Source organism: Podarcis tiliguerta (genome assembly GCF_965153285.1).
Source record: "Podarcis tiliguerta genome assembly, chromosome: 8".
NCBI classification, from domain to species: domain Eukaryota; kingdom Metazoa; phylum Chordata; class Lepidosauria; order Squamata; family Lacertidae; genus Podarcis; species Podarcis tiliguerta.
In genome coordinates, this window is record NC_139541.1 from 74,323,924 (window position 1) to 74,468,102 (window position 144,179).

A 144,179-nucleotide genomic window follows, 5' to 3' on the forward strand; every position below is an offset into this window, starting at 1 on the left:
TTAAACCAGTTTTCTGCTTCTTTTTCTATTACACATTGTTTTGGTACATTGGGGTAGTGTGTATGAAACGCTCTTTGCAAATCTGGTGCATGGACGTGTTCTGTGTACTCCCATGATCTTTCTTCTGGTCAATACCCCTTCCATGCAATCAAATATTGCAACTTCTTTCTTCACATCCTAGAGTCTAGAATTTGTTCTAATTCATACTCTTCCTCTCCTTCTACCATGACAGGAGGTGGAGGTGCTTGTCTAGGTGCCTGGTAAGGCTGTGCAGGTACAACCAGTGACAAGACAGATCTGTGGAAGAGGGGGTGAATCTTCCTGGATTGCTGACAGTTTTTCTACGAAGTCTCTGCTGCTGGAACCGACAGAGTGTTGGTTGGGGTTGAGAAGGTTGTGAGGATGTTATCCATAACTGACAAAACCACAGAGGCTGAATCCCACAGTGTTCCTTAAAAAGATTGCATCCAACATGAAAAAAGAGCTTTGTGTTACAATATAAAAAATATAGCATTTCTGGGGAAGCATGCACTCTCTATTTCCATAATTTCCTGCTCCTCACGGGACCAGTTCTTCCCAGTTGGAATCCTTGAGCACCTTTCCTTGTTCCATAAATTCTTCCAAGTCAGCTTCTTCTTCCAAAGGTCACCTGCTGGTTCGTTTCTCCTTGGCTTTTGATCACTCTGTCATTATGAGGGCCTTCTAGATTATATGCTTCTTCTTTCTACAGTTGCTTTCGACTACTGCCCAGGCTAAGCAATATAGAGGTATGGGAGCAGGGCAATGGTTGGGCAAGCCCCTTCTTTCTGGTCTGAAAGAAGCAGCAAAAGGAGGTCTCCTGGCTGGAGGTGTGAGGACAGGTTCCTAGTGTGAAACGGCCTTCTTCCAAAGCCTTCTTTCAAAGCCTAGTAAGCACAAACTAGGCTTTGGGAAGGAGCCCTCACGTCTCTTTCCCAATGCCACTGCCACCCCAGGAGCTGCTTCCGTGCCCTTCTCTGGTGGCAGGGAGAAATCATGACACCTGGAACCAAGGCACAACCCATGACAGCTTAATGAATTCTGTGGCCATTCTGGCCAAATTGGGACTGTTAAAATAACTTTGCCTCCAAGGTGAATAATAATAAATAAACATTAATAATAATAATAATAATAATAATAAACTTTATTGTCACTACACCACCTATGTGCAGTGAAATTAAATGAGCCGGGGGGGGCCCCATACACTCAGTCTTGTTCACACTCTGTGTGCTTGTCAGAAGCCAATTGCACCACTATTTTTTTCCCCATTCAGCAGCCCAACAGCCTATGGATAAAAACTTTTCTTTAACCTGTTGGTGCGACTGACTATACTTCTGTATCTCCTGCCCAAAGGTAGGAGATTAAAGAGGTGCTGGCCGGGTTGTGAGTCATCCCTAAGAATTTTTCTCGCTCTCCTGAGGCAGCAGTCTCCCGTGATGTCATTTAGTGAACTCAGGGAACAGCCCATGATATCATGTGCTGTATTCACCACCCTCTGTAGGGACTTCCTGTCTGTGGCTGTCAAACCAGCTTACCACACTGTAATACAGTATGAAAGGACACTTTCTATTGTGGACCGGTAGAAGGAGATCTTCAGAGTTTTTTTGACATTGTTCTTTCGCAGGACCCTGAGGAGACAGAGTCTCTGTTGGGCCTTCCTAACCTCCTGGGTTGTATTGATTTTCCAAGTGAGGTCTTCACTAAGGTAGACTCCCAGGAATTTAAAGGAAGAGACTCTCTCCAAACAGCGCCCTCTGATCTACAACGAGGCTAGTTCCCCTCTTTTCCTCCGAAAGTCCAACACCATCTCCTTTGTCTTACTGATATCTAGGTACAAGTTGTTCTCTAGGCACCATGTCAAGACTTTTTGAACCTTCTCCCTATACGCTGATTCATCTCCACCTGTAATTAGACCCATTATGGTGGTATCCCCTGCAAACTTAATAATCACAGTAGATGGATCGGATGAGATACAGTCATATGTATACAACGAGTACAGGTAGGGATTCAGCACTCATCCCTGTGGGGTGCCAATGCCGAGCTTCAGAGAGGTAGATGTAACAGGCCCAATCCTCACTATTTGTGTGTGATCCTCAGAAAGTCTTTAATCCAATCACAGATGGTAGAAGAAAGGTCCAGGTCCCTCAGCTTTTTAAAAACAATGTCCGCAAGGATGGTATTAAAAGCTGAGCTATAATCAATAAAGAGCATTCTGACATAATTCCATGGTTTCTCCAGATAACTCACTGCAAGGTGAAAAGCTGTGGCTATGGCATCGTCTGTTGACCTATTTCTCCTGTAAGCAAACTGGTGTTCATCAAAATCTGGTGGAAAACATGTCCTAAGTTGTTGAAGGACCAATCTCTCAAAGCATTTCATCATTACAGATGTTAATGCAATGGGTCTGTAGTCATTTAGGCAGTTAATTGCTGTTTTCTTTGGGACTGGGATAATGGTGGCCGCTTTCAAACATGATGGAACACAATCAGTCTGCAGGGAGATGTTTAAAATCCTTGTCAGAACCCCTGCTAGATGATCAGCACAGTTTTTATTTACCACTATCCTCATCACCCCATCAGGACCAGCAACTTTATTGGGATTCACTGCCTGCAATGCAGCGTTCATTTGATGGTCATATAGAATAAGTGGCTGAGAGTTTGTAGGCTGGCAGGCAGGAGCCGTGATATTTGATCTTTCTACTTCATAGCGGACAAAAATGTTCAGCTCCTCTGCTAACACATCATCAGCCTGAACCGTGTTCCTTTTATTGCCCTTGTAGTTGGTTAGGTGCTGCAGTCCCTGCCACACTTGTCTCGTTTTCTTATTGGCTAAGCAATTCTCCACTTTAAGCTTCTATTGTTGTTTTGCCACTTTATTCCTTTCCTGAGCTTTTTTCTTGCCTCTCTGTATATGTCAATGCTCCCTGCCTTGAATGCATTATCCCAAACTTTCAAGACTAAACTTCCTTTAGCAGTCATCCAGGGATTACTGTTCCCATAAACTCTAATGCACCCCTCCGTAGTTACATTATCTGTGCACACTTTGATATAGGAAAGTACAGCGTCTGTGTATCTGTGCAGATCTTGTTGTTCAATTACACTCCAAACAGTGCTTTCAAAACAGTTCTGGAGCTGACTGTTTTTATAGCTGACTGAGTTCTTCTCCTTAGGGTAATGTACTTCGGACATAGAAAAATTGAGGAATGGTCTGATGAACCTAAGTGGAAAAGGGAGATTGCCCTGAATGCCTCTAGTGTGGAATTTCACATACTGTTCAAACTTAGGAAAGACTGCCTTCAGGCAGGCCTGATTAAAGTCCCCTGCCACAACAATAGCACCCTCTGGATGGATTTGCTGCTGCCTAGAAATGACGTCATATAACTTAGAAAGTGCCGCCCTGATATTAGCATCAGGTGGAATGTAAATGGCTATGATAATTGTCGCAGTTACTTCTCTAGGCAGATAAAATGGCCTATATGTAACTGCCACCAATTCCACATCTGAGGAGCATTATGTATAAACTCCTCTGCTATTGACACACCACCCACCGTGAATATAAATACAGATTCCTCCACCTCTGGCCTTACCAGAATTACTGTCTCTGTCAGTTTTGGATGCTGCAATCTAAAGAGATATTTAGGAACTGGAACATGTGCAAAGAAGGACTACAAAATTGATTTAGGATCTGGAAACCAAGCCTTATGTGAAATGGATGAGGAAGTTGGGTATACTGAGCCTGGAAAGGCGACAACTGAGAGGTCTCCTTTTCAATGCGTTAGCCATTGGACTGTGACAATTAACCTCAGGATTCTGTCCTGCCCTCAGTGCTATTCAACATTTACATGAAACTGTTGGGAGAGGAAATGCCACACCAACTCAGTGAAGGTTGGTTTCTTGGATTGAGTTTAAAATCCAAGTGAGGACAAAATAGATTGCAAATATAATTTTATTCCACAGGAAACTTTGTGTGTGATTGTGTAAGTGAGAGAAGATTCTTAAACAGTGGCTGTATTTGTAGGATTAAAGAGTGTGAGGCAGGGGAGATAGAGGGAAGCGCCAGAGAAACCAAAACTCCTAACAACACCTTGAAGAAGTCACAAGACAGAACTATACAGTGGTACATCTAGATACAAATGGGATCCGTTCCGGAGCCCCGTTCACATCTAGAGGTAAACGTATCTAGCGACGGCACGACTGCGCACACATCACTTTTTGCCGCTTCTGCGCATGTGCATGACATCATTTTGAGCGCCTGCGCATGCGCAAGCGGCTAAACCCGGAAGTAACGCGCTCCGTTACTTCTGGGTTGCCGAGGAATACAACTCGAAAGTGCTCAACTCGTAGCATATTTAATCCAAGGTATGACTGTACACAGTTATCTGGGTGTAGAACCCATTGAAAACAGTGAAACTTACATCTAGGAAGACAGGTATAGAATTGCATTGTAATTCCGTTGAAATAAATGGTTACTACTTCCACCAACAGTGCATAGGAGTGTCCTGAAATACCTACACTGCCTCCAATCTTTCCAGCCAAATTTATTCATTGGTGAGCGATGGGGTGGAAACATGAGAAGCATATTTCGCTTTCAAGGAAATAACCAAACTTCCTTTGAAAGTGGAGGTAGAACATAGACATTGTGGGTTATTTTGCCCTGCCTGAATTTGTCAAATCCTCTTTTCAAGTAGTCTAAGCTGCTGGCCATCACTGCCTCTTGTGGAAGTGAGTTCCATGATTGAACTATGAACTGCATAGCTTCTGAACTGCACTAAGCATGGTTTTTCCCCTCCTTTCATCTATCTCAGGTAAAATATTTATGAAATTATGGAGTAATTAAAAAGTAGAATACTTTTCTGTCCTCTTTAACTTTATTAAACACAAGCAAAATGAATGTCCCGGTCCAGTTTACAGGCGGTTGATGTCCCGGCTGAGGATGTCAGGACCAGGGGCAAGACGGCTGGGTAGGTGCAGGAATGAGAGTCCAGAAGCTAGGAGTCTGGAAGCCAAGAGTCCAAGGGTCAGAGAACCGGGGGTCATGAAGCCAAGGGTCCAGGGGTCCAGAAGCCAGTAGTCAAGAAGCCAAATGCAGCAAGGCAGGAAGTGTGTTGCTGTGGCAAAGGGGCAAAGGGAAATGCTGAACTAATATGCCTTCCTGGCTCTTGCCACCAGCTGCTGTGAGTTACCAATTGCCTTGCCTCTTCAGAAAAAAACTTAGGAAAGCCCCAGTCCTGAGAAGCCCTACCGGTCACAGGCCCTGGCTCCTGAACACACTCCTGCCAATAAATAAGATCAATTAGATTATCTTCTCCAGGACAATCCTTCCAGCCAAATATATTTATTGGGATGGTTGGGAGGGGACACTTGAGAAGCACTTTTGGCTATCAAGGAAGGAGTTGCATTGCTAAGTAGGTCTAACATGAAGCAAAGAAAAGCACCGTAAGATAGACAGCTTAGTGCAGAATGTCCTCTGTGACTTTTGTACTGTGTGGCTAAAAAATGTCTTGAGTGGTGGTATGAACAAGAAATTGCTCTGCATCCAAAGCAATGGAAAAAGAAGAAGAAGACAGGCAAAAAGAGAGCACAGCCAGAGCAGTTTCTAATGTGTCAACTGGGGAGAGAGGCATGAGGCTACAATGGGAGTGAGGTACTGCCCTCCTGTCATGATAGTCCTGTACCCTTGCACAGGAGGGGAGAGACTCCATCAGGCAAGGCCTCCTTCCACCTGCCTTGCCCCACCCTCTGGCCCTGGGTCTCCTCATAAGGAAGCTGTGCCTGGAGGAAGAACTGTGAGGGGAGAGACTTCATCAGGCAGGGCCTCCTTCCACCTGCCTTGCCCCACCCTCCAGTCTCTGCTTCTCATTTTGTATTGTATTATGTTGTGCACTGTGGTTTGCTGTTGTTTTATTGATTGGATTTTAGAAATTACTTATTGTAACTGATTGAGTGGATTTCTGTTTAATTTTGAAATGCTGATATATAATATTATTCTATATTATTTTAATGAATGTTGAATGTTATTTTATTTGCATATTGTATATTGTATTATGCATATTGTCTTATTTATATGATATTAGCCGCTCGGAGCCTGGCTTTGGGTGGGGACAGCGGGATACAAATTATTATTATTATTATTATTATTATTATTATTATTATTATTATCTGATCAGCTGCTCCAAGAAGGATGCTGTAGTATTTCACAGTTCTTCTTATCTTTTGAAAATGGAAGATGGGATTTGAAGCAGGTATAAACAACTAGCTGGGTTCAATTCACGACAATGTGACTAAGGACAGTCATCACTAAACAGATCAGTTGAGTCAAAGTATCACTCCCTGTCCCAACAATCTGACACAATTAGAATAAGGAGGGACAAAGTTCCATAAATTGATTTAATTAGCTCTCAGTGATGATCTTGGAGCCATTGTATTCTATTCAGTGCCTACCAGTGTGTCCCTGGCACCTTTCAAGAATCTTGAGTTATGTCTAGCTTTGCCAGCTGAGAAGTCACCTGAGCAGTACTTTGAGACTCTCATTGCACTTTGATTAGTGGCCTGAAAGATCAGCAAAAGTATTTTGCTCCTTCCAACTCAGTAAGACCTCACATCAAGCAAGAGGAAAGACAGAGGCTCTGGCTCGGAAAAGACCTTTATCCATGAAGGACCCAGCAACTTCCCATAGACCTTGGATGTGATACTATTAACAGTTTGTGCACATGTCTGTATCAAATGAGGGCTAGAGGTAGGCACTGAAGAATATGGTTGGCTGTCTTAGCCATTGCTGTTAGTTGTTCTGCTTTAATGATGGGCATAGTCAGATGACCTCAACTGACTTCTTTGAACAAGTTGCTCATTTGGCGCTGTCCGTAGTCTTGCAGTATCCCTACCAGGGGGAGTTGACACCTTCCCTGCTGCCCTGCACCAATTCATGAGACAGCTGCCTCATCCGCTGACAGATAATCTTCTGTACTCTCACTATCCAAAACCTTTCAGGATTCTTTAAGAAGTTTCTGCTTTAGAATTGTACAATTGTACAACAATAGATACAACCTCATAAAACTGAATTGTATGCTTTTAAAATAATAAAAGCTTTAAAATTTTGATTACTAAAGAAAAATTGAAGAGTTGTAGTAGCCTGGCTGCATAAAACAACAAAGTCTCAGAGAAGCGCTGTATTAGATTCAATGTACTGCATCAGATTCAACTTTAGCCACTTTACTAATAATTACTGAAAAACTCTGACCACATGCACACAGTATTCAAATAATCAGTTAGGTTTCCATGCTTTCTGGGAAGTCTACCCTGCAGGGAGGAAGGCTAAGTTAATCCTCTGGAGGAACTGAAACCCAAATTTAGGCAAATTCAGAAAATGCGGGCAGGACAGGATTTTGTCTAACTCTTGTATGGAAGCAGCCCTCCCCAAGACTGCCAGCTGTATACTATAGCCTCCAACTGTGACTTCCTGAGAAAAGACAGTGAGAAAAGGACTCACTATTTGCTAGGTGAACTTTGGGTATAAGGTGAAAGTGGTGGTAAAGGAAAATGACCCCTGAACGGTTAACTCCAGTTGAATTTGACTTTGGGGTGCGGCACTCATCTCCACTTTCAGGCCGAGGGAGTTGGTGTTTGCTTGCAGACAGCTTTATGGCCCATGTCGCCAGCATGACTAAATCGCTTCTGGTGCATAGAGGACTGTGACGAGTGCCTAAGCGCACATAAACACCGTTTACCTTACCTCAGCTGGGATATCTATTTATCTACTTGCACTGGTATGCTTTTGAACTGCTCATTTGGAGGATTTGGGACAGAGCAAGAGGAGCTCACCCGTAGTACTGATTCGAACCGCAGACCTTCTGATCAGTAAGCCATTGAGGTTCATTGGTTTAGGCCTCAGCACCACCTGCATCCCTTTGGGTATTAACCCAACATGTACACCTAGGTCCCACTGCTCCATGTTTTCCCAACATTTTCGTGGCAGGTCAGAATCCCCCGCAAGGAATTAAGGATTGGCAGATGTCTGAAGTGTGCCTTTAACCCCATAAAAGCCATAGAATGACGAATGTTTTCCACCCCAACCTCATCACCTGCCAAAATGCAGAAGAAGCCAATTAGACCAATTTCTGTCTACTTTCTTTTTTCAGTAGCTCTCCATCTCATCAGCTTTGTTCTTATGTATTTCCTCTGGGGAAAAGATAAAAAAGCCTCCCGCAAACAGAATTTCCTTTACTTCCAGATACATATCCTTACAGTCTACGTCTGTCTTACTTGTCTTCACATGAAGAGATTGATTCACCACCCCCACTCTTCTTCTGTGTGGATGCACTAACAGCTTTTGGGGGTAATTTGGAGCTGAACCAACAATGTCTCTTCCTCAAGTGGCCTTTGCCTATGGCCTGGTACCTCCCACTCGACTGGTTCAGAGAATGGCCATGTTTGTGTAGCTCCCTAATGCAGGAAGCTCCATGGCCACTGATGGCTCCAAGCAAGACCTTCCTCATCATTGTGTGGGTGACTAATTCATACCTGGCACTCTCTCAGTCATTGGCACATTCAACTCCTGAAGTCTCACTTCATCCCTTTTATCTTTTGGAAACCACGGCCAAGACAGCCGGATCAGTTTTACTGCTTAAAGCCTCTATTGCATCCATGTGCACCCATAGCCCTTTCCATATGGATCTATTATCCAGGCTTTTCCTGACGGAGCATCTCCACCCCTGTCATTAAGTCCAGACACTGAGATCCAGCTCTCAGGGCCTTCTTGTGGTTCTCTCACTTTGAGAAGTGAGCTCTGAGGGAAGTAGGCAGAGGGCCTTCTTGGTAGTGGTGCCGACATTTTGCAAAGATCTTCCATCAAAAGTCAAGTGGATAAGTAACTATAAAACCTTCAGGTGACATCTGAAGGCAGCCCTGCATAGGGAGGTTTTTAAAATTATTATTATTATTATTAAGAGGAAGAAATCTGAGAAGCTTCTATCAACAACTAATGAGATGTTAGAGAAATAATTCAGACAATTCCAAGAGTGAGCTTTTATTTTTCGTATGTCCCTCTTCATCTTTGTAATGAACAAACAACTCCAATTCACAGACCTCCCTGAACTATTTGTTCCCAAGTGTTACTTGCAACATGAATCCATGGCCATTACATCTCTCCAGGCAAGCCTCTACCTGCATCAATTCATTTGATGATCCTTCTCTGCTCTGAGTCTCCTATTCTTTCTAGAATGCTGAAGGCACTCCTAAGCGCATGCCTCCTCTTGGCCCCACTTTCTGCAGGTAAGATGGGGAACATCGGATGATCTTTAGAGGACACTGAAGAGAACTTGCTTCTTGAGAGGGAAGGGGAGTTAGGAGTGTAGATCAACACCATAGAGAGCAATCACGGCTGGGTTACCAAGAGAAAGTCGGGGAGAGTCAAGTCAAGAGATTATTTCTTGTGATGTTATACAGATAAACAATGTCATGTAGAAAAATAATGAAATATCCCACTCTAACATGAAAGCTGCATTTCAGCAATACACACAAAATGTGGATCACTCTCTGTGTGTCTGTGTGGTGGGGGGGGGGTAGGGACACAGGGGGGGGGGGATTTGCATAGGCAAGAGATTGCCAGATGAAAATGTTGGGCATGATTTCATAGTGGAGGGAAAGTGCTAAGAAGGTGAATAAGCTTTTCTTTACTGGGAGAGGTAGAGAAAATATGCCTTAAAAATAGGATAGAATAATAATTCCATTGGAATGGAGAGAAAAAGTTGCTTAGGAAAGGGAAGGGAAGAAGACAATGTATGGCCATAGCAGGAAGAAATTAAATACATTTTACAAAGAAAGACACCTTCAAGTCTACTCCTTGGAACAGAGCACATCAACCCACTGGTAAGGATCCAGATCCACAACTACTACAGTGGTACCACGGGATGCGAACAGGATCTGTCCCGGAGCCCCGTTCGCATCCTGAAGTGAATGCAAGACGCGTCCACGCCTCTGTGCATACGTGTATTTTTCCACTTTCGTGTATGCGCGTATCGTCATTTTGACCCCCTGCGCCTGTGCGCGTGGCGAAACCCGGAAGTAACGCACACCATTACTTCCAGGTCGCCACAGAGTGCAACCCGAAATACTTAACATGAAGCACATTTATCCCAAGGTATGACTGTACTCATTGATTGTGGAAATGTGGGGCGCTGAATGTGATTTGAGTGCCAGACAAGGATCCAGAAGGCTAGGGTTTGAATCTTCACTCAGCCACAAAGCTCACTGGGGGATCCTAGACCAGGCACTTTCCCTCAGCTTAACCTACTTTTGATATTGGAGGTAATACATAGCCGTCATGCTTAGTAGCCTTAGTAGTCTTATTCTCCATCAATTTATCTAATCCTCTTTAAAAGTCATTGAAATTGGGGGCATTCAGTTCCTCTGGTAGAAAATGCCATAGTTTAATTGGGCTCAGATATACGCTTGTGACCCAACAGTGGGAAGAAAATGTATTTAAGTGAGAGTCTGGATGGGAGGAAAAGTTGGCTGTGAGAAAAGGAGGGTACACCTCCCCACTTCTTGGAAATAATTAAATCAGTGTTCTGAACAATGGCTACAAGAGTTTTAATTAATGAGTGTTTTACTCATTTCATTTCATCCTCTTCTATTAAAATACTTATTAAATTGAACACTTTTTAATTTAAAAGTTTAATTCATGATCACCTCTTCCTCTGTACCTCATTAAGCAAACAGCAAAACAAAACAATGATGATGATGATAATTCATGAATCTTTTCCTCCTGTCCTCAGCGGTACGTCTGGAGTGCAAAGATAAGTTTAACGGGACTGGAATGACAGATAACAGCAATGCAGATAAACCTTGTAATAATAATGTTATGTATACCTGTTCTGCCAGTGTTCTGCGTACAAATATAGGTAAGATTTGCCTGTTTTTTTGTCTTTTGCTGGTGGATTTGACCCAGGTTAAGATATAGGTGAACTTTAAGGGTTCTACTAGCATATAGAAGTCTATGCTGGAACAACTCACCTATGAAAAAAGTGAGGTGAGGAAGCTGTGACACTTCAGCTGTAGATGAATTAGAACTCCCATCAACCTCAGCTAGCCAGGCCACCAGTCAGGGATGATGGGAGATGCAGTCCAGCAACATCGGAAGTAAGGAATGAATGGCTTGCATATGAAAATGGGGAATCTAACATCACCTGATCACAAGCAGTGGCTGAATTTGGTGCTGATCGCCAAGCTTGGAGAACTTGATTTGCATCAACCAGAAATCCCTATTGAGCCAAACCAATGAACTCCAGTTTGCTTTTGGTTATCAAACTAGGACAATAAGCCTGGAATATAAGCTGAATATCCCGTAAATGACATTAAAGTTGACAATCATTTCACAGATGTATAAAAACTATTCAAAAGCTGAGCAACCAGAATGGGAGATGATGGTGCTTCACACTTTTATGACTCCTTGAGGGGGGCCTCAAGTAATTTTGAAAGAATTCTCAGTGATGAAATGATGAGGAAGCAACCAACATGAAGGAAGTATTTCTGTAGTTCACCTCTTAAAAAGGGTTTCAGTTACCCAGCTTGATTCAGAGTGGGTCCCTCCACCTTGATGGTCTTTGGTTCCTACTTCAACCATTGGTTAAGGTTGATTTGATCCCTTTGCTTGTTCCTGGTTAACCCACTCCTTTTACCCAGGAGGGAGTGGGTACCATTTGGCACCTCAGTGCCAAAATGCCTTGGGGCGATCCTGGGTGGGATGGTGCTTGCTTGACCATCTGTTCCAACATCACTGCTACATTCTTGGAGGCAGAGGGGTAAGGGGGTAGTAAGGTTGGTGTAATGCAAGTGTCTTGCTAAGTGACTTGTGTTCAACAACAGGAGTTCAGGGAAGCATGCCCTGAACCTGCAAGCTGTTAGGATCGACTAGAGGAGAGAGTGCAGTGTATGGCAGATGTATTGTCAGAAGAATACAAAAAGGCATGATTCTTCATGCAACAAATTTGACCTAAAATGAAGTTCTGCAGAAATTCCAAATTTAATATATTTGCAAATTAATTGTGAACATAAAAAGAATGTCTGGTTCTATGGACTAAGGAGGAAAGACACTACTGCTTGTGATTGAGAGATGAACTCTTAAATGCCTGCAGAAAACCTTTCTTTTCCACCAGGCCTGTGCAGACCATTAATAATACACTGGTTTATTGAAATCTATTTACTTTTAATATGGTTCTTATTGTATCTTTTATGTATTATAACTGAAAAACATTTTGATATTTCCTTCCTTTTACGATATAGCAGTGTGCACACATTTAAATAAATAAACAGCACCTCACTTTAGATTGCAAAATTGAATAATACCTTCCATATTGTATTTTTCAAAAATTGGAACCATTATAATGAATGTGCTTTAGGAGCAATAGACGGCATTTCCCCTCCAGATCCTGAAAGTTCTTTCAAATTCTTTTTCATAGATAAACCTGAAGTGCAAATTGAGAATACTTGTTTGCCATCCAGACAATGTTTCTCAGGCGATTACAGCTTCACTGCAGCAGATGGTAAATTCTTTGAGATGAAGACACAATGCTGCAACACTGACTATTGTAACAATGAAACTCTCAGCCGTAAGTTTCTGCATCATTGTGGAATCATTAACATGTTAGGGCTGTGCACTGGATTTGGCCAAGGCTTGGATCCTTAGTCAATCAGCAGTACTTAGAGAATCTGTGCCTCGTTCAGATGGGGTGAGACAGCCCCAGATGGCTGTAGGTTGGGTTGAGCAGCTCAGGACTATTAGGGGCTCTCAACAGGTGGGAATTCAGATTGGAGAGAAAGTCAGGCATGACAAGATACTGTGAAAAAGAGGGACCTAATAGGCAGCAGGGAGGGACCTTCTAGGGATGGATTGCCTTTCCAGCCAGGCCTCTCCTTCTTCCTGTCCCTTGAAGTAGCACAATGAAGGATCAGATATACCGTATTTTTCGCCCTATAGGACGCACTTTCCCCTCTCCAAAAATGAAGGGGAAATCTGTGTCAGTCCTGTGGGGCAAATACAGGCTTTCGCTGAAGCTTGGAGAGCGAGAGGGGTCAGTGCGCACCGACTCCTCTCGCTCTCCAGGCTTCAGGAAGCTATCAGCAAACCTGGGGCGCCCGCGGATAGCAGCCTGCCGCCTGGCACGCGGGGCGCCCTGAAGCAGAGCGCCCCTCGCGCCGGGAAGACAGCTGCAGCGTTGGGAGCCTTGCGGGAACTCCCGCAGGGCTCCCAGCGCTGCAGATAGCGCAGACATCGGCCAGCCCCACAAGCTCGGGGGACAGCGGGGAGGCGCAGCACCGCCATCCCGCTGTTCCTCGACCTGGTTTTGGGGGGGAAGTAAAGAAAAAATTTTCCTCCTTTATTTCCCCCCGAAAAAACTAGGTGCGTCCTATGGGACGGAGCGTCCAATGGGACGAAAAATACGGTATAATTGGATACCTAAGCAGCTGAACTGCTCATAAATAGCTTATGGTCCCTTCAAGTTCACTTTCAATTGGATGTTTCAAATATGGGCGTTACAACCCACCTATCTTATTCAAGTGTCCTCCTGAATCACCCTTAAGCTGGTTCTTCTCTGTCTTTTAATTGGCAAGCACTACCTAAGCCAGCAGTTATAATGGTGCAAATATAAGACCCTACCTAACAGCATTCTCTGAAATTTATTTATTGAATTTATTGAATTTTTGTACCACCCTGTACCTGGGTGTCTCGGGGCGGTTCACAAAAATTATTGGATAGCTCATTGCTGAAGAGCAGAAGAGAGACAGAATCTCTGTACAAAAATGGAGGACTAAGAACCTATATTTTCAGAGAGGCTACACCATAATCGATGGCATGAATACATTCAGAGAGATTAAAAGTTCACACTCTCCCATCCCACTTTGGGTAAAGGTCATTCATCTCAGAGACCAATGGTGACTTTGTCCCATGCTCAGCCCTGAACCCAGATTGTTTCTAGATTGCGTTTTCATCCAAGAACACTTGCAGCTGCCCCAGCAGAACATTAAGTTACTAGGGTGGGTTCCATTTATATAACACAAAGATACAAAAACAGACAAAGACATTAACATGCTCACTTTACATTTGATCTTGGAAGTTCCTGATCGCAACATGCTGGCTGAAAATGGTCTGCGATGCCCAGCCTGCTTCTCCGAAGGAAAGAAGAAAAAGTGTAAAAGTGAGAAGACTGTCAACTGCCTTGAGAATGAGACCCAATGTATTGATTTTAGAGGAGCTTTTGCTAGAGGTAACATTGCTATTCAGTCAGGGGGAATGGCCTAGACATGGGCTGGGTCACGCAGACTCTGTCCTGATCTCCTTCTCTCCCTTCCTTCCTCTCTTTTTCCATTGCACATTGTTGGAAAAGTGATAGGGATCATATCTCTTACTGGCTGCAGTCTGCACTCTTAGTCTTTTGCCTGCCTGGACTTTGTCCTTTAACTTTCATAATGCCACTTGCTTGTCTAGAAGCAGGATTCAGATCGGGATCAACGGGAGCACACCCCGCCGCAGGGATTCGAACCACCGACCTTTCGATCGGCAAGCCCTAGGCGCTGAGGCTTTTACCCACAGCGCCACCCGCGTCCCTAACTCAGACCATTAGTGCAAGGATTTATAGTTGTGCAACAGAATTTCCACTCTCTTCTGCCTGTAGCTGCTCTGTATCCTCCTAAAAGCTGCTCCAAAGATTTAGCTGTCATAATTTAACTAAATGTGTAAAAAGATACCGTATTTTTCGCCCTATAGGACACACTTTTCCCCCTCTAAAAATGAAGGGGAAATGTGTGTGCATCCTATGGGGCGAATGCAGGCTTTCACTGAAGCCTGGAGAGCGAGAGGGGTCGCTGTGCACCACCGGGCTCCCACGGCTTGCCGAGAGCTGCCTGCACCCCGAAGCCCGGGCGCGCTGAGCAGTCACGCCTGGGCTTCGGGTAGCTCTCCGCAAGCCGTGGGAGGGCTCCCACGGCTTGCGGAGAGCAGCCTGTTCTGGGGCTGGGGTTGGGGGAAGCTCGGGCTTCCTCCGCCCCCACCCCACACCTGGGGGGGAAATAAAAATTGTTTTCTTTATCTCCCCCAAAAAACAAAAATAACTAGATGTGCCCTATGGGCTGGTGCGCCCTATGGGGCGAAAAATACGGTAAATTGCTTTATATGCATTATAATACTGTGGTACCAGACGGCGATGTGGAGTCCCATCTTTCTGCTTTGGGATTTCACAACACATTGAACCGAATCATTTAACTGTATCACTGTATTCATGTGCCTGGATCCAGGCTTACATGCACCCCCCACCCCTTTCAACAGCGTTATTGAGGAATAATACTCTTTGGAGAGGGACCAATTTTACCACACCCTTCCTTCCTGAAAAGAAGAGGGGTTTGGAAATGAATAGGGGAGGGGTATATGGGCTGATTTGCCCCAGGAAGGAAAAGGCAGAGTCCAGGCCATTTGAGCTGCCTCTGCCCTACACGCCCCCCATCCTTTGCCTGCCTTTTGCAGCCTGGGCTTTGCTAGTTTCAATTTTGAGAGCTGATTAAGAATTCGGATAGGAGTTCCTGATTGGCTTTTGGGACCCCCTTTTCTCCCACTTCATGTTAGATGTGTTTAACATGAAAATAGATATGGCAAAATAAAAGGAGGGTTCTCTGGATGGCTAGGTCACAGTTTTTGACAGTGCAGGAGCCTCAGTTGGCATCCAACCATCCTGAGAGACAATGGAGTGCAACTCCAGCTTCTTATGCGGCTGGATCACCTTGTTGACTCATGGCAGGTTGTTTTCAAATATCGTTGTGTGGCCACAGCATGTGCCTTTTTAACAGGCCCAGGAGATACAGGGATAGAATTCCTGTCATTTTTAATGCAAATCACCAGACCACCAGAATTTGATTTTGTTATCATGATTAATTAGGGCAGTTTTCAGAACCTCTAATTTCATTATATTTTATAAATATAACCTGTTTATTAATAAACTTCATGTCTTGAGACTCCTTTTGATTATATCTGAGTAATTTTTTTACCTGAATTCCTAATGCTGAAAATTTTGTACATTCATGTTATGATGAAATTATATTTTTCAGATTTCTTAAATATACCCTTTTTAAAACTAACATGTTAAAATTCTCATTCACCATCACAGGCATCATCTCCTATTCCCTGGGAAAAGGACTAAAGTTAACACTTCTTTTTGTTTTCCAGATTTCTTCTCTGTCATCTATTTCACTTTCAAAGGTTGTGCAACAACAAAATTTTGTACCATCCGGAAAAATGGAAGAATTAATATTGGAGCTGGGAAATTTGTTATTTCAGTTTACAGAGAAAGCTGTTATAATGCTTCACGAATCTCACACCAGCCTGAACAGGAAGAGTAAATCGGACAGTGTACACCTCCTCCTTGTGTATTCCAAAATCCATGGAAATGAGGGGGAATTGGAGGCCTAGTGGTGAAATCCAGGACTCGCGATCTCTGTTTTTTTCTTTCTTGCTTTTGGTGGAGGTAAAGGGAAACAAGAGCAGAGAAAAGGGTCAGAATGTAGGGATTGTGGATTCTAAATACAAAAAACTCTGTAGTGTATCATTAAAAAATAGTTAAGCCTTCATTATGATCATTATAATGCAAAATAAATGCTTATGGAAAATAAAATGTCAGATGCTAGTGGTGGTTGCTCGTGTATCCCAACAGCTCCCCTGCCTCCCTTCCCTGTTCTGATAGCAGTCCCCTGACATCCACTCCCCCTCACCCCCCCATTGGTGGGGTCCAGAGCTGCTTCCCACTCACTGGCATTGGCAGGAGGGGGGAAAACAATGAAGGAATCACCATCATCCTCTGTGGAATCAAAAAATGCTTTCCCCCCCCCCCGACAATCCTTGCCCTGGTGGGAGGTCCCAGGAAATTTCCTCCTCATCAGAGACCTCGGCAACTTCGTCCCCTATTCCCTCCCCCTCCCCTGAGCGCGGAATCCTTCAAAGTCACCCTCGTCCACTGTGGGTCCAAACACTTCCCCAAAAAACAACTTCGGAGGTTTGGTCTTGTGCCAGAAGAGAGCGTGGAACTCCTCTATGAGATACTCCTCAGTCACGCGCCCCACCAGAATCCATGTGTTTTCCGAACTGGGAACCCCCTCCCAGGCAAATAGGTACTCGATGTCCGTTCCACCTGGAGTCAAGTATCTCCGTCACTTCATTATAAAGTTCCCTTTCTTCTACGCTAGGTGCGGTGGGGCCCCCTGTTCCCTCCCCCAGAAACTGTGCCCCTCCCTGTAAGGCAATGGCAGAGACCTGTGAAACACCGCATGTATCCTCATGTTATCCGGCAACTTCAGCCTGAAAGCTAGTGGGTTAACCTGCTGCGTCACCTCAAAGGGGCCCACCCTCCTAGGATGCAGTTTCTTGCAACCTCCCCCCCCAGAGGCAGCCCCTGAGATGACAACCACACCTTGTCTCCCATTTGGATAACCTCCCCCGGTCTCCTATGTTTGTCCACCGCCTTCTTGTACGCCTCCTTGGCTCTTTCCAGAGTCTTCTTGAGCTGTTGGTGTATGGCCTCCACCTCGTCTGTGAATTGTTCTGCGGCTGGTACTCTGAATTCCTCCTCCTCACACTCTGGAAAGGCCCTGGGATAACATCCGTAATTGGCAGGAAAGGGACTCATCGTTGTGGTCACGTGTTCAGCATTATTGTATGCAAACTCTGCCTGCGCTAGCTTATCCACCCTATTGTTCTGCCGCTGATTTACGTAGCAGCACAAGTACTGCTGCAAAATGGCATTTGCTCACCTCTACCTGCAACAAACTCATGATCTTTCACCAGAAATGCAAGGTGAGCTGTCTTCCACGGCAGGAATCACCCTAGAAGGGACCCCATGCAGCCAAAAGATGTGATTCAGGAAAAATTTGGCAGCTTCCTCAGCTGACACAGCATGAGAGCATGCCACAAAGTGGCACATCTTGGTCAGTAGGTCCACCACCACCAGGACTGCCGTCTTACCTCGGGCAGGTCCATCATGAAATCTATGGACACCATCTCCCATGGTCTCCCCGGTGTTATTAAGGGTTCAAGCAGCCCAGCCAGGGCCGCCCTTTCCCTTTTTGCTCCTTGACACATGTCACACCCTCGGACATATTCCCGCACAGCCTCCCTTACCTTGGGCCACCAGAAATCCCACTTAACTAACAACATGGGCTTGTGTTGCCCAAAGTGCCCAGCTGTAGGGTTGTCATGGAACTGCTCAAGGACTCTGACCCTCAAGGGCTCTCCCGGTACATACAGTGTCCCTTTGTAGAACAGTCCCCCTTTCTTCTCAAAGCCCCCACACCCTCCTTGAGCTCCCTAAATTTCCTTTGAGCAAAATCATCATCTCTGGTGAGTCTAACCAGTCCTGCCTCCCCTGCCAGTGTTCACCCACAGGCCCATTTGTCCTCCTGGAACATTTGTCTGGCCACTGGGGGCCCTTCATCTTCCATGTACTCAGGCTTCCTGGAAAATGCGTCTGCCCTCACATTCTGCTCTCCAGGAACGTATTGGATCTTAAAGTCAAAATGGGCAAAAAACACCGCCCATCGGATCTGCCTCTGACACAGCACACGTGCAGTGTGCCAATATTCCAAGTTCTTGTGGTCTGTCCACATCTGGATCTGCTGCTGCACCCCAAACAGAAAGTGTCTCCTGCTGCGTGACATTCCCCTGAATTTTGCTGATAAACATTGCATCCATCGCCTCATAAAATTTCCACATGTCCTGGAGGGCATTGTTTCCCACCGCTATCAGGGGTCTCACCCATTCCCAGGCTGCACTTTCTAAGTGGGAAACTACGAATGCCACCCTCTCCTCATCATTGGAAAATTCCTTCTTTTGTAAGTCCAGGGCGTATTTAATCTCAGTCCTAAAGGCAAGGTACTCTTGAGGGTTCCTGCCAAATTTGCTCACCAGTGCGGCATCTTTCGCCCCACTGGAGTTGCCATGATTTGCTGCTCCTGCAATCTGCGCTCCTCCAGCCTCGCTGCGAGGTCAGCAATGTGCACTTCCAGCTCCACGTTCTTCTGCACCAGAGCCGGTATGTTCCGCACCGCATCTTCCTCAGCACCTCTGCCTGCAGCTCTTTGCTCCTCCGGCCTCCCTTTATCCTCTTGACTCATCATGCCGCTCTTCACTGCTACACGCGAGCAACCGCAATGACTCCAGGATTGCTGTCAGATGCTAATGGTAGTTGCTTGTGAGTAACCAGGCAGGACTCCGACCTGTCTTTTACAGGTTTTATTGTGCAAACTATTTACAGTGCAGAGCTACAAAGTTCATGTCTGTCTTAGTCACTTGCAGAATCCGGGAATGCCCCCTTCCGGCTTCTCCCCCAACATAAGAACTTCGGCACCCGAAGCCTCCTCCTTGCGTTTCACCCCTCTGCACAAGTTGGGCGATGGAAGTGACGTGTGTCCCTCCTAGCCAGCCTGGCAAGGTGAGGTGCTGGGGCTCTCAGCAGCATCCTCAAGCCCTTTCCTCTCTTGGCTGGCCCCTTCCCTCTCTTCTCCACTGGAGGTGTGGCTTTCCCCACCGCTGGAAGAGGAACTGCTCTTCAGAAGTTTTGGAGGCTCTCTGTATCCCTACGGCCCCCCTGCCTCCCTCCCCTGTTCTGATGGCAGTCCTCTGACATCAAATGCTGGTTCTCAGATCTGTTTCTTTTGGATAAAAATGCCCTTGGGGCAATCATGGTGAAGCTTCAGTATCAGGAGTTAGGTTCAGTTTTTCAGTCAGTGGAGTATCATTCCTCGACACAACAAGCTCATCTCTCCTGACATTGAAGTGCAGGCCAGTGGCATGGCAACTCGTCTATTGGTCTCTCCTTGTTGCCTTCAGACAGGGTGGAATAGACAGAGCCCCCCCCCCCACATTCTACTGACTGAGCAGTCTGGCAGGATACATTGGTCATGCATGCAACAGGCATCAGTAGTAGAGGGATACTAAAAGGACCCCTGACCGTTAAGTGCAGTCATGGACAACTCTGGGATTGTGGTGCTCATCTCGCTTTACTGGCCAAGGGAGCCGGCGTTTGTCCACAGACAGCTTCCGGGTCATGTGGCCAGCCAGACTAGGCCGCTTCTGGCGAACCAGAGCAGTGCATGGAAATGCCATTTACCTTCCCACCAGAGTGGTACCTATTTATCTACCTGCACTTTTATGTGCTTTTGAACTTCTAGGTTGGCAGGAGCAGGGACCTAACAATGGGAGCTCACCCCATCACAGGGATTCAAACTGCCAACTTTCTGATCGTTTACTCTCTCTGTGGTTTACTACAGTTACTACAGATAGAGAAGGATACTATTTCCTTTCAATTGCTTATGTCCTGCTCCTTCTGACTTTGGTTGATGATGTCATATGACACACCACCCCAAAACGTCAATCCCAGAAGTGCCAGCTTCAAGGGCCACCATGAAATGACTTGGGGGGAAGGGACCACATAACCCATCTGCAAGGAGGAACTAATTACCTTTCTGACCCAGTCAGCTTTCCCCTCCCTGCTGGTTTTCCTCAGCCAAGAGGGGCAAGGGGCAATGTCCTTCAATCTTACCAACTAAAACGCTTCCAACATGAGAGGGCTAGACAGTGCTCTGGACACCCCGTGATATTCATCTGCTGTAACAGCAGAGTCAAATTCCCAGTGGATGCAAGCAATTTCATCCTCAAAATGCTTTGCAAACAGGTCACAGCATTGACAAGTCACAAGCACATTCCCCAACTCCCAATGAGAGGCCCTCCCCATTTTCACCTTGGAGCTTTCTTTTCTCACCCAGCCTCTCACCCTAGGAGGTGTCCACTTCACCTCTCAACCTGGTTACTGGCACCAGTTTGAAATTTCCCACCACCACCACTTGCAGCACGTTAAGCATTTTACTTTTAAAGCTCTGACCAATGTTTCATATCATCATGTGATTGAGATATCTTAAATTCTGAGATTTAGAGATACTGATATTCTGTTAGTATAAGCAAATACAAGAGACACGCCAGGAGCTAAATGATCACTCTCTGTTGCCCGATGTCTCCAGCAAAATATATCACCCAGGATGCCCAAAGAGTTCTGAGGTACTGGTTTGGATCAAGAGTGTATCCAAATATCCACAAAAAGTAAAGAATACATATTTATTTAAGAAAAATAAAATAATGGTGTAGCTAGAACCCTGTTATCATATAGGAATAAGAGATAATAGAAGAAGGTCACTTAGGGCCATCTGTCTTTGAGCTCTTTGCTCTCCTACTTTGCAGGTTCGCTGGGTTCTGGGAGATGGTGGGACTCGAATGCTTTCTAGTGATAACGTATCAGCCGGCTCTGCCTCTTCCTCTTCTCCCATTATTTCCCAGCTCCTCCCCTCATCTTCCTCTGAGCTGTGGCCTCCTCTCAAATCTCTGTTGTATTTCTCTTTGTTTTGTTTTGTTTTCTTCCTTTTCCCATCACCATCCCTCACCCCTCACCCCACCCTTGTGTTAGACTTCCAGTCTACTCAACTGCAATTTCTTTCCACTTCTATTACTTTCTTTCACACACTTTTAAACCAGTTTTCTGCTTCTTTTTCTATTACACATTGTTATCCATCTTATTTAGTATTTCAGTATTTAAAACGGAACTTGCTTATTCTAATAGGAGTTCTGATTTTTCAATATGGTTTTGCAAGTATCCTTTAAACACCTTCCAGTCCTTGTCTATCTTCTCTTTTGAGATCCTTCCAATTTCTCCCATTGTTTTGGATATATTGTAGCACTCCAATAATTTGGCAAGTCAATCTGTTTTTGTCGGTATAATACCACTTTTCCAATTTTTAAATCTCTGTTGTAATTCTGAACCGTTGTCTTCTTCTCTGGAAGGATCATGTTGGGGAGATGGTCTCCACCATTCCTCCTCTGCTCAGTCCCTGACATCACCCCCCTTTCCACAGTCCTCCTCCACCCACTCTAGTGGTTTTGGTACATTGGGGTAGTGTGTATGAAACACCCTTTGCAAATCTAGTGCATGGACATGTTCTGTGCACTCCCATGATCTTTCTTCTGGTCAATACCCCTTCCAGGCAATCTTCACATCCTAGAGTCTAGAATTTGTTCTAATTCATACTCTTCCTCTCCTTCTACCATGACAGGAGGTGGAGGTGCTTGTCTAGGTGCCTGGTAAGGCTGTGCAGGTACAACCAGTGACAAGACAGATCTGTGGAAGACAGGGTGAATCTTCCTGGATTGCTGACAGTTTTTCTACAAAGTCTTCTGCTGCTGGAACCGACAGAGTGTTGGTTGGGGTTGAGAAGGTTGTGAGGATGTTATCCATAACTGACAACACCACAGAGGCTGAATCCCACAGTGTTCCTTAAAAAGATTGCATCCAACATGAAAAAAGAGCTTTGTGTTACAATATAAAAAATATAGCATTTCTGGGGAAGCATGCATTCTCTATTTCCATAATTTCCTGCTCCTCACGGGACCAGTTCTTCCCAGTTGGAATCCTTGAGCACCTTTCTTTGTTCCATAAATTCCTCCAAGTCAGCTTCTTCTTCCAAAGGTCACCTGCTGGTTCGTTTCTCCTTGGCTTTTGATCACTCTGTCATTATGAGGGCCTTCTTGAGTATATGCTTCTTCTTTATACATTTGCTTTCGACTACTGCCCAGGCTAGGCAATATAGAGGTATGGGAGCAGTGCAATGGTTGGGCAAGCCCCTTCTTTCTGGTCTGAAAGAAGCAGCAAAAGGAGGTCTCCTGGCTGGAGGTGTGAGGACAGGTTCCTACTGTGAAACAGCCTTCTTCCAAAGCCTTCTTCCAAAGCCTAGTAAGCACAAAATATGCTTTGGGAAGGAGCTCTCATGTCTCTTTCCCAATGCCACTGCCACCCCAGGAGCTGCTTCCGTGGCCCTTCTCTGGTGGCAGGGAGAAATCATGACACCTGGAACCAAGGGACAACCCATGACAGCTTAATGAATTTTGTGGCCATTCTAGCCAAATTGGGACTGTTAAAATAACTTTGCCTCCAAGGTGAATAATAATAAATAAACATTAATAATAATAATAATAATAATAATAAACTTTATTGTCACTACACCACCTATTTGCAGTGAAATTAAATGAGCCGGTGGGGCCCATACACTCAGTTTGTTCACACTCTGTGTGCTTGTCAGAAGTCAATTGCACCACTATTTTATTTCCATTCAGCAGCCCAACAGCCTATGGATAAAAACTTTTCTTTAACCTGTTGGTGCGGCTGACTATACTTCTGTATCTCCTGCCCAAAGGTAGGAGATTAAAGAGGTGCTGGCCGGGTTGTGAGTCATTTGGAAGCAGCAGAGCACACCGTCTCCACCAAGGAGGAGACAGGAGACTCCCCTGGGAAGGAGGCTAGTTCACCAACACAGGAGCCCGATATGTGGAGAAACATGACTCAAAGAAGTAGGAGGCCCAGGGTTCGCTCTGATTGTTTAGAAATACACAATCGCTTTCAGGTCCTCTCCCCTAGCATGGAAGACGAAGAGCAGACTCCATTTGAGGATCTCTCCCTCATTACAGTCGATCAGGTATATGAAGATGAACAGCAAAGTCAGTCCTCAGAGAATGTGCAGGCGACCTTGGAACGGACTGCTCACGGAAGAACCCCGACCAAACCTAAGAGGAGGCGTGTAGTGGTAATAGGGGATTCCCTACTGAGGGGAACAGAAGCAGTGATCTGTGGGCCTGACAAGATGTCTCGGGAAGTGTGCTGTCTCCCCGGGGCTAAGATCCAAGATGTAACTGAACGACTGCCAGGAATCATAAAACCCACTGACAAATACCCCTTCCTCTTGGTTCATGTGGGAACCAATGACACTGCAAGCAATAGCCTCCAAAAGATCAAAAGAGACTACGAGGCTCTGGGCAGGAAATTGAAGCAATTAAATGCACAAATCGTCATCTCATCTGTCCTCCCAGTTGAATGACGTGGCCCAGGAAGAGAGGGGAAAATAGTGGAAGTAAACAGCTGGCTTCGCAAATGGTGTAAACAGGAACGGTTTGGATTCTTAGATCACGGACTGCAGTTTCTTGAAGATGGACTTCTGGCAAGCGATGGGCTGCACCTCACAACGGTTGGGAGGAATGTTTTTGCCAAAAATCTCAGAAACCTCATCAGGAGGGCTTTAAACTGACTAATGTGGGGGAGGGAGACAGTGCTCCTGAAGGTAGGAGTCTATCAATTGATGAAGATGATCATCCAAATGTCATAGACCAAATGGAGCAAACAGCAAGCAGACCTAGTGGTGGGAGGAAAAAATCCTTAAATAAGAGACACGGGGGAATGACTAATCGACTTCAATGTCTGTACACTAATGCACAAAGCATGGGAAATAAACAAGATGAGCTTGAGCTCTTGGTACAGCAAACTAAATATGACATAATAGGCATCACTGAAACCTGGTGGGATAAGTCCCACGATTGGAATGTAAAAATGGGGGGATACAATCTATTTCAGAGAAACAGACCAGACAAGAAAGGAGGAGGAGTGGCGTTATATGTCAGGGATGTGTATACCTGTGAAGAGATCCAAGATTTAGAACCTCAAAGCCAAAGTGAGAGCATTTGGGTCAAAATTAAGGGAGAGAAGAATAACAGTGACCTCATTGTGGGAGTTTACTATAGATCCCCAAGCCAAACGGAGGACATAGATGATGCCTTCCTGGAACAGATGGCCAAGCATGCAAAAGGAAGGGAGATAGTGGTAATGGGGGACTTCAATTACCCAGATATTTGTTGGATGTCAAACTCAGCCAAGAGCATAAGGTCAAACAGATTCCTCACTGGCCTTGCAGACAACTTCATTGTCCAGAAAGTGGGAGAAGCAACAAGAGGAACAGCCATTTTAGATCTGGTCCTAACCAATGTCGATGACCTGGTTAATGGGGTAGAAGTGGAAGGATCATTAGGTGCAAGTGATCATGCTCTTCTGAAGTTTACTATACAACGGAAAGGAGCAGCCAAGCATACTAGGACTCAATTTCTTGACTTTAAGAAAGCCGACTTCATAAAACTTAGGGAAGTGCTGGGTGAGATCCCATGGACAGTAATACTAAAAGGAAAGGGAGTTCATGATGGCTGGGAGTTTGTTAAGAGGGAGATAGTAAAAGCACAACTTCAGGCAATACCAATGAGACGGAAACATGGAAGGTGCCTAAGGAAGCCAGGGTGGCTATCTAAAGAACTTTTAACTGAGTTAAGATTAAAAAAGGATGTGTACAAAAAATGGAAAAGGGGGGAAACCACCAAAGAGGAATTCAAACAAATAGCCAGCACGTGTAGACACAAAGTCAGAAAAGCTAAAGCACAGAATGAACTCAGGCTTGCTAGAGAGGATAAAAGCAACAAAAAAGGCTTTTGTGGGTATGTTTGTAGCAAAAGGAAGAACAAAGAAACAGTGGGGTCACTCAGAGGAGAAGATGGTGAAATGCAAACAGGGGACACAGAAAGGGCTGAACTCCTCAATGCCTTCTTTGCCTCAGTCTTCTCAGATAAAGAAAACAATGCCCCACCTGAAGAATTTGGAGCAAATGATTCAGCAGAGAAAACACAGCCCAGAATAACTAAGGAGATAGTACAAGAATACTTGGCTAGTTTAGATGTATTCAAGTCTCCAGGGCCAGATGAACTGCATCCAAGAGTATTAAAAGAACTGGCAGATGTGATCTCAGAACCACTGGCAATCATCTTTGAGAATTCCTGGAGAACAGGCGAAGTCCCAGCAGACTGGAGGAGGGCAAATGTTGTCCCTATTTTCAAAAAGGGGAAAAGAGAGGACCCAAATAATTACCGCCCAGTCAGTCTGACATCAATACCAGGGAAGATTCTGGAGCAGATCATTAAGCAAACAATCTGTGAGCACCTAGAAAGGAATGCTGTGATCACCAATAGTCAGCATGGATTTCTGAAAAATAAGTCATGTCAGACGAACCTGATCTCATTTTTTGACAGAATTACAAGCCTGGTAGATGAAGGGAACGCAGTGGATGTAGCCTACCTTGATTTCAGCAAGGCATTTGACAAGGTGCCCCATGATATTCCTGTAAAGAAGCTGGTAAAATGCGGTCTTGACTCTGCTACCACTCAATGGATTTGTAACTGGCTGACTGACCGGACCCAAAGTGTGCTCATCAATGGTTCCTCTTCATCCTGGAGAAGAGTGACTAGTGGGGTGCCACAGGGTTCTGTCTTGGGCCCGGTCTTATTCAACATCTTTATCAACGACTTGGATGATGGACTCAAGGGCATCCTGATCAAATTTGCAGATGAAACCAAACTGGGAGGGGTGGCTAACACCCCAGAGGACAGGATCACAATTCAAAACGACCTTGACAGATTAGAGAACTGAGCCAAAACAAACAAGATGAATTTTAACAGGGAGAAATGTAAAGTATTGCACTTGGGCAAAAAAAATGAGAGGCACAAATACAAGATGGGTGACACCTGGCTTGAGAGCAGTACATGTGAAAAGGATCTAGGAGTCTTGGTTGACCACAAACTTGACATGAGCCAACAGTGTGACGCGGCATCTAAAAAAGCCAATGCAATTCTGGGCTGCATCAATAGGAGTATAGCATCTAGATCAAGGGAAGTTATAGTGCCACTGTATTCTGCTCTGGTCAGACCTCACCTGGAGTACTGTGTCCAGTTCTGGGCACCACAGTTCAAGAAGGACACTGACAAACTGGAACGTGTCCAGAGGAGGGCAACCAAAATGGTCAAAGGCCTGGAAACGATGCCTTATGAGGAACGGCTAAGGGAGCTGGGCATGTTTAGCCTGGAGAAGAGGAGGTTAAGGGGTGATATGATAGCCATGTTCAAATATATAAAAGGATGTCACATAGAGGAGGGAGAAAGGTTGTTTTCTGCTGCTCCAGAGAAGCGGACACGGAGCAATGGATCCAAACTACAAGAAAGAAGATTCCACCTAAACATTAGGAAGAACTTCCTGACAGTAAGAGCTGTTCGACAGTGGAATTTGCTGCCAAGGAGTGTGGTGGAGTCTCCTTCTTTGGAGGTCTTTAAGCAGAGGCTTGACAACCATATGTCAGGAGTGCTCTGATGGTGTTTCCTGCTCGGCAGGGGGTTGGACTTGATGGCCCTTGTGGTCTCTTCCAACTCTATGATTCTATGATTCTATCCCTAAGAATTTTCCTCGCTCTCCTGAGGCAGCAGTCTCCCGTGATGTCATTTAGTGAACTCAGGGGACAGCCCATGATATCATGTGCTGTATTCACCACCCTCTGTAGGGACTTCCTTCTGTGGCTGTCAAACCAGCTTACCACACTGTAATACAGTATGAAAGGACACTTTCTATTGTGGACCGGTAGAAGGAGATCTTCAGGGTTTTTTTTGACATTGTTCTTTCGCAGGACCGTGAGGAGACATGGTCTCTGTTGGGCCTTCCTAACCTCCTGGGTTGTATTGATTTTCCAAGTGAGGTCTTCGCTAAGGTAGACTCCCAGGAATTTAAAGGAAGAGACTCTCTCCAAACAGCCCCCCTGATCTACAACGAGGCTAGTTCCCCTGTTTTCCTCCGAAAGTCCAACACCATCTCCTTTGTCTTACTGATATCTACGTACAAGTTGTTCTCTAGGCACCATGTCAAGACTTTTTGAACCTCCTCCCTATACTCTGATTCATCTCCACCTGTAATTAGACCCATTATGGTGGTATCCCCTGCAAACTTAATAATCACAGTAGATGGATCGGATGAGATACAGTCATATGTATACAACGAGTACAGGTAGGGATTCAGCACTCATCCCTGTGGGGTGCCAATGCCGAGCTTCAGAGAGGTAGATGTAACAGGCCCAATCCTCACTATTTGTGTGTGATCCTCAGAAAGTCTTTAATCCAATCACAGATGGTAGAAGAAAGGTCCAGGTCCCTCAGCTTTTTAAAAACAATGCCCGCAAGGATGGTATTAAAAGCTGAGCTATAATCAATAAAGAGCATACTGACATAATTCCATGGTTTCTCCAGATAACTCACTGCAAGGTGAAAAGCTGTGGCTATGGCATGGTCTGTTGATCTATTTCTCCTGTAAGCAAACTGGTGTTCATCAAAATCTGGTGGAAAACATGTCCTAAGATGTTGAAGGACCAATCTCTCAAAGCATTTCATCATTACAGATGTTAATGCAATGGGTCTGTAGTCATTTAGGCAGTTAATTGCTGTTTTCTTTGGGACTGGGATAATGGTGGCCGCTTTCAAACATGATGGAACACAATCAGTCTGCAGGGAGATGTTTAAAATCCTTGTCAGAACCCCTGCTAGATGATCAGCACAGTTTTTATTTACCACTATCCTCATCACCCCATCAGGACCAGCAACTTTATTGGGATTCACTGCCTGCAATGCAGCGTTCATTTGATGGTCATATAGAATAAGTGGCTCAGAGTTTGTAGGCTGGCAGGCAGGAGCCGTGATATTTGATCTTTCTACTTCATAGCGGGCAAAAATGTTCCGCTCCTCCGCTAACACATCATCAGCCTTAACCGTGTTCCTTTTATTGCCCTTGTAGTTGGTTAGGTGCTGCAGTCCCTGCCACACTTGTCTCGTTTTCTTATCGGCTAAGCAATTCTCCACTTTAAGCTTATATTGTTGTTTTGCCACTTTATTCCTTTCCTGAGCTTTTATCTTGCCTCTCTGTATATGTCAATGCTCCCTTCCTTGAATGCATTATCCCAAACTTTCAAGAGTAAACTTCCTTTAGCAGTCATCCAGGGATTACTGTTCCCATAAACTCTAATGCACCCCTCCGTAGTTACATTATCTGTGCACACTTTGATATAGGAAAGTACAGCGTCTGTGTATCTGTGCAGATCTTCTTGTTCAATTACACTCCAAACAGTGCTTTCAAAACAGTCCTGGAGCTGACTGTTTTTATAGCTGACTGAGTTCTTCTCCTTAGGGTAATGTACTTCGGACATAGAAAAATTGAGGAATGGTCTGATGAACCTAAGTGGAGAAGGGAGATTGCCCTGTATGCCTGTTTCAGATTGGAATACACACGATCGAAAATATTCTTCCCTCTAGTGTGGAATTTCACATACAGTTCAAACTTAGGAAAGACAGTCTTCAGGCAGGCCTGATTAAAGTCCCCTGCCACAACAATAGCACCCTCTGGATGGATTTGCTGCTGCCTAGAAATGACGTCATATAACTTAGAAAGTGCCGCCCTGATATTAGCATCAGGTGGAATGTAAATGGCTATGATAATTGTCGCAGTTACTTCTCTAGGCAGATAAAATGGCCTACATGTAACTGCCACCAATTCCACATCTGAGGAGCATTATGTATAAACTCCTCTGCTATTGACACACCACCCACCGTGAATATAAATACAGATTCCTCCACCTCTGGCCTTACCAGAATTACTGTCTCTGTCAGTTTTGGATGCTGCAATCTAAAGAGATATTTAGGAACTGGAACATGTGCAAAGAAGGACTACAAAATTGATTTAGGATCTGGAAACCAAGCCTTATGTGAAATGGATGAGGAAGTTGGGTATACTGAGCCTGGAAAGGCGACAACTGAGAGGTCTCCTTTTCAATGCATTAGCCATTGGACTGTGACAATTAACCTCAGGATTCTGTCCTGCCCTCAGTGCAATTCAACATTTACATGAAACTGTTGGGAGAGGAAATGCCACACCAACTCAGTGAAGGTTGGTTTCTTGGATTGAGTTTAAAATCCAAGTGAGGACAAAATAGATTGCAAATATAATTTTATTCCACAGGAAACTTTGTGTGTGATTGTGTAAGTGAGAGAAGATTCTTAAACAGTGGCTGTATTTGTAGGATTAAAGAGTGTGAGGCAGGGGAGATAGAGGGAAGCGCCAGAGAAACCAAAACTCCTAACAATACCTTGAAGAAGTCACAAGACAGAACTATACAGTGGTACCTCTAGATACAAACGGGATCCATTCCGGAGCCCCGTTCACATCTAGAGGTAAATGTATCTAGCGACGGCACGACTGCGCACGCATCGCTTTTTGCCGCTTCTGCACATGTGCATGACGTCATTTTGAGCGCCTGTGCCTGCGAAAGCGGCTAAACCCGGAAGTGACGCACTCCGTTACTTCCGGGTTGCCGAGGAACACAACTCGAAAGCGCTCAACTCATAGCATATTTAACCCAAGGTATGACTGTATACAGTTATCTGGGTGTAGAACCCATTGAAAACAGTGACACTTACATCTAGGAAGACAGGTATAGAATTGCATTGTAATCCCTTTGAAATAAATGGTTACTACTTCCACCAAAAGTGCATAGGAATGTGCTGAAATACCTACACTGCCTCCAATCTTTCCAGCCAAATTTATTCATTGGTGAGCGATGGGGTGGAAACATGAGAAGCATATTTCGCTTTCAAGGAAATAACCAAACTTCCTTTGAAAGTGGAGGTAGAACATAGACATTGTGGGTTATTTTGCCCTGCCTGAATTTGTCAAATCCTCTTTTCAAGTAGTCTAAGCTGCTGGCCATCACTGCCTCTTGTGGAAGTGAGTTCCATGATTGAACTATGAACTGCATAAAATATTATACAGCACATAGCTTCTGAACTGCACTGAGCATGGTTTTTTCCCCTCCTTTCATCTATCTCAGGTAAAATATTTATGAAATTATGGAGTAATTAAAAAGTAGAATACTTTTCTGTCTTCTTTAACTTTATTAAACACAAGCAAAATGAATGTCACGGTCCAGTTTACAGGCGGTTGATGTCCCAGCTGAGGATGTTGGGACCAGGAGCAAGACAGCTGGGTGGGTGCAGGAATGAGAGTCCAGGAGCTAGGAGTCTGGAAGCCAAGAGTCCAAGGGTCAGAGAACCGGGGGTCATGAAGCCAAGGGTCCAGGGGTCCGGAAGCCAGTAGTCAAGAAGCCAAATGTAGCAAGGCAGGAAGTGTGTTGCTGTGGCAAAGGGGCAAAGGGAAATGCTGACCTAATATGCCTTCCTGGCTCTTGCCACCAGCTGCTGTGAGTTACCAATTGGCCTCACCTGTGCGGCCGCACCTTGCCTCTTCAGAAAAAACTTAGGAAAGCCCCCGTCCTGAGAAGCCCTACCGGTCACAGGCCCTGGCTCCTGAACACACTCATGCCAATAAAAAAAGATCAATTAGATTATCTTCTCCAGGACAATCCTTCCAGCCAAATATATTTATTGGGATGGTTGGGAGGGGACACTTGAGAAGCACTTTTGGCTATCAAGGAAGGAGTTGCATTGCTAAGTAGGTCTAACATGAAGCAAAGAAAAACACCCTAAGATAGACAGCTTAGTGCAGAATGTCCTCTGTGACTTTTGTACTGTGTGGCTAAAAAAATGCCTTGAGTGGTGGTATGAACAAGAAATTGCTCTGCATCCAAAGCAATGGAAAAAGAAGAAGAAGACAGGCAAAAAGAGAGCACAGCCAGAGCAGTTTCTAGCGTGTCAACGGGGGAGAGAGGCATGAGGCTACAATGGGAGTGATAATAGTCCTGTACCCTTGCACAGGAGGGGAGAGACTCCATCATGCAAGGCCTCCTTCCACCTGCCTTGCCCAACCCTCCGGCCCTGGGTCTCCTCATAAGGAAGCTGTGCCTGGAGGAAGAACTGTGAGGGGAGAGACTTCATCAGGCAGGGCCTCCTTCCACCTGCCTTGCCCCACCCTCCAGTCTCTGCTTCTCATTTTGTATTGTATTATGTTGTGCACTGTGGTTTGCTGTTGTTTTATTGATTGGAGTTTAAAAATTACTTATTGTAACTGATTGAGTGGATTTCTGTTTAATTTTGAAATGCTGATATTTAATATTATTCTATATTATTTTAATGAATGTTGAATGTTATTTTATTTGCATATTGTATATCGTATTATGCATATTGTCTTATTTATATGATATTAGCTGCTCTGAGCCTGGCTTTGGCTGGGGACAGCGGGATACAAATAAAATATTATTATTATTATTATTATTATTATTATTATTATTATTATTATCTGATCAGCTGTTCCAAGAAGGATGCTGTAGTATTTCACAGTTCTTCTCATCTTTTGAAAATGGAAGATGGGATTTGAAGCAGGTATAAACAACTAGCTGGGTTCAATTCAAGACAATGTGGCTAAGGACAGTCATCACTAAACAGATCAGTTGAGTCAAAGTATCACTCCCTGTCCCAAACAATCTGACACAATTAGAATAAGGAGGGACAAAGTTCCATAAATTGATTTAATTAGCTCTCAGTGATGATCTTGGAGCCATTGTATTCTATTCAGTGCCTACCAGTGTGTCCCTGGCACCTTTCAAGAATCTTGAGTTATGTCTAGCTTTGCCAGCTGAGAAGTCACCTGAGCAGTACCTTGAGGCTCTCATTGCACTTTGATTAGTGGCCTGAAAGAACAAAAAAAGTATATCATTCCTTCCAATTTAGTAAGACCCCACATCAAGTAATAGGAAAGACAGAGGAACGGGCTCAGAATATGCCTTTATCCATCAAGGACCCAGCAACTTCCCATAGACTTTGGATGTGATCCTATTAACAGTTTGTGCACATGTCTGTAGCAAATGAGGGCTAGAGGTAGGCACTGAAGAATATGGTTGGGCTGTCTTAGCCATTGCTGTTAGTTGTTCTGCTTTAATGATGGGCATAGTCAGATGACCTCAACTGACTTGGTAGCCTTCTTTGAACAAGTTGCTCATTTGGAGCTGTCCGTAGTCCTGCAGTATCCCTACCAGGGGGAGTTGACACCTTCCCTGCTGCCCTGCACCAATTCATGGGACAGCTGCCTCATCCGCTGACAGATAATCTTCTGTACTCTCACTATCCAAAACCTTTCAGGATTCTTTAAGAAGTTTCTGCTTTAGAATTGTACAATTGTACAACAATAGATACAACCTCATAAAACTGAATTGTATGCTTTTAAAATAATAAAAACTTAAAAATTAAGATTACTAAAGAAAAATTGAAGAGTTGTAGTAGCCTGGCTGCATAAAACAACAAAGTCTCAGAGAAGCGCTGTATTAGATTCAATGTACTGCATCAGATTCAACTTTAGCCACTTTACTAATAATTACTGAAAAACTCTGACCACATGCACACAGTATTCAAATAATCAGTTAGGTTTCCATGCTTTCTGGGAAGTCTACCCTGCAGGGAGGAAGGCTAAGTTAATCCTCTGGAGGAACTGAAAACCAAATTTAGGCAAATTCAGAAAATGTGGGCAGGACAGGATTTTGTCTAACTCTTGTATGGAAGCAGCCCTCCCCAAGACTGCCAGCTGTATACTATAGCCTCCAACTGTGACTTCCTGAGAAAAGACAGTGAGAAAAGGACTCACTACTTGTTAGGTAGTGCCTGATCACCTGATCACCTCATCTGATCACCTGATCACCTCATCTGTCTCCTGATAAATCTCTATGTGGGCCAAGAAGCTACAGTTAGAACTGGATATGGAACAACTGATTGGTTCAAAATTGGGAAAGGAGTACAACAAGGCTGTATTTTGTCTCCCTGCTTATTTAACTTATATGCAGAATTCATCATGCGAAAGGCTGGGCTGGATGAATCCCTAGCCGGAATTAAGATTGCTGGAAGAAATATCAACAACCTCAGATATGCAGATGACACAACCTTGATGGCAGAAAGTGAGGAGGAATTAAAAAACCTTTTATTGAGGGTGAAAGAGGAGAGCGCAAAATATGGTCTGAAGCTCAACATCAAAAAAACGAAGATCATGGCCACTGGTCCCATCACCTCCTGGCAAATAGAAGGGGAGGAAATGGAGGCAGTGAGAGATTTTACTTTCTTGGGCTCCATGATCACTGCAGATGGTGACAGCAGCCACGAAATTAAGAGACGCCTGCTTCTTGGGAGGAAAGCAATGGCAAACCTAGATAGCATTTTAAAAAGTAGAGACATCACCTTGCCAACAAAGGTCCGTATAGTAAAAGCTATGGTTTTCCCAGTAGTGATGTATGGAAGTGAGAGCTGGACCATAAAGAAGGCTGATCGCCGAAGAATTGACGTTTTTGAATTATGGTGCTGGAGGAGACTCTTGAGAGTCCCATGGACTGCAAGAAGATCAAACGCATCCATTCTTAAGGAAATCAGCCCTGAGTGCTCACTGGAAGGACAGATCGTGAAGCTGAGGCTCCAATACTTTGGCCATCTCATGAGAAGAGAAGACTCACTGGAAAAGACCCTGGTGTTGGGAAAGATGGAGGGCACAAGGAGAAGGGGACGACAGAGGATGAGATGGTTAGACAGTGTTCTCGAAGCTACAAACATGAACCTGACCAAACTGCGGGTGGCAGGGGAAGACAGGAGTGCCTGGCGTGCTCTGGTCCATGGGGTCACGAAGAGTCGGACACGACTGAACGACTAAACAACAACTTGTTAGGTGAATTTTGGGTATCAGGTGAAGGTGATGGTAAAGGAAAATGACCCCTGGACGGTTAACTCCAGTTGAATTTGACTTTGGGGTGCGGCACTCATCTCCACTTTCAGGCTGAGGGAGTTGGTGTTTGCTTGCAGACAGCTTTATGGCCCATGTCGCCAGCATGACTAAATCGCTTCTGGTGCATAGAGGACTGTGATGAGTGCCTGAGTGCACATAAACACCGTTTACCTTACTTCAGCTGGGGTATCTATTTATCTATTTGCACTGGTATGCTTTTGAACTGCTCATTTGGAGGATTTGGGACAGAGCAAGAGGAGCTCACCCATAGTACTGATTCGAACCGCAGACCTTCTGATCAGTAAGCCATTGGTTTAGGCCTCAGCACCACCTGCATCCCTTTGGGTATTAACCCAACATGTACACCTAGGTCCCACTGCTCCATGTTTTCCCAACATTTTCGTGGCAAGTCAGAATCCCCTGCAAGGAATTAAGGATTTGCAAATGTCTGAAGTGTGCCTTTAACCCCATAAAAGCCATAGAATGACTGATGTTTTTCACCCCAACCTCATCACCTGCCAAGATGCAGAAGAAGCCAATGAGACCAATTTCTGTCTACTTTCTTTTTTCAGTAGCTCTCCATCTCATCAGCTTTGTTCTTATGTATTTCCTCTGGGGAAAAGATAAAAAAGCCTCCCGCAAACAGAATTTCCTTTACTTCCAGATATATATCCTTACATTCTACGTCTGTCTTACTTGTCTTCACATGAAGAGATTGATTCACCACCCCTACTCTTCTTCTGTGTGGATGCACTAACAGCTTTTGGGGGTAATTTGGAGCTGAACCAACAATGTCTCTTCCTCAAGTGGCCTTTGCCTATGGCCTGGTACCTCCCACTCGACTGGTTCAGAGAATGGTCATGTTTGTGTAGCTCCCTAATGCAGGAAGCTCCATGGCCACTGATGGCTCCAAGCAAGACCTTCCTCATCATTGTGTGGGTGACTAATTCATACCTGGCACTCTCTCAGTCATTGGCACATTCAACTCCTGAAGTCTCACTTCATCCCTTTTATCTTTTGGAAACCACGGCCAAGACAGCAGGATCAGTTTTACTGCTTAAAGCCTCTATTGCATCCATGTGCACCCATAGCCCTTTCCATATGGATCTATTATCCAGGCTTTTCCTGACGGAGCATCTCCACCCCAGTCATTAAGTCCAGACACTGAGATCCAGCTCTCAGGGCCTTCTGGTGGTTCTCTCACTTTGAGAAGTGAGCTCTGACGGAAGCAGGCAGAGGGCCTTCTTGGTAGTGGTGCCGACACTTTGCAATGACCTTCCATCAAAAGTCAAGTGGATAAGTAACTATAAAACCTTCAGGTGACATCTGAAGGCAGCCCTGCATAGGGAGGTTTTTAATGTTTGATATTTGATTATGTTTCTGTATATGTTTGAACCTACCCAGAGTAGCCAGGGTGACCTAGTCAGATGGGTGGGGTAAAAAAAATTAAAAATTATTATTATTATTATTAAGAGGAAGAAATCTGAGAAGCTTCTATCAACAACTAATGAGATGTTAGAGAAATAATTCAGATTTTGTATGTCCCTCTTCATCTTTGTAATGAACAAACAACTCCAATTCACAGACCTCCCTGAACTATTTGTTCCCAAGTGTTACTTGCAACATGAATCCATGGCCATTAAATCTCTCCAGGCAAGCCTCTACCTGCATCAGTTCATTTGATGATCCTTCTCTGCTCTGAGTCTCCTATTCTTTCTAGAATGCTGAAGGCACTCCTAAGCGCATGCCTCCTCTTGGCCCCACTTTCTGCAGGTAAGATGGGGAACATCGGATGATCTTTAGAGGACACTGAAGAGAACTTGCTTCTTGAGAGGGAAGGGGAGTTAGGAGTGTAGATCAACACCATAAAGAGAAAGGACTGCTGGGTTACCAAGAGAAAGCAGGGGAGAGTCAATTCAAGAGATTATTTCTTGTGATGTTATACAGATAAACTATGTCATGTAGCAGAATAATGAAATATCCCACTCTAACATGAAAGCTGCATTTCAGCAATACACACAAAATGTGGATCACTCTCTGTGTGTCTGTGTGGTGTGGGGGGGGGGGTAGGGACACAGAGGAGGGATTTGCATAGGCAAGAGATTGCCAGATGAAAATGTTGGGCATGATTTCATAGTGGAGGGAAAGTGCTAATAAGGTGAATAAGCTTTTCTTTGCTGGGAGAGGTAGAGAAAATATGCCTTAAAAATAGGATAGAATAATAATTCCATTGGAATGGAGAGAAAAAGTTGCTTAGGAAAGGGAAGGGAAGAAGACAATGAATGGCCATAGCAGGAAGAAATTAAATACATTTTACAAAGAAAGACACCTTCAAATCTACTCCTTGGAACAGAGCACATCAACCCACTAGTAAGGATCCAGATCCACAACTACTACAGTGGTACCTTGGGATGTGAACAGGATCTGTTCCGGAGCCCCGTTTGCATCCTGAAGTGAATGCAATACGCGTCCATGCGTCTGTGCATACGTGTATTTTTCCATTTTCGTGTATGCGCGTATCGTCATTTTGACCCCCTGCGCCTGTGTGCGTGGCGAAACCCAGAAGTAACGCACACCGTTACTTCCAGGTCGCCACAGAGTGCAACCCGAAATACTTAACTTGAAGCACATTTATCCCAAGGTATGACTGTACTCATTGATTGTGGAAATGTGGGGCGCTGAATGTGATTTGAGTGCCAGACAAGGATCCAGAAGGCTAGGGTTTGAATCTTCACTCAGCCACAAAGCTCACTGGGGGATCATAGACCAGGCACTTTCCCTCAGCTTAACCTCACAGGAATCTTCTGGGGATAAAATGGGGAGGGGAAAACCATGTACACTACCTTGAGCTTCTTAGAGGAAGTGGCTGCAGATAAATAAATGAATTCAAAAAATAAGAACTTGACAGCAAGTGAAATTGATAAATTGGTTCATCCCTAGTCTAGGATCCTGTCCTAACACTTGCCAACTCAATGACTATGGGAAGTACACAATCAGGACCACACCACAGCAACACTCTGGCTTACTGTGGGTTCCAGCAACTGTTATTTGAAATATGCTACTTTTGATATTGGAGGTAATACATAGTCATCATGCTTAGTAGCCTTAGTAGTCTTATTCTCCATCAATTTATCGAATCCACTTTAAAAGTCATTGAAATTGGTGACATTCAATGCCTCTTGTAGAAAATTCCATAGTTCAATTATGGTCAGATCTAATCTTGTGACCAAACAGTGGGAATAAAATGTATTTAAGTGAGAGTCTGGCTGGGAGGAAAAGTTGGGTGTGAGAAAAGGAGGGTACACCTCTCCACTTCTTGGAAATAATTCACCCAGCGTTCTGAACAACGGCTACAAGAGTTTTAATTAATGAGTGTTTTATTCATTTCATTTCATTCTCTTCTATTAAAATGCATATTAAATTGAACACTTTTTAATTTAAAAGATTTAATTCATGATCACCTCTTCCTCTGTGTCTCATTAAGCAAACAGCAAAACGAAATAATGATGATGATGATGATGATGATGATTCATGAATCTTTTCCTCCTGTCCTCAGCAGTATTTCTGGAGTGCAGATATAGGTTTAACGGGACTGGAATAACATCTAAAGGCAGTGCAGAAATATCTTGTAATAATAATCTTATATATACCTGTTCTGCCAGTGTTCTGCGTACAAATATAGGTAAGATTTGCCTGTCTTTTTGTCTTTTCTGTTGGATTTGACCCAGGTTATGATATAGGTGAACTTTAAGGGTTCTACTAGCATATAGAAGTCTATGCTGGAACAACTCACCTATGAAAAAAGTGAGGTGAGGAAGCTGTGACACTTCAGCAGTAGATGAATTAGAACTCCCATCAGCCTTAGCTAGCCTGGCCACCAGTCAAGGATGATGGGAGATGCAGTCCAGCAACATTGGAAGTAAGGAATGAATGGCTTGCATATGAAAATGGGGAATCTAACATCACCTGATCACAAGCAGTGGCTGAATTCGGGTGTTGATCGCCAAGCTTGGAGAACTTGATTTGCATCAACCAGAAATCCCTATTGAGCCAAACCAATGAATTCCAGTTTAGGTTCATTTAGTTTTGGTTATCAAACTAGGACAAGAAGCCTGCAAAATAAGCTGAATATCCCCTTTGCCTTAAATGACATTACAATTGACAATCCTTTCACAGATGTATAAAAACTAGTCAAAAGCTGAGCAACCAGAATGGGAGATGAAGATGCTTCACAAATTCATGGCTCCTTATCCCCCCTCAAGTAATTTTGAAAGAATTCTCAGTGATGAAATGATGAGGAAGCAACCAACATGAAGGAAGTATTCCTGTAGTTCACCTCTTAAAAAGGGTTTTAGTTACCCAGCTTGATTCAAAGTGGGTCCCTCCACCTTGATGGTCTTTGGTTCCTACTTCAACCATTGGTTCAGGTTGATTTGATCCTTTTGCTTGTTCCTGATTCACCCACCCCTTCTACCCAGGAGGGAGTGGGTGCCATTTTGTCGTTCATCTCAGTGCCAAAATGCCTTGGGGCAATCCTGGGTGGGATGCTGCTTACTTGACCATCTGTTCCAACATCACTGCTACATTCTTGGAGGGAGAGGGGCAAGGGGGTAGTAAGGTTGGTGTAATGCAAGTGTCTTGCCAAGTGTCTTGTGTTGGGCAACAGGAGCTCAGGGAAGCATGCCCCGAACAAATTTGACCTAAAATGAAATTCTGAATAAATCTCAAATTTAATGCATTTTGCAAATTAATTGTTAACATAAAAAGAGAGGCTGGTTCTATGGATTATGGAGGCAAGAGACTACTACTTGTGGTTGAGAGCTGAACTCTTAAGTGCCTGCAGAAAACCTTTCTTTCCACCAGACCATTAAGAATACACTAGTTTATCTATCTATTTACTTTTAATATTGTATCTTTTATGTATTACAACTGAAAAACATTTGATATCTCTTTCCTTTTACGATATAGCAGTGTGCATAAATTTAAATAAATAAACAGAACCTTACTTTAGATTGCCAAATTGAATAATACTTTCCATATTGTTACTTTGAAAAGGTCCTGATTCCGACAACACAGAAAATTAGAAGCATTATAATGAATGTGCTTTAGGAGCAATAGACCGCATTTCCCCCCAGATCCTGATAGTTCTTTCAAATTCTTTTCCACAGATAAAGCTGAAGTGCAAATTGAGAATACTTGTTTGCCATCCAGATATTGTTTCTCAGGCGATTACAGCTTCACTGCAGCGGATGGTAAATTCTTTGAGATGAAGATGCAATGCTGCAACACTGACCTGTGTAACAATGAAACTCTCAGCCGTAAGTTTCTGCATCATTGTAGAATCATTAACATGTTAGGGCTTGGATCCTTAGTCAATCAACAGTACTCAGAGGGACCTTCTAGGCAGCTTTGACTCTGCCTGAAAAGGGATGGGTTACCTTTCCAGCCAGGCCTCTCCTTCTTCCTGTCCCTTGAAGCAGCACCATGAAGGATCAGGTATAAAATTGGATACCTAAGCTCCTGAACAGCTCATAAATAGCTTATGGTCCCTTCAAGTTCACTTTCAATTGGATGTTTCAAATATCGACCTTACAAGCAACCTATCTTATCCAAGTGTCCTCCTGAATCACCCTTGAGCTAGTTCTTCTCTGTCCTTTAACTGACAAGTACTACCTAACCCAGAAGGGAAGGGGGTGGCGCTGTGGGTTAAACCACAGAGCCTAGGACTTGCCGATCAGGAGGTCGGTGGTTTGAATCCCTGCAATGGGGTGAGCTCCCATTGCTTGGTCCCTGCTCCTGCCAACCTAGCAGTTCGAAAGCACGTCAAAGTGCAAGTAGATAAATAGGTACTGCTCCGGCGGGAAGGTAAACGGCGTTTCCGTCCGCTGCTCTGGTTCTCCAGAAATGGCTTAGTCATGCTGGCCACATGACCCGGAAGCTGTACGCTGGCTCCCTCGACAAAAAAAGCGAGATGAGTCAGCCACGACTGGACCTAATGGTCAGGGGTTCCGTTACCTTTTTATCTAACCCATCAGTTATAATTGTGCAAATATAAGACCCTACCTTACAGCATGCTCTGACATTTATTTATTGAATTTATTGAATTTAGGAACCACCCTATACCTGGGTTTCTTTGGGCGGTTCACAGAAACTCTAGGATAGCTCATTGTTAAGAGCAGAAGAAAGACAGGATCTCTGTACAAAAATGGGGGACTAAGAGCCTATATTTTCAGAGAGGCTACAGCATAATCGATGGCATGAATACATTCCAAGAGATTAAAAGGAAAATAAAGTTCACACTCTCCCACCCCACTTTGGGTAAAGGTCATTCATCACAGAGACCAATGGTGACTTTGTCCCATGCTTAGCCCTGAACCCAGATTGTTTCTAGATCATGTTTTCATCCAAGAACACTTGCAGCTGCCCCAGCAAAACTGTAAGTTCCTAGGCTAGATTCCATTTACATAACACAGAGATATAAAAACAGACAAAGACATGAACATGTTCACTTTACATTTGTTATTGAAAGTTCCTGATCGCAACGTGCTGGCTGAAAATGGTCTGCAGTGCCCATCCTGCTTCTCCAAAGGAGAGAAGAAAAAGTGTAAAAGTGAGAAGACCGTCAACTGCCTTGAGAATGAGACCCAATGTGTTGATTTTAGAGGAGCTCTTCATAAAGGTAACATTGCTATTTCATCAGGGGAAAAGGCCTAGTCATCGCCTGGGTCACGCAGACTCTGTCCTGATCTCCTTCTCTCCCTTCCTTCCTCTCTTTTTCCATTGCATGTTGCTGGAAAGTGAGAGGCATCATATCACTTACTAGCTCCGCTCTGCACTGTTCCTTAGTGTTTTGCGTGCCTGGACTTTGCCCTTCAACTTTCATAATGCCACTTGCTTGTCTAGAAGCAGGATTCAGATCGGGATTTTTATATTAAATAACCTTCTGGAGAAAAGGGGAAAGTGCATTCATTGCTCCACCCCAGTTGCTCTTGATCTTTCTACCACTGGCATGCAGTTCAGGACAAGATGTGTGCCTCTTTCTCAAAAAGCATATTTATTATGTAAAGAAATGTAACTAAATTTCCTTAAATACTGTGACAATGACAGTATCTAGCTAGGTGCTCTGTATCCTCCTAAAAGCTACTCCCGATCAACAGTGTTTTTGAGGAATAATGCTGTTTGGAAAGGGACCAAATTTACCACACACTTCCTTCCTGAAAAAAATAGGGGATCAGGAATGAACAGGGGATTTGAGCTGCCTCTGCCCTACATTTCCCCTCCTCATCCTTATCCTGACCTTTACAGCCTGGGCTTTGCTAGTTTCACTTTTGAGGGCGATGTAAGAATTTGGACAGGAGTTCCTGATCGGCTTTTGGAAACCCCCTTTTCCGCCAGTTCATGTTAGATGTGTTTAACATGAAAATATATATGGTAAAATAAAATGAGGATTCTCTGGTTGCTTAGGTCACAGTTTGGGACAATGAGGCAGTCTCAGTTGGCATCCAACCATCCTGAGAGACAATGGAGTGCAACTCCAGCTTTTTATGTGGCTGCATCACACTGTTGACTCATGCCAGGATCACACACTCAAGGCTCACAAACAAGGGAGGGAGTGTTCTTTTCAAATATTGTTGTGTGGCCAAAGCATGTGCCTTTTAACAGGGCCAGGAGATGGCAGGGATAGAATTCCTTGCATTTTAATGCAAATCACCTGACCACAAGAATTTGATTTTGTTAACATATTAATTAGGGCAGTTTATAAAACCTCTAATTTCATAATATTTTATAAATAGAACCTGTTTATTAATAAACTTCATGTCTTGAGATTCCTTTGAGTATGATGCCAATTTTGATTTACACTTGAGTAATTTTTTTACCTGAATTCCTAATGTTGAAAATTTTGTACATTCATGTTATGATGAAATTATGTTATTTCTCAGATTTCTTAAATATACACTTTTTAAAACTAACATATTAAAATTCTCATTCACCATCACAGGCACCATCTCCTATTCCCTGGGAAATGGTCTAAAGTCAATATTTGTTTTCTTTTTTCCAGATACCTTCTTTATCACCTTTTTCACTTTCAAAGGTTGTTCAACAACAAATCTTTGTACCATCCGCAAAAATGGAAGATTTCTTATTGCCACTGGGAGATTTGTTCTTACAGTTATCGAAGAAAGCTGTTATAGTGCTTCACGAATCTCACACCAGCCTGAACAGGAACGGTAAATGGGACAGTGTAGACCTCCTCCTTGTGTATTCCAAAATCTATGGCAATGAAGGGAAATTGGAGGCCTGGTGGTGAAATCCAGGATTCGCGATCTCTGTTTCTTTCTTGCTTGCTTTGGTAAAGGAAAACAATAGCAGAGAAAAGGGGGTCAGAATGTGGGGATTGTGGATTCTAAATACAGTGGTGCCTCGCAAGATGAAAAGAATCCGTTCCGCGAGTCTCTTCGTCTAGCGGTATTTCGTCTTGCGAAACAACCCTATTAGCGGATTAGCGAATTAGTGCTATTAGCGGTTTAGCGGCTATTAGCGGCTATTAAAGGCTTAAGGGATTAGCTGATTAGCTGCTAAAAGGCTATTAGCAGCTTAGTGCCTTAGAAAAAGGGGGTTGGGAGCGAAAAAAAATCGCAAGAATCGCAAGACATTTTCGTCTTGCGAAGCAAGCCCATAGAGAAATTCGTCCTGCGAAGCACATTGAAAAACGGAAAACCCTTTCGTCTAGTGGGTTTTCCGTCTTGCGAGGCATTCGTCTTGTGGGGCACCACTGTACAAAGAACTCTGTAGTGTATGATAAAAAAAAAATCATTATGATCATTATAATGCAAAATAAATGGTTAAGAAAAATAAAATGCTGTTTCTTGGAACTGTTTCTTTCAGATACAAATGCCATTATTATTTATTGATTTGGCCAAGGACATTACTAAATATAAAATACATAAAACGGGATGAAAACAAAATAATATACATTGCACAGGGGAAAAAATCATTATTAAATTCAGAGGTTTTCTTAGATAAGAGTTTTCTCCTGAAGAATTTAACTTTCGGGTAGGTGCTATTCATGGTGAGCTCTGGCATTTGTCAATCTAGAAAAACAGCACTGATCCCTACAACCCCCCCCCCCCCCCACACACACAATCATCCTGTCTTTTTATAATTACGGTAAGTTTTAGTTTTTCTTGCATTACCAAGTCTTTTTTCAGATGAATATTTCAGAATGGGGAAGCATATATAGCAGACAGAAAGATTAAAAGTTACTGAACCCTTGTGGCAGTCATGGTGGAGCGTCACTATCAGGATTCAAGTTCAGTTTTGCAGTTCATGGTTTATCTTTCCTGGACTCAGCCATCTCATCTCTCTCCTGACACTGAGCTACAGGCCATGGGTATGACAACTGGTCTGTATATCTCTCCTCGTTGCCTTCAGACAGGGTGCCATAAAATGTGCCCTCCACACCCGCAAAAAAATTCCACTGACTGAGTGTCATGCAAGCAATAGGTATCAGTAGTATAAAGCTATTAGGGGTCTTTACTCCCCCACCCCCAATAAAATGTCTGAGGGAGCTGGTCCCTTCCAAACTTGATGGGCATGGCAACTGGTCTATCTGTCTCTCCTAGTTGCCTTCAGGCAGGGTGCCATAGACACTCTTTCCCCCTCAAATCCACTGTCTGAGCAGCCTTGCAAGATACATTGGTCTTGCATACAACAGGCATCAGTAGTATTAGAATACTACCTCCTGTCAATTGGTTATGCCCCACCCCTCTAGAGTTTGATTGAAGATGTCATATGACACTCTACCTAAAAGGTCCCATTCCAGAAGTCCCACCTCCAAGGGCCACCATGAAATAACTTGGGGGGGGGTCCACATAACCCTTCTATCTGTGTTGATGGCTCACCACTGCTGCCTTCAGGTAGGCAGGGACCACCCCCTTTTCTAAGGAGGCATTAATCACCTTCCTGACCCAGTCAGCTTTCCCCTTCCTGCTAATTTTCCTCAGACCAGAGGGGCAAGGGGCAATGTCCTTGATTCTTACCTACTGAAACTCATCCAACACAACAGGGTAGACCGTGCCCTGGACATCCCTTGAGATTCATCTGCTGTAACAGAGGAGTCAAGTTTCCAGTGGGTGCAAGCAATTTCATCCTCAAAATGCAAACAAGTCACAGCATTGACAAGTCACAAGCACCCTCCCCGACCCCCAAAGACAGCCCCTCTCCATTTTCACCTTTCCTTTTCTCACCCAGCCTCTCACCCTGGGAGATGTCCACTTCCCCACTCTCCACCTGGTAACTGGCAGCCGGTTGAGTCCCCCCCCCCCCACTTGACAGCACATTAAGCCTTTTATTTTATTTTTTAAACTCAGACGAATCCTTTCATATCATGTGTTTGAGATATGCATCGTAGTAATGCCAAATTCCCAGAATAACAGAATGTCACCACTCTTGCTTATGGTCCAGGAAACCACTGGGTGATTCAAGTAAGCAAAAGCTTTTGCCTGATGTCTCCAGCAGAACATAAAACCCAGGATTCCCAAAAGGCTCTGAGGTACTGCTTTGGATCAAGGCTGTATCCAAATATCTACAAAAATACAGAATACATATTTATTTAAGATAAATAAGACAACAGTGCAGTAAGAATCCAGTTACCAAATAGGAAGAAAAAAATATTAGAAGAAGGTCACTTAAGAATTTGGGAACATTTGGGGAAATATCTACACAGAAAACAACAAATCTGATGTAGTCTAACCTAGTATATTTTAACACCACTTTCTGAACCTCAAAGAGATGTGGCAGCCATCAGTGCGTGCACATCCCTTGTGGGTCACATCTTCTACTCTGATGTGCAACAACTGGTATTAAGAGGCTTAATGGCTCTCATGCTGGAGGGAAGTTAGCTATCATGACTACATTTAAAAAGAAAAATACTGAAAAGCTACAAAACTGACAGTGCAAACCTGAATGGCCCCATGGTTGCAAGCAGGTTCCAGGTTCACCTGATTTCTGATTCTGGGAAGAGCATGTGTGTGACATGCTAATTGTTGATTACTTTGTGTCTCATTAGGCTTAGGTTGTTTCCAGCTCAGTTTTATCATAAAGCCCAAGGGAGGAACACATTTATTTAAAGTACTTGTTTACTGACAGTGCAGGTGTGGTTAGACTGGAAGAGCATCTGGCTGATTCCGACAGAGTTCATTAAAAAGATTGCATCCAATTTTTAAAAAGTGCTTCGTGTTACAATATAAAAATATAGGGTTTCTGGGAAAGCATGCACTGTCCATTTCCATAATTTCCTGCTCCTCACTGGACCAGTCCTTCCCAGCTGGAATCCTTGGGCACCTATCCCAGGCCCATAAATCCCTCCAAGTCAGCGTCTTCTTCCATAGATTACCTGCTTGGCTTTTGATCCCTCTGGCATTATGAGGGCCTCCCTGGAGATATGCCTCTTTTCACAGTTGGTTCCGACTAGTACCCAGGCTGAACAATACAGAGCTGTGGGAGCAGTGCAATGGTTGGGAAAGCCCCTTCTTTCTGGAATGAATGAAGCAGCTTGTACAGCTTCCGGCAGGAGGACTCTGACATTGTCCTACAGTCCAACAGTATTCTTCCCAAAGCCTGGGAAACAGTAACTAGGCTTTGAGAAGGAGCCCTCATTCCCCGGGAGCTGCTTTCATGACCCTTCTCTGCTGGCAGGGAGAAAACAGGACACCCTGGAATCAAGGCACTGCCAATGACATCTTACTGAATTCTGTGGCCATCCTGACCAAATCGGGACTGTTGAGGGGTATGCATTTAAATCAGCTTGAAAATCACTTTGCCTCCAAGGTGAATGTACTCTTCAGCTGTAGGGAGAATATTAGAACATTTACAACTCAAAATGGTCATAGTTGGAGGCCATAGGATTGGCAAAAAAGTCCATTGCCTTTTAAATATGACTTTTTGTATGTTGTTGTTTTAAAATGGCTAAGATACATGAACATACAAAAATTGTTAGGCCCAGGCTGTCTCTTCTACCGCCTGTTCTAACTCTTGTATCATTTAACTTGGTTGAGAGATGTGTCCTCTTATATTGGGGTGAGATGATATAACCATGCATTCAAAAACTGTCAAACCTCTGTTTGCCTTCTGTTTTACATTAAAAACAAAACTCTGATGCTTTCTATCAGGATATACCATACTTCCCCATTCCAAACTATTGATTTGAAAGATACACATTTTAGAACCAACTTTTTATTTCACACAACCCTTTATATGTATCATAATAAGCATAATGACACACTATAATACAGCACTCTTTTCTCTGTGTCCTGCATCCCATTTCCCTCCATCAACAGCAAAAAAGGAAGAGACACGGATCCTGAGGCCTGACTCTCACCATTAGGCTTCCAACTCCCTGTGCACCCCAATGCTGTGAATTCTTGAATTCACAAGAAGGAGATTTATGCTGAATCATAATTACCCATCAATGTGAGGTTGGTGTGAGATATGTGAAGCATTATAATACTTATTTCAATTGGGAAAGAGTTTGAGGCAGGGGAGATAAAGGGAAGTGCCAGGTAAACCAAAACTCCAAAATATACTTTGAAGAAGTTGCAATACAAAACTACACAGACTTATCTGGGAGTAAGACCCATTGAAATCAGTGACACTTACATCAAGGAAGACAGATATAGAATTGCATTGTAATCCCTTTGAAATAAATGGTTACAACTTCCACCAATAGGGCATAGGAGTTTGCTGAAATCCATACACCGCCTCCAATCCTTCCAGCCAAATATATGTATTGGTGAGGGATGGAGTGGAAACTTGAGAAGCACCTTTGGCTATCAAGGAAGGAGTTGCATTGCTCAGAAGGCCTAACATAAATAATGAAGCGAAGAGGAGGACACCCCAAGATAGACAGCTTAGTGATGAATGTCCTCTGTGCCTTCTGTGGTGTGTATGGTTTAAAATACCTTGGTTTGTGGTATAGCGGGAAATGAGGATATTGCTCTGTGTCCACGGGCAGCGGAAAGAGAAGAAGGAAATAGGCAAAAAGCTGTCCCTCACCCATTTAAACACAAGGTGAACATGCTGGATCAGGACAATCACCCATCTAGTCCAGCATCCCAACCGATCCCTGTGGAAAGCCTGCAAGCTGGACAAGACTGCGACAATATTCTGTCCATCAAAAATCCCCAGCACCAATTATTCAGAAGCAGAACTTCTTTTGACAGTGGAAGTAGAACGTAGCCATTGTGGGAAAACATGCCCTCTCTGAATTCATCTAATCCTCTTTTTAAGTCATCTGAGTTGCTGGCCACACTGCAGTCTATTTGAGTTGCCATATCTTGGCATATCTCTCTTGCCATATCTCTCAGTTACTGTCACATTCAACTCTTGAGGTCTCACTTTGTCCCTTTTATGCTTTGGAAACCATAGCTGAGACAGCAGGATCGTTATACTGCTTAAAACCTCCATTGCATCCACATGTACCCATAGCCCATTTCATTCTTTCGAGCATGCTTGAATGGATCTAGTATCCCGTGTTTTACTGAAGTAGCATCTCCACCCCCATCATTCAGTCTGGACACTGAGATCTAGCTCTAAGGGAATCCTCACTTCTCTGAGAAGTGAGGTTAGAGGGCGCTAGGCAGAGGGCCTTCTTGGTACTGGTGCCCACATTGTGGAATGACCTCCCCTCAGATGTCATGAAGATAAGTAACTATCAGACCTTTAGAAAACGTCTGAAGGCAGCCCTGTATAGGGAGGTTTCTAATGTCTGATGTTTTATTATGTTTCTGTATATGCTTGAAGGTGCTCAGGGTGGCTAGGGTGACCCAGTCAGATGGGTGGGGTAAAAATAATAAAAATATTATTAGTATATTGATCTCATTTTGTAGCTGGCTTCTGGGCTTTGCCCTTGCCTATTTGGCTCTCAGTTGCTTTCTTGAGTGTCTTCACTATTTAAATTGTAAATGATCTATATTGAAAAACAAATCTAAGAAATGTCTATCAACTGATGAAATCATAGACAATTCCAACCGTGAGCTTTGAATTTCAGTATGTCCTTCCTTATCTTTGTGGTGAACAAATAACACCCATTCCCGGACCTCACTGAACCATTTGTTCCCACGTGTTGCCTGCGACATGAGTTGATGGCCTATAAATTCCTCCAGGTAAGCCTCTACCTGCATCAATTCCCTTGTTGATCCACCTCTGCTCTGAGTCTCCTAATCTTTCTAGCATGATGAAGGCACCCCTGAGTGCATGCCTCCTCTTGGCCCTGCTTTATCCAGGTAAGGTGCGGAACATTTAATAATTTTTAGAGGACACTGAAGAGAACTTGCTGCTTGGGAGGGGAGGGAAGTTAGGGGTACAGATCAACACCATAGAAAGCAAGGACTGATGGGTTACCAAGAGAAAGTAGCGGAGAATTAAGTCAAGAGTATTTCTTGTGATGTCATACATATAAATGATGCCATACAGATATAGAATGAAATATCCCATTCTAACATGGAAGCTGCATTTCAACAATACACACAAAATAGTGGATCTCTCTCTCTCTCTCTCCCTGTGTGTGTGTGTGTATTGAGTGTTGTGTTGTGTTGTGTTGTGTTGTGTTGTGTTCTGTGTGTGTGTGTGTTTATAGATATGTGTGTGTATGTCCACACAGACACACAGTTTGGCAATTAAAAAAGAGACAGAAACAACGTACTATTACAAATATTGTATCTGATGGAAAATCTGTGAAAAACCCTGCAGATATAAGAAAATGTTTTCAGAAATATTTCAAACAGCTGTATAAAAAAGTTGTTGTTGTTGTTAAGTCGTTCAGTCGTGTCCGACTCTTCGTGACCCCATGGACCAGAGCACGCCAGGCACTCCTGTCTTCTAATGCTACCCGCAGTTTGGTCAGATTCATGTTTGTAGCTTCGAGAACACTGTCTAACCATCTCGTCCTCTGTCGTCCCCTTCTCCTTGTGCCCTCCATCTTTCCCAACATCAGGGTTTTTCCCAGTGAGTCTTCTCTTCTCATGAGGTGGCCAAAGTATTGGAGCCTCAGCTTCACGATCTGTCCTTCCAGTGAGCACTCAGGGCTGATTTCCTTAAGAATGGATGCGTTTAATCTTCTTGCAGTCCATGGGACTCTCAAGAGTCTCCTCCAGCACCATAATTCAAAAGCATCAATTCTTCGGCGACCAGCCTTCTTTATGGTCCAGCTCTCACTTCCATACATCACTACTGGGAACACCATAGCTTTTATTATACGGACCTTTGTTGGCAAGGTGATGTCTCTACTTTTTAAAATGCTGTCTAGGTTTGCCATTGCTTTCCTCCCAAGAAGCAGGCGTCTCTTAATTTTGTGGCTGCTGTCACCATCTGCAGTGATCATGGAGCCCAAGAAAGTAAAATCTCTCACTGCCTCCCTTTCCTCCCCTTCTATTTGCCAGGAGGTGATGGGACCAGTGGCCATGATCTTCGTTTTTTGTTTTGTTTTTTGATATTGAGCTTCAGACCATATTTTGCGCTCTCCTCTTTCACCCTCAATAAAAGGTTTTTAATTCCTCCTCACTTTCTGCCATCAAGGTTGTGTCATCTGCATATCTGAGGTTGTTGATATTTCTTCCAGCAATCTTAATTCCGGCTAGGGATTCATCCAGCCCAGCCTTTCGCATGATGAATTCTGCATATAAGTTAAATAAGCAGGGGGACAAAATACAGCCTTGTCGTACTCCTTTCCCAATTTTGAACCAATCAGTTGTTCCATATCCAGTTCTAACTGTAGCTTCTTGTCCCACATAGAGATTTCTCAGGAGACAGATGAGGTGATCAGGCACTCCCATTTCTTTCAGAACTTGCCATAGTTTGCTGTGATCGACACAGTCAAAGGCTTTTGCATAGTCAATGAAGCAGAAGTAGATGTCTTTCTGGAACTCTCTAGCTTTCTCCATAATCCAGCACATGTTTGCAATTTGGTCTCTAGTTCCTCTGCCTCTTCTAAATCCAGCTTCACTTCTGGGAGTTCTTGGTCCACATACTGCTTGAGCCTTCCTTGAAGAATTTTAAGCATAACCTTGCTAGCGTGTGAAATGAGTGCAATTGTGCGGTAGTTGGAGCATTCTTTAGCACTGCCCTTCTTTGGGATTGGGATGTAGACTGACCTTCTCCAATCCTCTGGCCACTGCTGAGTTTTCCAAACTTGCTAGCATATTGAGTGTAGCACCTTAACAGCATCATCTTTTAAAATTTTAAATAGTTCAGCTGGAATACCATCACTTTCACTGGCCTTGTTATTTGCAATGCTTTCTAAGGCCCATTTGACTTCACTCTCCAGGATGTCTGGCTCAAGTCAGCAACCACACTACCTGGGGTGTATGAGACATCCATATCTTTCTGGTATAATTCCTCTGTGTATTCTTGCCACCTCTTCTTGATGTCTTCTGCTTCTGTTAGGTCCTTACCACTTTTGTCCTTTATTATGGTAATCTTTGAACGAAATGTTCCTTTCATATCTCCAATTTTCTTGAACAGATCTCTGGTTCTTCCCATTCTGTTGTTTTCCTCTATTTCTTTGCATTGCTCATTTAAGAAGGCCTTCTTGTCTCTCCTTGCTATTTTGGGGAATTCTGCATTCAATTTCCTGTATCTTTCTCTATCTCCCTCGCATTTTGCTTGCCTTCTCTCCCCCGCTATTTGTAAGGCCTCATTGGACAGCCACTTTGCTTTCTTGCATTTCCTTTTCATTGGGATGGTTTTCGTTGCTGCCTCCTGTATAATGTTTCGAGCCTGCATCCATAGTTCTTCAGGCACTCTGTCCAGCAATTCTAAATCCTTGAACCTGTTCCTCACTTCCACTGTGTATTCATAAGGGATTTGGTTTAGATTGTATGTTACCGGCCCAGTGGTTTTTCCTACTTTCTTCAGTTTAAGCTTGAATTTTGCTATAAGAAGCTGATGATCTGAGCCACAGTCAGCTCCAGGTCTTGTTTTTGCTGACTGTATAGAGCTTCTCCATCTTTGGCTGCAGAGAATATAATCAATCTGATTTCGATGCTGCCCATCTGGTGATGTCCATGTGTAGAGTCGTCTCTTGTGTTGTTGGAAAAGAGTGTTTGTGATGACCAGCTTGTTCTCTTGACAGAACTCTATTAGCCTTTGCCCTGCTTCGTTTTGAATTCCAAGACCAAATTTGCCAGTTGTTCCTTTTATCTCTTGATTCCCTACTTTAGCATTCCAATCCCCTATAATGAAGAACATCCTTCTTTGGTGTCACTTCTATAAGGTGTTGTAAGTCTTCATAGAATTGGTCAATTTCAGTTTCTTCAGCACCAGTAGTTGGTGCATAAACTTGGATTATTGTTATGTTAAAAGGTCTGCCTTGGATTCGTATCAAGATCATTCTATCATTTTTGAGATTGCATCCCAGTACAGCTTTCGCCACTCTTTTGTTGACTATGAGGGCCACTCCATTTCTTTTGCGGGTTTCTTGCCCACAGTAGTAGATATGATGGTCATCCGAACTGAATTCGCCCATTCCCGTCCATTTTAGTTCACTGATGCCCAGGATGTCAATATTTATTCTTGCCATCTCATTTTTGACCACATCCAACTTACCCAGGTTCAGGGTTCTTACATTCCAGGTTCCTATGCAATATTTTTCTTTACAGCATTGGACTTTCCTTTTGCTTCCATGCATATCCGCAGCTGAGCGTCCTTTCGGCTTTGGCCCAGCCATTTCATCAGCTCTGGATCTACTTGTACTTGTCCTCCGCTCTTCCCCAGTAGCATGTTGGACGCCTTCCGACCTGAGGGGCTCATCATCCAGCGTCATATCTTTTATATGCCTGTTGTCTTTGTCCATGGAGTTTTCTTAATAAAAAAGTAAGGAAGATAAAGATAAAATTGAGCAATTTCTTAAAGCAAATGAAATGCAAAAAATTCCCAAGCATAAAAGGTTCCTATTTAATGCTATGATTACAAGACAGGAGGTTGAGATAGCAATAAATGAGATACAGCTAGGTAAAGCCCCAGGACCAGATGTTCTTTCTGCAAAATATTATAAAATTTTGAAAGATTGGTTAATTCAGCCATTAGCAGATGTGTGCAATAAAATTTTAAGAGGGGACAAAGCACCCAAAACCTGGAAAGATACTTTTATAACCCTGATTCCAAAACCAGATCAAGATAGATCCGATGTAAAAAATTACAGACCGATCTTATTACTTAATGTGGACAATAAAATTTTTGCAAATATATTGGCCAACAGATTGAAAAAGGTTCTAACAGGTTATATCCATAAGGACAAGGCAGGTTTCTTGCCAGGGAGACATATGAAAGATAATATTAGGAATATAATTGATGTATTAGAAAGGTTGGAAGTGAAAAGAAATTGTAAAGCAATGTTAATGTTTATAGATGCTGAAAAGGCCTTTGACAATGTTTCCTGGTTATTTATGAAAAAAAAATCTGGAAAGAATAGAGGTTGGACAGGAATTTTTAAATGGTATTAATGCGATCTATTTTGAACAAAAAGCAAAAATTATAGTTAATAATGTGGTATCAGAAGAAATAAGAATTGAGAAAGGAACCAGGCAAGGGTGCCCACTTTCCCCTCTGCTATTTATTTCAGTTCTGGAGGTTCTGCTAAATATGTTAAGGAAAGAGGAGGAGATATAAGGCATTGTAGTAGGTGTTGGGATCTCCGTTCAGCCAAGCTGATAAAGCTCATCTTCCTCTGAGTCCTTCGGAATCACCCTCCTGACAAATAATTAATGACCTGAGCCTTTGATGAGGCTTCCAGGCACTTTCCATTCAGCAGAGAATCCAGCACAGGGAAGTGATGAGATTTATGGCTATATGCTATGCTTTATTTCTAAGCTACGCAGACAGCAAAAAAATCCTCTCTATGAGAGCAGAGAGCAACAGAACAAAGGAACAAAGGAAACAGGAAACCACTAACATCACATCCTGTCTCCCATGAGACTTCCAATAGCCTGGACTGTCTCTGGAATGTAAACAGAGTCCTGTGACTCCATCAGCTGCTCAGTAGCAAACAGAAACTAATGGTAGGATCCAAGCAATATAAATTAAAAGCCTTTGCGGATGACTTGGTGTTAACTTTACAGGACCCAGAAACCGGTGCAATAAAAACACTGGAATTGATACAGGAGTTCGGGCAGGTAGCAGGATTCAAACTAAATAAGAGCAGAACCAAAGTTTTGGAGGGGAAATTAGATAATGAGGAAATAAAAATTCTCTTAGAAAACATAGGCCTTTCTTACTGATATTCTTCATCAGTAATTAAAATGAATGTCCTACCCAGAATGTTATTCTTGTTCCAATCAATCCCAATGATAAGAGGATTAAAACAATTTAAGGATTGGCAGAAGACACTAGCAAGATTTGTCTGGCAGGGCAAGAGGCCAAGAATAAAAATGAAGATTCCTGGTTGATAAAAAAGAAAGAGGGGGCTTTGCTCTCCCAGACATAAAGATATATTTTGAAGCATCATGCCTAACATGGATAAGGGACTGGATAAAATTGGAAAACACAGATCTCCTGGATTTAGAAGGATATGACAACAGGTACGGGTGGCACTCGTACCTGTGGTATGATAAAGAGAGAGTCCACAGGGGTTTTTTGAATCATATAATCAGGGGACCATTATATGAAGTATGGGAGAGAAATAAGAGTTTGCTAGACAGGAAAACCCCTTGGTGGATATCTCCAACAGAGGTATTAATCATAAAAAACCCAATATGAAGAGCTTCTTAGAAAAACGGACCAGGGTCTAAAATTAAAGAAGTATGAAGAAGTGGAGAATTTACTGACTGGGTGGCTGCAATATCATCAAGTTAATGAGATACTGAAGGAAGACAAAAAGAGGTTGGGATTTGAGGACAATAAATCAAAATTCCATATAGATATTATAGATGGGAAAGACAAATTGCTGTCAAAAAAAATATGACCTATTACTGAATTGGTACACTAAGGATGGGGAGGTAAAGGAAGCCATGATCAAATGGGCCATAGATTTTGGTTACAATATTGAATTGGAAGCGTGGCAGGAATTATGGAGTGAGAATTTAAAATTTATGACGTGCACGGCACGACAAGAGAATTTATGGAAAATGATTTTTAGGTGGCATCTTACGCCGGTAAAACTGGCAAAGATGTACAGAATGAAAAATAAGAAATGTTGGAAATGTGGAAAGGTAGATGGAGATCTCTACCACATGTGGTGGAAATGTGGAAAGGTGAAGGGCTTTTGGGATTTAATTTACAATGAGCTTAAAAATTATCTTTAAGTATACCTTTAAAAAAATCCTGAAGCCTTTCTTTTGGGATTAGCGGGAAAGGAGGTTAAAAAGAAGGATAAGAATTTATTTTTGTATGCCACGACGGCAGCAAGGATTATGTTGGCCCAGAATTGGAAGACAAATGTAATACCAACTATTTCGGACTGGCAGGTTAAATTGATAAATTATGCGGAACTGGCTAGATTATCAGGGAGAATACGAGATCAGAAAGATCAGAAGTGTTCTGAAAATTGGAGTAAATATTTGGTGTATATAAGAGATAAGTGTAAATCTTTAAAGACATTGGCAGGGTTTGATTAACTTCAACAGCATATGGTTAATTAGATAAACGAATAAAATACGAGATGTAATGAAACTATAAGATACTTACTGAAGGGGGGGGGGGTGGAGGAAGTCCGAAGCTCAGCAGAACTAAAGGTTGTATATGAGATCTATTTGTACAACAAATGTACATAATTGAATTCTGGTTGAAAATCAATAAAAAATTAATATTAAAAAAAGAAGAAAAGAAAAGATAGGCCTTGCTTTTGTGAAAAAAGTTAAGTATCTGTGTGTGAATTTATCAGTGAAAATTTTGATTTTATATAAAGATAATTATGAAAAATTATGGAATGAAATTAAGAGAGATCTTGAGATATGGTCAAATTTAAAACTTTCATTGATGGGCTGAATTTCGGTGGTTAAGATGAATGTATTGCCAAAGATGCTGTTTTTATTCCAAGCTTTACCAATCATCCATCCAAAGGATGAACAAGTTAAATCAGTAATGATTGACTGGGCAAGAGATGTAGGACATAATATAATGTTGGAGGATTGGGAGAGGTTATGGAAGAAAGGGGTTAGGTTTACTGCATGTATGATGTTAAAAGAAAATATTATTAAAATCATGTATAGGTGGTACTTAACCCTAGTAAAAATAGCAAAGATTTATCATAACAGTGATAATCTCTGCTGGAACTGTAAAGAAAAAGAAGGTATCTTTTTCCATATGTGGTGGACCTGCCCCAAGGTGAAAGACTTCTGGGAGAAGATTTATAATGAATTGGGGAAAAACGTTGAGATATACATTTATTAAGAAACCAGAGGCCTTTCTTCTTGGGATAACAGGTCTGGAATTGCCCAAGAAAGATGTTAAATTATTTTTATATGCCACGAGGGCTGCTCGAATTTTACTAGCTAAGAACTGGAAAATACAAGAATTACCAACTGTGGAAGATTGGCAGATGAAGATGATGGATTTCTTAGAGCTAGCTGACCTTACTGGAAGAATCCACGACCAAAAAGAAGAGGAATACCAAAAAGATTGGAATAAATTTAAAGACTATTTGAATAAATATTGTAACATAAAAAAAATAGAAATCACTTGAAAGTACCAAATAGGCCTAGGATTAAATTAGGATTTATTAAATAAATGGGGTTCAGAAAGTAAGAAAAATGAATAAGTTAGATTAAAAATTGGAAATATTTTGGTTTAAGAATGATATTGGGAAGCTGTTACATATAGATACATGGAAATTCAGAAGGGAGGGAATGGAGGAAGTCAACCAATATGTAAATAAGTATGGATCTTTAAAGGATTAAGTTTGCTCTTATTGTTTAATTCAATTCAAAATCCTTTATTAGGCATAGCACACCACACATTAACATACAAACATCATATATAGACTGTATAAAATACGGGCTCAGTGAACACAATTTGTCCCAGTCCTAATCTTAACTCTAAAAAATAAATCAATGTACATGGTTCAATGTGGCCGGATATTCCAGGAAATTTTACCTTCAGCTCCAAAAGGGGTAGGAGCATAATCAACAATTCTCTTATTGTTTATTTCTTTTATGGTAGTGGATAAGATGCATTGTTTTCTTTTTTTGATGCGTTTTCTATTTCTTTTTTCTTTCTTTCTTTCTTTTTGTGTTATTTGTTCTGTTATGTGGCATAATTGTGGAAAACTTAATAATCTTTTAAATAAAAAAATAAATAACCTACCTCACAGGAATCTTCTGGGGATAAAATTGGGAGGGGAGAACCATGTACACAGCCTTGAGCTTCTTGGAGAAAATGGTTGCAGATAAATAAATAAATTTGAAAAATTAGAAATTGAGAGCAAGAGAAATTGATAGATCTATTCATCTCTAGTCTAGGAACCTGTCCTCACACTGGCCAACCCAACCTCTTGGAAATAAATAAGACAGGTTAACCTCCCAACCTCTTGGAAATTATTAAAACAGTGTTCTGGATGATAGCTTCAAGAGTTTCAATTACTTAGTGTTTTGTTTATTTTATTTCATTCAATTAAAATGCTGATTATATCAAACCCCTTATAATTTAAAAGTTTTAATTCACTCACGCATCCTCCTCTGTGTCTCCTTAAGCAAGACCAAATAATAATAATGTTAATAATAATAATAATCCATGAAGTAATATTTTGCTCCTGTCATCAGCATTACCTCTGAAATGCAGATATAGATTGAACAGGACGGGACTGAAACATAAGGGCTATGCTGAAACAACTTGTGAGTCTTTTGAAGATTCCTGTGTTGCCAGTGCTCTGCGAACAAATATAGGTATGATTTGCTTGACTTTTTGTCTTTTGCTGTTGGATTAGATCCAGGTTAAGATAGTTGAACTTTAAGGGCTCTACTGGCATATAGAAGTATATGGTGGGGCAACTCACCTTTGAAGAGATTGAGGTGAGGAAGCTGTGGTACTTCAGCTGTAGATGAATTAGAACTCCCATCAGCCTCAGCTAGCCTGGCCACCAGTCAAGGATGATGGGAGATGTAGTCCAACAACATCTGGAGGATCACAGCTTCCCAATTCTGAAGTAAGCAATGGCTGACATAGGAAAATGGGGAATCTAACATTCCCTGATCACAACCAGTGGCGGAATTTGGGTACTGATCTCCAAGCTTGGAGAACTTGATTTGCATTAACCAGTAATCCCTGCTGATCCAAATCAATGAACTCCAGTTTAGTTTTGGTTATCAAACTAGAACAATAAACCTGGAATATAACCTGAATATCCCCTTTGCGATAAAGGACATTATAATTGAGATTCCTTTCACTGATTTATTTTAAAATAATCAAAAGCTGAGCAATCAGGATGGGAGATGAAGGTACTTCACACTTTCATGGCTCCCAATCCATCCTCAAGTAATTTTGAAATAATTATCAGTGATGAAATGATGAGGAAGGAACCAATATAAAGGAAGTATTCGTGTAGATTACCTCTTAAAAAGGATTTCCATTACCCAGCTTGATTCAGAGTGGGCCCCATTTTGTAGTTCGCCTCAAGCACCAAAATGCCTTGGGGCAATCCTGGGTGAGATGGTGGTGCTCACTTGACCATATGCCCCAACATCACTGCTACATTTTTGGAGGGAGAGGGGCAAGGGGGCAGTGAGGTTGGTGCAGTGCAAGTTTCTTGTCAAGTGTATTGTGTTGGGCACACAGGAGTTCAGGGAAGCATTTCCCCTAACCTGCAAACTGTTATGATCGATTAGCAGAGAGAGTGCAGTGTTTGTCAGATGTCTTGTCAGATGTATAGAAGGCATGAGCCTTTGTGCTACAAGTTTGACCTGAAATGCAGTTCTGCATACATTCCAAATTTAATGCAATTTACAAATTAATTGTAAACATTCAAGTTTAAAAAATGAAAAATCCAATTCCAGCACTGATATTTAAAAGTATTAATTTACCCCTGCAGTCAATTTATATTTTGTCAATGCAGAACCAAAGAAACAGAGGCTGGTCATTTAGATGAAGGAGGCAGGAGACCTTTGCTTGTGGAAAGGGGCAGAATTCTTAAATGCCTGCAGAAAACTTTTCTGTTTCACCAGGGCTATGCAGATCATTAGGAACACATCTTTCCACATCGGTTAATTGGTATTTATTTATTTTAGAAGACATCTGAAGGCAGCCCAATTCATGGAAGTTTTTAATCTTTGAAGTTTTATTCCATTCTGGGGAAGGGAAACCCAGCCAGAAGGGTGGGATAGAAAATAATAATAATAATAATAATAATAATAATAATAATAATAATAATAATACAATAATTTATATTTAATACGGTTTTTATTTTATCTTTTATGAATTATTACTGGAAAATATTTTGATATTTTCCCTTTTATGATATAGCCATGATATAAACAGCACCTAACTTTAGAAAGCCAAACTGAATAATACTTTCCATATTGTTAGTTGGAAAAGGTCCTGATTCAGGCATCAAAGAAAATTGGAACCATTACAATTAATGAGCCTTAGGAGCAATGGATCTGCATTTTTCTTCCAGATCTAGATATTTCTTTCACATTCTTTTTCATAGGGAAATCCCAAGTGCAACTTTCAGATGGATGCTCGTCATCCCACTATTGCTTCTCAGGTGATTACAGCTTCACTGCAGGGAATGGTAAATTCTTTCAGACAAAGAAGCACTGCTGCAGCACTGACCTGTGCAACAATGCAACTCTCAGCCGTAAGTTTCTGCATCATTTTAGAATCCTTAGCATGTCAGGGTTGTGCACTGGATTTGGACAAGACTAGTATTCTTAGTCAATTAGCAGTACTCAGAGGAACTGTGCCTTACTCAAATGGGTTGAGACAGCCCCAGATGGCTACAGGTTGGGTTGAGCAGTGCAGGACTATTAGGGCCTCTCAAGGGGTGGAGACGGAGAGAAAACCATGAGGAACAACTGTGAAAAAGAGGGACCTACTGGGCAGCTACATCACTCTGCCTGAGAAGGGATGGGTTGCCTCTCCAACTAGGCCTCTCCTTCTTCCTGGCCCTCAAAACAGCACCATGTAGGATCAGATCCTCCTCCTGATAGGTGGGAGGATCTGATCCTGCACAGTGCCAGTGCCCCTTGTCCCAGTCACGTTTTTGCTGGATGTTAAGATATTGTTACACACTGTCCATATATCCAAGTGATTTGAGATTCCAGAGGTACCTGGTGTGCTTTAACCCAGGTTATGTGTTTCCTGTGGGACCATAATGCACAACAGACACTGTGATGTCTTTATGATTTATGGGTTATATATAAATATATACAACATGAGGCTTAAAATGAACACATCCACCAGAAGATGTCCTGTCCCTCTCATAGGCACAGCAGCATCCTCACCTTGGCAACTTTCTTTTCTTGAGAACGGTCAAATTCCACTTGTTCTAGATTTGCTAATCTAATTCTGGTCATATTACTACACATGGAGAAGCCTCCATTCCTTTGATGTGTTGCTGTGTTAATCTGTTATTTTAATGACCCACTTTCCCCAAATGGTCACCTCAGAAGTAGATTGGTTCAGAGATAAGTCATGTTAATTTCCTAGGATTAAGAGGTGTCTAAAGAGACACAATTTAAGAATTTTGCCCAGATTATTTAACCCAGTGGATGAGTAAAAGCAACAACAATAACAACAAATCTGGTCGAAGAATACAAATTTCAAGACACCTTTATAACACTCCCTATGCACAATTAGCCTGTGAACGATCTATTTCAACCAATATAATTGGATATCTAAGGTCATTAACAGCTCATAATTAATTTATGATCCCTTCAAGTTAACTTTAAATTGAATATTCCAAAAATGAACCTTACAATCCACCTATTTTATTCAGGTGTCCTCCTAAATCACCCTTGAGCTGGTTCTGGTCAATTTTTTAATTGGGAAAATAAGCACCATTTAAGCTGGGAGTTATGAGCGTGCATAAGATAAGTCCCTATCTTACAGTGTTCTCTTAAATTTATTTGTTTTATTTATTGACTTTATATACCACCCTATACCTGGGGGTCTCAGGATGGTTCACAGAAACTCATGGATAGCTCATTGTTAAAGAGCAGGAGAGAGTGAGAATCTCCGTACAAAAAAAAGGGGACTAAGAGCCTATATTTTCAGAGAGGTTACACCATAATAGATGACATGAAAACCTTCAGGGAGATTGAGAAGGAAAAGAAAGTTCACAGTGCCCCACCTCAAATTTGGTAAAGGTCATTCATCTCAGACACCAGTGGTGACTTTGTCCTATGGTCAGCCCTGAATGCAGATTGTGTCTTGATCATATTTTATTCAAGAGTACTTGCAGCTACGCAACCAAAACTGTAAGGCCCTAGGGTTCTTTTCAAAAATATAACATATAGATACAAAAACAAAGTGATTAACATGCTCACTATACTTTGGATTTTGGCAGTTCCTGATCGCAACATGCTGGCTGAAAATGGTCTGCAATGCCCATCCTGCTTCTCCAAAGGAGAGGAAAAGTGTGAAAGTGAGAAGACCATCAACTGTCTTGAGAATGAGACCCAGTGTGTTGATTTTCAAGGAACTCTTAATTTCGGTAACGTTGCTACTCAGACAGGGGAGAAAGGCCAACTCATTGGCTAGGTCATGAAGATTCCCTCCTGCTCTCCCTTACATCCTCTTCCTTTCCCTTTCATGTTTCTGGAAAAGTGATAGGAATCATATCTCTCAATGGCCCCACTCTGCATCCTTCCTCAGTGTTTTGTTAGAATAACTCAGACCATAACTGCAAGGATATATAGTTGTGCATCAGAATTTCTTCTCTCTTCTGACTGCACCTTGTCTTCCACACCACTAGCATTCTTTTGAGGCTGCATCACACTGAGTGTTGTTTCCAAATCTTGCTGTGTGGCCACAGCATGTGGCTTTAAACATGTCCAGGAGATTGCAGTGATAGAATTCCTCCCATTTTATTGCAACTCACTTCCCCTCAAGAATTTGATGTGCTTAATCTAGTTAATTAGGCCTATTCTCTGATCCACTAATTTCATTATATTTTATAAATATAACCTGTTTATTAATAATCTTTGTGTTTCGAGACTCCTTTGGGTATGATGGCAATGTTGATTTACATCCGAGATATTTTTCTACCTGAACTTCTGATGTTGAAAATTTTGTATATTCATATTCTGATGAAATTATGAAATTTTTCTGATTTCCTAAATATATACAGTTTAAAACTAACTTATTAAAATACTCATTTACCATCACAAGCACAATCTCCAATTCCTGGATAAAGGACTAATGTCAACATTTCTCTCTCTCACCCCCCCCCCCCAAGCTCTCTTTCTGCAGCACCATGATTTCACTTTCCAAGGTTGTGGAACAACAGATTTTTGTGCCATCCAGAGAAGTGAAAGAAGAATAATCAGAATTGGGAGCTTTATCCTTCTTGTTAAGCAAATAAACTGTTATAATGCTTCACGAATCTCACACCAGCTTGAACATGAAGGGTGAATAGGACAGTGTAGACCTTCTCCTTGTTTATTCCAAAATCCATAGCAATGAGAGGGAAGTGGAGTCCTAGTGGTGAAATCCAGGACTCAGGATCTCTGGTTCTTACTTTTTTCATTTTGGTGGTGGAAAAGGAAAGCAAGTGGCACAGAAAAAGGGGTTAAAATTGCCAGTTTGCATTTCTTGATGTAGAAAATATTGATCTGGTGACATCTTTCCTATTCTGATAAATTGAAGAGGGCTCTGGAAGCTTCTTTGTGTGAAAGAAACAAGCAGAAGGTTCCTTCAGAGAAGCTTAGTACAGCTGGGTTAAACTGGTTTTGTTATCTCTTCTTCAAGGTCATACTGACTATAGTATGAGGCCTGAAGGAGTCTGGGTTTCACTTTCTCTTTCTATCTATCTTCCTTATATAGTGTTCCGTTTAGACTTATTATAAGTTCTTGTAAGTTTAAGTTAAGTCTGCTGCAAATGGATTTCTTATGGAGCATGGCTATCCTGAAAGTATTGGATTTGTGACAATTATGCTCATTTGCCTTCAGTAGCCGCAAAGCTCTGTTGGATGAAATGTTAATTGCCCTGGTCTATTTTTTGGGAATCCTGAAATGTGTTTAAGTTTTTACTCTGCTACTCTGGATTAATACTGGATAGAATTTCCATGACAGGAATGTGGGGATTGTGGATTCTAACTGCGAAGAACCTGGTAGTGTATCATTTTAAAATGGTTGCATTCTATTATGTTCATTGCAATAGAAAATAAATGGTTATGGGAAATAAAATGCTGGTTCTCAGATCTGTTTCTTTCACACACAAATGCAATTATTATTTGTTTGTTTAGCAGAAGTGATTACAAAATACATCAAACAGGATGAAAACAAAACAAAACACATTGAACAGTAAAAATCATTATTAAAATCAGATGTTTTGTTAGATGCGAAGTTTCTCCTCTGAAGAATTTAACTTAGGGCATTTTTTTCAGCCAGAGTTCACTGGAGCTCAGCTCCATCATCTCTCAGGTGGGTTCCATTGACATTCTAAGTGAACAATGGAGAAGCTCTGGCACAGGTAAATCTAGAAAAATAGCACTGATCCCAAAAAAATGTTTCTCCTTATAATTGTCACTGTAAGGGCAGAATAGACCACTTTTTCAGAGGTATAAGGGGACTTGTCCCTTAATAAAAAGTTAATCATATACCAATCCATCTCTCAATTGGGAGATTTAAATATTTGAACAAAGCTACTCTTAGGTCCTCATAGATGGGACAAACCAGTAAGTAGTTGGGTAAATATGCAGGCATCTTACCTCCACATAAGGAAACGTTTTCTACGTAGGGGATCCGGTGATAGCATCCTTCAACTATGACAGAGTTCATACACTGGAGTCACAGAGCTGTAAAACTTCAATCCCATTTGGTATTTCTGATGTTGGTTAAGTAGTGAGGGTCAGGGGGCTGAAAGGACGTTTGACATACCAAGGTGCAGGATGGTCCCATCCATGTGGAAATGTGTGGTGACCATCATAGGTCACTGGATCCATGAGAGCAGAAGATCTGGCCTCCAAGGAATTCCTTGCCCACTGCACTGAATTCCTCAGAGACCAGATTTGCCCCTCCCACATTAATCAGGTCACCTCTTAAGTGACCTCTTAGGCAATAGGAGGTGGTGCTAGTCTCCTTCCATTCTTGTTTCCTGCGGAGATCTTTATTCCTCACCCCTCGCATTGTTCCTGATTTTGATTTTCACTCACCGCTTATTCCCTGGAAAGGGGAGGCAGCCTTGCCAAGGAGCACATTTCACCAGACAGACAGAAGTATAATAATAATAATAATAATAATAATAATAATAATAATAATAATAATTTATTATTTATACCCCGCCCATCTGGCTGGGCCTCCCCAACCACTCTGGGCGGCTTCCATAGAAACCAAAAATACACTAAAATATCACACGTAAAAAACGTCCCTGACAAGGGCTGCCTTGAGATGTCTTCTGAATGTCAGGTAGTTGTTTATCGCTTTGACATCTGCAGGAAGGGAGTTCCACAGGGCGGGCGCCACTACTGAGAAGGCCCTCTGCCTGGTTCCCTGTAGCTTTGCTTCTCGCAATGAGGGAACCGCCAGAAGGCCCTCGGCGCTGGACCTCAGCATCCGGGCAGAACGATGGGGGTGGAGACGCTCCTTCAGGTATACTGGACCAAGGCCGTTTAGGGCTTTAAAGGTCAGCACCAACACTTTGAATTGTGCTCGGAAACGTACTGGGAGCCAATGTAGGTCTTTCAAGACCGGTGTTATATGGTCTCGGCGGCCGCCCCCAGTCACCAGTCTAGCTGCCGCATTCTGGATTAGTTGTAGTTTCCGAGTCACCTTAAAAGGTAGCCCCACATAGAGTGCATTGCAGTAGTCCAAGCGGGAGATAACTAGAGCATGCACCACTCTGGCGAGACAGTCCGCAGGCAGATAGGGTCTCAGCCTACGTACCAGATGGAGCTGGTAAACAGCTGCCCTGGACACAGATTTGACCTGTGCCTCCATGGACAGCTGTGAATCCAAAATGACGCCTAGGCTGCGCACCTGGTCCTTCAGGGGCACAGTTACCCCATTCAGGACCAAGGAATCCTCCACACCTGCCCACCTCCTGTCCCCCCAAAACAGTACTTCTGTCTTGTCAGGATTCAACCTCAATCTGTTAGCCGCCATCCATCCTCCAAACGCCTCCAGACACTCACGCAGGACCTTCACCGCCTTCACTGGTTCTGATTTAAAAGAGAGGTAGAGCTGGGTATCATCCGCATACTGATGAACACCCAGCCCAAACCTCCTGCTGATCTCTCCCAGCAGCTGCATGTAAATGTTGAAAAGCATGAGGGAGAGGACAGAACCCTGAGGCACCCCACAAGTGAGAGCCCAGGGGTCTGAACACTCATCCCCCACCACCACTTTCTGAACACGGCCCAGGAGGAAGGAGTGGAACCACTGTATGACAGTGCCCCCAGCTCCCAGGCCCTCAAGACGGTCCAGAAGGATGTTATGGTTGATGGTATCAAACGCTGCTGAGAGATCCAGCAGAACTAGGAAACAACTCTCACCTTTGTCCCTAGCCCGCCGGAGATCATCAACCAGTGCGACCAAGGCAGTTTCAGTCCCATGATGAGGCTTGAATCCCGACTGGAAGGGATCCAAATGGTCCGCTTCTTCCAGGCGTGCCTGGAGTTGTTCAGCAACCGCTTGCTCAATCACCTTGCCCAAGAATGGAAGATTTGAGATTGGGTGATAGTTGGCCATTGTGGCCTCATCTAAAGACGGTTTTTTAAGAAGCAGTTTAATAACCGCCTCTTTCAGCGGGTCTGGGAAGGCTCCGTCACAGAGGGAAGCATTCACCACCCCACGAAGCCCATCACCCAGTCCTTCCCGGCTAGCTTTTCTAAGCCAGGATTGGCAAGGATCCAGGAGACAGGTGGTTGGTTTCACTCGTCCAAGCAGCCTGTCCACATCCTCGGAGGTAACAGATTGGAATTGATCCCACTCAGCTTGACTAGACAAAACTCTAGCACTCTCCCGCCCCGGCCCTGCTCCCACGGTGGAGTCTACTTCTTCCCGAATCTGAGCGATTTTATCTGCAAAAAACTTTGCAAAATCATTCCAGGAGAACATGTGGCCCGTACTGGGCCCCGATGTTGCAGGTGGTTCCGCTAAATTGTGAACCACCTGAAAAAGTCTCCTGCTGCTGTTTTCTGCAGATGCAATAGAGGCGGTGAAGAAATTCTTCTTCGCCGTCGCTATAGCCACTTGGGAGGCTCGACGTTGAGCTCTAACCTGTGTCCGGTCAGATTCGGAATGAGCTATCCGCCACCGGTGCTCTAGCTGTCTCAACAATTGTTCCATTGCCCTCAGATCCATGGAAAACCACGGGGCTGTCCGGGCTCCATGCAATCGGAGAGGGCGCTTCGGAACCAAACAGTCAATAGCCCTGGTTAACTCCACATTCCAGCGGGCCACCAGGGAATCAGCTGAAAGGTCATCAACATGGGATAAAGCATCCCCTACCACTCTCTGGAAACCATTTGGATCCATTAAGTGGCAGGGGCGGACCATCCGAATTGGTCCCACCTCCCTGCAGAGGGAAGGGTCGCAGAGAAGTCAAGTTGCACCCGGAAGTGGTCTGACCATGGCACTTCTTTGGTTTCGCTTTTACTTAGTGTCAGATCACCAACATCCATAGAGGTAAACACCAGGTCCAAAGCATGTCCGCGGCTATGGGTTGGGCCAGACTTATTCAGGGACATCCCCATGGAGGCCTCATCATGGCACACAAATCATGCTTTAACATATGAGATTTCATATGACAAGGTGCCACCTCAATAGCTAACTCACACAGAATGTCCCAAGAAATATCATAATCATCAATAATGCATAGCATTTCTTTATCCCATGATGGAGGCTCTCTATTGTTAAAAGTCAGCATCTCCTTGAAACTTCCACCCCCCTTTAAAATTTAGCCAATACCTAAGGGAAAGGATATGCACTCTGGCCTTCACTGAACAAACACCAATTTACATAGGAGGCAACTCCTGGGGGCAAGGGTCCTTCACTCCCCCCCCCCCATAAAATGTCTGAGGGAGCTGGTCCCTCCCAAAGTTGATGGGCATTGCCATTAACATGGTATGCATGCACTGCATTCTGTGATTGATTATGCAGGGCCGGGCTTACCTTCAGCACCCCATATTTTATTCAAGGGGGCACTACTGCCAACTTCCAAAAGGAGAAGCTTTGAGCAGCTCAAATATAGTGCAAACATATTTATTCCATGGTATTTACAGATTCAGTTTTTTAGGGTATCCCCATATTTGTGCACCATAATAGATTTATGGGATGAGTTTGAGTTCATAAGTTTTGAGGGCTGGGGAAATCTGTCTATCCCCTTTACTCCAACAGAACCTTGACAGAGAGTTCACTGTAAATACAATGCATGGTATTTACAAAGTGCTAATTCCAATTGAAAAGCATAAACCTAGATAATTAAAGGATTTCACCTGATCAGTGAGGTGCTCCTCAAGTTGCCACTTGTGTTTTTAAGCCTATTGGCAGAAATCAAAACATTAAGTTTTAGTTTTTTTGCATTACGAAGCCTTCCTTCAGATGCATACTTCAGAATGTGGAAGCATATAAAGCAGACAGGAAGCCTGAAAGTTACAGGACCCTTGCGGCAATCATGGTGAAACTTCAGTATCAGGATTCAGGTTCAGTTTTCCAGTCACTCATCATCGTCATCATCATCAAACCTTTATTGGCATCACTTACAGACATTCAGAATAAATAGGCCTGTGCGATCTCATCGCCATTTCAACAGTACAGTCATTTGCCAAAGGGAAGAAGAGGCGAGCAATCTATTTCACCTCTGTGGGTCTCCAGCAAGGGCAGGGTCCTGTAGCGTACTTTGGTGGCAAAAAATCAAATAGAGGAACTTACCTACTGTATTGGTGCGCTCCTGGCCTCTTCCCTGTAATAAGAAGCGTATGACCTCTGTCTCTGGTTTCCATATTGGGATACATTGTTGGTCTAAGAAATGTTGGTGGAGATCATCATACATTTTACATTTAAGGACCATGTGAGCTAGTGTTTCCACCAGGTGAGCATCACATGGGCAGATCCTATCTCCTTCTGCCATACCTGCAAACCTACACCAAAGGGGGTTAGAAGGATTAGAATTGAACCTAGCCAGCAAAAAAGCCCTTCTTTCTTGCAGGTGAAACAAAAATTGTAGATAATTGAAGTTAAATTCCTGCTCCCAAGAGGGTCGGATGTTTTTTTCGCAGCGGAAATTAATTCCTGGCAATATATGTCCCACAGCCTAGTTTTTAACATGGCCTTGGCGATTGGAAAAGCCACAGCACCCAGGAGATCCTCTGAAAGCCCAAGTTGCCGTATCTTTGTGCAAAACAGTTGTAGCCCTGTGGAAGGGAAGGAGTCTGACAGAACTTCGCTGAGTAAAGTATCTTTGTCTGCTGAAAAACAAATGTTTAGCCAGCATAAAAGAAAATTCGTCCAGGCGACTGTCTTTAGCTTATGTTGGCCTCCCTGTAGACATAGGGCTGCGTAAGGTACACAGCGTGGGACAGCGAAAATCTTAAATAGAAAGGCTGCCTGCACTCATTCCACTCACTGGGTAAACCCTGACATTCAGATTGAAATTCCATAGAGCAGTTGAGCTCTAACTTTGGCATTAAAAACTTTAAGGGCAGAAGGGATGTGTTGGTTACCTCTTGTTGCAAAGAAGCGTATTATGACCTGCATAGACAGCTTGCTGGCATTTACCGCCCCTGCGTAGTGCGAACACCACCGGAGCCTGTGATGGAAAGTGATCCCCAAATAGTTGAATTTGAGTATCTGCTGGATGTTTTCCCAACCAAAAATAGTCGATACAGGCATTTAGCAAATGATTTAAGCCAATTCTTGTCCATGAGAGCAGAATCATATCATCTGCATATAGGAGAATGGGGAATTTTGATGCATTGAGTTTTTGGCGGTTAGCATCCACCAATTTTAGTAATGGGGCAAGGTCATTTAAGAAAAGCTTAAAAAGAGAGGGAGCAAGAACACAGCCCTGTTTCACACCTTGATTTATAACAACAGGGTCTGCACCTCATCCCCTGGGGTTATTCTTATACGACAGGTATTATTTGAGTAAAGCGTTTTAATCAGGTAAAGTAACCTAGGATTTAGGCCCAATGACTCCAGCTGGACCATAACAGCCCCCTATTGTCTGAATCAAAAGCAGCCTTAAGATTTAGATAGGCCACATGTAGGCCTTCCTTATGGTGCTGTGAGTACTTGATTTAGGATCTGGAAACCAAGCCTTATGTGGAATGGATGAGGGAGTTGGGTATACTTAGCCTGGAAAGGCGGCAACTGAGAGGACTCCTTTACAAAGCCTTAGCCATTGGACTATGACAATTAATCTCAGGATTCTGTCCTGCCCTCAGTGCTAGTCAACATTTACATGAAACTGTTGGGAGAGGAAATGCCACACCAACTCAGTGAAGGTTGGTTTCTTGGGTTGAGTTTAAAATCCAAGTGAGGACAAAATAGATTGCAAATATAATTACATTCTGCAGGAAACTGTGTGTGATTGTGTAAGTGAGAGAAGATTCTTAAACAGTGGCTGCATTTGTAGGATTAAAGAGTGTGAGGCAGGGGAGATAGAGGGAAGTGCCAGAGAAACCAAAACTCCTAACAATACTTTGAAGAAGTCACAAGACAAAACTATGCACAGTGATCTGGGCATAGAACCCATTGAAATAAGTGGCACTTACATCTGGGTACGGTAAAGGTAAAGGTACCCCTGCCCGTACAGGCCAGTCTTGACAGACTCTAGGGTTGTGCGCCCATCTCACTCAAGAGGCCGGGGGCCAGGGCTGTCTGGAGACAGTTCCAGGTCACGTGGCCAGCGTGACATCGCTGCTCTGGCGAGCCAGAGCCGCACACGGAAATGCCGTTTACCTTCTCGCTAGTAAGCGGTCCCTATTTATCTACTTGCACCCGGGGGTGCTTTCAAACTGCTAGGTTGGCAGGTGCTGGGACCGAACAACGGGAGCGCACCCCGCCGCGGGGATTCGAACCACCGACCTTTCGATCGGCAAGCCCTAGGTGCTGAGGCTTTTACCCACAGCGCCACCCACGTCCCTTTTGATACCTGTCTACATCTGGGTTGTTGTTGTTTAGTCGTTCAGTCGTGTCCAACTCTTCGTGACCCCATGGACCAGAGCACGCCAGGCACTCCTGTCTTCCACTGCCACCCGCAGTTTGGTCAGATTCATGTTTGTAGCTTCGAGCAATGGATCCAAACTACAAGAAAGAAGATTCCACCTAAACATTAGGAAGAACTTCCTGACAGTAAGAGCTGTTCAACAGTGGAATTTGCTGCCAAGGAGTGTGGTGGAGTTTCCTTCTTTGGAGGTCTTTAAGCAGAGGCCTGACAACCATATGTCAGGAGTGCTCTGATGGTGTTTCCTGCTTGGCAGGGGGTTGGACTCGATGGCCCTTGTGGTCTATTCCAACTCTATGATTCTGTGATTCTATGATTCTATACTTCTACACCCATTGCGTTAGGAGACTGGGCATAAAGAGAGGGGACAAAAACATACTGTATCAGAGCGAGCTTCCGGGTTGGCGCGCCTGAGCAATGGCGGATTTCCTCCATTTCGGAGGAGACCGCTCTTCGGAAAGAAGGGTCTGACCGCCACGGCGAGGCGGAGACCAGCAAAAAACCACGGTCGGAGGAAGACCGTGAGCTTGGGATTCAGCATGTGCCTTCAGTGCCTCCCCTACTTGCGGGGAGACCCGGTTTCGGGGCTCCGGAGTGATGTGGGGTGAGTGGCACTGCACATCGAATCAATCGCTGTTTTCGGGGAGTGAGGCCGCACAGCTGTTGCCAGGAAGCGCCAGCCTTTCCTGTGGACATTCGGACTTAAATAAAATTTGTAAGTAACAAAATTGGATTACAAATTATTTATTGGAATTCAGCATTTGAACGGAAGGTTTAAACAGGAAGCCCACCTTCCGCTTTGTAGAAAGATCAAAGCAAAATCGATATAAGCTGGAGCCTTTGAAAAGTGCTTTGTACAGTAAAAATCTTTGTCATCTAAGCTTTTTGAACCCCCCCCCCCTCGGAAGCAGGGGAAGAGGGGGAGCTTTCTTTATTGGACTATTGACCTGCAGGACAGTAAAAAATGACTTAATTTGCTACCGTCTCGAGCCCGGGACCGGGCTGTCAAAAGGAAATAAAAAGCGTTATAATTAAAAAACAACAACGGAGGAACGGACTAGATCTTTTTGGAAGAAGGATCAGAGAGTGGAATTGTAACTGTAACTGAAATCTGAATGGAAAAGAAGAAAAGGAAACTGTGGCAGAGTGTTGCAAAAAAGTGTTTGTGACTGTTACATTTTTGGACGGAAAATTCCATGCAGTCTGCAGACAGCAGCTTGCAGACAAGAGGCTGAGACCTTGAGGAGTAAGATAGCACTGGGAAAAACAAGCCTGGGAATATGGCTGAAAAAATAACAGCTCTGCTGGAACAAGTTTTTTAAAAAGTGAGCATTCTTGAACTGGGTATCTCTGAACTGAAAAAAATGCGTATATTTTGGCACAGAAAGGTAAATCAACAGATTTAGTTTGAGAAGCGGAATCAACTTCGCAAGGAAGGGCATCGGAGAAGAAGATGGAACAAATAGAATTGGTTTTGTGTTTGCAAGAGAAATCTTATGTGGAAGTTTCAGAAACAGTGCCTCAAATTGATGGGCACAAATTTAATCCTGAGATCATGAAGACTGAAGGACAGATCTGGAGAGGCAGTGCCCCACGTGAATTGAGTGATGGAGAAATGATGAGCTATGTTTTGGAGGGTGGCTCCAAGGGGAAGTTTAGAAAAATGAACTTCAATATTTTCAAAGAGAGTGTGGAGTACGCTTTGGATCACTTTTTGGCCTACAAATTGAAATATGGAGTTTGGGCAAGCGTGCTGAAGAGGAATAAAGGGGATGTTGGAGAAAAAGCTCTTTGGGACTCAATTTTAGGCTGGAAAAATAACTTGCAGACAGCCCAGGGATATGATTTGAAAGCCTCGGACATAAGAGAACCAGGATGAGAGAACTATCTTGATGACAGGCCCGGAATCGGGGGGAAGAGATGGTGGGATAAATTGGGAATTTTTAAAGTAATATTTTACCATAACACTGTTTGATCAAGAACCTTTGGGAGATGATGGAGGGATGTTATTTGGTTCTAGTGAAATAAGATAAAGAATTAAGACACTAGGATATAAGGGTATATGATATTAGGATTTAAGAGTATAAGATTTAAGGTTATTTCTTTCTTTTTCTTTGATATCTAGTGAATTAGGGTTTTGGACAATTTTATTATTATTATTTTATTATTATTATTGCATGGTTTATCTATTTGGTGATGTTAACGAGGAAATAAGGTTTAAAGGGACTAAGGTAAATAAGTATAAGCAGTGAAAGTTGGAAGGAATTTGCTGACTCAATTAATAACTGGAATACAAAAGAGGGAGGTGGGAGGAAGCCGAGAAAGTAAGTTATGAAAGATGGATGTGGAAAGGTGGAATTTTTCTTTGCTTTGTTTTGATTGTTTTTGTTTTTTGCCTAATTTTTGTGTTGGTGGGGTGGGGAAGGGGATTTCTAGTATGTATTTTGGGGTATTTGCTTTTTCTTTTCTTTTTTCTTTTTATTATATCTACTTTTCTGTTTTTGCAGTTTGATTTTTGTATTTGTGGAAAACTTAATAAATATTATTAAAAAAACAAAAACAAAAACATACTGTATCGGATGAAAAACTCTGAACAACACAGGTAGGAAAGACCACATGTGCACAGTATGCAAATCATCTGTTAGGCTCCAATGCTTTTTGGGAAGCCTGCCCTGAAAGGAGGACAGGTAAATTAATCTTCTGGAGAAACTGCAAACCAAATTTGGACAAATTCAGAAAATGTGGGCAGGTGAGGATTTTGTCTAACTCTTGTATGGAAGCAGCCTCCCCCCCACCCCAGACTGCCAGCCACCAAATGTGGCTTCCTGAGAAAGGATGGGGAGAAAAGGACTCACTTCTTGTTAGGTGAGCTTTGTGTATCAGGTAAAGGTAAAGGACCCATAAATGGTTAAGTCTAGTTTAATTTCCTTTGGGGTGTGGCACTCATCTAACTGGGTCACCCCAGTCACTCTTTGCCTCTTTGGCTCTCAGTTGCTTTCTTGAGTGCCTTCACCATTTAAATTGTAAATGATATCAAAAAAGTAATCAGAGGCGTCTATCAGCAACTAATGAGATCATAACTAATGAGCTTTGCATTTCAGTATCTCCCTCTTTATCTTTGTAGTGGGAAAAAACCTCCCATTCCCAGACCTCCCGGAACTATTTGTTCCCAAGTGTTACCTGTGACACGAGTCCATGGCCTTTAAATTCCTCCAAGTAAGCCTCTACCTGCATCAATTCCCTTGTTGATCCATCCCTGCTCTGAGTCTCCTAATCTTTCTAGAATGATGAAGGCACTCCTGAGGACATGCCTCCTCTTGGCCCCACTTTCTGCAGGTAAGATGGGAAACAATTGATGATCTTTAGAGGACACTGAAGAGAACTTGCTTCTTGGGAGGAAAGGGGAATTAGGAGTGTAGATCAACACCATAAAGAGAAAGGACTGCTGGGTTACCAAGAGAAAGCAAGGGAGAGTCAAGTCAAGAGATTATTTTTTGTGATGTTATACAGATAAACTATGTCATGTAGCAAAAGAATGAAATATCCCACTCTAACATGGAAGCTGCATTTCAGCAATACACAGAAAATGTGGATCTCTCCCTCTCTCTCTCTCTTTCTCTCTCTCTCTGTGGGTGTGGGTGGGTGAGAGTAGGGAAACCGAGGGGGGGGGAGTTGAAAAGGCAAGAGATTGCCAGATGAAAATGTTGGGCATGATTTCAAAGTGCAGGGAAAATGCTAAGAAGGTAAACAAGCTTTTCTTTAGTGGGAGAGGTAGAGAAAATATGGCTTAAAAATAGGATAGAATAATAATTCCATTGGAATGGAGAGTAAAAGTTGCTTAGGAAAGGAAGGGGAAGAAAACAAAGTATGGCCATTGCAGGAAGAAATTAAATAAATTTTACAAAGAAAGACACCTTCAAGTCTACTCCTTGGAACAGAGCACATCAACCCACTGGTGAGGATTCAGATTCACTACTACTACTCCTTGATTGTGGAAATTTGGGGAGCTGAATGGGATTTGAGTGTCAGACAAGGATGCAGGAGGCTAGGCTTCGAATCTTCACTCAGCCACGAAGCTCACTGGGGGATCCCTCAGCTTAACCTACCTCACAGGAATCTTCTGAGGATAAAATGGGGAGGAGAAAACCATGTACACTACCTTGAGCTTCTTAGAGGAAGTGGCTGCAGATAAATAAATGAATTAGAAAAATATGAAATTGACAGCAAGAGAAACTGATAGATAGGTTCATCCCTAGTCCACGATCCTGTCCTAACACTGGCCAACCCAGTGACTAAGGGAAGTACACAATCAGGACCATACCACATCAACACACTGGCTTACTGTGTCTTCCAGCAACTGTTATTTGAAATATGCAACTTTTGAAATTGGAGGTAATACATAGTCATCATGCTTAGTAGCCTTAGTAGTCTTATTCTCCATCAATTTATCGAATCCTCTTTAAAAGTCACTGAAATTGGGGGTATTCAGTGCCTCTTGTAGAAAATGCCATAGTTTAATTGTGCTCAGATCTAAGCTTGTGACCAAACAGTGGGAAGAAAATGTATTTAAGTGAGAGTCTGGATGGGAGGAAAAGTTGGCTGTGAGAAAAGGAGGGTACACCTCCCCACTTCTTGGAAATAATTAAACCAGTGTTCTGAACAGTGGCTACAAGAGTTTTAATTAATGAGTGTTTTACTCATTTCATTTCATCCTCTTCTATTAAAATGCTTATTAAATTGAACACTTTTTAATTTAAAACTTTAATTCACGAACACCTCCTCCTCTGTACCTCATTAAGCAAACAGCAAAACAAAACAATGATGATGATGATGATGATGATGATGATTCATGAATCTTTTCCTCCTGTCCTCAGCGGTGCGTCTGGAGTGCAAATATAAGTTTAACGGGACTGGAATGACATCTAAAGGCAATGCAGATAGACCTTGTAATAATAATGTTATGTATACCTGTTCTGCCAGTGTTCTGCGTACAAATATAGGTAAGATTTGTCTGTCTTTTTGTCTTTTGCTGTTGGATTTGACCCAGGTTAAGATATAGGTGAACTTTAAGGGTTCTACTAGCATATAGAAGTCTATGCTGGAACAACTCACCTATGAAAAAAGTGAGGTGAAGAAGCTGTGACACTTCAGCTGTAGATGAATTAGAACTCCCATCAGTCTCAGCTAGCCACCCACCAGTCAGGGATGATGGGAGATGCAGTCCAACAACATCTGAAGTAAGGAATGAATGGCTTGCATATGAAAATGGGGAATCTAACATCACCTGATCACAAGCAGTGGCTGAATTTGGTCCTGATTGCCAAGCTTGGAGAACTTGATTTGCATCAACCAGAAATCCCTGTTGAGCCAAACCAATGAACTCCAGTTTAGTTTTGGTTATCAAACTAGGACAAGAAGCCTGCAAAATAAGCTGAATATCCCCTTTGCCGTAAATGACATTAAAATTGACAATCCTTTCACAGATGTATAAAAACTATTCAAAAGCTGAGCAACCAGAATGGGAGATGATGGTGCTTCACACTTTTATGGCTCCTTGAGGGGGGCCTCAAGTAATTTTGAAATAATTCTCAGTGATGAAATGATGAGGAAGCAACCAACATGAAGGAAGTATTCCTGTAGTTCACCTCTTAAAAAGGGTTTCAGTTACACAGCTTGATTCAGAGTGGGTCCCTCCACCTTGGTGGTCTTTGGTTCCTACTTCAACCATTGGTTAAGGTTGATTTGATTCCTTTGCTTGTTCCTGGTTAACTCACTCCTTTTACCCAGGAGGGAGTGGGTACCATTTGGCACCTCAGTGCCAAAATGCCTTGGGGCGATCCTGGGTGGGATGGTGCTTGCTTGACCATCTGTTCCAACATCACTGCTACATTCTTGGAGGTAGAGGCGTAAGGGGGGTAGTAAGGTTGGTATAATGCAAGTGTCTTGCTAAGTGTCTTGTGTTCAACAACAGGAGTTCAGGGAAGCATGCCCTGAACCTGCAAGCTGTTAGGATCGACTGGAAGAGAGAGTGCAGTGTATGGCTGATGTATTGTCAGAAGAATACAAAAAGGCCTGATTCTTCATGCAACAAATTTGACCTAAAATGAAGTTCTGCAGAAATTCCAAATTTAATGTATTTTGCAAATTAATCGTGAACATAAAAATAATGTCTGGTTCTATGGATTAAGGAGGAAAGACACTACTGCTTGTGATTGAGAGATGAACTCTTAAATGCCTTCAGAAAACCTTTCTTTTCCACCAGGCCTGTGCAGATAATTAAGAATACACTGGTTTATCGAAATCTATTTGGTTCTTATTGTATCTTTTATGTATTATAACTGAAAAACATTTTGATATTTCCTTCCTTTTACGATATAGCAGTGTGCACACATTTAAATAAATAAACAGCACCTCACTTTAGATTGCAAAATTGAATACCTTCCATATTGTATTTTTCAAAAGGTCCTGATTCGGGTAACACAGAAAATTGGAACCATTATAATGAATGTGCATTAGTAGCAATAGACCACATTTCCACCCAGATCCTGAAAGTTCTTTCAAATTCTTTTTCATAGAAAAACCGGAAGTGCAAATTGAGAATACATGTTTGTCATCCTTCACTTGTTACTTAGGCGATTACAGCTTTACTGCAGCGGATGGTAAATTCTTTGAGATGAAGACACAATGCTGCAACACTGACTATTGTAACAATGAAACTCTCAGCCGTAAGTTTCTGCATCATTGTGGAATCATTAACATGTTAGGGCTGTGCACTAGATTTGGCCAAGGCTTGAATCCTTAGTCAATCAGCAGTACTTAGAGAATCTGTGCCTCGTTCAGATGGGGTGAGACAGCCCCAGATGGCTGTAGGTTGGGTTGAGCAGCTCAGGACTATTAGGGGCTCTCAACGGGTGGGAATTCAGATTGGACAGAAAGTCAGGCATGACGAGATATTGTGAAAAAGAGGGACCTAATAGGCAGCAGGGAGGGACCTACTAGGGATGGATTGCCTTTCCAGCCAGGCCTCTCCTTCTTCCTGTCCCTTCAAGTAGCACCATGAAGGATCAGATATACCATATTTTTCACCCTATAGGACACACTTTTTCCCCTCCAAAAATGAAGGGGAAATCTGTGTGCATCCTATGGGGCGAATACAGGCTTTCGCTGAAGCTTGGAGAGCGAGAGGGGTTGGTGCGCACCGACTCCTCTCGCTCTCCAGGCTTCAGGAAGCTATCAGCCAACCTGGGGAGCCTGCGGATAGCAGGCTGCCGTCTGGCACGCGGGGCGCCCTGAAGCAGAGTGCCCCTCGCGCTGGGAAGACAGCCGCAGCGTTGGGAGCCTTGCGGGAACTCCCACAGGGCTCCCCGCGCTGCAGATAGCACAGATATCGGCCAGTCCCACAAGCTCGGGGGACAGCGGGGAGGCGCAGCACCGCCATCCTGCTGTTCCTCGACCTGGTTTTGGGGGGGGGGATAAAGAATTCCCCCCCTTTATTTCCCCCCCAAAAAACTAGGTGCGTCCTATGGGACGGAGCGTCCAATGGGACAAAAAATACGGTATAATTGGATACCTAAGCTCCTGAACTGCTCATAAATAGCTTATGGTCCCTTCAAGTTCACTTTCAATTGGATGTTTCAAATATGGACCTTACAACCCACCTATCTTATTCAAGTGTCCTCCTGAATCACCCTTAAGCTGGTTCTTTTCTGTCTTTTAATTGGCAAGCACTACCTAAGCCAGCAGTTATAATGGTGCAAATATAAGACCCTACCTAACAGCATTCTCTGAAATTTATTTATTGAATTTATTGAATTTTTGTACCGCCCTGTACCTGGGTGTCTCAGGGCGGTTCACAAAAATTATTGGATAGCTCATTGCTGAAGAGCAGAAGAGAGACAGAATCTCTGTACAAAAATGGAGTACTAAGAAACTATATTTTCAGAGAGGCTACACCATAATCAATGGCATGAATACATTCAGAGAGATTAAAAGTTCACACTTTCCCATCCCACTTTGGGTAAAGGTCATTCATCTCAGAGACCAATGGTGACTTTGTCCCATGTTCAGCCCTGAACCCAGATTGTTTCTAGATCGTGTTTTCATCCAAGAACACTTGCAGCTGCCCCAGCAGAACATTAAGTTACTAGGGTGGATTCCATTTATATAACACAGAGATACAAAAACAGACAAAGACATTAACATGCTCACTTTACGTTTGATCTTGGAAGTTCCTGATCGCAACATGCTGGCTGAAAATGGTCTGCGATGCCCAGCCTGCTTCTCCGAAGGAGAGAAGAAAAAGTGTGAAAGTGAGGAGACTGTCAACTGCCTTGAGAATGAGACCCAATGTGTTGATTTTAGAGGAGGTTTTTTTAGAGGTAACATTGCTATTCAGTCAGGGGGGGATGGCCTAGACATAGGCTGGGTCACGCTGACTCTGTCCTGATCTCCTTCTCTCCCTTCCTTTCTCTCTTTTTCCATTGCACATTGTTGGAAAAGTGATAGGGATCATATCTCTTACTGGCTGCAGTCTGCACTCTTCCTTAGTGTTTTGCCTGCCTGGACTTTTTCCTTTAACTTTCATAATGCCACTTGCTTGTCTAGAAGCAGGATTCAGATCGGGATGTATTTCTTATGCAAAAGAAATGTAAAAGCGTATTTCTTATGTAAAAGAAATGTATTAAAATTTTGTGACAATGAGCAGTATCTGGCTAACTCAGACCATTAGTGCACGAATTTATAGTTGTGCAACAGAATTTCCACTCTCTTCTGCCTGTAGGTGCTCTGTATCCTCCTAAAAGCTGCTCCAAAGATTTAGCTGTTATAATTTAACTAAATACATAAAAAGATACCGTATTTTTCGCCCTATAGGACACACTTTTTCCCCTCCAAAAATGAAGGGGAAATGTCTGTGCGTCCTGTGGGGCGAATGCAGGCTTTCGCTGAAGCCTGGAGAGCGAGAGGAGTCGGTGTGCACCGCTGGGCTCCCACGGCTTGCAGAGAGCTGCCTGCACCCCGAAGCTCGGGCGCGCTGAGGAGTCGTGCTCGGGCTTCGGGTAGCTCTACGCAAGCCGCGGGAGCCCTCCCATGGCTTGCGCAGAGCTGCCTCTTATTCCAAAGCCTGGATGCACTGAGCAGTCGCGCTCAGGTTTCGGGTAGCTCTGCGCAAGCCTCAGGAGCCCTCTCACGGCTTGTGCAGAGCTGCCTGTACCCTGAAGCCCGGGCGCGCTGAGCAGTCACACCCGGGCTTCGGGTAGCTGTGCGCAAGCCGCGGAAGCCCTTTCACGGCTTGTGCAGAGCTGCCTGTACCCTGAAGCCCGGGCGCGCTGAGCAGTCACGCCTGGGCTTTGGGTAGCTCTGCGCAAGCCGCGGAAGCCCTTTCACGGCTTGTGCAGAGCTGCCTGTACCCTGAAGCCCCGACGCGCTGAGCAGTCACGCCCGGGCTTCGGGTAACTCTGCGCAAGCCGTGGAAGCCCTTTCACGGCTTGTGCAGAGCTGCCTGTACCCTGAAGCCCGGGCGCGCTGAGCAGTCACACCCGGGCTTCGGGTAGCTCTCCGCAACCGTGGGAGCCCTCCCACGGCTTGCGGAGAGCAGCCTGTTCTGGGGGCTGGGGTTGGGGGAAGCTCGGGCTACCCCCGCCCCCGCCCCGTGCCGGGTGGAGGGGAAATAAAAATTGTTTTCTTTATCTCCCCCCCAAAAAAACTAGGTGCACCCTATGGGCTGGTGCGCCCTATGGGATGAAAAATACGGTAAATTGCTTTATATGCATTATAATACTGTGGTACCAGACGGCGATGTGGAGTCCTAAGTTTCTGCATTGGGATTTCACAACACATTGAACCAAATCATTTAACTGTATCACTGTATTCATGTGCCTGGATCCAGCCTTACATGCACCCCCCACCCCCTTCAACAGCGTTTTTGAGGAATAATACTCTTTGGAGAGGGACCAATTTTACCACACCCTTCCTTCCTGAAAAGAAGAGGGGATTGGAAATGAATAGAGAAGGGGTATATGGGCTGATTTGCCCCAGGAAGGAAGAGGCAGAGTCCAGGCCATTTGAGCTGCCTCTGCCCTACACCCCCCCCCCATCCTTTGCTTGCCCTTTGCAGCCTGGCCTTTGCTAGTTTCACTTTTGAGAGCTGATTAAGAATTCGGATAGGAGTTCCTGATTGGCTTTTGGGACCCCCTTTTCTCCCACTTCAGGTTAGATGTGTTTAACATGAAAATAGATATGGCAAAATAAAAGGAGGGTTCTCTGGATGGCTAGGTCACAGTTTTTGACAGTGCAGGAGCCTCAGTTGGCATCCAACCATTCTGAGAGACAATGGAGTGCAACTCCAGCTTCTTATGTGGCTGGATCACCTTGTTGACTCATGGCAGGTTGTTTTCAAATATCTTTGTGTGGCCACAGCATGTGCCTTTTTAACAGGCCCAGAAGATACAGGGATAGAATTCCTGTCATTTTAATGCAAATCACCAGACCACAAGAATTTGATTTTGTTAACATGGTTAATTAGGGCAGTTTTCAGAACCTCTAATTTCATTATATTTTATAAATATAACCTGTTTATTAATAAACTTCATGTCTTGAGACTCCTTTGGGTGCCAATTTTGATTATATCTGAGTAATTTTTTTACCGGAATTCCTAATGCTGAAAATTTTGTACATTCATGTTATGATGAAATTATATTTTTCAGATTTCTTAAATATACCCTTTTTAAAACTAACATGTTAAAATTCTCATTCACTAAAGTCAACATTCTTTTTGTTTTCCAGATTTCTTCTTTACCACCTTTTTCACTTTCAAAGGTTGTGCAACAACAAATTTTTGTGCTGTCCAGAAAAATGGAAGAATTACTATTGGAGCTGGGAGATTTGTTATTTCAGTTTACAAAAGAATCTGTTATAATGCTTCACGAATCTCACACCAGCCTGAACAGGAAGAGTAAATCGGACAGTGTACACCTCCTCCTTGTGTATTCCAAAATCCATGGCAATGAGGGGGAATTGGAGGCCTAGTGGTGAAATCCAGGACTCGCGATCTCTGTTTTGTTCTTTCTTGCTTTTGGTGGAGGTGAAGGGAAACAAGAGCAGAGAAAAGGGTCAGAATGTAGGGATTGTGGATTCTAAATACAAAGAACTTTGTAGTGTATCATTAAAAAATAGTTAAGCGTTCTTTATGATCATTATAATGCAAAATAAATGGTTATGGAAAATAAAATGTCAGATGCTAGTGGTGGTTGCTTGTGAGTAACCAGGCAGGACTCTGAACTGTCTTTTACAGGTTTTATTGTGCAAACTATTTACAGAGCAGATCTACAAAGTTCATGTCTGTCTTAGTCACTTGCAGAATCCGGGAATGCCCCCTTCCGGCTTCTCCCCCAACATAAGAACTTCGGCACCCGAAGCCTCCTCCCTGCGTTTAACCCCTCTGCACAATTGGGCGATGGAAGTGGCGTGTGTCCCTCCTAGCCAGCCTGGCAAGGTGAGGTGCTGGGACTCTCAGCAGCACCTTCAAGCCCTTTCCTCTCTTGGCTGGCCCCTTCCCTCTCTTCTCCACTGGAGGTGTGGCTTTCCCCACCGCTGGAAGAGGAACTGCTCTTCAGAAGTTTTGGAGGCTCTCTGTATCCCTACGGCCCCCCTGCCTCCCTCCCCTGTTCTGATGGCAGTCCTCTGACATCAAATGCTGGTTCTCAGATCTGTTTCTTTTGGATAAAAATGCCCTTGGGGCAATCATGGTGAAGCTTCAGTATCAGGATTCAGGTTCAGTTTTTCAGTCAGTGGAGTAGCATTCCTCGACACAACAAGCTCATCTCTCCTGACATTGAAGTGCAGGCCAGTGGCATGGCAACTCGTCTATTGGTCTCTCCTTGTTGCCTTCAGACAGGGTGGAATAGACAGAGCCCCACCCCCCACCCCCGCATTCTACTGACTGAGCAGTCTGGCAGGATACATTGGTCATGCATGCAACAGGCATCAGTAGTAGAGGGATACTAAAAGGACCCCTGACCATTAAGTGCAGTCATGGACAACTCTGGGATTGTGGTGCTCATCTCGCTTTACTGGCCAAGGGAGCCGGCGTTTGTCCACAGACAGCTTCCGGGTCATGTGGCCAGCCAGACTAGGCCGCTTCTGGCGAACCAGAGCAGCGCATGGAAATGCCATTTACCTTCCCACCGGAGTGGTACCTATTTATCTACCTGCACTTTTATGTGCTTTTGAACTTCTAGGTTGGCAGGAATGCCACTGCCACCACAGGAGCTGCTTCCGTGGCCCTTCTCTGGTGGCAGGGAGAAATCATGTCACATGGAACCAAGGCACAACCCATGACAGCTTAATGAATTCTGTGGCCATTCTGGCCAAATTTGGACTGTTAAAATAACTTTGCCTCCAAGGTGAATAATAATAAACAAACAACAACAACAACAACAACAACAACAATAAAACTTTATTGTCACTACACCACCTATGTGCAGTGAAATTAAATGAGCCGGTGGGGCCCATACACTCAGTCTTGTTCACACTCTGTGTGCTTGTCAGAAGTCAATTGCACCACTATTTTTTTTCCATTCAGCAGCCCAACAGCCTATGGATAAAAACTTTTCTTTAACCTGTTGGTGCGGCTGACTATACTTCTGTATCTCCTGCCCAAAGGTAGGAGATTAAAGAGGTGCTGGCCGGGTTGTGAGTCATCCCTAAGAATTTTCCTCGCTCTCCTGAGGCAGCAGTCTCCCGTGATGTCATTTAGTGAACTCAGGGAACAGCCCATGATATCATGTGCTGTATTCACCACCCTCTGTAGGGACTTCCTGTCTGTGGCTGTCAAACCAGCTTACCACACTGTAATACAGTATGTAAGGACACTTTCTATTGTGGACCGGTAGAAGGAGATCTTCAGGTTTTTTTTGACATTGCTCTTTCGCAGGACCCTGAGGAGACAGAGTCTCTGTTGGGCCTTCCTAACCTCCTTGGTTGTATTGATTTTCCAAGTGAGGTCTTCACTAAGGTAGACTCCCAGGAATTTAAAGGAAGAGACTCTCTCCAAACAGCCCCCCTGATCTACAACGAGGCTAGTTCCCCTCTTTTCCTCCGAAAGTCCAGCACCAACTCCTTTGTCTTACTAATATCTAGGTACAAGTTGTTCTCTAGGCACCATGTCAAGACTTTTTGAACCTCCTCCCTATACTCTGATTCATCTCCACCTGTAATTAGACCCATTATGGTGGTATCCCCTGCAAACTTAATAATCACAGTAGATGGATCGGATGAGATACAGTCATATGTATACAACGAGTACAGGTAGGGATTCAGCACTCATCACTGTGGGGTGCCAATGCCGAGCTTCAGAGAGGTAGATGTAACAGGCCCAATCCTCACTATTTGTGTGTGATCCTCAGAAAGTCTTTAATCCAATCACAGATGGTAGAAGAAAGGTCCAGGTCCCTCAGCTTTTTAAAAACAATGTCCGCAAGGATGGTATTAAAAGCTGAGCTATAATCAATAAAGAGCATTCTGACATAATTCCATGGTTTCTCCAGATAACTCACTGCAAGGTGAAAAGCTGTGGCTATGGCATCGTCTGTTGACCTATTTCTCCTGTAAGCAAACTGGTGTTCATCAAAATCTGGTGGAAAACATGTCCTAAGATGTTGAAGGACCAATCTTTCAAAGCATTTCATCATTACAGGTGTTAATGCAATGGGTCTGTAGTCATTTAGGCAGTTAATTGCTGTTTTCTTTGGGACTGGGATAATGGTGGCCGCTTTCAAACATGATGGAACACAATCAGTCTGCAGGGAGATGTTTAAAATCCTTGTCAGAACCCCTGCTAGATGACCAGCACAGTTTTTATTCACCACTATCCTCATCACCCCATCAGGACCAGCAACTTTATTGGGATTCACTGCCCGCAATGCAGCATTCATTTGATGGTCATATAGAATAAGTGGCTGAGAGTTTGTAGGCTGGCAGGCAGGAACCGTGATATTTGATCTTTCTACTTCACAGCGGGCAAAGATGTTCAGCTCCTCCGCTAACACATCATCAGCCTTAACCGTGTTCCTTTTATTGCCCTTGTAGTTGGTTAGGTGCTGCAGTCCCTGCCACACTTGTCTCGTTTTCTTATAGGCTAAGCAATTCTCCACTTTAAGCTTCTATTGTTGTTTTGCCACTTTATTCCTTTCCTGAGCTTTGTTCTTGCCTCTCTGTATATGTCAATGCTCCCTGCCTTGAATGCATTATCCCAGACTTTCAAGACTAAACTTACTTTAGCAGTCATCCAGGGATTACTGTTCCCATAAACTCTAATGCACCTCTCCGTAGTTACATTATCTGTGCACACTTTGATATAGGAAAGTACAGCGTCTGTGTATCTGTGCAGATCTTGTTGTTCAAACACACTCCAAACAGTGCTTTCAAAACAGTCCTGGAGCTGACTGTTTTTATAGCTGACTGAGTTCTTCTCCTTAGGGTAATGTACTTCGGACATAGAAAAATTGAGGAATGGTCTGATGAACCTAAGTGGAGAAGGGAGATTGCCCTGTATGCCTGTTTCAGATTGGAATACACACGATCGAAAATATTCTTCCCTCTAATGCGGAATTTCACATACTGTTCAAACTTAAGAAAGACTGCCTTCAGGCAGGCCTGATTAAATTCCCCTGCCACAACAATAACAGTGACACTTACATCTAGGAAGACAGGTATAGAATTGCATTGTAATTCCTTTGAAATAAATGGTTACTACCACCAACAGTGCATAGGAATGTGCTGAAATACCTACACTGCCTCAAATCTTTCCAGCAAAATTTATTCATTGGTGAGCGATGGGGTGGAAACATGAGAAGCATATTTCGCTTTCATGAAATAACCAAACTTCCTTTGAAAGTGGAGGTAGAACATAGACATTGTGGGTTATTTTGCCCTGCCTGAATTTGTCAAATCCTCTTTTCAAGTAGTCTAAGCTGCTGGCCATCACTGCTTCTTGTGGAAGTGAGTTCCATGATTGAACTATGAACTGCATAAAATATTATACAGCACATAGCTTCTGAACTGCACTGAGCATGGTTTTTTCCCCTCCTTTCATCTATCTCAGGTAAAATATTTATGAAATTATGGAGTAATTAAAAAGTAGAATACTTTTCTGTCTTCTTTAACTTTATTAAACACAAGCAAAATGAATGTCACGGTCCAGTTTACAGGCGGTTGATGTCCCGGCTGAGGATGTCAGGACCAGGGGCAAGACGGCTGGGTGGGTGTAGGAATGAGAGTCCAGGAGCTAGGAGTCTGGAAGCCAAGAGTCCAAGGGTCAGAGAACCGGGGGTCATGAAGCCAAGGGTCCAGGGGTCCGGAAGCCAGTAGTCAAGAAGCCAAATGCAGCAAGGCAGGAAGTTGCTGTGGCAAAGGGGCAAAGGGAAATGCTGACCTAATATGCCTTCCTGGCTCTTGCCACCAGCTGCTGTGAGTTACCAATTGGCCTCACCTGTGCGGCCGCACCTTGCCTCTTCAGAAAAAACTTAGGAAAGCCCCAGTCCTGAGAAGCCCTACCGGTCACAGGCCCTGGCTCCTGAACACACTCATGCCAATAAAAAAAGATCAATTAGATTATCTTCTCCAGGACAATCCTTCCAGCCAAATATATTTATTGGGATGGTTGGGAGGGGACACTTGAGAAGCACTTTTGGCTATCAAGGAAGGAGTTGCATTGCTAAGTAGGTCTAACATGAAGCAAAGAAAAACACCCTAAGATAGACAGCTTAGTGCAGAATGTCCTCTGTGACTTTTGTACTGTGTGGCTAAAAAATGCCTTGAGTGGTGGTATGAACAAGAAATTGCTCTGCATCCAAAGCAATGGAAAAAGAAGAAGAAGACAGGCAAAAAGAGAGCACAGCCAGAGCAGTTTCTACCGTGTCAACTGGGGAGAGAGGCATGAGGCTACAATGGGAGTGAGGTACTGCCCTCCTGTCATAATTGTCCTGTACCCTTGCACAGGAGGGGAGAGACTCCATCAGGCAAGGCCTCCTTCCACCTGCCTTGCCCCACCCTCTGGCCCTGGGTCTCCTCATAAGGAAGCTGTGCCTGGAGGAAGAACTGTGAGGGGAGAGACTTCATCAGGCAGGGCCTCCTTCCACCTGCCTTGCCCCACCCTCCAGTCTCTGCTTCTCATTTTGTATTGTATTATGTTGTGCACTGTGGTTTGCTGTGGTTTTATTGATTGGAGTTTAGAAATTACTTATTGTAACTGATTGAGTGGATTTCTGTTTAAGTTAATCCTCAGGAGGAACTGAAAACCAAATTTAGGCAAGTTCAGAAAATGTGGGCAGGACAGGATTTTGTCTAACTCTTGTATGGAAGCAGCCCTCCCCAAGACTGCCAGCTGTATACTATAGCCTCCAACTGTGACTTCCTGAGAAAAGACAGTGAGAAAAGGACTCACTACTTGTTAGGTGAACTTTGGGTATCAGGTGAAGGTGATGGTAAAGGAAAATGACCCCTGGACGGTTAACTCCAGTTGAATTTGACTTTGGGGTGCGGCACTCATCTCCACTTTCAGGCTGAGGGAGTTGGTGTTTGCTTGCAGACAGCTTTATGGCCCATGTCACCAGCATGACTAAATCGCTTCTGGTGCATAGAGGACTGTGACGAGTGCCTGAGCGCACATAAACACCGTTTACCTTACCTCAGCTGGGGTATCTATTTATCTACTTGCACTGGTATGCTTTTGAACTGCTCATTTGGAGGATTTGGGACAGAGCAAGAGCAGCTCACCCGTAGTACTGATTCGAACCGCAGACCTTCTGATCAGTAAGCCATTGAGGTTCATTGGTTTAGGCCTCAGCACCACCTGCATCCCTTTGGGTATTTTTTTTTTTTTTTTAAATAATATTTATTAAAATTTTTCAAAAAATGCATAATCACTTATGGGACTCCCCCCTTCCCCCACCCCCACCATATTCCCGTTTCACATTGTTGGCCACACAAATTCCCCTTTCAAATTAAAGCTTAATTTGTTTTACCCTTAATAATAATAAACAACCCAATGTTCTTTCCCCAGGACCCACCCCCTTTCATTCCACAATTTCCATTTTTGATAAAAAAAAGCACCCCAGATAATAACAATAGAAAGGTAAAAAATAAGAGATATAATGAATAATAAAAAAGAAAGACCAATTCAACAAAAAAGAACAAAGTTGGCAAGCCTTTGGAGTTTTAGTTCTCCCCCCCCTGTCCCCGGTTTAATTTCCCCCTGACCATCAACCCCTAGTATCTGCCTGGAATTCTTAAGGCCATAAATCACAACTTTTCCCCAACTCCAGCTGGCTTTCCCTTTTTTTTTTTTTAAAATTAGAAATAAATTTTTTGATAATCAAAATTATTATTATTATTATTATTCTCCAAAGCTTTAACTTCAGTCTTTAAGAAAACTGTAGTGAAACTCCCTCCGTTGTTCTTTCCGGTTTGTAGTCTAATTTCCTTTTGTTCCGCTGCTTAAACGTTGTAATTCGCAAGTTTGGTAAGTCTGCAGGGATGGTTGTTGTTCAGGGGCAAAACCTTACGTTCAGTCCCTTCCTTTCTTCAATAGAAAAGTCTATTGTCTGCAGAAAACACCCTGCAGACGAGATGTTGTTTCCGTTTTGCAGCTTTCCCAGAAGGTAACCAGTTCTGTAAAATTCCATTGGTGTTTTTCCACTTTCCCAGTCCTTGTAATGTCCCGAAGCTCCTCGAGGGGGATTGTTATAACTTTGTTTCCTCTAGTCCAAAAGTCAAGTTGTTATCCATATTCGCCATTTTGTATCCAGATTTTAACAAATTGTAGCAAATTGAAGCAAATTTAACCAGCCAAGTTCTCATAATAAAATCCACTCCACTTTCCGACTTTGACAGCTATTTTGAAAACTGTCGAACTCTCCGACTCCTTTCACCAGGCTCTCTCTTCAATCGCCCCGGTTCCCAGGGGGGGGGGTTGTGTTTCCCTTCTCCAGTTCCTCCTCCAGCACAGTTCTTGTAGTTCCCCATCGTGGAATTGTAATTTTTATCAGCAATGCAAGCCTTTTTGGGTCTTGGTTTCCCCGTCTTTGTTTTAGACAATTTACAGTAGGGAGGGGACTGACTTCCTTTTTGAATCCCCCCCGCTCGTATCCAATTCGAAAAAAAAAATTTCTTTTTTCCTCCTTTTGAACCCGATTTCCAGATTTACTCACGGGTTATTGTTGAAAAGTCCGAATTTTCAATGGAAGAAGTCAGCGCTCTCCGCCGGATGGCATGCGGCTGCGCTCAGCAGGGGAAGCAGAGGACTCAAGGCACCACGCTTCTCCCCGGCACCCGATCCGTAGCCTTTAAAAAGGCTCCTTCACGAGTCGGGAGGGCGCTAACGGTGCAAGCCGAGTCTCCATGTCCACGGCCTCCGTGGCCGTGGTTTCTAAGGGTCCCCGCATCGCCGGTGCGGTAGGACCCAGCCCCTGCCGAGCAGACTCCCTCCGGAGCTCGGAGGGAGTCCGCCATTCGGCGATGGCGCCAACCCGGAAGTCCCCTTTGGGTATTAACCCAACATGTACACCTAGGTCCCACTGCTCCATGTTTTCCCAACATTTTCGTGGCAGGTCAGAATCCCCCGCAAGGAATTAAGGATTGGCAGATGTCTGAAGTGTGCCCTTAACCCCATAAAAGCCATAGAATGCCTAATGTTTTTCACCCCAACCTCATCACCTGCCAAGATGCAGAAGAAGCCAATGGGACCAATTTCTGTCTACTTTCTGTTTTCAGTAGCTCTCCATCTCATCAGCTTTGTTCTTATGTATTTCCTCTGGGGCAAAAATAAAAAAAGCCTCCCGCAAACAGAATTTCCTTTACTTCCAGATACATATCCTTAAATTCTATGTCTGTCTTACTTGTCTTCACATGAAGAGATTGATTCACCACCCCCACTCTTTTCCTGTGTGGATGCACTAACAGCTTTTGGGGTTAATTTGGAGCTGAACCAACAATGTCTCTTCCTCAAGTGGCCTTTACCTATGGCCTGGTACCTCCCACTCGACTGGTTCAGAGAATGGCCATGTTTGTGTAGCTCCCTAATGTAGGGGAGAGTCAAGTCAAGAGATTATTTCTTGTGATGTTATACAGATAAACAATGTCATGTGGAAAAATAATGAAATATCACACTCTAAAATGAAAGTTGCATTTCAGCAATACACACAAAATGTGGATCACTCTCTCTCTCTGTCTGTGTGGTGGGGGGGGGTAGGGACACAGAGGGGGGATTTGCATAGGCAAGAGATTGCCAGATGAAAATGTTGGACATGATTTCATAGTGGAGGGAAAGTGCTAAGAAGGTGAATAAGCTTTTCTTTACTGGGAGAGGTAGAGAAAATATGCCTTAAAAATAGGATAGAATAATAATTCCATTGGAATGGAGAGAAAAAGTTGCTTAGGAAAGGGAAGGGAAGAAGACAATGTATGGCCATAGCAGGAAGAAATTAAATACATTTTACAAGGAAAGACACCTTCAAGTCTACTCTTTGGAACAGAGCACATCAACCCACTGGTAAGGATCCAGATCCACAACTACTACAGTGGTACCTCGAGATGTGAACAGGATCTGTTCTGGAGCCCTGTTCGCATCCTGAAGTGAATGCAACACGTTTCCACGCATCTGTGCATACGTGTATTTTTCCACTTTCGTGTATGCGTGTATCGTCATTTTGACCCCCTGCGCCTGTGTGCGTGGCGAAACCCGGAAGTAACGCACACTGTTACTTCCAGGTGGCCATAGAGTGCAACCCGAAATACTTAACTTGAAGCACATTTATCCCAAGGTATGACTGTACTCATTGATTGTGGAAATGTGGGGCGCTGAATGTGATTTGAGTGCCAGACAAGGATCCAGAAGGCTAGGGCTTGAATCTTCACTCAGCCACAAAGCTCACTGGGGGATCCTAGACCAGGCACTTTCCCTCAGATTAACCTACCTCACAGGAATCTTCTGAGGATAAAATGGGGAGGGGAAAACCATGTACACTACCTTGAGCTTCTTAGAGGAAGTGGCTGCAGATAAATAAATGAATTCGAAAAATAAGAACTTGACAGCAAGTGAAATTGATAAATTGGTTCATCCCTAGTCTAGGATCCTGTCCTAACACTTGCCAACTCAATGACTATCGGAAGTACACAATCAGGACCACACCACAGCAACACTCTGGCTTACTGTGGCTTCCAGCAACTGCTATTTGAAATATGCTACTTTTGATATTGGAGGTAATACATAGTCATCATGCTCAGTAGCCTTAGTAGTCTTATTCTCCATCAATTTATCGAATCCTCTTTAAAAGTCATTGAAATTGGTGGCATTCAATGCCTCTTGTAGAAAATTCCATAGTTCAATTGTGCTCAGATCTAAGCTTGTGACCAAACAGTGGGAATAAAATGTATTTAAGTGAGAGTCTGGATGGGAGGAAAAGTTGGCTGTATGAAAGGGAGAGTACACCTCTCCACTTCTTGGAAATAATTCACCCAGCGTTCTGAACAATGGCTACAAGAGTTTTAATTAATGAGTGTTTTATTCATTTCATTTCATTCTCTTCTATTAAAATGCTTATTAAATTGAACACTTTTTAATTTAAAAGATTTAATTCATGATCACCTCTTCCTCTGTGTCTCATTAAGCAAACAGCAAAACGAAATAATGATGATGATGATGATGATGATTCATGATTCTTTTCCTCCTGTCCTCAGCAGTATTTCTGGAGTGCAGATATAAGTTTAACGGGACTGGAATAACATCTAAAGGCAGTGCAGAAATATCTTGTAATAATAATGTTATATATACCTGTTCTGCCAGTGTTCTGCGTACAAATATAGGTAAGATTTGCCTGTCTTTTTGTCTTTTCTGTTGAATTTGACCCAGGTTATGATATAGGTGAACTTTAAGGGTTCTACTAGCATATAGAAGTCTATGCTGGAACAACTCACCTATGAAAAAAGTGAGGTGAGGAAGCTGTGACACTTCAGCTGTAGATGAATTAGAACTCCCATCAGCCTTAGCTAGCCTGGCCACCAGTCAAGGATGATGGGAGATGCAGTCCAGCAACATTGGAAGTAAGGAATGAATGGCTTGCATATGAAAATGGGGAATCTAACATCACCTGATCACAAGCAGTGGCTGAATTTGAGTGTTGATTGCCAAGCTTGCAGAACTTGATTTGCATCAACCAGAAATCCCTATTGAGCCAAACCAATGAATTCCAGTTTAGGTTCATTTAGTTTTGGTTATCAAACTAGGACAAGAAGCCTGCAAAATAAGCTGAATATCCCCTTTGCCGTAAATGACATTACAATTGACAATCCCTTCACAGGTGTATAAAAACTAGTCAAAAGCTGAGCAACCAGAATGGGAGATGAAGATGCTTCACAAATTCATGGCTCCTTATCCCCCCTCAAGTAATTTTGAAAGAATTCTCAGTGGTGAAATGATGAGGAAGCAACCAACATGAATGAAGTATTCCTGTAGTTCACCTCTTATAAAGGGTTTTAGTTACCCAGCTTGATTCAAAGTGGGTCCCTCCACCTAGATGGTCTTTGGTTCCTACTTCAACCATTGGTTCAGGTTGATTTGATCCCTTTGCTTGTTCCTGATTCACCCACCCCTTCTACCCAGGAGGGAGTGGGTGCCATTTTGTCGTTCATCTCAGTGCCAAAATGCCTTGGGGCAATCCTGGGTGGGATGCTGCTTACTTGACCATCTGTTCCAACATCACTGCTACATTCTTGGAGGGAGAGGGGCAAGGGGGTAGTAAGGTTGGTGTAATGCAAGTGTCTTGCCAAGTGTCTTGTGTTGGGCAACAGGAGCTCAGGGAAGAATGCCCCGAACAAATTTGACCTAAAATGAAATTCTGAATAAATTTCAAATTTAATGCATTTTGCAAATTAATTGTTAACATAAAAAGAGAGGCTGGTTCTATGGATTATGGATGCAAGAGACTACTACTTGTGGTTGAGAGCTGAACTCTTAAGTGCCTGTAGAAAACCTTTCTTTTCCACCAGACCATTAAGAATACACTAGTTTATTGAAATCTATCTATTTACTTTTAATATTGCATCTTTTATGTATTACAACTGAAAAACATTTGATATCTCTTTCCTTTTACGATATAGCAGTGTGCACAAATTTAAATAAATAAACAGAACCTTACTTTAGATTGCCAAATTGAATAATACTTTCCATATTGTTACTTTGAAAAGGTCCTGATTCCGACAACACAGAAAATTGGAAGCATTATAATGAATGTGCTTTAGGAGCAATAGACCGCATTTCCCCCCAGATCCTGGTAGTTCTTTCAAATTCTTTTTCACAGATAAAGCTGAAGTGCAAATTGAGAATACTTGTTTGTCATCCAGATATTGTTTCTCAGGCGATTACAGCTTCACTGCAGCAGATGGTAAATTCTTTGAGATGAAGATGCAATGCTGCAACACTGACCTGTGTAACAATGAAACTCTCAGCCGTAAGTTTCTGCATCATTGTAGAATCATTAACATGTTAGGGCTTGGATCCTTAGTCAATCAACAGTACTCAGAGGGACCTTCTAGGCAGCTTTGTCTCTGCCTGAAAAGGGATGGGTTACCTTTCCAGCCAGGCCTCTCCTTCTTCCTGTCCCTTGAAGCAGCACCATGAAGGATCAGATATAAAATTGGATACCTAAGCTCCTGAACAGCTCATAAATAGCTTATGGTCCCTTCAAGTTCACTTTCAATTGGATGTTTCAAATATCGACCTTACAAGCAACCTATCTTATCCAAGTGTCCTCCTGAATCACCCTTGAGCTAGTTCTTCTCTGTCCTTTAACTGACAAGTACTACCTAACCCAGAAGGGACAGGGGTGGCGCTGTGGGTTAAACCACAGAGCCTACGACTTGCCGATCAGGAGGTCGGTGGTTTGAATCCCTGCAATGGGGTGAGCTCCCATTGCTTGGTCCCTGCTCCTGCCAACCTAGCAGTTCGAAAGCACGTCAAAGTGCAAGTAGATAAATAGGTACTGCTCCGGCGGGAAGGTAAACGGCGTTTCCATCCGCTGCTCTGGTTCTCCAGAAATGGCTTAGTCATGCTGGCCACATGACCCGGAAGCTGTACGCTGGCTCCCTCGACAAAAAAAGCGAGATGAGTCAGCCACGACTGGACCTAATGGTCAGGGGTTCCATTACCTTTTTATCTAACCCATCAGTTATAATTGTGCAAATATAAGACCCTACCTTACAGCATTCTCTGACATTTATTTATTGAATTTATTGAATTTAGGAACCACCCTATACCTGGGTTTCTTTGGGCGGTTCACAGAAACTCTAGGATAGCTCATTGTTAAGAGCAGAAGAAAGACAGGATCTCTGTACAAAAATGGGGGACTAAGAGCCTATATTTTCAGAGAGGCTACAGCATAATCGATGGCATGAATACATTCCAAGAGATTAAAAGGAAAATAAAGTTCACACTCTCCCACCCCACTTTGGGTAAAGGTCATTCATCTCAGAGACCAATGGTGACTTTGTCCCATGCTTAGCCCTGAACCCAGATTGTTTCTAGATCATGTTTTCATCCAAGAACACTTGCATCTGCCCCAGCAAAACTGTAAGTTCCTAGGCTAGATTCCATTTACATAACACAGAGATATAAAAACAGACAAAGACATGAACATGTTCACTTTACATTTGTTATTGAAAGTTCCTGATCGCAACGTGCTGGCTGAAAATGGTCTGCAGTGCCCATCCTGCTTCTCCAAAGGAAAGAAGAAAAAGTGTAAAAGTGAGAAGACCGTCAACTGCCTTGAGAATGAGACCCAATGTGTTGATTTTAGAGGAGCTCTTCATAAAGGTAACATTGCTATTTCATCAGGGGAAAAGGCCTAGTCATCGCCTGGGTCACGCAGACTCTGTCCTGATCTCCTTCTCTCCCTTCCTTCCTCTCTTTTTCCATTGCATGTTGCTGGAAAGTGAGAGGCATCATATCACTTACTAGCTCCGCTCTGCACTCTTCCTTAGTGTTTTGCCTGCCTGGACTTTGCCCTTCAACTTTCATAATGCCACTTGCTTGTCTAGAAGCAGGATTCAGATCGGGATTTTTATATTAAATAACCTTCTGGACAAAAGGGGAAAGTGCATTCATTGCTCCACCCCAGTTGCTCTTGATCTTTCTACCACTGGCATGCAGTTCAGGACAAGATGTGTGCCTCTTTCTCAAAAAGCATATTTATTATGTAAAGAAATGTAACTAAATTTCCTTAAATACTGTGACAATGACAGTATCTAGCTAGGTGCTCTGTATCCTCCTAAAAGCTACCTCCGATCAACAGTGTTTTTGAGGAATAATGCTGTTTGGAAAAGGACCAAATTTACCACACACTTCCTTCCTGAAAAAAATAGGGGATCAGGAATGAACAGGGGATTTGAGCTGCCTCTGCCCTACATTTCCCCTCCTCATCCTTATCCTGACCTTTACAGCCTGGGCTTTGCTAGTTTCACTTTTGAGGGCAAAGTAAGAATTTGGACAGGAGTTCCTGATCGGCTTTTGGAAACCCCCTTTTCCGCCAGTTCATGTTAGATGTGTTTAACATGAAAATATATATGGTAAAATAAAATGAGGATTCTCTGGTTGCTTAGGTCACAGTTTGGAACAATGAGGCAGTCTCAGTTGGCATCCAACCATCCTGAGAGACAATGGAGTGCAACTCCAGCTTTTTATGTGGCTGCATCACACTGTTGACTCATGCCAGGATCACACACTCAAGGCTCACAAACAAGGGAGGGAGTGTTCTTTTCAAATATTGTTGTGTGGCCACAGCATGTGCCTTTTAACAGGGCCAGGAGATGGCAGGGATAGAATTCCTTGCATTTTAATGCAAATCACCTGACCACAAGAATTTGATTTTGTTAACATATTAATTAGGGCAGTTTATAAAACCTCTAATTTCATAATATTTTATAAATAGAACCTGTTTATTAATAAACTTCATGTCTTGAGACTCCTTTGAGTATGATGCCAATTTTGATTTACACCTGAGTAATTTTTTTACCTGAATTCCTAATGTTGAAAATTTTGTACATTCATGTTATGATGAAATTATGTTATTTCTCAGATTTCTTAAATATACACTTTTTAAAACTAACATATTAAAATTCTCATTCACCATCACAGGCACCATCTCCTATTCCCTGGGAAAAGGTCTAAAGTCAATATTTGTTTTCTTTTTTCCAGATACCTTCTTTATCACCTTTTTCACTTTCAAAGGTTGTTCAACAACAAATCTTTGTACCATCCGCAAAAATGGAAGATTTCTTATTGCCACTGGGAGATTTGTTCTTACAGTTATCGAAGAAAGCTGTTATAGTGCTTCACGAATCTCACACCAGCCTGAACAGGAACGGTAAATGGGACAGTGTAGACCTCCTCCTTGTGTATTCCAAAATCTATGGCAATGAAGGGAAATTGGAGGCCTGGTGGTGAAATCCAGGATTCGCGATCTCTGTTTCTTTCTTGCTTGCTTTGGTAAAGGAAAACAAGAGCAGAGAAAAGGGGGTCAGAATGTGGGGATTGTGGATTCTAAATACAGTGGTGCCTCGCAAGACGAAAAGAATCCGTTCCGCGAGTCTCTTCGTCTAGCGGTATTTCGTCTTGCGAAACAACCCTATTAGCGGATTAGCGGATTAGTGCTATTAGCGGTTTAGTGGCTATTAGCGGCTATTAAAGGCTTAAGGGATTAGCGGATTAGCTGCTAAAAGGCTATTAGCAGCTTAGTGCCTTAGAAAAAGGGGATTGGGAGCGAAAAAAATTCGCAAGAATCACAAGACATTTTCATCTTGCGAAGCAAGCCCATAGAGAAATTCGTCCTGCGAAGCGCATTGAAAAACGGAAAACGCTTTCGTCTAGCGGGTTTTCCGTCTTGCGAGGCATTCGTCTTGCGGGGCACCACTGTACAAAGAACTCTGTAGTGTATGATAAAAAAAATTCATTATGATCATTATAATGCAAAATAAATGGTTAAGAAAAATAAAATGCTGTTTCTTGGAACTGTTTCTTTCAGATACAAATGCAATTATTATTTATTGATTTGGCCAAGGACATTACTAAATATAAAATACATAAAACGGGATGAAAACAAAATAATATACATTGCACAGGGGGGGAAATCATTATTAAATTCAGAGGTTTTGTTAGATAAGAGTTTTCTCCTGAAAAATTTAACTTTCGGGTAGGTGCTATTCATGGTGAGCTCTGGCATTTGTCAATCTAGAAAAACAGCACTGATCCCTACAACCCCCCCCCCCCAACAATCATCTTGTCTTTTTATAATTACGGTAAGTTTTAGTTTTTCTTGCATTACCAAGTCTTTTTTCAGATGAATATTTCAGAATGGGGAAGCATATATAGCAGACAGAAAGATTAAAAGTTACTGAACCCTTGTGGCAGTCATGGTGGAGCGTCACTATCAGGATTCAAGTTCAGTTTTGCAGTTCATGGTTTATCTTTCCTGGACTCAGCCATCTCATCTCTCTCCTGACACTGAGCTACAGGCCATGGGTATGACAACTGGACTGTATATCTCTCCTCGTTGCCTTCAGACAGGGTGCCATAAAATGTGCCCTCCACACCCGCAAAAAAATTCCACTGACTGAGTATCATGCAAGCAATAGGTATCAGTAGTATAAAGCTATTAGAGGTCTTTACTCCCCCACCCCCAATAAAATGTCTGAGGGAGCTGGTCCCTTCCAAACTTGATGGGCATGGCAACTGGTCTATCTGTCTCTCCTAGTTGCCTTCAGGCAGGGTGCCATAGACACTCTTTCCCCCTCAAATCCACTGACTGAGCAGCCTTGCAAGATACATTGGTCTTGCATACAACAGGCATCAGTAGTATTAGAATACTACCTCCTGTCAATTGGTTATGCCCCACCCCTCTAGAGTTTGATTGAAGATGTCATATGACACTCTACCTAAAAGGTCCCATTCCAGAAGTCCCACCTCCAAGGACCACCATGAAATAACTTGGGGGGGAGTCCACATAACCCTTCTATCTGTGTTGATGGCTCACCACTGCTGCCTTCAGGTAGGCAGGGACCACCCCCTTTTCTAAGGAGGCATTAATCACCTTCCTGACCCAGTCAGCTTTCCCCTTCCTGCTAATTTTCCTCAGACCAGAGGGGCAAGGGGCAATGTCCTTGATTCTTACCTACTGAAACTCATCCAACACAACAGGGTAGACCGTGCCCTGGACATCCCTTGAGATTCATCTGCTGTAACAGAGGAGTCAAGTTTCCAGTGGGTGCAAGCAATTTCATCCTCAAAATGCAAACAAGTCACAGCATTGACAAGTCACAAGCACCCTCCCCGACCCCCAAAGACAGCCCCTCCCCATTTTCACCTTTCCTTTTCTCACCCAGCCTCTCACCCTAGGAGATGTCCACTTCCCCACTCTCCACCTGGTAACTGGCAGCCGGTTGAGTCCCCCCCCCCCACTTGACAGCACATTAAGCCTTTTATTTTATTTTTTAAACTCAGACCAATGCTTTCATATCATGAGATATGTATCGTAGTAATGCCAAATTCCCAGAATAACAGAATATCACCACTCTTGCTAACAATTCTTCCCTTATGGTCCAGGAAACCACTGGGTGATTCAAGTAAGCAAAAGCTTTTGCCTGATGTCTCCAGCAGAACATAAAACCCAGGATTCCCCAAAGGCTCTGAGGTACTGGTTTGGATCAAGGCTGTATCCAAATATCTACAAAAATACAGAATACATATTTATTTAAGATGAATAAGACAACAGTGCAGTAAGAATCCAGTTACCAAATAGGAATAAAAAAATATTAGAAGAAGGTCACTTAAGAATTTGGGAACATTTGGGGAAATATGTACACAGAAATCAACAAATCTGATGTAGGCTAACCTAGTATATTTTAACACCACTTTCTGAACCTCAAAGAGATGTGGCAGCCATCAGTGCGTGCACATCCCTTGTGGGTCACATCTTCTACTCTGATCTGCAACAACTGGTATTAAGAGGCTTAATGGCTCTCATGCTGGAGGGAAGATAGCTATCATGACTACATTTAAAAAGAAAAATACTGAAAAGCTACAAAACTGACAGTGCAAACTGATTCTTTTTAAATGTAGTCATGATAGCTGATCACCTGATTTCTGGGGAGAGCATGTGTGTGACATGCTAATTGTTGATTACTTTGTGCCTCATTAGAATTAGGTTGTTTCCATCTCAGTTTTATCATAAAGCCCGAGGGAGTAACACATTTATTTAAAGTACTTGTTTACTGACAGTGTAGGTGTGGTTAGACTGGAAGAGGCATCTGGCTGATTCCGACAGAGTTCATTAAAAAGATTGCATCCAATTTTTAAAAAGTGCTTCGTGTTACAATATAAAAATATAGGATTTCTGGGAAAGCATGCACTGTCCATTTCCATAATTTCCTGCTCCTCACTGGACCAGTCCTTCCCAGCTGGAATCCTTGGGCACCTATCCCAGGCCCATAAATCCCTCCAAGTCAGCGTCTTCTTCCATAGATTACCTGCTTGGCTTTTGATCCCTCTGGCATTATGAGGGCCTCCCTGGAGATATGCCTCTTTTCACAGTTGGTTTCGACTAGTGCCCAGGCTGAACAATACAGAGGTGTGGGAGCAGTGCAATGGTTGGGAAAGCCCCTTCTTTCTGGAATGAATGAAGCAGCTTGTACAGCTTCCAACAGGAGGACTCTGACATTGTCCTACAGTCCAACAGTATTCTTCCCAAAGCCTGGGAAACAGTAACTAGGCTTTGAGAAGGAGCCCTCATTCCCCAGGAGCTGCTTTCATGACCCTTCTCTGCTGGCAGGGAGAAAACAGGACACCCTGGAATCAAGGCACTGCCAATGACATCTTACTGAATTCTGTGGCCATCCTGGCCAAATCGGGACTGTTGAGGGGTATGCATTTAAATCAGCTTGAAAATCACTTTGCCTCCAAGGTGAATGTACTCTTCAGCTGTAGGGAGAATATTAGAACATTTACAACTCAAAATGGTCATAGTTGGAGGCCATAGGATTGGCAAAAAAGTCCATTGCCTTTTAAATATGACTTTTTGTATGTTGTTGTTTTAAAATGGCTAAGATACATGAACATACAAAAATTGTTAGGCCCAGGCTGTCACTTCTACCGCCTGTTCTAACTCTTGTATCATTTCACTTGGTTGAGAGATGTGTCCTCTTATATTGGGGTTAGACAATATAACTATGAATTCAAAAACTGTCAAACCTCTGCTTGCCTTCTGTTTTACATTAAAAACAAAACTCTGATGCTTTCTGTCAGGATATACCATACTTCCCCATTCCAAACTATTGATTTGAAAGATACACATTTTAGAACCAACTTTTTATTTCACACAACCCTTTATATGTATCATAATAAGCATAATGACATACTATAATATGGTACTCTTTTCTCTGTGTCCTGCATCCCATTTTCCTCCATCAACATCAAAAAAGGAAGCGACATGGATCCTGAGGCCTGACTCTCACCATTAGGCTTCCAACTCCCTGTGCACCCCAATGCTGTGAATTCTTGAATTCACAAGAAGGAGATTTATGCTGAATCATAATTACCCATCAATGTGAGGTTGGTGTGAGATATGTGAAGCATTATAATACTTATTTCAATTGGGAAAGAGTTTGAGGCAGGGGAGATAAAGGGAAGTGCCAGGTAAACCAAAACTCCAAAATATACTTTGAAGAAGTTGCAATACAAAACCAGACAGACTTATCTGGGAGTAAGACCCATTGAAATCAGTGACACTTACATCAAGGAAGACAGATATAGAATTGCATTGTAATCCCTTTGAAATAAATGGTTACAACTTCCACCAATAGGGCATAGGAGTTTGCTGAAATCCATACACCGCCTCCAATCCTTCCAGCCAAATATATGTATTGGTGAGGGATGGAATGGAAACTTGAGAAGCACATTTGGCTATCAAGGAAGGAGTTGCTTTGCTCAGAAGGCCTAACATAAATAATGAAGCGAAGAGGAGGACACCCCAAGATAGACAACTTAGTGATGAATGTCCTCTGTGCCTTCTGTGCTGTGTATGGTTTAAAATACCTTGGTTGGTGGTATAGCGGGAAATGAGGATATTGCTCTGTGTCCAAGGGCAGTGGAAAGAGAAGAAGGAAATAGGCAAAAAGCTGTCCCTCACCCATTTAAACACAAGGTGAACATGCTGGATCAGGACAATCACCCATCTAGTCCAGCATCCCAACCGATCCCTGTCGAAAGCCTGCAAGCTGGACAAGACTGTGACAACATTCTGTCCATCAAAAATCCCCAGCACCAATTATTCAGAAGCAGAACTTCTTTTGACAGTGGAAGTAGAATGTAGCCATTGTGGGAAAACATGCCCTCTCTGAATTCATCTAATCCTCTTTTTAAGTCATCTGAGTTGCTGGCCACACTGCAGTCTATTAGAGTTGCCATATCTTGGCATATCTCTCTTGCCATATCTCTCAGTTACTGGAACATTCAACTCTTGAGGTCTCACTTTGTCCCTTTTATGCTTTGGAAACCATAGCTGAGACAGCAGGATCGTTATACTGGTTAAAACCTACATTGCATCCACATAGCCCATTTCATTCTTTCAAGCATACTTGAATGGATCTAGTATCCCGTGTTTTACTGAAGTAGCATCTCCACCCCCATCATTCAGTCCAGACACTGAGATCTAGCTCTAAGGGAATCCTCACTTCTCTGAGAAGTGAGATTAGTGGGAGCTAGGCAGAGGGCCTTCTTGGTACTGGTGCCCACATTGTGGAATGACCTCCCCTCAGATGTCATGAAGATAAGTAACTATCAGACCTTTAGAAAATGTCTGAAGGCTGCCCTGTATAGGGAGGTTTCTAATGTCTGATGTTTTATTATGTTTCTGTATATGCTTGAAGGTGCTCAGAGTGGCTAGGGTGACCCAGTCAGATGGGTGGGGTAAAAATAATAAAAATATTATTAGTATTAGGATCTCATTTTGTAGCTGGCTTCTGGGCTTTGCCCTTGCCTATTTGGCTCTCAACTGCTTTCTTGAGTGTCTTCACTATTTAAATTGTAAATGATCTATATTGAAAAACAAATCTGAGAAATGTCTATCAACAACTGGTGAAATCATAGACAATTCCAACAATGAGATTTGAATTTCATTATGTCCTTCCTTATCTTTGTGGTGAACAAACAACACCCATTCCCGGACCTCACTTAACCATTTGTTCCCACGTTGATGGCCTATAAATTCCTCCAGGTAAGCCTCTACCTGCATCAATTCCCTTGTTGATCCACCTCTGCTCTGAGTCTCCTAATCTTTCTAGAATGATGGAGGCACTCCTGAGCGCATGTCTCCTCTTGGCCCTGATTTCTCCAGGTAAGTTGGGAAACATTTAATGATCTTTAGTGGACAGTGAGGAGAATTTGCTGCTTGGGAGGGGAGGGAAGTTAGGGGTACAGATCAACACCATAGAAAGCAAGGACTGATGGGTTACCAAGACAAAGTAGCGGAGAATTAAGTCAAGAGTATTTCTTGTGATGTCATACATATAAATGATGCCATACAGATATAGAATGAAATATCCCATTCTAACATGGAAGCTGCATTTCAACAATACACACAAAATAGTGGATCTCTCTCTCTCTCTCTCTCTCTGTGTGTGTGTGTGTATGTTGAGTGTTGTGGTGTGTGTGTGTGTGTGTGTGTTTATAGATATGTGTGTGTATGTCCACACAGACACACAGTTTGGCAATTAAAAAAGAGACAGAAACAACGTCTCTTCTTCTGTGGATCTGATTTCTTTCCGCAGGGCCTGTAAGACAGAGTTGTTCCGCCTGGCCTTTGGCTTGGAGCCAATTTGATTCCCTCCCTCCCTCTCTTTCTTTTTTCTTTTCCTTCTCCTCCTGCGATGAGGCTACATTTTAATATTTTAATGTTACATTATTTTCATGTTGTATTTTACTTTTGTTTTTAAGTTGTAATCATTCATCTTGTTTTTATTATTGCTTGTAAGCCGCTCTGAGCCCGGCCTTGGCTGGGGAGGGCGGGGTATAAATAAATAAAAAATTATTATTATTATTATTATTATTAACGTACTATTACAAATATTGTATCTGATGGAAAATCTGTGGAAAACCCTGCAGATATAAGAAAATGTTTTCAGAACTATTTCAAACAGCTGTATAAAAAAGTAAGGAAGATAAAGATAAAATTGAGCAATTTCTTAAAGCAAATGAAATGCAAAAAATTCCCAAGCATAAAAAGTTCCTACTTAATGCTATGATTACAAGACAGGAGGTTGAGATAGCAATAAACGAGATACAGCTATGTAAAGCCCCAGGACCAGAAAAGAGGTTGGGATTTGAGGACAAGAAATCAAAATTCCATATAGATATTATAGATGGGAAAGAGAAATTACTGTCAAAAACATATGACCTATTACTGAATTGGTACACTAAGGATGAGGAGGTAAAGGAAGCCATGATCAAATGGGCCATAGATTTTGGTTACAATATTGAATTGGAAGCGTGGCAGGAATTATGGAGTGAGAATTTAAAATTTACGGCGTGCACGGCACTACAAGAGAATTTATGGGAAATGATTTTTAGGTGGCATCTTACGCCGGTAAAACTGGCAAAGATGTACAGAATGAAAAATAAGAAATGTTGGAAATGTGGAAAGGTAGATGGAGATCTCTACCACATGTGGTGGAAATGTGGAAAGGTGAAGGGCTTTTGGGATTTAATTTACAATGAGCTTAAAAAAATCTTTAAGCATATCTTTAAAAAAAACCTGAAGCCTTTCTTTTGGGATTAGTGGGAAAGGAGGTTAAAAAGAAGGATAAGAATTTATTTTTGTATGCCACAATGGCAGCAAGGATTGTGTGTGTGTGTGTGTGTGTGTGTGTGTGTGTTTATAGATATGTGTGTGTATGTCCACACAGACACACACACACGGGTAGGTTTTGGAAACGGGGAGGGAGGGATGATTGCAAAGGCAAGAGTTTGCAAGATGAAGATGTTGGGCATGATTTCAAAGTTCAGGGAAAGTGCTAAGAAGGTGAACAATCTTTTCTTTAGTGGGGGAGGGGGAGAAAATATGACAGAATAGTAATTCCATTGGAATGGAGAGTAAAAGTTGCTTAGGAAAGGAAGGGGAAGAAAATAAAGTATGGCCATTGCAGGAAGAAATTAAATACATGTTACAAAGAAAGACACCATCCCCTTGGAACAAATCACATAAACCCATGGTGAGGATCCAGATTTCCTACTACTACTTGTTGGTTGTGGAAATCTGGGGAGCTGAATTGAAAGAGCCAGTGTGCAGTCGTGGATGTCAGACAAAGATCCAGGAGACCAGGGTTTGAATCGCCACTCAGTCACGAAGCTCACTGGGGCATCCTAGACCAGGCACTATCCCTAGGCTTAACCTACCTAACAGGAGCTCTTCTGGTTGGTTGCCCATTATGGCGGACAGGAGCTCTTTCAATTGAAAGAGCACCGGTGCACTGAAGGCTCGCGAGACTGCTAGAGCATTGCGGTATCCCCAAAAAAACCTCAGATTGAGCATTCTGAGGACCTGGTGTTCCTGCAGGTGCCTGGAACGACTCCCCTGCTCCCCAGTAGGCTCTTTAAAAGAGCCCCGAGAGCGAGCGGGGTTGGAGATGGAATTTGGGAATAGACTCGCTTTCTTCACTGCACGAAGCTCTGAGTCCGGCGATTGTGAGTGACCAATTCCTCCAAAAATTAATTGGAAAATCGTGAGTAGAAAGGACATAAATTTGGATGTTTAATTTGACAGGAACGGGATTTAAAAATGGAGGTCGATCCCTTCCCTCTGAATAAAAGAGAAAACAGCTGCCGTAACCGAATCCGCGATTTAAAGCACGTCTTTTTAAAAGACTTTCAAGTTGAACTTTTTGATCTCCCTTCTTGTAGGGGGAAGGGGGAGGAGAATTCCTCTACTTAATTAATCCCTACAGAAAAATAGACTGAAAAAGAGTTATCTTTTTTTTTCTGGAAGCGCACCACCCAGTGGGGAAGTCTAGGCTCCATTGTGATGTCACAAAGCAGCAGGATACTTTCAACTTTCGCTTTCCTCTTTGGGGAAAACAAAGTAACTGCAGCTGCCTGAGCTGTAGAAATATCATTAACAGTATCTTTACCCTCAGAAACAAATTTTAACTGAGACAGTACTATTTGGGGAGCACCATGTGAGAGTAAAAGGGAGGTAAAAAGAAATTTGGGAAAAGAGACATTGCTGACTTTTACACTGAGGCTTGTGGAGGGAATCTGGCTGCCTCCTTATCTCCCCCTTGTGACTGTGACTGATCTTGGACAAAAAATAAAAAGCTATGGATGGGGGAGAGAAAGGAGAAAAGGCAGAGAACAAAGATAAGGAGGGGCTCCAAGTCACCAACTTTTGAAGAGTCTGTGATGGATCCTAAGAAGATGAAAACTGCTCATGTCTGGCTGGGTGGATTGCATCCAACAAAGGGTGTGATCATGGCCATATTTCTAACCGTCAATGTAGATGTCATTTCTCAAAAAACGGGCAACTCAATGGGGTAGCACTGTCTCCTCCTCTCTCCCTGCAGCAATGGCATATGAGGAATGTTTTGACAATTCTTTGGGTGAAGATGCATGGGATCCACTTTGCGCTATTGAGGATGGCCTTTGTTTTGCCCATTTACTCAGAAACGGGTTACGTGAGTACAAAACTTTTCTGTCTTATTAAAACTGAGTCTGTGGGCCTACCATCCCTAGAGTATCTAGGGATGACTTGCATATGTACGTTCACAAGAAATGTACGTGTGAATCTTGATCTCATCCTATGTTGAGAAACAGAAACCATTTTTTTTAAAAAAAGTGGAGAGATATTTCATGTATTCAGCTGAGTCATTAAGTGCTGAACCATCAAAGAACTAGAAAAGATACAAGGTGTATATGTGAGTTTATATGTGAACCAAGCGTATGATTCTGCCTAAAACACTCTGTTTAGTCTGTTGACATATAATGGGCTTGCTGTCTAAGGTGCATCCAGAAGATTTCTCTTGCTGAGGTCCAAGAGATGCTGCCTGGGCACATTCATTGAAGAAAGGGCTCAAACTTCCCACCATTTCTCTTAGTCAAATGATCTCACCTCTCCTGTCAAGCCTCTTCTTTGCAAAGAGAATACTTAAAGGACTTATTAGAGGGACCAGAGAAACTTGACCAGAAGAAGCCAAGGCTTCTACGCTCCCATGAGAAGGGAATGAGCCTTCTAAAAACTGAGCTGCTTTTTGCAGTTTGTTCCCCTCCCAACGCCTTTCCATCACTGGGGCTGCAAGATGGGATCTTCTAAGAAAGATCCTTAGGCTGAACTGTTACATGACTGAAATGTGTCCCAATATAGGACTGTGATTGATTAATCTCTCTCCGCACTCCCCGAATGTCAAAGTGAGGCTTTAAAAAGTGCCTGGTCTTGTACCACAGTGACAGGTCATAACAATAAACAAGAATGTAAAATTGCTGGGGCATCATCCGTTAAGCGAATTAACTGACCTGCCATAGTTTGGAAATTTGGGCAAAGAGGCAGTAGCCACAGGTTCTGTGCCAAAGGGATGCTGAGTTTGGGAGCTCTGCAGAAGTGTTCCCCAACGCCCCCCCCCCCAAAAAAAAAGACCACCTGCCTGTTGTAGTAATTATAATGTGATGTGCTAAATAATAATAATAATAATAATAATAATAATAATAATAATAATAATAATTTATTATTTATACCCCGCCCATCTGGCTGGGTTTCCCCAGCCACTCTGGGCGGCTTCCAAAAGAATATTAAAATACTGTGATACATCAAACATTAAAAGCTTCCCTAAATAGGGCTGCCTTCAGATGTCTTCTAAAAGTCTGGTAGTTGTTGTTCTCTTTGACATCTGGTGGGAGGGCGTTCCACAGGGAGGGCGCCACTACCGAGAAGGCCCTCTGCCTGGTTCCCTGTAACTTGGCTTCTCACAGTGAGGGAACCGCCAGAAGGCTCTCGGTGCTGGACCTCAGTGTCCGGGTAGAGCGATGGGGGTGGAGACGCTCCTTCAGGTATACTGGACCGAGGCCGTTTAGGGCTTTAAAGGTCAGCACCAACACTTTGAATTGTGCTCGGAAACTTACTGGGAGCCAATGTAGGTCTTTCAAGACCGGTGTTATATGGTCTCGGCGGCTGCTCCCAGTCACCAGTCTGGCCGCTGCATTCTGGATTAGTTGTAGTTTCCGGGTCACCTTCAAAGGTAGCCCCACATAGAGCGCATTGCAGTAGTCCAAGCGGGAGATAACCAGAGCATGCACCACTCTGGCAAGGCAGTCCGTGGGCAGATAGGGTCTCAGCCAACGTACCAGATGGAGCTGGTACACAGCTGCCCTGGACACGGATTTAACCTGTGCCTCCATGGACAGCTGTGAGTCCAAAATGACTCCCAGGCTGCGCACCTGGTCCTTCAGGGGCACAGTTACCCCATTCAGGACCAGGGAATCCTCCACACCTGCCCGCCTCCTGTCCCCCAGAAACAGTACTTCTGTCTTGTCAGGATTCAATCTCAATCTGTTTGCCGCCATCCATCCTCCAACCGCCTCCAGACACTCACACAGGACCGTCACCGCCTTCACTGGTTCTGATTTGAAAGAGAGGTAGAGCTGGGTATCATCCGCATACTGATGAACACCCAGCCCAAACCTCCTGATGATCTCTCCCAGCGGCTGCATATAGATGTTAAAAAGCATGGGGGAGAGGACAGAACCCTGAGGCACCCCACAAGTGAGAGCCCAGGGGTCTGAACACTCATCCCCCACCACAACTTTCTGAACACGGCCCAGGAGGAAGGAGCGGAACCACTGTATGACAGTACCCCCAGCTCCCAGCCCCTCTAGACGGTCCAGAAGGATGTTATGGTCGATGGTATCAAACGCCGCTGAGAGATCCAGCAGAACTAGGAAACAGCTCTCACCTTTGTCCCTAGCCCGCCGGAGATCATCAACCAGTGCGACCAAGGCAGTTTCAATGCTGTGTGGTTTTTAATTCTAACTTTTCTTATATTCCTTTATTTCTTCTTTTGTATTTTACTATTTCCTATGAACTTGACCTGTGAAGTCAACACTCACCACCGCCTTATTAACCTTATCTTTTTCAGGGTTGCCAGTTCTTCTTACTGTCGTATTCATTCATTTCTTAGATTTCTATAACACCCTTCATCCGAGGATCACAGGGTGTTTTACAATATAAAAACACAAAAATGTATAACATAGTAACATCTTCTGTCTCAAAAATATAGCTTGAGGCAGCTTCTTGAATTTGGCCTCTCAAACAAGTCCGCCTTCTCCCATTTATGTGCAAATTTTACTGGAAATATCCTAGAATATTTACACGGTTTTGTTGATTCTTAAAGAAACAACTTGAAGAAATAGCCTGCTAAATTCAGTTGTTGAAATCCTCCCCTTATATCACCCATTCAGCCCCCCAAAATCAGAAAGCAGCATACTGTCCCCAAACTTTGCCCCCAAAGACCACTTGCCTATTGTAGTAATTGTAATGTGCGGTGCTAAGTGCTCTTGGGTTTTTAATTCTTCCTTTATTGCTTCCTTTATTTATTTTACTGTATTTTATTACTTCATATGAACTTGCTCTATGAAGTGAACATTCATGACCCCCATACTAGCCTTATCTTTTTCCAGGGCTGCCAGTTCTTCTTACCATCTCCTTCATTCATTTCTGTAATTTCTACACCACCCTTGCCTCTTAAAAATATAGTACAAGGCAGATTCTTGAGTTGGGCCACTAAATCAACTCAGTGAATATCAGGTATAGATGGATGAACTCACTTTGAGTGCTTACCAGTTTGTGTGTGTAGAAAAACAAGTCTGTCTTCTCCCATTTATGTCCAAATTTCAACAGAAACATCCTCAACTGGTGGGAGTGTCCCAAAATCCAACTATTCTGGACAACAGCCATACAAGAAATATGTAAAATAACTAAGCAAGTAATAGACATCACACCAGAATTGGCCCTACTAAACATTTTCCAAGACAACAATGCCCATTTACACCACAAAGAACTCATAACCCACCTACTCTCAGCAGCCAGAAGCATCAAAGCCAGACACTGGAGAGACCTGTCAGGAGTAAGTATGGACCAATGGTACCAAATAGTATGGGAAACAGCCCTACTAGAAAAATTAACTAATAAACTGAAACTGACACGGGGACAAACAGAAGAAGGCGCCTTCACCCCGGTATGGCTCGCCTATATCACACACACAGCCCAACAGGACAATGACAATAATCCACCAACAGCATACAAATCAATATGGCTAACCTGATCCAAAACACCCACCCACCTCACTCACACACGAAAACAAAGATCACCACAGCCAATCACAAGCAAACAATCACACCCTAGGCCAACCCCAACCTCTCTCACCACCAAAGGAAGTGAACAACACAAACAACGCTGACCCCAAACTCTACATACATTAAACATAATAGAAACACCGCCACCCGACCCCACCCCCTTCCATTTTCCCTCTCTCCACCCCCACTTTCTTTTTTCTTTTCTTCTCCCCCTAATGCCTCAACAAATGAAATGGATTTGTAAAAATGTTACATGGAAAAACAACAACGAGGCATTACACTTACTTCTGTAAAACAAGAAAACCCTTAATAAATAAAGGAAAAAAAACTATTTACATGGTTTTGTTAATTCTTAAAGAAACTAAATTCAGTGCTTCCATTCTTTTTCTTAAATCACCCGTTAAGCCCCGAAATATGTTAGAAAGCATTATATAGATCTCAATAAGAATCATCTTGATTTTTGTGTGTGGAGATGTAGTTATTTCTTTCCAATTCTCTCTCACAGGTGGCTCTAAAGAAGAAAAATTTGTAGTGGGGTGTACTCCACATTGTACCAAAGAGAATTACAGTTTCACTACAGTAGACGGTTACTTACAGACTATCCGTGAGTGCTGTGCTGATTTTCTCTGCAATGATGAAATACATGACACTGGTAAGTAGCTGCATGCTTTTAGAATTATATATCTGTATATATTCCTAAACATGAATAGCATTGAGGTTTCAAATTTCCTCCTTGGTTGGTTATATAGAAATGACACTGTTCTAGTCCTTGATTCATTTCCCTAGTTTACATGGGAGAGTGTTAGAATCAGCATCACAACCTGTGTTTCAAGGAGAAAGCATGTGTACTGCCCAAAAGCATTTATTGGCATCATTTACTGATGATACTTGGGTGTGTGGATCACTCCCGATGCATTTTGGGTACTAGAGAGGGGGAAGGAGAGAATAATACATTTCCTCCATGCTCCTTGCTATTCCACTTAGCTCTGGGAGTTGTCCTGCTGGGAAGAACTGGGGAGGAAGTGAGTGGAGCCCTCAGTTGCTGCTGATGGCCCCCCAGCCAGAGAACTACAAAAGCAGCACTGCTGAGAAAAAGGGTGTTGGGAATGTGATGATGGTTTCCTCAGTCAAGGTTTTAAAATGGCCTCCTGCATGGGTTGAATTGTCTGAGTGTACTGCTTGGTGAAAGGAAGGAGTATTAGGGAAGTGGAGTGTACACTTGTTTGTACACAAACAAAAGAAAATATGATTATGAAAACCTTTGGTCCATGCATCCATCCATCTTCTCCAGTTTCTGTTTAACAATGTCTTTTCAGTCTGGGTGTATCAGAAGCATTCATTTCTTTTTCTTACAAAAAGTCCAAGAAAGTTTCCCTAATTGTTCATATTATTAATAAACGTTAACCTTTTTCTTTTATTTTTCTTTTACCTGTATTCATTACAACTACCATTACTCTGTATTGAATAATACTAAATTCCATAAAATGTCCATATTAAAGTCTCTCAGTTGTGATCACACATTGGGTCAGTATTCAATTTTTGTTTCTCATTATAATTTGTTGGTTCATTTTCCAGTTCTGTATATTGTGTTCCATTTCTTTTTGTGTTTATGATAGCATCCCAAATTTCTCTTCTTGGACCTTCCATTTTCATTTTTTTCCTTCAGCCTTTTCCCATAAAAAGTACCATAACTTTATTGGCTCCGGATTGTATGCAGAATACTTTTTCTCTGCTAGAACTAAAGAAAGGCCAGGACTGAAGTCCCAAAGCTTTGTCCCTTCTTGACTCCATCAGTGTCAAAAGCAGATTATTCTCCCAATCACCATTTGTGATTTTATCTTCTACTTCTCCAAATTTTTGTATGGAAGTCATTTCCATTTCCGCATGACGATCTGCTTTCTTCAATTGAATTATTTCCTGATCCAGTCCTGCCAAATTTTCATCAATTTGGTCTGAAGCCTCTGCACATTCCCCATTTCCATTTCCCACATTAGAGTCATCTGGCTCATTCTTTTCATCATCGTCTGACTCGTTTTCTTCTTCATCAAATATTGTTCTGATCATTTTTAATTGTTCAGCCATCAACGGTTGAACAATACCAACAGTCACTGGATGATCCAAATGTGCCTTTGGCATAAGAGATACTTTTAATGTTCTGAAACTTATTAGCCACTTAATCCATTTTAATGTTTCCTCACAGAATTGAACTTCCGTAAGTGTGACTGTGTTATCTTAAAGCAGATTCCTTTCTGCAGATTCCTTTCTCATAGCTAATTATGGCAGTGTCACTTTCATTTTCTCCAGTTCTTTAGCGGCAGAGAACAAAGAAAGACACAAACAAAAAGTATAATGGATTATGGATTTTTTACATACCAGAGTTCCTATCATATGTTTTAATCTTTCTTGTCCACCATAAATCAAGCTTTCTGCTCTACTTTAGACACTTTAAAAATTAGTTTCCTTTCTGTTTTCTCAACAACAGAAAGTGGTACCCACAGATTTTCAATTGTAGAGTCACCCCAGCAAATGGAGGGGTGTCTCTCATTAAATTCTCATTGTCCAAGAGATGCTTTTAAAAGAGAGGGTGTGATTCTTATAAGGCAATTTTGTGGCATTTGGGCATGATGACCAGCTCATTCTAAACCCTGTCCAAATTGCAAGGCCTAGGCTGTAGAAAAATGACCTTGATCCCAACATCTTGGAGCTAACTCCCAGATCATCCTTATGTCCAGAGTGATTTAATAGCCAGTCTATTTGTTTGACTATTATCAATCACCATGTAATTATCTTCTGTCAGGTAGAGCTAGCAGAGAAATAACAGCCGTGGCTCTCTCCAGGAAGTCCTACACTGTTACCTGGTGCTTATGTGTTTGTTTGTGTGTGTGTGTGTGTGTGTGTACACATGCAGAGACCTGGGGCCTCTTTTAAGTATTAAGTGTATATAAATGTATTACATACAAAATAATAATAGTAATAAATAAAATGCACAAAAACACATTTACACACAAACATACACATATATATTCTTCAATAGGTGACAGTACAGTTTAGAACATTATGTACGTACATAACATTATATACATAAATATAATTAATAGTAATAAGAAATACATGCCACAATGCATAATGGAAGATAAGCAATGCAGAAAAAGCAGCAGTGGCAAATTAGCTACATTGGCAACCCAGCACTATACTTTACAAGTCATCCACTACAATGTACAACTCTTTTCTGCCCATTTCAGTTGCGACTTTAAAATATAACACATATTTTAAAGCAGTACCAGTATGAATATTAAGAGAAGAAATGAGAGAAAAACTATCAGCAGCATATTTCTCTCTCTTGAAAGCTAGCTCTTAATCCCTTCTCCTGCCAAGGACAGATAGCACCCAAAGCAGAAAACACCAAGCAGAAAGAAACTGCTGTTAAAGTTGCCCTTTCAGGGTCAACCTACCAGGGCTGGCTAATCACAGGACGGTCTTCCACCTGAAACCTATCTGTTCTCTCTCTTCCCATCCCAAAACACACCATAAGACAGGCGAAGTCCAGCACCCCAGTTGCTGGCACCTCTGTCTAGTTTTTCAAGGTAGTAACCAAATCTGCTTGTTTAATGCCAGAAGCAGAGTGCAGTGGAGAATACTGCAACCACCTCTGAGAACTGTAATGCAGGAATTTTTATGGAGATATATGGGTTGGATCTAGGTGTTAACTGTAGTCATTGCTTTTGATAGACACAGAACGTGTTCGCAATCGGCGAAAGTGTGAGGCCTGTCGTGCATCTGGTTCAGAAGGTTGTCCGGACTTGGAAACTATCAGTTGTTATGGGAATGAGACTCAATGCATTTCATTCGTCCTTGTTCATAGTAAGTAGCATTGCCAGCCAAGGAGTGGGAGAGGAGAAACACAGCCTGCCAGGGTGCATGGGTTGCTGTCATTCTGTTTGTGGCTTCATGCCAGAAAATAGTTTGCATGTGTGTTGCAGGGGCAGGTTTTATTTTTCTTGAAAATATTACAGTGTTAAACTCACTTTTGCTTCATATTTATATAGATGAGCCTGTATATTTTGGGGGGGGGGGATGAGAAAGAGAGAAATAATCTGTTTGTTAATTTACATGCGAGACTGTTTTTTAAAAGAGGGTTTTTGTTAGCCTTTTTTGAAAAGTAAAAGCACCCATGGAGCTTTGATCTGGAATGCAATTTCAGTGTGGATTGGGCCCCTCTCCCATAATAACTAAAAGAGACTTTAGTTAATTGTTTTCTACATTTTAAACATATGTGTGATATTCAGCTATACGACTTTTAGAAGACATCTGACAGCAGCTGGGGCAACCCATTCAGGTGGGCAGGGTAATAAGAATAAGAATAAGAATAAGAATTCATCCCATGATGTGATTCTGACATGCTTTCTATACTTGTGCAATACCATTAACAATAACAACAAAGTTCCTATTCTCTCTCTTCTGCACAAACCCACATCCGTTATTACCCATTACTCCTGTGACCATGCCCCTTTCTCTTTACCAGATAACGGTTTGGTTCCTGATGTATCTTATAAAGGCTGTGCGACCCCATCTTTTTGTGAGTTGGCGAGGACATCACCGTATAATGGATACTTTTTGGGCACTATAACCCAGGCAAGATGCTGTGACACTCTGCCTTCCCCACAGCCACTTAACTTTGAAGGGTAATTAGGAGAGGAGAATACCTTCTTCCTTTTGGAGTCCACCACTTAATGGAGGTGGAGGTTGCTTGTCTATGGTGGGATTGCAGAGCGAGTGGGATTCACAGGACCCTTGATTTTGAGTCCTCTATTTTGGAAATGTGATGCAGGGGTTAGAGAAGCTAAAGTAGAAATATGGGTCTTGGGGGCTTTGTCTCATGATATATGGGTTAAATTTTCCTTTGTTCACAATCAAAATAAATTGTTGTTGCTGTAACATCTGTGTTGTGTTTCAGTATTTATCTAATTAAGGATATTTGGTCATGGTGTTGGGGAAGGGCAATGTTCTTAGAAGTATCAAATTGGTAATTGTTATTTTATAGATTGATCAGTATATGTAAGAATAGAACCATTTAACAGAGACACTGTATCAGTTATTGCTTTTGTAACTTTTACAACCAGTTTCTGCAAGTAAAGCTTTGAAACTTACTTTTGTGTGATGTGAATTTATTTCTACACAATGGTCAGATCAGAAAGAAAATTTCCACTAACTCCTCATTTCTTCAGCTGACACTCCTCTGGCCCAGGGGATTGTTTGATGAGAGGGAGAAGCAACTTGGTCACTTCAGCCCGTTGGGTACCCTCTTCTCATGCTGTTGGGTACCCTCTTCTCACTGCCCAAATCATTGGTGGGGAAAGGGGAGATATGATGGGATGTCAGGTTACTTCCAATCTCAGTATGTTGAGGTGGGAGAAGTGTGTGTGAGTGCATATGTGATTGGGAATGGGAATAAGGCTGTGTATCTGTCAATTTCTGAGTTCATTTGTGTGAGAGAGATGGGAGAAGTTTGTGTGTGTGTGTGTGTGTGTGTGTGTGCGTGTGTGTGTGCATGCAGCCCCTGTCCTGTGGAAATTAGACCTTATAGAGTTATGCGGAAGAGAACCCAGGTGTTTGACCCTTTAATCAGATCCTCTTTCCCTTCTGCAAAACTGTACAAGGCACTCTTTTTTAAAGTTTAAATAACAAATAATGTTTACTTAGTTTGCCTGCACTTGCAGATTAAAATATACAATTCAGGTACATGCTACTTAATTTGCAAGTACATTTTGCATACATTTGTGTCTATGATAAGTACTGTTACAGACTGACTAACTCTAAGCAAAGAGTTCAGCTGCTCTCACATGAAAGACTGTTAATAAGTGCCACTGCTGTACCACCTGACATAACTGCCTCACGTGTATGACATGTCTGGTTTGGGGGACTGCATCCAACAAAGGTTGAGATCATGGCCATATTTCTATTGTGAATGTTGATGCCATTTCTCAAAGAATGAGCTGCTCAATGGAGTGGCACTGTTTCCTCCTCGGTCCTCACAGCAGTTGCAACTCTCTTCTGTCACAGCGCTTTTGACCCTGGAAACCCTGTTGAGATGGGTTGCAGTATTGCCAAAGGCATTTGCTTTATTCATTACACCAATTTCTTTTAGGTGAGTATAAGGTTTTTCTGTCTAAGTAAAATTGGTCGTTTGGCATTTTATTGATTTATTGCAATGCATTGTACATATGTATAAAATTGCTTTTTAATTTATTGTAGTTTCTCAGGTGTGTGGGTGTGTGGGTGTCTGTGTACAAGCACAGGGGTGTCAACTTGAATAAAATGTTAAGTAGGCCCAGGTAAGCTCCACCCCACATAATTGATCACAAGATGCGGCACACATATACCATTTGAATGGCCATCAACTTTAGGGGTGCCTGGCCCCTGAATTTTTTTTATTGTGGGGTGTAAAGTGACCTCAACCCCAATAATAATAATAATAATAATAATATATTATTTATACCCCGCCCATCTGGCTGGGCCTCCCCAGCCACTCTGGGCAGCTTCCATAGAAACCAAAACTACACTAAAATATCACACGTTAAAAACTTCCCTGAACAGGGCTGCCTTAAGATCTCTTCTGAATGTCAGGTAGTTGTTTATCGCTTTGACATCTCGTGTGAGGGCATTCCACAGGGCGGGCACCACTACCGAGAAGGCCCTCTGCCTGGTTCCCTGTAGCTTTGCTTCTCGCAATGAGGGAACCGCCAGAAGGCCCTCAGCGCTGGACCTCAGCGTCCGGGCAGAACGATGGGAGTGGAGACGCTCCTTCAGGTATACTGGACCAAGGCCGTTTAGGGCTTTAAAGGTCAGCACCAACACTTTGAATTGTGCTCGGAAACGTACTGGGAGCCAATGTAGGTCTTTCAAGACCGGTGTTATATAGTCTTGGTGGCCGCCCCCAGTCACCAGTCTAGCTTCCGCATTCTGGATTAGTTGTAGTTTCCGAGTCACCTTCAAAGGTAGCCCCACGTAGAGCGCATTGCAGTAGTCCAAGCAGGAGATAACCAGAGCATGCACCACTCTGGCGAGACAGTCCGCAGGCAGATAGAGTCTCAGCCTACGTACCAGATGGAGCTGGTAAACAGCTGCCCTGGACACAGATTTGACCTGTGCCTACATGGACAGCTGTGAGTCCAAAATGACTCCCAGGCTGTGCACCTGGTCCTTCAGGGGCACAGTTACCCCATTCAGGACCAGGGAATCCTCCACACCTGCCCGCCTCCTGTCCCCCAAAAACAGTACTTCTGTCTTGTCAGGATTCAACCTAGGAGCAGGATCCTATGAAATTGCATATATACTGTACCTACAGATGGTTTTCATTTATAAGCTACTTAGAGACTTAGAGTCTGCTTTAAGTAGTAAGTGGGATATAAATAAAATAAAAAGACCCCCAAAGCTTTATTTACTGTTGTATCTATATCTATATTCTTCATCAATATGTCAATGCATAGTTTAGAACATAGTAAAAAAACCACACACCCAACAATAGCATAATATATTATAATATTATAGCATAATATAATATAACGTTATACAGTGGTGCCCCGCAAGACGAATGCCTCCAAGACGGAAAACCCGCAAGACGAAAGGGTTTTCCATTTTCAGAGGCACTTCGCAAGACGAATTTCCCTATGGGCTTGCTTCGCAAGATGAAAATTGATGATTCCCCCCCCCCCCGCTCCAAAACCCCTTTTCCTGAAGCACTAAGCTGCTAAAAGCATTTTAGCAGCAAAACCGCTAATCCCTTAAGCCTTAAAAAGCCGTTTTTAGCCCTTAAAATGTCAATAGCGCTAATAGCGCTAATAGCGCTAATCCGCCAATGGGCTTGCTTCGCAAGACGAAAAAACCGCAAGACGAAAAGACTCGCGGAACGGATTCTTTTCGTCTTGCGAGGCACCACTGTATACATATATATATAGTTCATAGAATAAGCAATACATGATGCATAATGGAAAATAATAAATGATAAGCATCGCAGGAGAAGCAGCAGTGACAAACTTTGACATCACAGTACTACACTACAGAACTCACCCATTACTATGTACAACTCCTTGTCTATTTATTTCTGTTGTGACTATAACTTATAATACATATCTTACACACATACAATACACATTCATATAGTTTTAATCTGTAAACCACTTGGAGACTGTGGATCCAGAGGAAATGCTTCTTTTCATACGCCATGTGGGGGCAAGGGGCCACAGCATTCCCCAGAGGTGCAATCCAATAGGAGTCTTACCCCAAGATGTAGGTCAGGTACTCCCTCATTTCCATTTCACTCAGAAATGTAAGTTCTTCCAGCAGGGGCCAGTATACAATCTATACTGAGCCTACGACAGAGAAATTCACAGCATTAGCACCACAAAAGGGTCTTCTTTCTCCCTTAGTCACAGTCTTGGATTCAAACAGACATCCTCTGCACATCAAGCAAATTTTGTAAACGCTCAGCTAAAGCCATTAGAATTGTTAAACTTGGCAACAGTGTGCAGACTTTGTGACCTGTTTCCAAACATTTGTGTTAGATTAAGACTACTAATAACCATTCCAGGAGCATTAGCTTCTGTAGACAGGTCATTTGGCAAACTTCAGCTAACTAAGAATTATTTATGGTCTTAATGTCTCAGAAACATCTTGTGAATTTGGCCAGGCTGGGTATTGCATCCACCATTGCCAGAACAATTAGTTTTCATGCTATGATTTGAATGTTTTCACAAAAAAGGCCAGAAAAGTTGTTTTTTCTAAAGTAAATTGTCAATCTATCTATCATCTATCTATCTATCTATCTATCATCTATCTATCTATCTATCTATCTATCTATCTATCTATATCTATCTATCTATCTATCTATCTATCTATCATCTATCTATCTTTTTTAATAATTTTTTTTATTTGATTTTCATCAAGAAAAATACATATCACACCTCATTACAACTTTGACAAATTATCTCATTTTTGGACTTCCTTCAGCCTCTCTGACAATCATCCAAATTAAACTTTTTAATTACACATTTCCTAAATTTGCTATTGCCTTTTGACATACCCTTCCACATCTGCTTTTCTTTTTTTTGCAATATTTCTTAGGTTTTTACAGAGCTCCTTTAAATGCCACTAATGTTATTTCATTATCACTTATACATTCCCAATACTCCACTAACTTTCCCCAGTCCTCGATGAACTTTTGATCTCGTAGATATCTGATCTTCCCTGTCAGTTTATCAAGTTCTGCATAGTCCATCAGCTTCATTCTCCACTCCTCCAATGTTGGTACTTGTTCCTGTTTCCATTTCTGGGCCAGTAATATTCTTGCTGCTGTTACTGCATATTGGAAAAGTTTACAATCCTTTCTATTTATTTCATTTCCTATAATTCCTAAGAGAAAGGCCTCTGGTTTCTTAACAAATGTATATTTCAACATTTTTTTCAATTCATTATATATCAATTCCCAGAAGCTCTTCACTTTCTTACATTCCCACCACATATGATAGAAAGTACCATCCTTTTCTTTACATTTCCAACATTTATTGCATGTTTTATACATTTTTGCAAGTTTTACCGGTGTAATATACCATCTGTAAATCATTTTCATAACATTTTCCTTTAATGCAGTACATGCAGTAAATTTAATATTTTCGTTCCATAGTTTAATCCAATCATTAAATTGTATATTATATCCAAAATCTCTGGCCCATTCTATCATAACAGATTTAACTTCTTCATCCTTTGTATGCCATTCCAGCAATATCTTATACATTTTAGATAAAATATTATATTCATTATTTATTATTTCTATTTGAAATTTTGAATCTTTCTCTACAAATCCATATTTCTTAAGGTCCTTTTTAAACATTTCATTTATTTGAAAATAATGCAACCATCTATCATCTATCTATCTATCACCTATCTGTCATCTTACTAATACTACTGTTATACGATTATCTATTCTGCATTGCAATATAAAAAGAGGTTTCAGTGTGAATTCTTTCTCCTTATGTGTATTGTAGATGTTCAAATCAAAATATGACTTTTGCAACCACAACTATATTAACTGCAAGTAGCTGCATTCTTTTAGAATTATATATCTCTATGTAAGGGACGCGGGTGGCGCTGTGGGTAAAACCTCAGCGCCTAGGACTTGCCGATCGTATGGTCGGCAGTTCGAATCCCCACGGCGGGATAATAATTAATTGATAATAATTAATTGATTAATAATTATTAATCAAGAAATAGAATGGAAAATAAAAATGATGAAACAGAGAAACTTTGAATCTGCAAATAAATGCGGAAAATTGTTGGTTTGGCAATTAAAAAAGAGACAGAAACAAAGTACTATTACAAATATTGTATCTGATGGAAAATCTGTGAAAAACCCTGCAGATATAAGAAAATGTTTTCAGAAATATTTCAAACAGCTGTATAAAAAAGTAAGGAAGATAAAGATAAAATTGAGCAATTTCTTAAACCAGTTTTTGAAAGATTGGTTAATTCAGCCATTAGCAGATGTGTGCAATAAAATTTTAAGAGGGGACAAAGCACCCAAAACCTGGAAAGATGCTTTTATAACCCTGATTCCAAAACCAGATCAAGATAGATCCGATGTAAACAATTACAGACCGATCTCATTACTTAATGTGGACTATAATTTTTTTGCAAATATATTGGCCAACAGATTGAAAAAGGTTCTAACAGGTTATATTCATAAGGACCAGGCAGGTTTCTTGCCAGGGAGACATATGAAAGATAATATTAGGAATATAATTGATGTATTAGAAAGGTTGGAAGTGAAAAGAAATTGTAATGTTTATAGATGCTGAAAAGGCCTTTGACAATGTTTCCTGGTCATTTATGAGAAGAAAAAAAATCCGGAAAGAATAGAGGTTGGACAGGAATTTTTAAACGGTATTAATGTGATCTATTTTGAACAAAAAGCAAAAATTATAGTTAATAGTGTGGTATCAGAAGAAATAAGAATTGAGAAAGGAACCAGGCAAGGGTGCCCACTTTCCCCTCTGCTATTTATTTCAGTTCTGGAGGTTCTGTTAAATATGTTAAGGAAAGAGGAGAAGATATAAGGCATTGTAGTAGGTGTCGGGATCTCCGCTCAGCCAAGCTGATAAAGCTCATCTTCCTCTGAGTCCTTCGGAATCACCCTCCTGACAAATAATTAATGACCTGAGCCTTTGATGAGGCTTCCAGGCACTTTCCATTCAGCAGAGAATCCAGCACAGGGAAGTGATATATATATATATATATATATATATATATATATATATATATAATAAATACGAAATTCAGGAATAATCATTAATTGCAGTTATTCCAATTGAGATAAATTAATAATTAATTACTCAGATCCCGAAAACCCAAACCAACAGGTAGCTGTTACATTTTGTTCACGATGCGCATATCATGGCACCTAAGAGAAAGCGCGCGTCTGAGGTGGCACATAATGCAGCTGGGAACACATCCCGGGGGCAACAGGGCAGGAATAATGGTCAAAAGCCCATTTCCCATTTCCTCAAGGCATTTAGGTCTTTTATTGACGATTACGAACAACGCTTTCCCGAAGAGAACACCAGCCCTCCCTCATCTCCCGACGTTATTCCTGGGACGCAGGTTGTTCCGGAAAGTCCAGGATCTTCCCAATGGGATGAATTGCCTGGCACCTCTGCTGCCCTTTTTTGGGATACTCAATTGTCAAGAATGGGTTCCAATCTTAGGTCAGAACCTGTGCGGACTAGGTCCCATTCCCAGTCGCAGTCCATGGCATCCGCCTCTCCTGGACGGGGGGGGGGGGAGGCAATAACCATGTCTGCCCGCACTAATAACCTTGTTGCTTCTAGTTCTGCCAATCGTTCACAGGATAAGCGGCCCAGGGTGCAGTTGCCGGAATCAGCCTCATCATCTGCGGCAGAGGATGAGCAGCAGGAGTTGGAGGAGGGCCCCAGTGCAGCAGCAGAGAAAAAGCCTTCGGGGAAGAGGCGTGAGAAGAAGAAACACACTTGCAGGAAAAGCAGGTCAAGGAAGAATGACATGGTCGAGGAGTCAGGAAGTTCTTCTTCTGGTTATGATAGCGATGCATCCTTGGGCTCCTACTGGGGTAAAGGAGAGGAGGTATCTGGTCTTCCAGACTGGGCTCTCTCTAGGAGGGCCAACTGCCATCGGAAAAAGTTTGGCGGGACCCAGGAGTGGAAGGATGGGGCACTGGTCAAAGATTCAACCACATCCACCTACTCCACCTCAGATGTTATACCAGGTGATCATCTCTCCCCTAAGTTGCGCACGAAAATTTTAAACGGAGAGTTTGTGGATATGTTTAAGTTAGTTCCTCCCGCAGAGGAACTAGGTAGGGGCGAAAAGAGGCCTTCCCATGGGAAGAGGAAGAGCAAGTACCCCTCTGTGCCTAGGACATTTGAAAACTGGCTGGACGGGTTCCAAGCTTTCATGGGGACGATTGTGGCAGCCTATCCCAAGCGAGCGGTTCACCTGGTTGCCTACCTTTTGCACATCCGCACTGCTTGCGCCCTCTCTGGGAAAGCCGCCGCCATAAGCTATGATAAAAAGTTTCGCAGGAAGGCTTCCAGGATCCCGTTAGCACGCTGGGATCAGATTGAAAATGGCATCTGGTCAATAGCAGTTGGTCCATATGGAGAGAAGAAACCGGTTGATTCATATCGTTCTGCCAGGACCGAGCAAAGAAGGGATTTCAAGTGCAATGTATGCTGGGAGTACAATAAAGGGTCGTGCCGGGACTCACCCTGTTACAACTTGCTTTAAAGGGGGGAAACAGCCCTTTCGTGGGGCCCGGGGGTTCCATCAATCCAGTTCCAGGGGAGCCCCCGCGGCAGGGAACAGAAGATGAGGCTGTTTTGGATTTCGCGTTTTCCCCTATCAAGCTTGCCCCCCTTTGCGACCTTCTGTCCTTTTACCCAGATAAAAATGCAGCTTTCTACCTTCGTGAGGGGTTTTCCAGCGGGTTTAGAATCCCTATTGCAGGTTCTTTAATAGCAAAAGATTCCCCCAATCAGAAATCCGTTAGGGAGAGACCGGAGGTCGTCAAAAGAAAGATAGCCAAAGAAGTGAGCGCAGGCAGGGTAGCAGGCCCATTTGACAGCCTCCCCCATCCCAAACTTACACGTATCACCATTAGGCATCGTCCCCAAGAAGACACCGGGGGAATTTCGGCTCATTCATAATCTTTCTTACCCGAAGGGTGGCTCGGTTAATGATGCCATTCCGCCTGAGTTATGCACGGTAAAATACGCCTCCTTTGACCAGGCAGTTAAACTAATTCGGCGTTTTGGTCACGGGGCACTTTTAGCAAAGTGTGATATTGAATCGGCCTTCCGCCTTTTGCCAGTGCACCCTAGCGATTTTTGGTTGCTGGGCTTCAAATTTCAAGGAAAGTACTACGTTGATAGGGCCATGCCAATGGGCTGCTCAGTAGCCTGTTCAGCATTCGAAACTTTTAGCACCTTTTTGGACTGGGCCTTGCGTTTTAGGACCAATTCCACTGGCGTCACGCACTATCTGGATGATTTTCTTTTCGTGGGAAAGTCCAATACGGGGGAATGCGCCTCCTTGCTGGAGGCCTTCTCAGCTCTGGCCCAGGACCTGGGTGTTCCCCTCACAGCTGAAAAAACTGAGGGACCGGCCATGTGCCTCACATACTTGGGCATCGAGTTGGATACAATAGCCCAGTCATCCCGCTTACCTGGAGAGAAAATTGAAGCGCTTAGGGAGATAATCTGAACCACCCTTACGCTTAGGAAGATCACCCTTAGACAGATTCAAGCACTATTAGGTCATTTCAATTTCGCTTGCAGGGTAGTTTCCCCGAGCGCCCCTTCTGTGCCCGCCTGGCCAGGCTGTCAGTTGGTCTCAGACACCCACACCACAGGGTCCGACTCCCCAAGTCGGTTAAGGCAGACCTGGACGTGTGGATGACATTTTTGGAACAATACAACGGGGTATCACTATGGCAGGACGTTCTAAATTTGTCATCAGATTTCCAGGTCCATTCAGACGCGGCTGGGTCCCTAGGCTTCGGCTTGTACTTCAGGGGACGGTGGTGTGCACAACGATGGCCAACAGGGTGGCAGGGCCAGGCCATCACGCGTGATCTCACCTTTCTCGAGTTTTTTCCAATAGTAGTGGCCGTGCACATCTGGACGGAGGAGTTTCGAAATAGCCGTGTATGCTTCAGGACCGACAACCTGGCAGTGGTGAACATTCTGGCCAGGCAGTCATCTCGGTCGGCGAGGGTCTCCTCCATTCTGCGGGCGTTCGTTCTCCGGTGCCTAGAGTACAACACAATTTTTTCAGCCAAATTCATACCAGGGACCAATAATGATATAGCCGATGCCTTGTCTCGCTTTCAGATATCTCACTTCCGGTCGCTAGCGCCTGGAGCACGACTGTTGCCCGAACCCTTTCTGGAACACCTGTGGAACGTTGGAGACGCAAAGTGATACAGGGAGTATTAGCGTCTGTCGCACCCTCCACTCTCAGGTCTTACAAGAAGGCCTGGTGCGATTTCATGGGTTTCAGGTCTGGGTTATCTGGGCTTTCACATAACGTGCCACCCACAACTGATGGTGTTCTGCAGTACCTTTCCCATCTCGATGATTTGGGGCGTGCTCCCAAAACCTTAAAGATTCATGTAGCCGCCATCAGCTTCTTTGCCAAAGCCACATTTTCCTTCGATCTGTGCAGTGACTTCTTGATCCGCAGAGCTATTGAAGGTTGGGGCAGGCTTCAACCCCCCAGGGCCGAGGGCCGTAAGCCAATTTCTTATGGGTTGCTATCTCAGATACGCATAAAGCTCAGATCAATCTGTTGGTCAAAGTTCGAGGCCCGCCTCTTTTCGGCGGCGTACGCTATTGCCTTTTTCGGCGTCCTGAGAGTTGGCGAAGTTGTGGTTGAAGTTAGTGCAGGAGGCTCAACGTGCGGCCTCCTTAGGGAGGACGTGCAGTTGTCCAAATCTTCTTTGACGGTACGGATACGTCAGTCCAAAATGGATCAGGCCGGTAGGGGTGTTCTAGTTAAGCTCACAGCGTCAGCGCAGGAAGGCCCATGCCCGCTAAAGGACACGAGGCGGTACCTCTATCTCAGACCACCCGGCCCGGGTCCGCTCCTGGTTCACGAGGATGGGTCACCCTTATTGAGGCACCAATTCACTAGGGTACTTCGCAAGGCTATTGAAGCTTGTGGTTTATCTTCCCAAGAGTATGCTGAGCACTCATTCAGGATTGGCGCCGCAACAACAGCTGCGCACTGGGGTCTGCCCGCAGATAAGATTAAGGAAATGGGCCGATGGAAATCTAACGCTTATAAAAGTTATATTCGGTAGAATGCGCTCTGCTACCTTACCCCTACTTATCTGTTTTTTCTCTCCTTTCATCCTCAGCCGGGCTCAGGAGAAGTGTGTGGATTTGCGGCCACAGTATAGTCCATTGGGCCCGCGTACGGGCGGTCAGCTGCGGCCTCAGGCCTAATCTTGGTTTTCCACCTGGAGTTCGAGTTTCCTGGTTTACGAGAAGAGGCATGCGTTGGGAAGAACTTATGCCATTGCTGTTGGAGAAAGTAGCCACGTTTGGCCCCCCTGACATCCTTGTTATTCAATTAGGGGAAAATGACATTGCTAACAGAAGGAGTGCGGACTTGTTGTGGAACATAAAAAGAGACTTGGATGCTTTTGCTGCCTTGTGCCCCAGAACAATGGTGTTCTGGTCCTTCTTCCTGAAGAGAATTTTTTGGCGCGGTGCGCAGAGCTATATGGCCATTGAAAAAACCAGGAAACTCGTAAATCAGGCAGTGGCCCGTTGGGTGCGCTTCATGAATGGCCGAGTCATTTATCATGACCGTATCCGGATTGGCGATCAGCCCTTATACCGGAATGACGGGGTGCATCTCTCAGACCAGGGGAACGACATTTGGCTAGATAGTGTCATCAGCAGCGTTTGGGATTGGTTGCAGTTGTGAGGGTATTGGCGGCGAGCCTTTTTTCGGCTCCGGTGGCGATTAGGCATTGGAATAATGTGTTGTGGTGTGTCGAAGGTGTGGCCATCGCCTATGCCTTCAATTTTTGGGTATTCTGTTAAAGGAATCTGGCGGTCGTGTATTCTGTCCGATGCCTGCTTGGCTGGAGGCCATGGCACGACCCTCGGTGACATCAGGGGGTGAGCCTATAGTTGGATTAGCATCAACAGGCTCCACCTACTGGTGAATAAACCCCCCCCTTGTTTTAGAAATCCAATGCCTAAGCCAATACCTTCTCACTGCTGTAATAAATAAAGTTGTGGCCTTTTCTTGCCCATTAACCTTATATCACGTGTCCTTGTCTGTTCATTTCACATCACGGGGGTCGGGCCCTCGAACCACAAAGACTCTCCTCCCTGGAAGACAGGGGAGTGCTTGTGGGCAGGAGCCCGAGCTCCGCCTCTCGCAGGGGGCGTTAGCCCCCTGCCTGTTCCGCCCACCTGGCTGGCACCCACGCCCCCCCCCGGCAGGCACCCAATCAGGTGCCTCCGAGGGGGCGTTTACAGCAGCCTTTTCCTGCGGTGCCAGCTCCTCCTCGGCCTCATTCACCTTCGTCGTCTCGTCACAAGTCACCCACCCTCCACTCCCCTTTTAGTTCAGGGTCTTAGTTCATTGGTCTTGCTATGGACCTTAGGTTGGTCACCCTGGTTGTCCGGGGGGCCTGGTGGGAATTTTTCCATTTGGCATTTGGCTTTTTGGTTTTTTCGCCTTCCTATATGGAACTTGCTGAACTGACCGGGAGACCAGAGAGACGAAACGGTGGAGGAAGACTGGAAGAAGTTTAAGAAATATTTGAAAAAATATGTTAATATTTAAACCTTAGAATAGCTTTGGAAGTGGATATAGGCTGTAGGGTTAGAAGTAGAAGGATATTTTAAAATAGTATTATATGTAAGTGATAAAATGTGAAATTATTTTAAGTGTGATTTTAAAAAAAGATGGTTAGAAATTATGATATATGTAAACTGCTAAAGATGAAGTAAAATGAAAATCAGATTGGTGGGACTTGGGGAAGCCCACTTAACAATGTTTAGAAAAATAAGGATATGACAAGAATTTGTTCGTATAGTTTGTTTTCTGTTTATGTTGTTCATTTGTGAGCATTTGTGAATTATTATTTTTTTGAAAAAACAAAAAAACAAAAAAGCTGTTTATAGGGAGGTGTGCGTGTAAGGCTGGATCCAGGGACATGAAAACAAGATCCTGTTTGTGTTATTAAAACACAAATATTTTATTTGTGTTATAAAATGAATAAAAAAAATTTGAAAGAAAGAAAGAAAGAAAGCTTCCAGTTATTAAACAAATGTTATTTTAAACTTTTTTTTCAATTCATTATAGATCATTTCCCCAAAACTTTTTATAAACTTACATTGCCTCCACATATGGTAAAAAGTATCCCCTGCTTTTTTACACTTCTAACACTTATTTTCTTTTCTTTTGTACATTTTTGATAGTTTAACCGGAGTTAAATACCATCTGTACATCATTTTCACATAACTCTCCTTAAGTGCCATAAATTTTATATCATTTTTCCATAAACTTTCCCAATCTGTCATCTGTATATTATGTCCCTCTTTTGCCCCTCAGTGTTTTTTTTCTAGAAAAAGAGGGGTTGGAGCTCACCATAAACATCTTCTTGTTCTGTTAGAATGGCAATGGCACCCACATGAGAGGGGCCAGAGCTGAGCTCCAGTGAACTCTGGCTGAAAAAATGCCCTGTTAAATTCTTCAGAGGCGAAACCTCTTATCTAACAAATTGTCTGATTACAATAATGATTTTAGTTGTGCAATGTATATAATTTTCTTTTTATCCAATTTTATGTATTTTATATTTGTATTCCCTTCAGCTAAATCAATAAATAATAATTGCATTTGCATCCGAAAGAAACAGATCCGAGAACCAGCATTTTATTTTTCATAACCCTTTATTTTGCATTATAATGATCATAATAAAACTTAACTATTTTTTAATGATACACTACAGAGTTCTTTGTATTTAGAATCCACATTCCCCACATTTTCTCTGCTCTTGTTTCTCTTTAACTCCACCAAAAGCAAGCAAGCAAGAAACAGAGATCCCAAGTCCTGGATTTCACCACTAGGCCCCCAATTTCCCCTCACTGCCATGGATTTTGGAATACGCGAGGAGGAGGTCTACATTGTCTGATTTACCCTTCCTGTTCAGGCTGGTGTGAGATTCGTGAAGCATTATAACAGCTTTCTTCATAAACTGAAAGAATAAACCTCCTAATTCCAATAAAAACTCTTCCGTTTTTCTGGATGGCACAGAAATTTGCTGTTGCACAACCTTGGAAAGTGAAATAGTTGGGGAAAAAGGTATCTGGGAAAAAGGAAAGAAGTGTTGACTTTAGTCCTTTACTAAGGGAACAGGAGATGGTGCCTGAGATGGTGAATGAGAATTTTAACACGTTAGTTATAAAAAGTGTATATTTAAGAAATCTGAAAACTATAATTTCATCAGAACATGAATATACAAAATTTTCAACATTAGGAATTCAGGTAAAAGAATTACTGAGATGTAAACAAAAATGGCATTATACCCAAGGGAGTCACAAGACATGAAGGTTAGTAATAAACAGGTTATCTTTATAAAATATAATGAAATTAGAGGTTCTGAAAACTGCCCTAATTAACTATGTTAACAAAATCAAATTCTTGTGGTCAGGTGATTTGCATTAAAATGCATGAATTCTATCCCTGCCATCTCCTGGCCCTGTTAAAAGACACATGCTGTGGCCACACAACAATATTTGAAAAGAACACTCCCTCCCTTGTTTGTGAGCCTTGAGTGTGTGATCCTGGCATGAGTCAATAGTGTGATGCAGCCGCATAAAAAGCTGGAGTTGCACTGCATTGTCTCTCAGGATGGTTAGATGCCAACTAAGGCTCCCTCAGTGTCCCAAACTGTGACCTAAGCAACCTCCTTTTAAATCCTCCTTTTATTTTACCATATCTATTTTCATGTTAAACACATCTAACATGAAGTCGGAGAGAGGGGGGGTCCCAAGAGCAGATCAGGAACTCCTATCTGAATTCTTACTCATCCCTCAAAAGTGAAACTAGCAAAGCCCAGGATGCAAAGGGCAGGAGAAGGATGGGGGGGGTGTAGGGCAGAGGCAGCTCAAATGGCCTGGGCTCCGCCTCTTCCTTCCTGGGGCAAATTAGCCCATGTACCCCTCCACTGTTCATTCCCAATCCCCTCTTCTTTTCAGGAAGAAAGGGTGTGGTAAATTTGGTCCCTCCTCAGAAATGATGTTGATAGGGAGGTGTGCATGTAAGGCTGGATCCAGGCACATGAATACAGTGATTCAGTTCAATGTGTTATGAAATCCCAATGCAGAAAGATAGGACTCCAAATCGACATCTGGTGTCACAGTGTTATAATGCATATAAAGCAATTTATCTTTTTCCGAATGTAGTTAAATTATAACTGCTAAATTTTGAAGCAGCTTTTAGGAGGATACAGAACACCTACAGGTAGAAGAGAGTGGAAATTCTGTTGCACAACTATAAATCCTTGCACTAATGGTCTGAGTTAGCCAGATACTGCTCATAGTCACAGAAATTAAGGAAATTTAATTACATTTCTTTTACATAATAAATATGCTTTTTGAGAAAGAGGCACACATTTTGTCCTACACTGCATCCCAGTGGTGGAAAGACTGAGATGCAACTGGGGTGGAGCAATGAATGCACTTTCTCTTTTGTCCAGGAGGGTATTTAATATAAATATCAGAATCTGAATCCTGCTTCTAAACAAGCAAGTGTCATTATGAAAGTTAAAGGGCAAAGTCCAGGCAGGCAAAACAATAAGGAAGAGTGCAGAGTGGAGCCAGTAAAAGATATGATCCCTTTCAGTTTTCCAGCAAAGTCCAATGGTAAAAGAGAGGAAGGAAGGGAGAGAAGGAGATCAGGACAGAGTCCCAGCTGATGACTAGGCCTTTTCACCTGACTGAATAGCAATGTTACCTTTCTTAAAAGATCCTCTAAAATCAACACATTGGGTCTCATTCTCAAGGCAGTTGATGGTTTTCTCACTTTTACACTTTTCCCTTCCTTTGGAGAAGCAGGATGGGCACTGCAGACTATTTTCAGCCAGCATGTTGCGATCAGGAACTTCCAAGATCAAATGTAAAGTGAGCATGTTAATGTCTTTGTCTGGTTTTGTATCTCTGTGTTATATAAATGGAATCCACCCTAGGAACTTAAAGTTTTGCTGGGGCAGCTGCAAGTGTTCTTGGATTAAAACATGCTCTAGAAACAATCTGGGTTCAGGGCTGAATCATAGAATCATAGAGTTGGAAGAGACCACAAGGGCCATCGAGTCCAACCCCCTGCCAAGCAGGAAACACCATCAGAGCACTCCTGACATATGCTTGTCAAGCCTCTGCTTAAAGACCTCCAAAGAAGGAGACTCCACCACACTCCTTGGCAGCAAATTCCACTGTTGAACAGCTCTTACTGTCAGGAAGTTCTTCCTAATGTTTAGGTGGAATCTTCTTTCTTGTAGTTTGGATCCATTGCTCCATGGGACAAAGCATGGGACAAAGTCACCATTGGTCTCTGAGATGAATCACCTTTACCCAAGGTGGGGTGGGAGAGTGCGAACTTTATTTTCCTTTTAATTTCTCAGAATTTATTCATGCCATTGATTATGGTGTAGCCTCTCTGAAAATATAGGCTCTTAGTTCCCCATTTTTGTACAGAGATTCTGTCTCTCTTCTGCTCTTCACCAATGAGCTATCTGAGAGTTTCTGTGAACTGCCCTGAGACACCCAGGTACAGGGTGGTACATAAATTCAATAAATTCAATAAATAAATTTCAGAGAATGCTGTAAGGTAGGGTCTTATCTTTGCACCATTTTAACTGCTGGCCAAGGTAGTGCTTGCCAATTAAAAGACAGAGAAGAACTAGCTCAAGGGTGATTCAGGAGGACACTTGGATAAGATAGGTGGGTTGTAAGGTCCATGTTTGAAACAGCCAATGGAAAGCGGACTTGAAGGGACCATAAGCTATTTATGAGCTGTTCAGAAGCTTAGGTATCCAATTATATAATCTGATCCTTCATGGTGCTGCTTCAAGGGACAGGAAGAAGGAGAGGCTTGGCTGGAAAGGTAACCCATCCCTTTTCAGGCAGAGACAAAGCTGCCTAGAAGGTCCCTCTGAGTACTGTTGATTGACTAAGGATCCAAGCCCTAACATGTTAATGATTCTACAATGATGCAGAAACTTACGGCTGAGAGTTTCATTGTTACACAGGTCAGTGTTGCAGCATTGCATCTTCATCTCAAAGAATTTACCATCCGCTGCTGTGAAGCTGTAATCGCCCAAGTAGCAATGACTGGATGGCAAACATGTATTGCCAATTTGCACTTCAGGCTTATCTATGAAAAGGTATTTGAAAGAACTATCAGAATTTGGTGGGAAACGTGGTCTATTGTTCCTAAAACACATTCATTATAATTGTTCCAATTTTCTGTGTTGCCTGAATCAGGACCTTTTCAAAGTAACAATATGGAAAGTATTATTCAATCTAAAATGAGGTGCTGTTTATTTATTTAAATGTGTGTGCATTGCTGTATTGTAAAAGGAAAGAGAGATCAAAATGTTTTTCAGTTATAATACATAAAAGATACAATAAGAACCAGTGTATTCTTAATGGAAAAGAAAGGTTTTCTGCAGGCATTTAAGTGTTCAGCTCTCAGCCATAAGCAGTAGTCTCTTGCCTCCTTGTTCCATAGAAGCAGCTTCTCTTTTAAGGTTCACAATTAATTTGCAAAATGCATTAAATTTGGAATTTATGCAGAACTTCATTTTAGGTCAAATTTGTTGCATGAAGAATCATGCCTATTTCTACACATCTGCCATACACTACACTCTCTCTTCTAGTCGATCCTAACAGTTTGCAGGTTCGGGGCATGCTTCCCTGAACTCCTGTTGTTGAAGACTAAACACTTGGCAAGACACTTGCATTGCACCAACCTTACTACCCCCTTACCGCTCTCCCTCCAAGAATGTAGCAGTGATGTTGGAAGGGATGGTCAAGCAAGCACCATCCCACCCAGGATTGCCCCAAGGCATTTTGGAACTGAGTTGTACCACAAAATGGCACCTACTCCCTCCTGGGTAGAAAGGATGGGTGAATCAGGAACAAGCAAAGGGATCAAATTAACCCTCAAGTGTGAAGCATGTTCATCTCCCTCCTGGTTCCTCAGCTTTTGAATAGTTTTTATACATCTGTGAAAGGATTCTCAATTTTAACGTCATTTACGGCAAAGCGGATATTCAGCGTATATTCCAGGCTTCTTGTCCTAGTTTGATAACGAAAACTAAAGTGGAGTTCACTGGTTTGGGTCAATAGGGATTTCTGTTTGATGCAAATCAAGTTCTCCAAGCTTGGCGATCAGCAACCAAATTCAGCCACTGCTTGTGATAAGGTAATATTAGGTTCCCCATTTTCATATGCAAGCCATTAATTCCTTACTTCAGATGTTGTTGGACTGCATCTTCCATCATCCCTGACTTGTGGTCTGGCTAGTTGAAGCTGATGGGAGTACTAATTCATCTACAACTGAAGTGTCACAGTTTCCTCACCTCACTTTTTTCATAGGTGAGTTCCTCCAGCATAGACTTCTATATGCTAATACATCCATTAAAGTTCGCCTATCTTAACCTGGGTCAAATCCAACAGCAAAAGACAAAAAGACAAGCAAATCTTACCTATATTTGTACGCAGAACACTGGCAGTACAGGTATATATAACATTATTATTACAAGTTGTTTCTGCATTGCTGTTATCTGTCATTCCAGTCCTGTTAAACTTATATTTGCATGTCAGAGATACCGCTGAGGACAGGAGCAAAAGATTCATGAATTGTCATCATCATCATAATCATCATTTGGTTTTCCTGTTTGCTTAATGAGACACAGAGGAGGAGGTGATAGTATAATAAAACTTTAAAATAAAAAGTGTTCAATTTAATAAGCATTGTAATAGAAGAGAATGAAATGAAATGAATAAAACACTCATTAATTAAAACTCTTGTAGCCATTGTTCAGAACACTGGTTTAATTATTTCCAAGAGGTGGGGAGGTGTACTCTCCCTTTCCCACAGCCAACTTTTCCTCCCATCCAGACTCTCACTTAAAGACAATTTCTTCCCACTGTTTGGTCACAAGCTTAGATCTGAGCACAATTAAACTATGGAATTTTCTACAAGAGGCACTGAATGCCACCTATTTCAATGACTTTTAAAGAGGATTCAATAAATTGATGGAGAATATGACTACTAAAGCTACTAAGCATGATGACTATGTATTACCTCCAATATCAAAAGTAGCATATTTCAAATAACAGTTGCTGGAACCCACAGTAAGCCAGAGTGTCGCTGTGGTGTGGTCCCGATTGTGTGCTTCCAATAGTCATTGGGCTGGCCAGTGTTAGGACAGGATCCTCGACTAGGGATGAACCAATCTATCAATTTCAGTTGCTGTGAATTTCTTATTTTTCTAATTCATTTATTTATCTGCAGCCACTTCCTCTAAGAAGCTCAAGGTAGTGTACATGGTTTTCCCCTCTCTATTTTATCCTCGGAAGTTTCCTGTGAGGTAGGGGTTAAGCTGAGGGATCCCCCAGTGAGCTTCGTGGCTGAGTGAAGATTCGAACCCTAGCCTCCTGGATCCTTGTCTGACACTCAAATCACATTCAGCTCCCCACATTTCCACAATCAATGAGTAGCAGTAGTGAATCTGGATCCTCACCAGTGGGTTGATGTGATCTGTTCCAAGGAGTAGACTTGAAGGTGTCTTTCTTTGTAAAATGTATTTAATTTCTTCCTGCTATGGCCATACTTTTTCTTCTTCCCTTTCCTTTCCAAAGCAACTTTTACTATTCTTTCCTGTTTTTAAGGCATATTTTCTCCACCTCTCCTACTAAAGAAGAGCTTATTCACCTTCTTAGCACTTTCCCTGTGCTTTGACAACATGCCCAACATTTTCATCTGGAAATTTCTTCCCTTTGCAAATCCCCCCTCTGTTTCCCTACCCTCACACACACAGAGGGAGGGAGGGAGGGAGGGAGAGAGAGAGAGAGAGAGAGAGAGAGAGAGAGAGATCCACATTTTGTGTGTATTGCTGAAATGCAGCTTCCATGTTAGAATGGGATATTTCATTATTTTACTACATGACATAATTTATCTGTATGACATCACAAGAAATAATCTCTTGACTTGACTCTCCCCTACTTTCTCTTGGTAACCCAGCAGTCCTTGCTCTCTATGGTGCTGATCTACACTCCTAACTCCCCTTCCCTCTCACGAAGCAAGTTTTCTTCAGTGTCCTCTAAAGATCATCAGATGTTCCCCAACTTACCTGCAGAAAGCAGGGCCAAGAGGAGACATGCACTCAGGAGTGCCTTCAGCATTCTAGAAAGATTAGGAGACTCAGAGCAGAGATGGATCAACAAGGGAATTGACACAGGTAGAGGCTTACTTGGAGGAATTTATAGGCCATGGATTCATGTCACAGGGAACACTTGGGAACAAAAGTGAGGTCCAGGAATGGGAGTTTTTTTTTCACTACAAAGATAAAGAGGGAGATACTGAAATGCAAAGCTCATTAGTTATGATCTCATTAGTTGCTGATAGAAGCTTCTGATTACTTTTCTGAGATAGATAGTTTACAATTTAAATGGTGAAGGCAATTGAGAGCCAAATAGGCAAAGAGTGACTGGGGTGACCCAGATTGATGAGTGTCACACCCCGAAGGAAATTAAATTGGACTTAACCATCTAGGGGTCATTTACCTTTACCTTTACCTGATACCCAAAGCTCACCTAACAAGAAGTGAGTCCTTTTCTCCCCATCCTTTCTCAGGAAGCCACATTAGGTGGCTTGCAGTCGAGTGGGGGGTGGGGCGCTGCTTCCATACAAGAGTTAGACAAAATCCTCACCTGCCAACATTTTCTGAATTTGTCCAAATTTGGTTTGCAGTTCCTCCAGAAGATTAACTTACCTATCCTCCCTGCAGGGTAGGCCTCCCAAAAAGCATTGGAGCCTAACAGATGATTTGCATACTGTGCACACGTGGTCTTTCCCACCTATGTGGTTCAGAGTTTTTCAGTAACAATTAATAAAGTGGCTCCAGTTGAATGTGATACAGTACGTTTTTGTCTCCTCTCTTTATGTCGTCTCCTAACGCAATGGGTGTAGAAGTACATCCACCTCTGGACTCTATAAAATCCACTTGTACCGTATGCAATTATTTTTCTGTTCTACAATCTGCTCCTCTGAGACTTTGTTGTTTTATGCAGTCAGGCTACTACAGCTCTGCAACTGAAGTGGAATCTTACTGAGTTGGACAGAGCAATATACTAATCAAATTGCAATGAAAGCCTCAAGGTACAGCTCAGGTGACTGCTCAGCTGGCAAAGCTAGGCATAGCTCAGGACTGTTGAAAGCTGCCAGGGACACACCAGTATGCACTGAATGGAACACAATGACTCCAAGATAATTACTGAGAACTAATTAAATATTATGGAACTTTCCCCCTCCTTGTTCTAATTGTGTGAACACATTCTCTCGGCTAATGCAAATTGCAAACTTTTAGCAACAAAGGTAGAGCTGGAGAGCCAGGTCATGTTACTGGTCAAGGTGTATATTCCTCCCACCTCTACTGTCATAGCCAAGAACCATCAATGGGATGTCCTTGCACACGTGCTCGAGAATTTGGACACCATTTGCCCCAATCTACCTATTGTACTGACAGGGGATTTTAATGCCCACCTAGGCCAAGGGAGGGAAGTATATACAAAAGCATCATTCTTGGAGTGGCTGTTCAGATGTCCATAGGTACAGGACTATCATGACAGAAGGGCAGAAGGCCACTCCCACTGGGCCCTTATGCCTCTTATGTCTGGCAGGCTAACAGCAGCTCTGGCTGTGCTCGGTTTGCTCTTCAAGATATGGCAACTCTAATAGGCTGCAGTGATGGCCACCAACTCAGATGACTTAAAAACAGGATTAGATGAATTCAGAGAGGGCATGTTTTCCCACAATGCCTATGTTCTACTTCCACTGTCAAAAAACGTTTTGCCTCTGAATAATTGGTGCTGGGAATAGCTGATGGCCAGAATATTGTCACAGTCTTGTCTAGCTTGCAGGCTTTCCACAAGGATCGGTTGGGATGCTGGACTAGATGGGTGATTGTCCTGATCCAGCTGTTCTTTCCACTGCTCTTGGACACAGAGCAATATCCTCATTTCCTGCTATACTACTAACCAAGGTATTTTTAATCATACACACCACAGAAGGCACAGGGGACATTCATCACTAAACTGTCTATCTTGGGGTGTCCTTCTCTTCTCTTCATTATTTATGTTAGGCCTACTGAGCAATGCAACTCCTTCCTTGATAGCCAAAGGTGCTTCTCAAGTTTCCACCCCATCCCTCACCAAAAAATATATTTGGCTGGAAGGATTGGAGGCAGCATACGGATTTCAGCACACTCCTATGCACTGTTGGTGGAAGTAGTAACCATTTATTTCTAAGGGATTACAATGCAATTCTATATCTGTCTTCCTTGATGTCACTGATTTCAATGGGTCTTACTCCCAGATAAGTCTGTATAGTTTTGTATTGCAACTTCTTCAAAGTATATTTTGGAGTTTTGGTTTCACTATCACCTCCTCCTCTGTGTCTCATTAAGCAAGCAACAAAACCAAATAATAATAATGGTAATGGTAATAATAATCTATGAAGTAATCTTCGTTTCCTCAGCATTATCTCTGAAGTGCAGATATATCTATAACAGGACTCGACTGACATATACTGGCTATTGAAAAACACATTCTGACTCCAAGGAAAATTCCTGTGAGGCCACTGTTCTGAGTACAAATATAAGTAAGATTTTCCTGACTTTTTGGCTTTTGTTGTTGGAGTAGATCCATGTTAATATATAGTTCTACTAGAATATAACATATGTTAACATAGTTCTACTAGGATTCTACTAGCATATAGAAGTCTATATGTCTATTCTGGGGCAACTCACCCATGAAAAAAGTGAGGTGAGGAAGCTGTGACACTTCAGCTGTAGATGAATTATAACTCCCATCAGCCTCAGCTAGCCGGGCCACCAGTCATGGATGATGGGAGATCTAGTCCAACAACATCTGGAGGACCACAGCTTCCTAATCCTGAAGTAAGGGATGGCTTACATATGAAAATAGGTATCTAACATCACCTGATCACAACCAGTGACTGAATTTGGGGGCTGATATCCTAACTTGAACTTGATTTGCATTAACCAGAAATCCCTGCTGACCCAAATCAATGAACTCTAGTTTAGCTTTTGTAATCCAACTAGGACAATAAGCCTGGAATATAAACTGAATATCCCCTTTGCCAAAAATGGCATTAAAATTGAGAATTATTTCACAGATCTATAAAAACTAGTCAAAAGCTGAGCAATCGGGATGGGAAAAGAAGGTGCTTCAAACGTTTATTGCTCCCTATACACCCTCAAGTAATTTAGAAATAATTCTCAGACATGAAATGATGAGGAAGGAACCAACATAAAGGAAGCATTCCTGTTGGTCACCTCTTATAAAGGGTTTCAGTTATCCAGCTTGATTCAGAGTGGCTCCTCTACCCTGATGGTGTTTGGTTCCTACTTTCAACCATTGGTTAAGGTTAATTTAATCCCCTCGCTTGTTCCTGATTTACCCACCCTTTCTACCCAGGAGGGTGTGGGTGCCATTTTGTGATTCGCCTCAGGTGCCAAAATGCCTTGGGGCAATCCTGGGTGGGATGGTGGTGCTCATTTGACCATCTGTTCCAACATCCTTGGAGGGAGAGGGGCAAGGAGGCAGTAACGTTGGTGCAATGCAAGTGTCATACGTTGGGGAACAGGAGTTCAGAGAATCATTTCCCCAACCTGCAAACTGTTGTTATCGACTGGCAGAGAGAGTGCAGTGTATGGCAGATTTATTGTCAGATGTATAGAAGAAGCCATGAATCTTCGTGCTACAAACTTGACCCGAAATGATGTTCTTCATATATTCCATTTCAAAATTTAATAATACTTTCCATGTTGTTAGTTTGAAAAGGTCCTGCAAAATTGGAATGAATGTGCCTTAGGAACAATAGACCTGCATATTTTTTCCATATCTAGATATTTGTTTCAAATTCTTTTTCATAGTGAAACACAAAGTGCAACTTTTGAATAAATGCTCGTCATCCAGCCCTTGTTACTCAGGCAATTAGAGCTTCACTGCAGCAGATGGTAAATTCTATGAGATGAAGAGGCACTGTTGCAACACTGAACTGTGTAACAATGCAACTCTTAGGCGTAAGTTTCTGCATCATTTTAGAATCCTTAACATGTTAGGGCTAGGCACTTTGTTTGGCCAAGGCCTGGATCCTTAGTCAATCAGCAGTACTCAAAGTACATGTCCCTCATTCAAATGGGGTGAAACAGTTTCAGATGGCTACAGGTTGTGTTAAGCAGCTCAGGAATACTAGGCGCTCTCAAGGGATGAAGCGTCAGGCAGGACAGAGAGGCAGGCATGAGGAGAAACTGTGAAAAAGAGGGACCTACTTGGCAGCTACGTCTCTGCCTGAGAAGGGATGGGTTGCCTTTCCAACCAGGCTTCTCTCCTGAATCTGTCCCAGCGTCAATCCTGAAACCAGACTGGGTCTAGATCATCTTTTCATCCAATAATACTTGCAGATATACCACCAAAAATGTAAGGCCCTAGGGAGAATTACAATAATATAACATACAGATACAAAACATATTCCATCAGCCATAAGTGTTTTTAATGCAAAATCTGTTTCCCAACATCTCTAGGCTTCTAAAGTCTGGTACAATGGTTTATATCCTAAGTTAGATGGGTTCCAGGAAAAGGTTCCTTCAGTCCTTATTATAGGTCGCAAATTGTGTCCCAAATTAAATTCTATTTTTGGATACAGTGAAAGCCCACTTTCCACCAAAGCATGGCATGTAATGCCTTAAGAGAAAACCTAATGAAAATGATTTATAGGTGGTACATGACACCAGTCAAGCTTGAAAAAATTTATCATTTGCCTGACAATAAATGTTGGAAATGTAAAGAGATTGAAGGTACATTCTTTCACCTTTGGTGGACATGCCCAAGGATTAAGACATTCTGGGAGATGATTACAATGAAATGAAAAAGGTATTTAAATATACCTTTCTGAAGAAACCAGAGGCCTTTCTCATGGGCATGGTCGGCCAATTGGTGTTAAAGAAGGACAGAACTTTCTTTATGTATGCAACAACAGCAGCAAGAATACTTATTGCGAAGTATTGGAAGACACAAGATCTACCCACCCGGGAAGAATGGCAGATGAAGTTGATGGACTACATGGAACTGGCGGAAATGACTGGCAGAATCCGAGACCAGGGAGAGGAGTCGGTGGAAGAAGACTGGAAAAAGTTTAAAGATTATTTACAGAAATACTGCAAAATTAATGAATGTTAAATGTTGGAATGAAGTTATATGGCTTTAGTAGAAATGTTATAAGGATTTAAGTATAAATAGATTAATGGAATTTTAAAAGTAAAATAAGGTTAGAATGTGTTAAAATAATTATATGACAGATAACAGAGGAAGATGGAAAGGAATTGCTGAAACATTTGACAGAAGTGGAATACAAAAAGGGAGGTGTGAGGAGGTCGGTGAAATAAGTGAATGAAAGATATGATATTGAAATTGTTTGAGTGTTTTAAATTGTTTTGTTTGGTTTTGTTTAGTTTAATGTGTTTAGTGTTATGTAGTGTGTTTATGTTGTATTGTGTTGGTTTTTATTTTTCTGTTTATGTTTGGTTTTGTAATGTTTAAATTGTTCAAAAAGCAATAAATATTATTAAAAAAACAAACAAACACTTTCCACCAAAGCATGGTGGGCTGTCTTGAGATACTGGCTTAAGATCTCAGTATTTGGCCTGGGAAAAGGATTACTTCTACATTTAACCGAAGAGGAGTTTATCAGCCCATGGCTGAAAACTATGGCCAGAAAAGCCACCTTGATTGGACTGTCACCATCCCTTTTATATCAACTGGTCCTCGATACCACCCTTGTATCCCTGAGGCAAAGGCTTGGGGACATCTCACATAGCAACCTGGGATCCAGATCTTATGTAATCTGTGGCCCCATTGCAGCTGAAATCTAATATGGGCATGACTTTCAGTTCTCCTCATATCTTACAAACTTGTCTGTACGCACCTATCAGTGTTTATTTACCAAACTAGATTAAATGTATTTCCATCGGAAGTTCTAAATGGTAGACTGAGAGGCATCCCCTATCAGAATAGGCTTTGTTTATGTTCTCAGGACATTGATTGTATGAAGCATATCGTACTACACTGTGGGCAGTACGAGCAAGCAAGGGATCAACTGATCAAACCCTTACTGGCAAACTTGCCGGGAAAATCTGAAGCCTCCCATTTTAAATACCTTCTGGAAGACAGGTCAAATGATAGTACACTGGCCGTGGCAAAGTTTCTTTCAGAGGTTGTAAGAAGCAAAGATTATCATGCTCTATACGAAACAAAATGACTCTCTTTCATCCGGTTGTTTGGTTCTTTTAACTGTATCTTGTTTTGAAATTGTTTTGTGGGTCTATGGACCTCAATAAAGATATTTAATTCAATAAAACCATTAACATGCTCACTATACTTCTGCTTTTGTCAGTTCCTGATCGCAACATGCTGGCTGAAGATGGTCTGCAGTGCCCATTCTGCTTCTCCAAAGGAACCAAAAATTGTAAAAGTGAGAAGACCATCTGCTGCCTTGAGAATGAGATCCAGTGTGTTGATTTTGAAGGAGATCTTGCTACTCAGACAGGGGAGAAAAGCCTAATCATCAGCTGTGTCCTCCCTCTTTCTTTCCCTTGCATGTTGCTGAAAAGTGAGAGGGACCATATCTCTCACTGGCCCCACTCTGCACCCTCCCTTAGTGTTTTGCCTGCCTGCTCTGTGTCCTTTAACTCTCGTAATGTCACTTGCTTGCCCAGAAGGAGGATTCAGAGCAAGATTTGTATATAAAATACCATTCTGAACAAAAGTAAAGAGTGCATTCATTGCTTCACCCCAGTTGCATTTGGATCTCTCCACCGCTGGGATGTAGTCTTGGACAACATGTGTCCCTCTTTCTCAAAAAGCATATTTATTATGTAAAACGAATGCAAAAAATTTCCTTAAATTCTTTGACAATGAATGTATCTGGCTAACTCAGACAATTAGTGCAAGAATTTAAAGTTGTGCATGAGAATTTCCATTCTCTTCTGTCTGTAGGTGCTCTGTATCATCCTAAAAGCTGCTCCAAATATTTAGCTGTCATACTTTAACTTCATTCGTAAAAAGATAAATTGCTTTATATGCAGTATAACACTGTGACACCAGATGGCAATGAGGAGGACTATTTGTCGCCATTGGGATTTCACAATACATTTAACTGAATTGCTTTTTTGAGGTGTCTAGATCCAGCCTTAGATGCATACCTCCCTATCAAATTGGTTTTGAGGAATATTTTTTTCTTTTTTCTTCAAGATGCTTTATTGATCATAAAAAACTGTACAACAGAGATCATCCATACATGTTGTAAACAAAATATGAATAAACAAGTAAACAGTTCTTCCGTCTTTGCTTGATATTTGTTTTGTACTTCGTTTTGTAGTTAAATTTAACTTGACTTTCAATCTTCCTATTATGTTCTCAAATTTAATTCTTTAGGTAGGCACATTTACTTTATTTTCCATTTTTTGTTTGGCTTACTTTAGATTGGTCAAATTGTCTTCCTTAGAACACAGAAACCCAGTCAAAACCTGCCAATGGATTAATGGCAATACTCTTTAACATAGGTTCGATAAATATCCCATTCTTTGATTCTTTTTTGTCTGTAATGTCTTGCAGCCTCACTGATAGTCTTGCTAGTTCAACGTATTTCCTTAATTTATTTTGCCAGTCTGATTTAGTTGGGATATCTTCTCCATTTTGCAACTAAAATTCTGGCAGCAACTGTAGCATACATAAATACTCTCCTGTATTTTTTTTTGGAATTTCAGCTCCAATATTTTCTAGTAGGAAGCCTTCGGGCTTTTTTTGGAAGGAGCATTTAAAGATTTTCTTTAATTTGTTGTAAATTATACTCCAGAACAGTTTGATCTTTTTGCAGTTCCACCACATATGGATCCATGTATCTTCAGTCCTATTCCTATCAACATAGATTTGAGGATCAATGGTATTTTGAGAGGGGCAAATATGCCAAACCCTTCCTTCCTGAAAAGAAGAGGGGATTTGGAATGAACGGATGAGGGACATATCGGCTGATTTGCCCCAGGAGGGAAGAGGCAGAGTCCAGGCCATTCGTGTCTTGACCCTACTTTGGGTATGATGGCAATTTTGAATGATATCTGAGTTACTTTTTTATCTGTGTTGGATTTCAAGCCTTTATCAGGAGAAACTGGCAACTCTCCCAGGCACCCGGCTTGATCTCCTGTTGACCTCCCGGTCTGCTTTCCCGGCAGGATCCAGGCAGAGGTCGCGATAGGCGATCCTTCTCAGCGTGAGAAGAACACCCCCCCTCTTTCCTGCCCCCCCCGGCAGGGGAAAGAGATAGACAGAAACGTATTTACATGGCTTTATTCCTGTCTTTGCAGCGTTACAAAAATCATGACTGCTCTTTCCAAACTCCAGCAGTCGACTGAACAAACACTTCCTGTGCAGCTCATATTACACTCTGAGCTAATTCCGGTGCTGTCTGTTTCCCACAGACACTCCCAACATCATGTGACGTTTCCAAGCAATCAGCTCGCAGCAGCATTGCTTCTATATTGTGAAAATCTGAACCTCTATGACAGAGTTCATACCATGGAGTCACAGAGCTATAAAAGCTTTTCCCCATTTGGTATTTGTGATGCTGGTTACATAGTGAGGGTGTTGAATGTGTAGTTTAGCATATCAAGGTGAAGGACGGTCCCACCCATGAGGCAAGGTGAGGCAACCATCATAGGCAGCTAGTTCAAATTGTCATGAAGTTTGCAGATAAAGCAAATCTGCTGAGCATCTGTAAATAATGTTTATGTGTTTCACCCAGTCATGCATGTGTGTGTGTTGAGCCAATGGAAGTGAAGAAATCAGCTAAGGTATAAGGCGATAAGGTTGAGGCAGAAAGTAAAAAACGTGCATGTGGGGGGAAAGGACAATGCTATACCAAATGGGACTGAAGATGGCAGTGCATGCGGGGGAGGCCTGAGCAGCCGATGAGGGCTTCCCCTCAAGGATGCTACCCAAGCCCTCAAGAACAGTCCCGACTTCCTCATTTTGAAAAATAATATTTTTATTTATTATTTTTATTTTTATTTAAAAAGCTGGGGTGTAGGGAAGTAAGGTTGAGGCAGAAAGTAAAACTATGTATGTGAAATTAAAGGATAATGCTGTTCCATAAGGGAAGGCCTCCATTTATTATGTGATGCCATTTATTACTGGCTACCAAAGAGAAATTTGGGAAGGGGGGATTTGTTGTTGCTGTTTTTCCAGAGGTGATAGTTAAGAATAAAGGAGAGATATATATGTACTGAGTCTGGGTACAGGAGGTAGTTGGGGAGAAAAAACATTAGGCACACTTCATACCTGAGGTAGTTGGGGAGAAAAAACATTAGGCACACTTCATTCCTGGTGGGATTCGAAGTGTATTTTAAGTCTGACATGCACATTTTGGGTAAATGTTGGAGAGTGGGGCCCACATGCTTATGTGGGGTTTATATCCAAGGTTCGCCTTAACAAAGTTATATAAAATCCTCACCTGCCTGCAGTTTCTTAATTATGTTTAATTTGGTTTGAAGTTACTTTAGCAGGTAAACATAAGTGCAAGTTAAGGCCAACTTTGTTCCTTGAAAAGTAGACTTGCCCAGTCACAACAGGCTTAGAAACCTTAGACTACATTTTCCACATACTGTATGATTTATTCCCCCCCAAGGTAGTTCATATTCTTAAGTTACAATTTATAAAGTGGCCCTACAAAAACAACAACCCTCTTTTGCCTTGCCTCATTATTTCCTGTCTTCTAATGCAATGGGTATAGTATCATGTACACGCTTAAACTCTGTAAATCCAATTTTACCATACATAGTCTTTTCTCACCTGCTTTCAGACATTATTGTTTACATGCAACTGGGCTACTGCAAGTCTTTCATTTTTATTGGTCTTCTGTGTTGTTTTTAATAGATTGTGGCTGTTATTCAGTATATATAAGGCTTGCACTTCACAGCAAGTTTAATGCAGAAATGCCTCCAGGTATCCTATAAGGTTTTGGATTGTAAGATTGCAGCAGATTTTCAGCCAGCAAGTGAGTCAGCTGTCTCATGCACTCGTGCTGGGGAAATGGGGTATGGTGATTGTGACAGCTCCATGTTAGAATCTTGTTAGGAGGGGACCTCCAAGTGATAAAGTAGAAGAATCACAAACTGGGGGGTTTTAAATACCTACTTCAAATCCCATTTTCAGTACCAACCTCATCCATATGCCATATATTTCTCCATTAATGGAAGCCATCTTTATTTTCTGATAACCGATTCCTTTTTTAACCATGTACACTTTATTGGTTTTTGTAAGTGTATTGAAGAAGATTTTACAATCTCCAACCTTAAATCATGAGGGTGGTCCAGCAACACTTCCTTGCATGTATGCTAGCTCCCTTGCATAGCAGAGTGACGATCACATAGCTTAAGCATTGAAAGGATCAAGTTCCACATGGCAGATGGCAATAAGACACTCATGGAAGCAGTAAAACTCAGTCAGGCATTGTTTACTTGAAAGGCAATATCAATCTTGACAGCAGAAGACTTACAACTTTACTACCACACAGATAGTAAGGCACATTTCAGTCCTATATGCTGCCTGGGCTCAGTTCAGCAGTCTCTCCTCTGCAGAATTTGTGCAAGTCCACAGGTAAGTGCTCTTCAGCTATTCATAGCTGCTGTGGGCTAAACAATATTGCACCTCGATGCTCCAAGAATCTTCTCACAGTTTCTGGAAATGAATGGCTCTTTCTTACTTGCTCTAACATGTATAACAAAAAAATACTACACAGCTACACATAATCAAAATACGCCCCCACCCCCAGCTTGCAACCAAACATGTAAGTACAGTCATACCTTGGGTTACAGACGCTTCAGGATGCGTTTTTTTGGGTTGCAGACCGCCAAAACCCGGAAGTACTGGAACGGGTTATTTCCAGGTTTCGGCGGTTGTGCATGCACAGAAGCGCTAAATCGTGCGCATGTGCAGAAGCGCCGAATTGCAACCTCTCGTGTGTGCAGACGTGCTGCTGTGGGTTGCGGATGCTGTGGGTTGCGAACGTTCATCCCGCATGGATCACGTTCGCAACCCGAGCGTCCACTGTATTCTTTTTTTAGATTTTCTACAAAATTCTCCTGTGTTTTTCCATCAGGGAACATCCATGTAGAGTATGGGAATCTGTTCCAACTAAGGGATCAACATGGTCAAAACATCTGAAGAAATTTTGAATAGATTTTTACCCCCCAAAAAGTATTTTAGGCAGCCCCCTCCTCAAATGGTGGTATTTCTCCCTATAAATGAAATATCTCCAAGACGTTGACACTATTCCATAATTAACTTGACACAATTGTGCTGGTGTTCTATGCCACCTATGTATTACCTGACTATCCAAGGTTTACTGAAAGTTGCTAGGTTATTGATGGATTAAGAGGTATATTGACTATGAGCCAGTGCCTCTGTCTTTGCTCTCACTTAGTGTGGAGTCTAACTTTGTTGGGAGGATCTTGCAGCCCCAGAGCAAAGTGCTGGCAACCTAAAAGCAACACA

General features: G+C 42.7%; 3 long non-coding RNA genes across 3 annotated transcripts; 2 read left to right on the forward strand and 1 right to left on the reverse strand.

Annotated features, from left to right (window-relative positions):
• Positions 1-5,708: 5,708 nt before the first annotated feature.
• LOC310684861 lies at positions 5,709-85,989 on the reverse strand. The gene is made up of 3 exons (XR_014514896.1): positions 85,816-85,989; positions 31,568-31,670; positions 5,709-5,842 (listed from the first exon to the last, which is right to left on the reverse strand). It is a non-coding gene; the product is annotated as an uncharacterized lncRNA (long non-coding RNA).
• On the forward strand, positions 38,084-42,754 carry LOC310684879. The gene is made up of 4 exons (XR_014514921.1): positions 38,084-38,150; positions 39,637-39,786; positions 40,998-41,147; positions 42,528-42,754. It is a non-coding gene; the product is annotated as an uncharacterized lncRNA (long non-coding RNA).
• On the forward strand, positions 72,992-95,373 carry LOC310684865. Its single transcript, XR_014514900.1, has 5 exons — positions 72,992-73,118; positions 90,447-90,641; positions 92,135-92,284; positions 93,496-93,645; positions 95,026-95,373. It is a non-coding gene; the product is annotated as an uncharacterized lncRNA (long non-coding RNA).
• Positions 95,374-144,179: the final 48,806 nt, after the last annotated feature.